General features: G+C 34.6%; 6 protein-coding genes, 2 long non-coding RNA genes and 1 pseudogene across 9 annotated transcripts; 4 read left to right on the forward strand and 5 right to left on the reverse strand.

Annotated features, from left to right (window-relative positions):
* The first annotated feature begins 31292 nt into the window (after positions 1–31292).
* On the forward strand, positions 31293–32723 carry LOC133786168 (uncharacterized). The gene has a single exon (XM_062225378.1). It carries the CDS (start codon positions 31293–31295, stop codon positions 32721–32723), a length of 1431 nt encoding a protein of 476 aa, XP_062081362.1.
* A 14027-nt stretch (positions 32724–46750) lies between these two features.
* On the forward strand, positions 46751–55738 carry LOC133783524 (wall-associated receptor kinase-like 9). The gene is made up of 4 exons (XM_062223179.1): positions 46751–46834; positions 48583–49543; positions 50055–50162; positions 54478–55738. The coding sequence occupies exons 2-4, from the start codon at positions 48622–48624 to the stop codon at positions 55677–55679; spliced, it is 2232 nt and encodes a 743-aa protein (XP_062079163.1). The 5' UTR covers positions 46751–46834; positions 48583–48621; the 3' UTR covers positions 55680–55738.
* A 1966-nt stretch (positions 55739–57704) lies between these two features.
* Positions 57705–60663, reverse strand: LOC133786169 (cytochrome c oxidase assembly protein COX15-like). The gene is made up of 6 exons (XM_062225379.1): positions 60453–60663; positions 59287–59618; positions 58998–59243; positions 58764–58874; positions 58381–58512; positions 57705–58292 (listed from the first exon to the last, which is right to left on the reverse strand). The coding sequence occupies exons 1-6, from the start codon at positions 60661–60663 to the stop codon at positions 58122–58124; spliced, it is 1203 nt and encodes a 400-aa protein (XP_062081363.1). The 3' UTR covers positions 57705–58121.
* A 19624-nt stretch (positions 60664–80287) lies between these two features.
* Positions 80288–83046, forward strand: LOC133783527 (wall-associated receptor kinase-like 1). 2 transcript variants are annotated; one of them, XM_062223183.1, is made up of 3 exons: positions 80288–80920; positions 81084–81290; positions 81706–83046. In XM_062223183.1, the coding sequence occupies exon 3, from the start codon at positions 81840–81842 to the stop codon at positions 82905–82907; it is 1068 nt and encodes a 355-aa protein (XP_062079167.1). In that variant the 5' UTR covers positions 80288–80920; positions 81084–81290; positions 81706–81839; the 3' UTR covers positions 82908–83046. The 2 variants fall into 2 exon arrangements, with proteins under 2 accessions (XP_062079167.1, XP_062079166.1); XM_062223182.1 differs by having other exon boundaries at positions 80288–81290.
* Positions 83047–85265: 2219 nt separating this feature from the next.
* LOC133783531 (uncharacterized) lies at positions 85266–86993 on the reverse strand. Its single transcript, XR_009870906.1, has 4 exons — positions 86898–86993; positions 86232–86306; positions 85555–85673; positions 85266–85464 (listed from the first exon to the last, which is right to left on the reverse strand). It is a non-coding gene; the product is annotated as an uncharacterized LOC133783531 (long non-coding RNA).
* Positions 86994–89153: 2160 nt separating this feature from the next.
* LOC133786171 (uncharacterized) lies at positions 89154–90655 on the forward strand. Its single transcript, XM_062225380.1, has 3 exons — positions 89154–89315; positions 90190–90294; positions 90371–90655. The coding sequence occupies exons 1-3, from the start codon at positions 89154–89156 to the stop codon at positions 90653–90655; spliced, it is 552 nt and encodes a 183-aa protein (XP_062081364.1).
* Positions 90656–94225: 3570 nt separating this feature from the next.
* Positions 94226–98313, reverse strand: LOC133783529 (cytochrome c oxidase assembly protein COX15-like; annotated as a pseudogene).
* Positions 98314–105466: 7153 nt separating this feature from the next.
* Positions 105467–106630, reverse strand: LOC133783532 (uncharacterized). The gene is made up of 4 exons (XR_009870907.1): positions 106449–106630; positions 106211–106363; positions 106004–106128; positions 105467–105589 (listed from the first exon to the last, which is right to left on the reverse strand). It is a non-coding gene; the product is annotated as an uncharacterized LOC133783532 (long non-coding RNA).
* A 14381-nt stretch (positions 106631–121011) lies between these two features.
* LOC133783528 (L-ascorbate oxidase homolog) lies at positions 121012–126260 on the reverse strand. The gene is made up of 3 exons (XM_062223184.1): positions 125981–126260; positions 125780–125889; positions 121012–121365 (listed from the first exon to the last, which is right to left on the reverse strand). Exons 1-3 carry the CDS (start codon positions 126137–126139, stop codon positions 121299–121301), a joined length of 336 nt encoding a protein of 111 aa, XP_062079168.1. The 5' UTR covers positions 126140–126260; the 3' UTR covers positions 121012–121298.
* Positions 126261–144179: the final 17919 nt, after the last annotated feature.

The following is a 144179-nucleotide window of genomic DNA, read 5'->3' on the forward strand; positions in this document are numbered from 1 at the left end:
TCTTTTTAGTAGGGGAGAATTGTAGAGTCCAAGAACTTTACTTAGCTAAGATAGATAGTAGTATGATAGTATGTATAGTATTATCATTGTTACTGTGGATTTTTGGTTCAGACCGGGAATTATTTGGACACTCATAGTAGTACTTATAGATTTTCTAAGTTTAATCTATAGTTTAAGAATATTAAGTATAACCTAAGGTTTGATTAAAGTGACTGATATTAAGGATTATATTTATTATATTATAAGGTTTAGACATCAACCAATTGGATTTTAAGCACATGTTATGAATGGTGATTAAGGATTAAGTATTTTTGAAGATTAAATCTAATAAGGAGTAAAGTCTGAATGTTATAGGGTCAGACAGCAGCTTTGAGTACGTTGAGGGCTTAGTCAAGGCTGTTTACTCCATTCAAACTTAGCTAAAAATGTGTAATTTCGTGTTTAAATATTCAGCGTGTGCCGATATATCGCAGCTATAGGGGGCGATATATCGCAGCACGTAGATACGGAAAACACGAAACGATGCACGGTCGCCTCGGGCATACTGGCCCGGGCAATATATCGCCTACAGGGGGGCGATATATCGCCTCCTTCAGCATAAATTCAAACTCTTTTGAATTCATTTCCTTTCAGCCATTCAAACTCCTTCAACAATCCAGCATCTTTTGAATGAGTCTTCAGCCTCTGCTGAACGATTATTCAAATGATTTTCACCTAAAAAGCCATTATTTTTATTCAAGTAAAATCAAGATCTTTTCATCTCCAAACTCTATAAATAGGACCTAGTACCCAGCCATTATTCACCTTTTGCTCTAAGTTCAGAAGCTGCTAGTGTTAAGTGAGTGTGAGAGTGTAAACACCTGGTTGGGAAATCATAAGCTTATCAAACACTTTGGGAAGTGAGATTCGTTAGTATTTCGGTTGTGGTTAGATTGATCTTACAAGTCTTTGAGGTAACCAAAACTCTAGTTCATTTCTGTATTATGTTATTTTCTTTCTCATAGTCTTCTACTCAATCTCTAACCATAATCTTCATTTTGGTTAGGGAATCTAAGTTCTTGAGCACATAAGTTTCGGTAAGCATGTTTCTCAAATGGTTTAGTCTTCCCATTTCCTTTTCATCTCTTTCCTTCTTTCAACTCACTCTTGTTCATTATGGTTTTAGGAGTGTTCCAAAAGTCCCAACTCAGTCCATTATATCCCGGTAACTTTGGTAAGGAAAATAGGCTAGAATCTATATGTTTATGTTTATGTTTATATTATCTTATGTGTTATGTTATGATATGTTATGAGTATGTTATGAATATGTTATGCATGTGTTTGTTGTAGGCTTGGGCTTATGCCCTATTTGACTAACAAGACCCCAAAAAGATTGTGGGCATAAGCCTATTTAGCTGGTAGGACCCCACTAATCTCATGGGCATAAGCTTGTTTAGTCTATGGGACCCCAAGTAATAATGGCCATTATAATAAGTGTATTATGTGTTATGATATGTCTTTACGTTCATTATGAAATTTATGTGTATGACTATGTGTTAGATGTTCCTTGCTGGGCATTAGGCTCATTCCTTTCTGTTTTATGTGCAGGAAAATAAGCTTTAGAGGCGGTAAGATTCATGACGCTTAGAGGATGTGTATCGATGGTGAATGGAGTCAAGGGGGCCGAGCGTTATTCAATTCGAGGATGTAGTCTTGTTTATGTTTTTTATGGTTTTAAATGTATTTTCCGCATCTTCTATGTAACTTTTTTTACTTTAAGTTATTTTTGTTTTAAAGACAATGGGTACCCATATCCTACTTATTTTGTGAAAGTAACCTTTGTTTCTACAAGTTTATAATAAATTATGGTATTTTCGCAAATGTATGTTTTTAGTAAGAATTTGTATGTATAGTTTGATAATGGTCCAAGAGTCTAGATTAGTGGGTCATTACAACTGTTATGTTGTCAAATTTTTTGTGAAATTTAATTAAGTAAAGTAGTTTTAATTATTTTTTGTTATATGTTATGTCAACATAATGAGAATTGTAATGAATATTATATAATTTAGTTAATTAGTATTATTATAATTAATTGAAAATTATTAAAAAAAATTAATTAGTAGTTAATTAGAAGTCAATTTATTTTCTCTGTCTCGGTATGCTTATGATTGATGGTTGTTGACCACCACCATCAATTATAGGGATATCGACACAGAAATGATAAGTTTAAAATATTATTGATAAAATATCGAATGAAAAAGATTAATAAAATTTATCTAATTATTTTAAAAAATAAATTAGTCTAAAAGTTAAATAATAATTAATTTTTAAAATTATTATTATTATTACAAATTAAAAAATTATGAATAAAGAATTAAATAAATAATAATTTCTTTTTTAATTATTTAATTATTTTTTATTAATGTAATTAATTAAATAATAAAAGTTTGATATAACATTATCTAATTAAATAATTCAATTTAATTTGTTTATTAAATAACATTATCTAATATTAAATAGTTAGTTGAATATAAAAATTGATAATAATATTTAATGAAAGTTTAAAAAATTAATAATAAATAATAAATTAGTTTAGGAAGAAATATTAATTTGTTTATAAATAACATTATCTAATAAAACATCATAAAATAGGATAAGATATTATAATATTGCATAAGATTTCAAAAATGATAACAAAATTTTTGTGTTATCCATTCCTATTCACATTACTAAAACTCACACACTCTTATAACACTTTAGATGGCGATTGACAAGATTTGGACAACATTGAGAAATCGTGGTTATCAAGAATAATTGAATGGTCTGCAAGCTTTTTTGAGGATGGCGTCGAAACATAAAGATTCTGATGAAAGAATAATTAGGTGCCCATACGTGAGATGCAATAATAATAGATTCGAATCTATGGATGTTGTTCAGGCACACGTATTTGATAGGGGTTTTCATCAAGCTTATGATACATTTACATAATACACAAATATGACAACTATGTACATTTACTATATCTACCAGTTTAAAACAAAAAATAACAATTAAAAAATAAACAAATTTGTTTAAAGTACAATATATTCATTCAACATTAACAAAATAAACAATGTTTTCTAAAAAATAAACATAAACTTAGTTGTGTTATACCCAGATTTCGAGCCACGGTAAATATGACCTCAAAAGCTGGATTCGCAACAGATGGTCTCGTAAGGTTTAGAGTATGCTCCAGGATTGTATATCGAGCTTGTAAAGTACGATGTATGACCTCGAATATGGTGACCTCGAAACGTTCACGATCTCGAAAGGCAGCTCCCTTGAGGCACCTATCCGCAGGGATGATTTCAGATCATGGGCTCCGAGCTTGACACATGTACGATCTCGAAAGCCATGTGATCTCTGGAGATGTCATTAGCTCGCACGATGATGTGAGACCTGGGAAGCTAAAGCCTTAGAGATACATGATAACCACCTTGAATATCTATAAGTGTTGTAAATACGAGATATAATCCTCATTCATTATTGTAAATCCCCTAGAATTGTGGGATATTATTTAGTCAGTTATACGCCCCCTGATCTTCAGGGGACGTTTCCTTTTATATCTGATTATGGGCATTTAAAGCCATTTATTTTATTCACAAAAGAGTAACTACCCAAAATATGTGGGATAATATTCTGCAGCCTTCTCTATAAATAGAGAGGCCATGCACCATTGTAAGGGACCGAAATTCTGATCCTTAAGAGAAAACTCTGAAGAATTCATGCTAAAGAATTTTCAGAGATAATCTTAAGATTAATAACAGAGACTCGTGGACTAGGCAGATTTAACTGCTGAACCACGTAAAAATCGTGGGTTTAATTTGTTTTCTTTTATTTGGCCATTATCATTTACTGTTTATGTGCTCTTCTTTCACTGTTTGACGAAAAACGGCGTCAACAAGTTGTATATTCATAGCAAGAAATATTCATAAAAATAAATATAAACATAATTTTATATTCATAAAAAGGAAAAAAAAATTAACATACAAAACAATCCACAAAATAAAAAATGACATCATGAGCATAAACATAAAAATAAACAAAATTGCTACTAATAATAACCAATATATTAAATTTAAAATAAAATATACTATTGAGTTTATAAAAATAAACAAACAGTCACGTTAAATAGTATCAATGGCGAGTCTCCTCGGGTTCAGACTCAACCTCCATCTCTTCTTCCTTCTCCGGTGAGTCTATGGAAAGAGTATCACCAGCGCTCCTCGTTGAGACCATCAGTTTGGAAGATGAAGAATAGAAATGGGTTTGAGTGTATGAGTTTTCGGTTGGGAATGGAGAGAAGAAGAGGTTTGGGGTTTTGAATTTGAATTTGGGAAAATGTTCAATGGTTGGGGAAATGTATATAACAGGTGTTTTATGGCAGACGTTCATAAATTTTTTGAAATAAACCAAAAAGAGAAAATATTTTAAAATGGTAAGTTTTAAATACATACCATAATATCACGCTTCTCAATTAATTAGGTAATATTTGTATAAGAAATAATAAAGACAATTTTAGTAAATAAAATGAAAAATTTGTTAAGATTTGTATATATAAATTAAAATATATTAATTGGTATGAATATAATAATTAAAAATAATATTGTAATGAATTGTGTAAAATCCACATTTAGATAGAAAATATCATTTACTGTAATTTTAGAAATACGCCACTAAATCATTTAAGAGCTTTTTTTTTTTTTAAAAAAAAAGTTAAAAAAGAAATTTTAAAAACATTAAATATTAAAACAACTCTAAGTTTTGAAATTCATGCCAAACTGGCCTTAAATATGAATATGGAGGATCCATTGTACAAATGGCACTTCTATTTTTTGGGTTTCTTCCCTAAAAATGTCATTTTTTTGTGGGCTTTTAATTTTCAAAAATACCAATTTCTCTTTCAAAGCTTGCATCTTTATTTCTTTTTAATTTCTTTCTTTATATTTGCCACAATGCATTATTATTTATGCAAAATAAACATAAATTCAAATCAAATCAAATATTTTTAATAATAAAATATATTACATTAATTTCATAAAAATATTGATTAAAACGTAATTATTTCACTTAAGAACATTAAATTCACATTTTCAAGAACTAATCAAGAAACTTCACAGCTATCAAATTGATTATGTAAAATCAAAGACAATCACAAAATAGATATTATTTCAAGAAACACATGATTTGCCTGAGCAACTCACTTAGTTGACTCAGCAAACCAATCACGAACCTAGTTCACCACATGAACCATATTCATTTTCGAAAATTTTAATTCCTGGGTATATATTTTTCATAACAATTAGTAAATAGTGAAATCGGAAGAGTGAATGTTATATATATATATAAATATATATATATATGCAACAATAGTGCACCATGGAACTAACGTTGGAAAGTCCTTTAGACATTTAAAATGTATGTGGAGGTCAGATTCATTATTACTTCTACACCATTTAATACTCGTCCAAATTAGCATTCAGACACAAGAATTTTCCAAGCCAAAATATAAGCATAGAAAATTCATATAATTGATGATATGATCAAGTCATATTGTTATGTCTCAATCGACAATGATAATACTTTTGTTTTACTTGAAAAGACTTTGAAATATTCATAACTAATTAATGTGGAATGAAAAGTCAAAGTCCAAAAAGTAAATGCTGAAAGAGCCAAGTATTAGTTACAGTCCATGTTAGCATGTGTGTAAAGCAAGTCTGTTAGTGAGTTACAGCTGTTAGTTTGTTTGGGATTATACCTAATTGCAGCCAAGGATATATATTGGGTTGGTTAATTAGTTATAACCAACTCTCTTTCTTCGAAAGATTCTATTGGGTGTTTTTGCTCTGTTTTCTTTCTTTTTCTTCCATTGATTTTTGCAGGTGTTGGCAAGAAACTCCATTGAAGATGGTTGAAGGTTTCTGTGCAAGCTCTGGAATCAAGTCGTGATTGCTGAAGGAGTTCAGCTGGGTCTTGATGCTATAGATCTAAAGGTTTTCGGATTTGAGATATTGTTGAAGGGAGTTCAACATTGAAGCAAGGGGATCTTTGATAAGTATATTTTTGTATATAATTTACCTTTCTACTTATCAGATTTTGTGTTCATAAGTAGTGTGTTTGGGGATAGTTAGAATCGTTTTGTTAATTTGTTTCATTTAATCTAAATCATTATTTTTAAGGATAATTGTATATTTTTGATGATTTTTGGTTGAATGATGATTTTGTAGGATTCTAACCATTGGAGTAAAGTGTTAAAGAGAAGAAAAATCGAGAAAAGAACAAAAGTACAGAAATCTGAGAGCTTGCCGCTACAGGGAAAAGTCCTTGCCGCTACGAGGCAAGTCAGAGAGGTCCTTGCCGCTACAGGGAAAAGTCCCTGCCGCTACAAGAGAAACAGAGAGTCTCGTGCCGCGGCAAGGAAAGTTGCATACCGCGGCACGAAAAGCTTATATCGCATATCTGAAGCCTCGTGCCGCGACAAGGAAATATGGCTGACGCGGCACGCGTTTGAATTCAGAATTAAATTCGATTGTTCTTAATTTTTGGACGGGAAATAAAAGGGGATTAGGTCATATTCGTAGAAAAAAAATTTTAGATACACGATTTTAGAGAGAGAAACACAGAGAGAGCGCAGGAGAAGAAGGACGATCGCATTCAACTTTTTCAATAGTTTTCTTCTTCTCTAAACTCTTCTATTCTTTGATTCTGGTTATGTTTTTCATCATGATTGTTGGCTAAGTTTCTTTTAGGTTAAGGGTTATTCAAAACCCAGACATGAATGTTTGATTTGAGATGTGAATATTGTTCTTGATTTCCATAATGTTAAATTGCTTCTATTCTTCTATGCCTATTGTATGAAATATTGTGATTCCTTGTTAGGGTGTACAACTAATTAGGGCTTGCATTATTTTACTGTCATCTTAGAATTTCTATTCACCTAATAGCTTAGGATTCTAAGTGTTTGTGATAAATTGCAATTGATGATGTGGTCAAAAGCATTGTTGATTGTGATGAAGAATAGAACCTAGGTTAAATGAATTAAATACTTCATTGATTTATTGCCTAGATTAACCTATCTCCACTGTTGTTAACGCTTTTCCAAAATTGAATGAATCGTATGCTTAATAGGTTTGTTGTTTGGTAAAAAGAATTGATTATTGAGCGCTTAGCCGTAATTGATTGTGATAGGGAGATTGGGATAATTGACTGCTTAAGCGTTATCTACAGGGTTAATAGTTTAATTGGGAATCGGAATAATATTAATTATTGATATTCATGCATGATTGTCTGAGGTGGAGAATAATTCTTAACCATCTTTAAAATCGTTGTTAATGTCTTCTTGCTATCAATTGTTTTCTTAATTCTTGCTTTTACTTTTACTTTCCAAAAACCCCCTTTCCAATTTAACTTTGTTAAGCTTTTGTGAATAATAAACTGAATATAGTTCCCTTGGGTTCGACCTCTATTTGCCGTTATACTAAATAATTGGTTTTAGAGTAAATAAAATATTTGTTAAATTTGGTACGCAATACGACACGCATCAAATTTTTGGCGCCGTTGCCGGAGAACTATTTAATTCTTTTTATTATTCATATTGGTTTACGCTTACTAACTTGATTTCTCTTGGCATCTCAGAGTTATATGTCTGGTGAAGACACTCAGAACAGGTTGGAGGCAATCAAACAGTATCTTGCTACTTCATCTTCTTCTCGGACTTCGCGGACTATTACTGATAATCCACTCTTTCAACGTTTTGCTCATCAAGTGGATCCTGTGAAAGTGCCCTTACCATCTCACGACTCATATTCAGACGATTCTATTACATCTTACAGAGATATGGCACAAAATAGGACGTTGAAAGAGTTGGCTGCACCAGATATTGATCAACAACCGCTATGCATTCAATATGCACCTCTTGATGTGAATTTTGAGCTTAAGTCGGGCCTCATTCATCTATTGCCATCGTTCCATGGGCTGCCTGGTGAGGGTCCGAATAATCATCTCAAGGAGTTCCATATTGTATGCTCCAGTATGAAGCCAGCCTCAGTGACAGAAGAACAAATAAAACTCCGAGCTTTTCCTTTCTCTCTAAAGGATTCAGCAAAGGAGTGGCTGTATTATCTCCCCCCTAGTACTGTGGAGACCTGGAACACTATGAAGACCTTGTTTTTGGAGCGGTATTTTCCAGCGTCTAAAGTGGGGAGTATAAGGAAAGAAATTTGTGGCATCAGGCAGGCTGTGGGAGAATCACTCTATGATTACTGGGAGCGCTTTAAGCGGTTGTGTGCTAGTTGTCCTCACCATCAGATCAGTGAGCAACTATTGATTCAATATTTCTATGAGGGATTACTGCCGTTGGACAGAAGTATGATTGATGCAGCCAGTGGAGGGGCACTAGTGGACAAGACTCCTGCAGCAGCCAGGAGCTTGATTTCTAATATGGCAGCTAATTCCCAACAGTTTGGTATTCGCCAGGAGCATATGTCATCTTCAAGAAGGGTTAACGAGGTGCAAACTACTGTTGATAATCAACTTGGTCAACAGATAGCTCAACTGACTTCAGTGGTACAACAACTAGCTTTGGGCCAACAGGTGCGGCCATGTGGAATCTGTCAAGTAGTGGGGCACCCTACTGATACGTGCCCCACTCTAGTAGAGGGAGAAACTGAGGGTGTTAATGCTGTAGGAAATTTTCCTGGTCAATTACGTCAGATGTATTATGAACCATTTTCACAAACTTATAATCCTGGCTGGCGTGATCATCCAAACCTTCGATATGGGAATCATCAACAAATAGCTCAACAACCAACAGCAGCAAGACCACCTGGTTTCACTACACAACAGAGGTCTCAAAATAATTATGTACCTAGACCATCACAACCACCGCAGGCTGCTACACCACCAAGTGTTAAACCTTCTACTGAGGATTTAATCAATGCCCTTGCCACAAATACTCTTCAATTTCAGCAAACCACCCAAGCTTCCATGAAGAGTTTGGAGAATCAGGTGGGACAATTAGCGGCATCATATAATCGGTTGGAGGCTCATCTGTCAAATAAATTGCCTTCACAACCTGAGATGAATCCCAAGGAGAATGTTAGTGCAGTAACTTTGCGTAGTGGAACGCAATATGATCCACCTAATCCTCCAGTGCCCAGTAAATTGTCATCCAAGCCACAAGTTGATTGCTCAGTCAAAGAATATGTTCCTCCAAAGCCAACCACCCCTACACAACTCAGCCTTAAGCCTACTATTGTCATTCCACCTCCATTCCCAAGCAGACTGAAAAAGACTAAAAAGGAGGAGGTTGACAAGGAGATTCTTGATACATTCCGAAAGGTAGAAGTGAATATTCCTCTTCTTGACGCTATTAAACAAGTGCCGCGCTATGCCAAGTTTCTGAAAGAGTTGTGCACTAATAAGCGTAAGTTGAGGGGTAATGAAAAAGTTAGTGTGGGGGAGAATGTTTCCGCAGTTCTACAAAAGAAGCTTCCACCAAAGTGTAAGGATCCTGGTACTTTTACTATCCCTTGCACTATTGGGAATAAAAGAATTGAGCGGTGTATGTTGGATTTGGGAGCTTCTATCAATGTCATGCCATTCTCCATTTATGCTTCATTGAATCTCGGTCCACTTGAAGAAACAGGGGTGATTATTCAACTTGCTGATAGGTCGAATGCTTATCCCAGGGGTGTAATAGAAGATGTTTTAGTTCAAGTAAATGAATTGGTGTTTCCGGCAAATTTTTATGTTCTTGATATGGAAGATGAATATATTCCATGCTCCACTCCAATTTTGTTGGGAAGGCCATTCATGAAAACTGCGAGAACTAAGATTGATGTGCATGACGGTACGTTGACCATGGAATTTGATGGGGAGACTATTCGATTTAATATTTTTGAGGCTATGAGATATCCAAGTGATGTGCACGCTGTTTACTCTATTGATGTGTTGGATATTCTTTCTCAAAGAGTTTTAGACTTGCATAGTGAAGATGGTTTGGAGGTTGCGTTGAGAGAGCATTGTAGAGTCCAAGAACTTTACTTAGCTAATTGTTAGTAGTATTATAGTATATTTAGTGTTATCCTTGTTACTTTGGATTTTTGGTTCAGACCGGGAGTTATTTGGACACTCATAGTAGTACTTATAGATTTTCTAAGTTTAACCTATAGTTTAAGAATATTAAGTATAACCTAAGGTTTGATTAATGTGACTGATATTAAGGATTATATTATTATATTATAAGGTTTAGACATCAACTAATAGGATTTTAAGCTCATGTTTTGAATGGTAATTAAGGATTAAGTATTTTTGAGGATTAAATTAAATAAGGGTAAAGTTTGAATGTTATAGGGTCAGTCAGCAGCTTTGAGTACGTTGAGGGCTTAGTCAAGGCTGTTTACTCCATTCAAACTTAGCTAAAAATGTGTAAATTCGTGTTTAAATATTCAGCGTATGCCGATATATCGCAGCTATAGGGGGCGATATATCGCAGCACGTAGATACGGAAAACACGAATCGATGCACGGTCGCCTCGGGAACAAAGGTCCAGGCGATATATCGCCTCCACCAGCATGTTTTCAAATACTTTTGAATTCTTTTCCTTTCAGCCATTCAAACTCCTTCAACAGTCCAGCATCTTCTGAACGAGTCTTCAGCCTCTGCTGAACGATTATTCAAATGATTTTCACCTAAAAAGCCATTATCTTTATTCAAGTAAAATCAAGATATTTTCATTCCCAAACTCTATAAATAGGACGTAGTACCTAGCCATTATTCACCATTTGCTCTAAATTCAGAAGCTGCTAGTGTTAAGTGAGTGTGAGAGTGTAAACACCTGGTTTGGGGAAAAACTATAAGCTTAAACATCATAAGCTTATCAAACACTTTGGGAAGTGAGTTCTATAGTATTTCAGTGGAGGTTAGATTGATCTTGCAATCTTTGAGGTAAAACCAAAACTCTAGTTCCTTTCTGTATTTTATGTTATTTCCTTTCTCAAAACCTTCTACTCAGTCCCCTAACCTTATTCTTATTTTGGTTAGGGAATCCAAGCTCTTAAGCATATAAGTCGGTAAGTATGTTTTTTATGGTTTAGTCTTTCCATCTCTTTCATTTCATCTCCTTTCTTTAGACTCACTCTTTCTTATGGTTTTAGGAGTGTTCCAAAAGTCCCAACTCAGTCCATAATCCCGGTAACTTTGGTAAGGAAAATAGGCTAGAATCAACATGTTATGTGCTTATGTTATCTATATGTTTTATGTTATTAAAAGTGTTATGATATGTATATGTGTATGTTTGTAGGCTTGGGCATATGACCCATATGACTAACAAGACCCCAAATGGGTTATGGGCATATGACCTACTTAGCTAGTAGGACCCCACTAATCCCATGGGCATATGCTTGTTTGGTCTATGGGACCCCAAGTAATAATGGCCATTATAATAAGTGTATGTTATATGTATTATGTTGAGTCTTTATGTTTTCTTATGAATTTATGTATATGATTTTGTGTTAGATTTTCCTTGCTGGGCATTAGGCTCATTCCTTTCTGTTTTATGTGCAGGAAAATAGCTTTAAGAGGCGGTAAGATTCGTGGACGCTTAGAGGATGTGTATCGATGATGAATGGAGTCAAGGGGCTGAGCGTTAATCGATTCGAGGATGTAGTTTCGGTTTTATGTCTTTTTATATGTATTTTCCGCACTAATTATGTAATGTTTTATTATTTTAAATTATGTTTTTGTTTTAAAGACAATGGGATCCCATATCCGTTTTGGTATTTACTTTGTAAATAACTCTTATTTTGCAAGTTATTCAATAAATTATGGTATTTTCGTAAAAATGTAAGTTTTATGTATAGTTTCGTTAATGGTCCAAATAGTCTAGATTAGTGGGTCAGTACAAGCATCTTGTGTTGACCGATGAAGATTTGTCTCATGAGATCATGGATGTCATAACCACACTCAATAGTGGTTTTGACAAGACTTTTAAGAAGGTTGCATTTCTTAATTTGCCGATTTCTAATGAGAAATTGCAGCCATCAATTATTCAAGCTCCTACACTTGAATTGAAGCCTCTTCCGGAGCATCTCAAATATGTTTACTTGGGGAAGAACGAGACACTTCCTGTTATAATTGCAAGAAATCTTAACCAAGGTCAAGAAGAGAAATTAATGAGAGTGCTCCGAGAGTATAAAACAGCCATTGGTTGGTCTATTGCGGATATTAAGGGAATTAGCCCTTTCCATGTGCATGCACAGAATTTTACTTGAAGAAGGGTCTAAACCAGCACGTGAGGCGCAACGGAGATTGAATCCACCTATGATGGAGGTTGTGAAAAAGGAGATACTGAAGCTCCTTAGTGTGGGTGTGATTTACCCAATCTCTGACAGTAAATGGGTGAGTCCAGTTCAAGTGGTACCCAAGAAGTCTGGCATTACTGTGGTGAAGAATAATGAGAATGAGCTGGTTCCAACTCGAGTTCAAACAGGGTGGCGGGTGTGTATTGATTACCGCAAGCTAAATTCGACAACTCGGAAGGATCACTTCCCCCTACCATTCATTGATCAGATGCTCGAGAGATTGGCTGGCCACTCCTATTACTGTTTCTTAGATGGTTATTCGGGGTATAATCAGATTGTCATAGCCCCAGAAGACCAGGAGAAGACGACCTTCACATGTCCCTTTGGCACATTTGCTTTTCGGAGAATGCCATTCGGTTTATGCAACACTCCTGCTACATTTCAGAGATGTATGGTTAGTATCTTTTCAGATTACATTGAGAGCATTATTGAGGTGTTCATGGATGATTTCAGTGTATATGGCGATTCATTTGATAAATGCCTGCATAATCTTACTTTGGTTCTCAAACGCTGCATTGAGACCAATCTAGTTTTGAATTGGGAGAAATGCCATTTTATGGTACAGCAGGGGATTGTTTTGGGACATGTTATCTCGGAAAAAGGAATTGAAGTGGACAAGGCCAAAGTTGATCTTATTCGGTCTTTACCACCTCCATCTAGTGTCAAGGAAATACGGTCATTTCTTGGTCATGCGGGTTTCTATCGAAGATTTATAAAGGACTTCTCTAAAATCTCTACACCACTGTGCAAGCTCCTCCAAAAAGATGTTAAGTTCGAGTTTGATGAGAAGTGTCTACTGGCCTTTAATATATTGAAAGAATCTTTGACTACAGCTCCTATTATCCAGCCACCGAATTGGGAGTTGCCTTTTGAGCTTATGTGTGACGCTAGTGATTATGCAGTGGGTGCAGTCCTAGGGCAGCGGGTTGGTAAGCTTCCTCATGTGATTTACTATGCTTCTAGAACTCTAAATGATGCACAGTTAAATTACTCTACCACTGAGAAGGAACTATTGGCGGTTATCTTTGCTTTGGAGAAGTTTCGTTCTGATTTGATTGGGACGAAAGTAATCATATATACCGACCATGCTGCTCTTAAATATTTGCTAGCAAAGAAGGAGGCAAAACCAAGACTTATTCGGTGGATTTTATTGTTACAAGAGTTTGACTTGGAGATAAAAGATGAAAGCGGCTCGGAAAATCAAGTGGTTGATCACTTGAGTCGGTTGATTCGGGAGGAGGAGTTGTTACCATTGCATGAGCAGTTTCCAGATGAGCAACTCCTTGCCATGCAAGAAGTTATTCCTTGGTATGCCGACATTGTAAACTACCTTGCTTCAAAGGAGTTACCAAGTGATCTCACACAAGCACAACGGAACAAGATTAAGCATGATGCTCGCCACTATATATGGGATGAACCTTATCTTTGGAAGCATTGTACTGATCAAATCATTCGTAGGTGTGCACCGGAATCTGAATTTCGTTCCATCCTTGCTTTTTGTCATGCTTATGCTTGTGGTGGACACTTTGGACCTAAGAGGACAGCTCGTAAGATATTTGACAGCGGTTTCTATTGGCCCACAATTTTCAAAGATGCTTATGCTTATTGTAAGGCATGTGATCATTGTCAACGAGTTGGTAACATAACGGCCAAGGATCAAATGCCTCAAACTCCCATTTTAATTCTTGAGATCTTTGATGTTTGGGGTATGGATTTCATGGGACCATTCCCATCCTCTTTCGGCTATGAATATATTTTATTGGCGGTAGACTACGTGTCTAAATGGGTGGAAGCAATTGCAACTAGAACGGATAATTCAAAAACAGTAGTGGATTTCATTCGCTCCAACATTTTTGTGCGTTTTGGTACACCTAAGGCTATACTTAGTGATCGAGGCACTTATTTTTGTAACAAGAGTATAGAAGCATTGTTTCGACGCTATAGGGTAACTCACAAGGTGACAGTTGCTTATCATCCACAAGCCAACGGGCAAGCGGAGGTCTCTAATCGTGAAATCAAATTGATCCTTGAGAAAACTGTAAATTCAAACCGGAAAGATTGGAGTACAAGGCTTGATGATGCCTTGTGGGCGTATCGAACGGCATATAAAACACCTATCGGTATGTCACCTTATCGGTTGGTGTATGGTAAACCTTGCCATCTACCGGTGGAGCTAGAGCATAAGGCGTGGTGGGCTGTAAAGAAGTGTAACATGGACACGGTTGCTGTAGGACAACAAAGAATGCTTCAATTGCATGAGTTAGAAGAAATACGCAATGAAGCATATGAGAGCTCAAAAATTTATAAGGAGAAAACCAAAGCTTTTCATGACAAACATATTCTTCGGAAGAGCTTTGTGGAAGGTCAGAAAGTTCTCATGTATCACTCTCGCCTTAAACTCTTTCCTGGGAAGTTGAAGTCTCGCTGGTTAGGTCCGTTCATTGTTACCAAGGTTTTTCCTCATGGAGCGGTTGAAGTTGTAAGCCCAAGCACGGGGAAGTCTTTCAAGGTGAATGGCCAGAGACTGAAGCCTTATTATGAGTCAATGGCCGAGGAGGAGCAAGTTCATGTGATGTACCTTGAAGACCCAGTTTATGTTGATGAAGATTGAAGTTCTGAGTCGAGCTAGCGACGTTAAACGTAGCCATCTTTATTGTTTTCAAGTTTTAGTTATTTTCTTTATTTTTATTTTTATTTTTAAGTTGAACATTTAGTTATTTCAATTTTTTATGTACTCTGATTCTCTCTTTAAATCGTGAAAAACGTGAAAAAAAAAATGCAGAAAAAGGCACCATGCCGCCGCACATAAAAGCCCTGCCGCGGCACTAGATGAAGGCCCGAATCTAGAAACATGTCTGCCGCGGCACATAAAAGTTCCTGCCGCGGCACGCTATGCACACCCACAAGCCGAGAGGAGTGTGCCGCGGCACATAAAATCCCTGCCGCGGCACGTGAGGACCCCCAAAATCCGAGCCTTCCCTGCCGCGGCACCTAAACATGCGTGCCGCAGCACGTTCCCAGAAATCCCTAAAACCCTTTTTTTTCTTTCATTTTTCCCATTTTCTCACCCATCACTCTCCCTCTTACCTTCTAAAAACTACCCACCGATTTTGTCATCCCCATTCTCCATCTTCATTCCTCTCCTCTCCATCCTTAGCAACAATAATCCCATTCCCAAATCCTCATCTTCCTCATCAATCTTACCCATTTACCCATCTACCCATCCTCCACCATACCCATTCCTAAACTTTTCCTCAAAATTCACCACATCATTTGCACCCACTCTTCTTCTCTTCAATTCATGCTCATTTGGAAGTCTTTGCAAGGGATCAAGGAGTAATCAAGCACATTATCCCAGTTTTTAACTAGATTCAAGGTAATATTCTCATTTCCCCCCCCTTTGTTTGAGACTTGGCATCATTCAAGCCCATTATTAGAGTGGACGGGTTTTGTTGGATCTCTTTTGTGATAATACTTCCTGTGGTGAAACTGCTTATCTGTTGATTCAATCTGCATCTGGGGGTAATTGTTCAAGCTATAATTTTGTGATCCTTGGAGTTTTAAAGTGTGCACACCACCTGTTCGACGAAATGCATCAGTGAGTTGCTTAGTCACATTTGAAGGTTATACATTGTCTGCTCTGTGCTATAATGTCAAGCAAGCGATCATGAACCGAAGCAGGGCCGTCAAACACAGCCAAAGTCAAATATGATACCAAGAAATTCACTTCCAAAGAATCTTTCGAAAGTTATAAAGAGGCAATTGATAAGAAGAAAGCTTGGGTGGCTGAGAGGGGCTTCGATCTAGACATGCATCACCCTTATCCGAGGTTGATGAATATAATTGAACAGAGGGGTTGGAAAAAACTATGTGCTCAACCACAGCCTGCAGTAGTATCCGTAGTTCGTGAGTTTTATGCCAATGCCATTGATCGCAAGAACTTACAGGTGGTGGTTCGGGGTGTTCCTGTTGCTTATTCAGCTTCTGCTATAAACCGTTACTACGGTTTGCAGGACATTCCAGATGATGAATTCAATGCCTCTGAACATAACTTGGATCCTGATGCCATTATTCAGGCTATTGGCATTCGAGGAGCACGGTGGAGGACGCCAGAGAATGCCTTGTCACACAAACTGGAGTCCAAGTATATGGACTATGAACTTAAGGCATGGCATCGTTTTGTTGGGGCAAAACTATTCACAACAAAACATTTTGGAACAGTTGATTTGGCCTATGGGAATTTGTTGAGGGCTATTATGACCAACGAGACTATTGACGTTGGCAAGATCATTCACGCCTCTATTCTGAAGAGTATGGCTAGCACACAGTACGGGTTCTACCATCCTTCATTAATCACAGACTTATGCAAGAAGGCCAGTGTACGCTGGAATGATAATGAGGAGGTAATAAACCCAATGCATATCATTGACAGGAATACTATTCAGCGGTTTGACAAACCTGCAGCCACATCTTCTGAGCAGCCTGCATCTTCTTCACATGCACCTGTTCAGCCTAACACTGGCCGTACCAGGTCACTTACTGATCGGGTTGCCGCCATGGAGACGGAACTTTACCGAGCTCGCATTGACATGCGAGCATATCATGAAGAGATGGTGGCCCACAATCAAAGAATGATGGAGTTGGCTAGCTATCAAGACCTATGCTTCAGGATGCAGCAAACCCATCTAGGGGCGGATATGTCTGCATTCCCATCGGCTCCAATGTGGCTGCCACCGTATCCTCCAGCTGTTTCAGTGCCGCCGAGTCACACTCAGGAATATGGAGATGCTGATGAAGCAGGTGGCACAGAGGAGTTCAACTATGATGAGAATGACACTTTTAGTCGCAACTGATGAGGGAGTTTTCTTTTTTCTTATTTTATTATTTTTCTTTTATTTTCTTTTATTTTCTTTTCTTATTTTTCTTTTATTTACTGTTCTTGTCTCAATTTGTACTTATTTCCATTGAGGACAATGTTCAATTTAAGTGTGGGGGACGGGTAACAAATTGTTTGTTTGGTTAATTGTCTTTGTTTATAAGTGTTTGTGTGTGTCTTGTTTTGTCTTGTGTCTTGGGCTGGTCTTATTGAATGCAATGGTCGATGATGAGTTTATGAGTGACACTAAACTTGAATGCTAGAAGATGATGGATAGATTATGATTCGTGTGCTTGACTCTTGTTTTGATGATTACTTGAATTTGTGATTTAAATAGCGATTTATTACAGTTAGATTGGCTACTTACTTGTTTTAGGAATGATTTATGCATGTCGAGAAAAAAAAAAAAAGAAAGAAATATAGATATATACAACTTAGCCCCGCCACTCTAGAACACACTAGTCAATTGCTTGAGGCGAAATCATAAGTTCACAGAATTAGGAAAATGATAAAGGCAATTTCTTTGGATCGTTTGAGCCTTTCAAGCCTACCCTATCAATAATGTATTCTTAGTTCCCTGTTTTGAGCCTTATTGACCATATTTTTTTTTTTCGATGAAAACTCATTACTTAACCCTAAACTTCTTTCTTTTTCTTTATTTGTGTTGATAACCCATTGTACCATGGCTTAGCTAGTTAAATTTTTACTATGGGATGAGAGGTTATATGAAAAAAAAAAAAGAGAAGAAAGAAAGAAAAAAGAGAAGTATAGTAAGAGTTTCTGTAAATGATGTGGTTATAAGTGTAAAGATCTCCTATTTATCCCCAAGAAATATGTTAAAAGCAAAAAGAGAAAAAGAAAAGAAATTTGTTTTCGTGCATGAAAATAAGTGTGGGGGAAAATAGAGAGATCAACAATGTATGAAATTTATGAGGGAATTGTTGAAGAAGATCCAAAGTAGAGATAGAAAAAGTATATATTAGGTATGCTATGGTGCAATATGAGCCTAAAATGTATCCTTCTCATCTACCCTGCACCCTAACCATACATTACAAGCTGATAAAGACCTTTTGATTTTTGATTCTGTGTGTTTATATTAGTGGAGAGTAATTGGTTATTGTCTATGGAGTGGTTGCTCTTTTTATATATATATTCTTTTTCTGATGAGGGGCAAGTTTGAAAGAAAGAAAAAAATGATGATGAATGAATAAAATGACATGTATGGATTAATCTTGATTCAAGTGAGCTGGTAAGTATGATTGTTATAACTCGTGGTTTAAGACAAATTTCAAGTGGTTCATCAATTTAGGAGTTGAAAATCTGATGGTTATGAAATTCAAAGTCACTATAGCGTAATATTTTAGTGTAATTCTCTAAGACAATCATCATATTCAGGAAGACCGCCTTTGTGTTAGTTTTTTTTTTTAGTTTTGTTTAGAGTCTAGTGGGTTTGCTAAGGGACTAGCAAAGTTCAAGTGTGGGGGAATTTGATAAGTATATTTTTGTATATAATTTACCTTTCTACTTATCAGATTTTGTGTTCATAAGTAGTGTGTTTGGGGATAGTTAGAATCGTTTTGTTAATTTGTTTCATTTAATCTAAATCATTATTTTTAAGGATAATTGTATATTTTTGATGATTTTTGGTTGAATGATGATTTTGTAGGATTCTAACCATTGGAGTAAAGTGTTAAAGAGAAGAAAAATCGAGAAAAGAACAAAAGTACAGAAATCTGAGAGCTTGCCGCTACAGGGAAAAGTCCTTGCCGCTACGAGGCAAGTCAGAGAGGTCCTTGCCGCTACAGGGAAAAGTCCCTGCCGCTACAAGAGAAACAGAGAGTCTCGTGCCGCGGCAAGGAAAGTTGCATACCGCGGCACGAAAAGCTTATATCGCATATCTGAAGCCTCGTGCCGCGACAAGGAAATATGGCTGACGCGGCACGCGTTTGAATTCAGAATTAAATTCGATTGTTCTTAATTTTTGGACGGGAAATAAAAGGGGATTAGGTCATATTCGTAGAAAAAAAATTTTAGATACACGATTTTAGAGAGAGAAACACAGAGAGAGCGCAGGAGAAGAAGGACGATCGCATTCAACTTTTTCAATAGTTTTCTTCTTCTCTAAACTCTTCTATTCTTTGATTCTGGTTATGTTTTTCATCATGATTGTTGGCTAAGTTTCTTTTAGGTTAAGGGTTATTCAAAACCCAGACATGAATGTTTGATTTGAGATGTGAATATTGTTCTTGATTTCCATAATGTTAAATTGCTTCTATTCTTCTATGCCTATTGTATGAAATATTGTGATTCCTTGTTAGGGTGTACAACTAATTAGGGCTTGCATTATTTTACTGTCATCTTAGAATTTCTATTCACCTAATAGTTTAGGATTCTAAGTGTTTGTGATAAATTGCAATTGATGATGTGGTCAAAAGCATTGTTGATTGTGATGAAGAATAGAACCTAGGTTAAATGAATTAAATACTTCATTGATTTATTGCCTAGATTAACCTATCTCCACTGTTGTTAATGCTTTTCCAAAATTGAATGAATCGTATGCTTAATAGGTTTGTTGTTTGGTAAAAAGAATTGATTATTGAGCGCTTAGCCGTAATTGATTGTGATAGGGAGATTGGGATAATTGACTGCTTAAGCGTTATCTACAGGGTTAATAGTTTAATTGGGAATCAGAATAATATTCATTATTGATATTCATGCATGATTGTCTGAGGTGGAGAATAATTCTTAACCATCTTTAAAATCGTTGTTAATCTCTTCTTGCTATCAATTGTTTTCTTAATTCTTGCTTTTACTTTTACTTTCCAAAAACCCCCTTTCCAATTTAACTTTGTTAAGCTTTTGTGAATAATAAACTGAATATAGTTCCCTTGGGTTCGACCTCTATTTGCCGTTATACTAAATAATTGGTTTTAGAGTAAATAAAATATTTGTTAAATTTGGTACGCAATATGACACGCATCAATCTTGCATTTATAACCAAGGGATTTGGTTGTTTAGGGTAAAAAGCTTCACTGTATTTTGAGATAGTTTGTACAGTTTTTACATATTGGTTCTTGAACTGGTTTATGTAAAATTACTTCTGAATATAGTGAGAGTTATTACCCTGGTTCAGGGAACCCAAGCACTAGTCGGCTGGAATGAGTTTTCAGTGCAGACGAAGCTTGTAATTTTGTGTGTCAACTCTTATGATTGTGTTGTTAATGTTCATGTATGTTTCAAGATACAACCTAGATGAATATTGTAAAACTGGAAAGATAGGCTAAAACTTAGGTTTTTCAATTGGTATCAGAGCCAAGTTCTTCTAATTGTTTTCTTTCGATCCTCCTATCTTTTGTGTACTGAAATTGAGTTTTGATTTGTCTTCGTGTAATTCGCAATTCTTGTTTTTTTTTTTCAGGTTCTCCAGTTGACACTGACCTCCTCTGAGTTCCAACTCTGGGAATATATTGTCTTTTGTTTTTGTTCAATTGTGTGTACAGAATGGAGATGTTGAGAGAAGGAGGTTCCACATGGCAAATTATCCTTACTAGAAGACAAAAATGCGTGCATTCTTGACAGTTGTTGATGAACGGGTGTGGATGGCTGTTGAAGATGGATGGAAGTGTCCAACCATTGTTGAAGATGAGGTTGTTAAGCCTAAACAAATGAGTCTATGGACTACTGAAGAGATGGAAAGGGCCAATTTTAATTAAAATGCTATGCATGCTCTCTTTAATGCAGTTTCTACAAATCAGCTGAAAGTCATAGCCTAATGTGAAATTGCCAAAGAAGCTTAGGAGAAACTGAGAATAAAAAATGAAGGAACTGATGCTGTAAAGAAGTCCAGACTGAGGGCTTTGGCAAAAGCATTTGAAAATCTGTCTATGGAGGAGGAAGAAACTGTAGCGGAGTTCCATTCCAAATTGTGCGATATCTCAAATGAATCTTATGCACTTGGAAAGACTTACTCAAATGCAAAACTGGTTCGCAAGGTGCTTGGAGTTCTGCCTCGGAAGTTCATGTCAAAGGTTACCTCTATAGAAGAAATGAGAAATGTCGAGGAACTTGATCTTGATGAGTTAATTGGGTCATTGCAGAACTATGAAATGAGTCTCACCTGGTGGAAGAAAGGCAAGAAGCAGAAAGATCCCGAAAAAGAAAAAGCTGATAATAGTCTTGCATTTGTGCATAAGGAGGAAAAGAAGTTGATCTCAGATGCATCTGAGGGTTTCACTAATGAGACTTTTGCGCTGCTGACCAAGAATTATGCTAAATTCTTGAAGAGGAATTACAAGAAAAACTTTCCAGGAGGAAAAGAGAATGGTCCCAGAAGAAACATTGGTAGAAACAATAAGCAAACTCAGCAGTTTGGTGACAAGAAAATCTGGGGAATACAGTGCCGAGAATGTGACAGTTTTGGACATATTCAAGCTGAGTGTGCCAACACTCTTACGAGGAAGAAAGCCTTAGAAGCTACATGGAGTGATAGTGATGAAGAAAATAGCTCCACCTCAAGTGATAGGTCTAATGAAGAGAAACAGGTGGTGGCTTTTGTGGCAAAGAGTCATCAATCAATGTGTTCAGAGGAAGATGGAAACTCAAGCTCAACAGATGAGGACAGCGATGGGAGACATCATGCATATGAGGAGATGTTCGCTCAATGGGAGTATATGGCTAAACAACTCAAAGGTCTCACTAGTGCCAAACAACAACTTGAATCTGAGAAGGATGGGTTGGAGGATACTATTAAAAAGCTCACAAAACAGCTTGATGAGAAGGATAGTGAGATTTACAAACTGACTGCAGATTTAATAAGGGCTAGAAAATCTCTTGAGTTTATCCCTCCAGGAACTGCTGCAATTAACCACACCTTGCAGTTACAAAAACCATATGGAGATCGAACATCCATTGGGTACAGAATGCTTTACAAGAAAGGGGAAAATTTGGGAATTAATGATCCCTCTTCATCCAAGAACAAGGAAGATAAGACTCATGATGACTCAATGCACAATACTTTCAGTCTTGGTTTTCCAGATTCCACTAAATGGATCAGTGTCTCATCTGGACCCATCAAGTTGAATTTCGAAGGAAGGAAGACTATACTGGATGGTCAGGTTCAAAAGTAGAGATTTGTTCCCATTTGCCATTTTTGTAACAGAATAGGACATATTAGACCCAGATGCTACAAATTGCAGGCGTATATGAAAGCTATGATCGATCGTCCAAATAGCTTTCAACAATTAAATCGCTTTACGGGAAAGTTGTCATCTAGTGAGTGGAAACCAAAATATGATCTCAACAAGAATGTTGCATTAGTTGCCCACACCTCTCTTTCAGCTTTTCACGAAGATCAATGGTACTTCGACAGTGGATGTTCCCAATATATGACCGGCAACAGAAATGTGCTGGTAAACTATAAAGAAGGAAAGGAGGGAGCTGTGACCTTCGGTGATGGGAACAAGGGTCAGATATTTGGAAAAGGTGATCTAGTGTTAAATGGAGTAGCTCCATTGACTGAGGTGTTGTACGTCAAAGGTCTCAAGGCAAATCTTATTAGCATCAGCCAACTATGTGATAATGACTACACTGTAAGTTTCTCTAAAACTCATTGTCTTGTTGCAACTAATGGGTTCTCAGTCTTGACAGGTAATAGAACCAGCGACAACTGCTATGCACTAAGCAATCAAGTTTTATGCAACATATCCTTTCTTGATAAGCCAGACCTGTGGCACTATAGACTGGGGCACTTGAACTTTAGAGACTTGAAGAGAATTGTGAAACTACAAGCTGTCCGAGGGATACCAGAGATGAAAGTCACTAGAGATAGGTTGTGTGGGCCTTGCCAACTGGGAAAACAGACAAAAGCCTCACATCCTCCTGTAAACATGCTTCTCACCTCCCGTGTGCTGGAGTTGATTCATGTGGATTTAATGGGACCCATGCAGAATGAAAGTCTCAGTGGTAAACAATTTGTCATGGTTCTTGTTGACGATTACTCTAGGTACACTTGGGTAGATTTCCTCAAAGAAAAGTCAGACACTTTTGGACTCTTTTCAGCCTTAGTTCTCAGACTCCAAAATGAAAAGGAATCTAAGATTGGGAAAGTCTATCAACTTCGAAGTGACCATGGAAAGGAGTTTGAAAACACTGTGTTCTCCGATTTCTGCGACCAGTTAGGAATAAAACATGAGTTTTCAGCTCCAAAAACCCCTCAACAGAATGGGGTTGTTGAAAGGAAGAACAGGACCTTACAGGAAATGGCTCGCGTAATGATGCATGCTAAGGACATTTCTCAGCGTTTTTGGGCTGAAGCAATTAATACAGCCTGTTATATCTGTAATCGGGTTCATCTGAGAACTATCACGACACAGACCGCCTATGAGCTTTGGAAAGGAAGGACTCCTAATGTCAGTTATATGCACATTTTTGGATGTGTGTGCTATGTCCTAAATGATCGAGAACATTTAGGAAAATTTGATCCAAGGAGTGATGAAGGAGTGTTTCTTGGGTATTCGCTTAACAGTCGTGCCTATCGTGTGTTCAACAAAAGAACTCGTTCAATGGTTGAGTCCATTAATGTTCGATTTGATGACTTGGAAAACTCTGAAGAACCAGTGGCAGATGATGAAGCTCTAGTCTTAACTACACCTGTTCTAGTCCCAGCTAGACAAAATCAAATGGTTCCTGACACTCCGTCTGGGTCACTTCATACTGAACCAACCGCGTCAGAGGAACAAGAAGTCGGTCCTAGCGGCTCACAGTGTGATGAGGAAGCTACCAGTGCTCTGCAAAAGGAGTCTCAACATGCAAAGCTTTATAAAAATGGACCCCTTCCTGGATTCAGAAGGCTCATCCCCCTGATATTGTTATTGGAAATCCAAATGCTACCATGGTCACCCAAAGAAAATTAAAAAATCCGATTGCCTTCGCCTGTTACTTATCTCAGATTGAGCAAAAAAGTGCCAAGGATGCTCTTTTAGATGAGTTCTGGCTTGCTGCTATGCAAGATGAGATGTTCAAATTCAAATGAAATGATGTGTAGATCTTAGTACCCCTACCTGAAGGAGCTAATGTTGTTGGAACTAAATGGATTTTCAAGAATAAATCAGATGAGTTTGGCACTGTCATAAGGAATAAGGCAAGGTTAGTTGCACAAGGTTACAATCAGGTGGAAGGAGTGGACTTTGAAGAAACCTTTGCCCCAGTTGCAAGGTTGGAACCTATTCGATTACTTCTTGCAATCGCATGCCATCTGAGAATCAAATTACATCAAATGGATGTAAAAAGTGCGTTTTTGAATGGTATTCTCCAAGAGGAAGTTTATGTGAAACAACCTCAAGGTTTTGAGGATCCTCAGTTCCCTGACCATGTCTTCCAATTGAAAAGGGCCCTATATGGGTTAAAGCAAGCTCCCCGCGCCTGGTATGACAGACTTACTATTATATTATTTCATATAATATAATATTAGATTAAATAATGTGACAAAATGTGATTTTTCACACAAATGTGATTTGTCACACCTTGTAACATATTATTGAGAGTCACAAAATTGGACACATGTGTGTGCCTAAATGTGACATATTTTGGAGTTACAAAATTAGTTACAAATTTGTAACTCTAAAATATTACCCAATAATGTGTATATTATATGTTACACATTTGAGATTGGATTTCATAAAGCCATTATGAAATATGGTTGTTAGAGATATGATTTTAACCCCAATAATGTGTTTTGGGAGTTACAAAATTTTTTGGGAGGGTTTGGAACCGTTTGGAAAAATAGCACATTTTCAAGTGCTGAAAAAGGGTTGTGGCCGCGGCCTGGGGGACAGAGAGCAGTGGCCGTGGCCACTGATGTCCCTGGCCGCGGCCACATGTGCATTTCAGGCCAAATTTTCAGTTTTTTCCAAATGTGTTGAACGGTTCTAAAAACCCAAATAACTCTCAAATCTCAATTTTAATTCCATATTAATCCAATTAAACATTGGTAACAGCCATGGGGGTTGGTGAAATTTGAAATCCAAAGGGTATCTCAAACTCTATAAATAGGAGCCTAATGCTCACTTGTATGACACACCATTTTTCATCTACAAAGCACTTGGCTGAAAAATACACATTGAGGCTTGATAATTCCAGAGAGTTATTTCCTAGAGAGATCCCTTAGTGCTTAGAGAATAGGGGGAAATAAGCTTTTGGACAAAGGTCTTGAACCTTGTTCAAGTTGGTGATCCCCACTACTCTACACTTTGGTTGTGTGAGAGTTTGTGTTTTCATTCTTTTGTTCTTCTTATTTACTTGTTTTGTTATAGTATTGAGTTTGTAATCTTCTTCTTCTAAATCTTTTTATTTACTTGTATTTTGAGCAATTGAGTTGTAATACTTATTTAATCAATATTATCTTGTCCATTGTATTTTTGCATAAAGTTGTATTTGGTTTTTCCATAATTCCATTGAGCAATAATACATATTTTCCTAACAATCAAAAGCTTAATTTCCTTTTCAATGGAAGGAGAAACCATGGAGATCATATGAGGATCCAACTTTGAAAAGATGGTAAGATAAGGTAATGCTCTTCATTGGTTTTCTTAGAAGATCTAATGGTTTTCATATAGTGATAGAAATGAGAAGAAGAAAAGTTTATAAATGAGATTCATTGTTTACTAATCTCCTTTGTTTTTTAGTGGTTAGATTAGAAGATAATATAATATCTTGAGTTTTTGTTATATGTGATTAACATGTAAATAATCTAGTAGATTATTGGGTAGTATGCTAGCATGTCATAGAACTTATTTTGTGTTAATGGGAAATTATTAGAATGACAACTATGAGTTTATATGACATGTATAAATATATTGATTTTGTGAATCAATAGAAATGTGAAATCATGTGTGTATGCTATTTGTAATTCATGTTTTCATATTAATAAAGAGCCATATTAGTATGATATTAGTCATGTATGTTGCAACTATGTGAAATCATAATCATGCAAACATTTGTGAGATGTTAATAGGTTTTATCCTATATTATTGTTAGTATGTAATTTGTGAATAAAAAGAATAATTTGAGAAATTAAAATTCTCAATGAAAGTGTTGAGCATCTCAATTATGAGATAAGAAAAGATGAACCTAAGGGGGTTACATCTTTTGATAAGTGTCTTGCCATTGCAAGAAAAATGAATCAAAGTGGATTAAAAAAAAATTGTGGGATGACATATTGACTCAATAGACTTATAGTCTAGAGTGTGGTCAAATAAAATATATTTGAGAATTATTTAGTGACAATAATTCTTAAATATTCAATGAGGAGACATTTTCAAAATTGGAGAAGCAATTTTGAATCTTTACATCAATGGTGAATAAAAGATAACTTTATTCATTTTGGTTAAAGATAGTGCTATGTTTAAATTAATCTCGATGAGGAGATAATTTTAAACAAAAACATAAGAAATTAAAGTGTTTAAATAAATCAATGAGTGTTTATTTTCTTTGATTTAAAGTGCTTAAAAAAAATCGACATTTTCAAAAGAATCTCAAAGAGTCTCTTAGAAAATACACAAAAGTTGTTTAAGTGATTTTGAGATTATTTAGACAACTAAAAGTAAAAGTTGCTTTGAAAGAAATGTGTCTTGCTTTAGCAAGTAAATGAATCAAGATAAACATTGAGGTTTTATCTTGAGAGTTTATCATGTGGCATAGAGGACTCATGATGAACTTTGAGAATCATAGGTCTAGATTTATCTTGGAGGATAAATGACTTATTAGAAATGAAGAGATTTCTATTTTAAAGTGATATTTTATTGTCATTATGTGAGAAATGTGGGGGTGATGCTCCAATGTTAATCAATTTATTTTGTTGTTAATCAATTGATTAATTTGGTCATCCTATCAAATAGGTGATTTGGAATTTCATATTCTAAATCACATTGGCTATATGTGTATAGAATGGATAAATCTAGACATGCTTGGTGTCTAAAGTTACTGTTTGTAATATTTTGATTCAAGAAGGAATCAATTTAAAACATAAATGAGAATTTTAGAAACAAAGAGATTTCTAGAATTAATATTCAAATGTTTATCTTGGATATTAAACTATAAAATAGTGGGGGTGTTGACTATTGTTAAAATCACTATTTTAAAAGGATAACTATTTTAATCAAACTATGGCTAGCAACAAAGTTTGAATAAAATAATGAGAGTGTCTAAGTATGCATACATGAGAAAAGAAATGATTCAAATGGAATCAATTTTACCCAAGAGATGGGACTTAGACTCCCTAAAGAGATTCACGGTTGATGGTAACCTATCTTAATACTAGTAACCAAACTAGTATTAGGTTCAATAGGTAATAACAAGTCAATTAAGTGAATAGATAGTAGTACTCAAATTTTGTCTCATCTGAGATATGAGTACTAGTGTGTTACCAAAATGAGGGTTAAAATCGAAAGGTTTTTTAATAGAACTCAGTCTTGAAAAGACAAGTATTTTAGGGTAACAAAATATTGTAAGAGTTCTACCTATATAGACTTAGGGGTGGTGCCGCCCCTCATGAGAATTGGGAGTCATTCTCAAGAAAAGTCTATGAATGGAATGTGCACATGGCCATTAACGGTGCAAAAACGAGACATTGAGGTCTCAAGTGAACATAGCAAAGGTGTGTGTGTTATCACTGGTTTGTTATCAAGGGATAGTGGTTCAATGCTTCGGCAACAAAACTTTCGACAAACTTTGTGATAATTACACTAAGGTAAAATTCAAGTCGAAAGACATTTTACTTTATGCACCAATGCAAATGTTTCTATAGAGAGTGATTATTTAATCAAGTGGGGGAATATTATATTTTAATATAATGTTTGATTGATTAAATAAGTGTTACAAAAAGTGATTATTTAATCTAGTGGGGGAATGTTATATTATTTCATATAATATAATATTAGATTAAATAATGTGACAAAATGTGATTTGTCACACAAATGTGATTTGCCACACCTTGTAACATATTATTGAGAGTCACAAAATTGGACACATGTGTGTGCCTAAATGTGACATATTTTGGAGTTACAAAATCAGTTACAAATTTGTAACTCCCAAATATTACCCAATAATGTGTATATTATATGTTACACATTTGAGATTGGATTTCATAACGCCATTATGAAATATGGTTGTTGGAGATATGATTTTAACCCCAATAATGTGTTTTGGGAGTTACAAAATCATTTGGGAGGGTTTGGAACCGTTTGGAAAAACAACACATTTTCAAGTGCTGAAAATGGGCTGTGGCCACGGCCTGGGGGACAGAGAGCAGTGGCCGCGGCCACAGGTGCATTTCAGGCCAAATTTTCAGTTTTTTCCAAATGTGTTGAACGGTTCTAAAAACTCAAATAACTCCCAAATCTCAATTTTAATTCCATATTAATCCAATTAAACATTTGTAACAACCATGGGGGTTGGTGGAATTTGAAATCCAAAGGGTATCTCAAACTCTATAAATATGAGCCTAGTGCTCACTTGTATGACACGCCATTTTTCATCCACAAATCACTTGGTTGAAAAATACACCTTGAGGCTTGATAATTCCAGAAAGTTATTTCCTATAGAGATCCCTTAGTGCTTAGAGAATAGGGGGAAAGAAGCTTTTGGTCAAAGGTCTTGAACCTTGTTCAATTTGGTGATCCCCACTATTCTACACTTTGGTTGTGTGAGAGTTTGTGTTTTCATTCTTTTGTTCTTCTTATTTACTTGTATTGTTATAGTATTGAGTTTGTAATCTTCTTCTTCTAAATCTTTTTATTTACTTGTATTTTGAGCAATTGAGTTGTAATACTTATTTAATCAATATTATATTGTCCATTGTATTTTTGCATAGAGTTGTATTTGGTTTTTCCATAATTCCATTGAGCAATAATACATATTTTCCTAACACTTACTGCCTATCTTCTGTCAAATGGATTCACCCGTGGTAGTGCAGATAATACTCTCTTTATCAGGTATCTAACTGATGGAATATTTGTTGCACAGATATATGTGGATGACATAATTTTTGGGTCGACTTGTGAGAGTGAGGTTACTAGGTTTGTGAAACTTATGCAAAGTGAGTTTGAGACGAGTCTAATAGGAGATCTATCTTATTTTCTAGGACTTCAGATTAAGCAATCAGATCAGGGAATGTTTATTTCTCAGTCTAAGTATACCAAGTCCATGTTAGAAAAGTTTGGTTTCACTCAAGTCAAACATGCACGCACTCCTATAGGCACCACCTCTAAACTGCATTAAGATGAATCTGGTGACCCAGTAGATCCAACCCTGTACCGTAGCATGATAGGAAGCCTGTTGTATCTCATAGCTAGTCGTCCTGACATTTCCTTTAGTGTTGGTCTATGTGCCCGTTATCAAGTCAATCCTAAACAGTCTCATCTTACTGCTGTCAAACGTATTTTTAAATATCTTGCAGGGACTATCGAATTTGGTTTATGGTATTCATGTGATACAAATATGTCCCTGGTGGGGTATAGTGATTCTGATTGGGCAGGGTCTCTAGATGATAGGAAAAGTACTTCTAGAGGTTGTTTCTATATTGGGAACAATTTGGTCTCTTGGTTTAGTAAGAAACAACATTCTATTTCACTCTCCACTGCTGAGGCAGAGTACATTGCGGCTGGCAGCAGTTGTACTCAGCTCATCTGGCTCAATAAGATGCTCACTGATTATGGCCATCCCCAAAAGTCATTGATCCTCTTTTGTGATAGCACAAGCGCCATTAACATTTCAAAAAACCCAGTTCAACATTCAAGGACCAAACACATTGACATACGATATCATTTCATTAGAAACATGATTGAGTCTAAATTGCTAACAATTTCTCATGTTTCCACTAATGCCCAGTTAGCAGATTTGTTTACAAAAGCTCTTGATGCTCAAACTTATGCACATCTCCGAACCAGCATTGGTCCCTGTACCATCTGAGAGGTTCGGTGTTTCGTCTGGTCACATTTTTTTTCATGCTTTCCCAAATTTGATTTTCCTAAGTTTGTGTGAATTACTTGTTTCTTGGTCACTGCTTCTTAATCACATTATTTTTTCCAAGATTTAGAATTGAGCCCTTATTTTCTCAAGCTCAAAAGGCTACCATTATTGGATGCAATGGGAAGAGCTTCCTTTGTACCATCATATGCCTCGAGGAGTTTGCTCCTCCTCTTGGTGTTTGATGAGCAAAATTAAAAGAAAGGAGACGGCTACATCTTTGATAATGAGTGAAAGCCAGTGCTGGGTATTTGGAAAACTCAGAGTGTTTGTTGTCAAAAGAGAATATATCAAATAAAAATACATAAAAAAAAGTTTTTTATGTTGAGTGAGTGGACCTCTTAATGATTTTGGTCCACATGAGGTCTTTTTGCACACACAAATTAAAATAATGGCTCAAATCTCTTGTTAAGAAAATTTTTGTGTGTGTTAATTAGGCAGTGTTTTTCAGAGTGTATATATCACAAACTTTTCCCTTTTTTTTTGGTAAGCATGATGTGTATATTTTGATCAGATATTTTAATCCATGTTGAGCTTATCAGAGTTGTTGTTCATAAATCTCTACTGCCATTCAAGTGTGCATATTTTTTACATTGGCTGTTTAGATTCTATTCTTGTTTCATTTAAAAAAAAAAAACACACACACACAAAATATGTCTTGTTTGGTCTTTCATATATTAGCGTGGGTTATTTTTCAATGGGCTTTGTCATTATTTTTACACGGTCAATATCTTGTAGGGGCATTCATAAGGTCATTGTATAAATATATCATCATTTGAGCTTGTGTGAGTTGTGTTTACAGTGGTCAAATTGCAGAAACCCTAACCGAGTGCGGCATTATGAAGCAAAGAGCCGATTGCCGTCGTTCCCGTCTCTGATCTTCTCCTGTCGTCGATGTGTCGGTCTCTCCTTCTCCGGAGGTGGCTATCTCATCTTCTGTGGATGCATCTGTGCCATCTGCAGTCGCCACATCACCCAGTTGAGTTGTATCCCCTGCTCTTGATCCTAGTGTGGCTATGGCTATTGTTTCGGTTCTGCCTACCGTCGCGGAGTCATCTCCCTCTTCTCCGTCGCCGTCCCTTCCAGAGGTGGTGACTGCATCTGTTCCTCTCATCAGTCCTTCGGTCAATGTCCTCCATGTTCGTCCGCCTTGTTCTGTTGGTAAGTCACCTAAACGTGCTACTCGTTCCTCTGTTGTGTCTGCGTCTTCCCCTGTTGCATCCTCTCCATTGCCGACCCCAAACACACCATCTATTCCTCCTCTTAAGTCGCCTGTTAAGCCGTCCTTAACCAAAACCCCCAAGACTCGGTCTGCCTCCAAACCCAACCCTAAACTCACACCCCCACCCAAACCCGCACCCCAACCCACAACCCGACCCGAACCCGAACCCAATCCCACACCAAAACCCCAACCCAAACCTCAACCCACACCCACCCCCAAACCCCATGTTCCTGTGCAGTCTAAAGGAAAAGCTAAAATGCATGAGTCCTCACCTCTCAACAAACCATCGGCTCCAAAACGTAAGCCCAAGGACACTCAGTTTGCACCCTCTCCTAAAAAGTCCAAGCTTACCTCTAGTTCTAAGGATTCTGTGTTGCTTGTTGATCCATCATCTATTCAATACTTTGTTGATGCTACCAAGGCCTCGCATTATCAGCGGTGGTTTGTTGTGCGAGACGTGTGGCCTGAGTATACTGTTGTTTTAGAGGATTTTCCTGAGTTAGTTGAACTTTTACAGTCTAGGCAATGGGTTAATACCGTGTCTAAATTGGTGTCTCCTCATCCCAGTCTCATTAGGGAATTTTATGCTAATTTAGATAAGTCAGTTATCGATGGGAAAAATGAGGATTGTCTTACTGCATTTGTAAGGGGTAATTGTATCAAATTTGCACCGTCCACAATATCTCGTGCACTAAAGGTTCCAAAAGTTCTTAAACCTGAATATAATAAATCATACCGTCCAGATCAATCTACCATGGGTCATGTTTTAACTGGCCAGCCTGATTATGTGTGGGGGAATCATGAGATTCCTGTGACTAAATTGACTCCTTTCTATCGGGTTCTTCATCGTGTGGCTCTGTATAATTGGTTTCCCAATTCTCACCTTTCATCTATTACCCTTGAGATTGGGAAGTTTTTATATGCTGTGGGTACTGGCGTGTCTATTGATTTGGCTACTCTCATTTATGATCGCATTGTTGATGTCGCCTCCTCTACCAGTACTCGTAACAAGTTTCCCTTTCCGAGCCTGATTCAGCAGCTTATTCAGCCTGCTAAACCACCGCTGACCACTCATGACTTCCAGGTTCCCAATCCTATTTTGTGTAAAGGATTTCTGGCTACTCTCAACAAGAAGGTCTCCTCCACTACTCCTTCTTCTTCGCAGTCATCTACGCTCAAACCTCCTATGTTTAAAGGTCTGTCGGATTCTAGTTGGCAAGTCTAGTTATATACTGAGTTCAAGGCATTCACTAAGTTTGTCGGATTCTACGCTCAAGCGACAACGTTATTTTTAGTCTTTAACTTATGTTTTTATATATTTTCCGCACTTAGCTTTGTATAAAAAATCATTAAAGTTTAAAGTTATGTTTTATTTTCAAACAACGGGATCCCATACCGTTCATTTATGTATTTTAACATTTACCTTAGAGTTTTTAATAAAGTTATGAATGTTTCTTATGTATGTTTTCTCGAAAATAGTGTCTATGTATAATAGTTTTACTGGTCCAAAAGTCTTAGAATTAGTTGGGTCGTTACAATAATGGATATTGTATTTGTGAGGCTTCAATCCTACCAACATCAACAGACATGCCTGATGAAACAGAATAAAGTAACACTGCCTTATCAGTATTTACTATAGTCAAATGACCATATAGGTGTCAAATTCGTACAAAGGAAATTCAACCAAATTTTTTTCTCTCTAATTAACAAGTTAAAAGGGAATCCTATTCTAGCTGTCCCATGAAAAGTCCATTGACTCCCAGCTAGAGTCAAAGCAGTCAAAATGTTATCCCATGCACTCTTCTCACACAAATTATCTTTCAAGGAATTGGTAATCATTATTTTCTTGTGTGGGCAACCTAAAGAAATCATTAATTGTCTTTCTATCAAAACAAACAGTTTAAACGGCGGTTGCACTCCCCTTAGTGCGGTCACACTACCTTGCGGATTCGGTCTGGGCCTCTGTGAGTACGGTCGCGGAAAGTTCATCGCGATCGCGGTACTGGCCCGAAAGACCATTTTGAGCCTTTTTCTAAAAAAAAAAAAGTTCTTTTTAATTTTTTTTTCTTTTTTTCTAATTTTTCTCGATTTTCACGACTTAGAGACTACAAAAACAATTCTGAAACTAAACTAAAAACGTCTTCTATGCTTCACACAAAAAAAACAAATATTTTTTTCTTTTGCAGAAAACACACTCTTGTTTGGCGACGCAATGTCAGCTAGGCGTGTCAAAACTCTCAAAATTGACCTTGAACATCTTCAAATTTAGACCCAAAAATATAATTTTTAAGTGTCTACAATTGAAACTCAAATTTCACATTTTCACTATGTAAAAGTACTAAGTGTTTTATATCTAGCTTGTATAATAAACACTTATCATTTACATTTAATCATTAATAACAGTAGGATTACTCAGTACTTAAGTACTAAAACCGCTGAAACCCCAGAGTGACACTTAACTCATACTCGAGTATGGTAAGCTCTGTGCTCCTTATTTTAAATTGTTTAATTGCTTTTATTTTAGTTGACGAAAATTTGTGTTAACAAAATATAAATTAATATTACAATAAAAAAATATTTTAATAACTAAAAATAAAAAATAATTTTTTTATTAAATAAACAAAGTTTTAAAAAAACTTAAACAAATATATCCACATCTTTATAACTCAAAATTGATTTATTAAAACTTAATTTACTTAAACATTTAAGCTCAAAATTTCATCTTTTTACTCTTAACTTAACAATATTAATTTTAAATAATTAAACTATAACATTTTAAAATAATATAACTATAAAAATTCACAAAAATCTATAAAATTAAAATAAACCTAATAAATTCAAAATTACTTAAAAACTTAATAAATCAATTAAAAACTCAAGAATTAAGCAACAATTAGCACATAAAAAGTGGTAAAATAACTCTATTTTGTAGAGTTATCAGTTATTAATATGATAATTATTATAACCTAAGGTTTAGATAAAACCAATAAGAATATGACACTTGTTATGAGCATGGTTATTCCTAAGGTTTGGATAGAGCCAATAAGATTATGATACTTGTCATATGCATAATTAATAAGGAATTATTATTTTAATGATAAAATAAGGGAAATATAAGACTTAGTCTTCACCAGAATCTGTTAGGAGCATGACATTTGTCACAATTTTTTTTATTTGTGGATTATGTTGTTATTTAAATAATTAAATAGATTTTTCGTAACTTTAGGGTACTGTAACTTCCGACCTATTTTTGACCCAGTTATGTTATGAATTTCGAAAAATAGTATTTCTAGAAAGTCGTAGATAATTAAATTAACTTTCTAACTGTATAAAGATGGTCTAAATCGGAGTCCTACAGCTCTAGTTATGTTGATTTTACTACATGTGAGTTTAGAGTTACGAGTTTTAGGAAGTTAGAAGTTAGGATTCTATTTGTTTTTATTATTTTTGTTTTTAATTTTAAAAACCAAGATTTGACTCCTTAAGCCTCTCTCTGAACAATTTGACCAAGTCCTAAGCCTTTGACTGAAGAATATTCAAATATTTTCAATTAAAATCATTATTTTTATTCAAAGCCAAAAATAAGATTTTTATTCCTAGAACTCTATAAATAGGACTTAGCACCCAACCCTTTCACTTACTCTTCAGTTGTGATAAGACTCCAAGGTATTAGTGAGACATAAGAGTGATACACTTGGGTTGGGAAAGAAAAAGTTTTACTATTCTTAAGCTTTACCAAACACTTGGGAAGTAAGGATTAGAGTATTTTAGTATTGGAGTTAGACCAATCTATAAGGTCAACAATGGTACCCTTATTCTTAAGTTCAATCCTGTTTGATTCCTTAGTTTCTTTAGTTTTCATTCAGGTTCTAACTTTTGTTATGGTTTTGTGGTTAGATTTTTAAGTTCTTTGAACTTAAGGTGTCTTTTTGGTAATATTTCTCTTTGTAATGCCCCAAATTTCCTAATAAGGTTTAGGACCTTAATTAGGAGGCCGGGAGGGCCATAATTGATTTATTATGGTATTTAATGATTATATGCATGTTTTCGTGAATTATATTATTATATGATGGTGAATGCATGCATATGGGAGTATTTATTATTATAAGGGTATTTTGGTAATTTGGCCACTGTGGGCGTAATTGTATATTTTGGGTGCATGGTTGTGATTAATTAATATAGCCACATTATAAGGTGGATTGGTTCGAGCTATTTGAAATGAGACGACCATGAGATGTAAATGTTCGGTCTAGTCATAACGGGTTTAAGTTCGGGGCTCGGGGTGAGTCTCGGGGTCATTTTGATGACTAGAGCATTACCGGGAATTAAAGGGTAATGGGATATGATTTATTGGTATTTGTGAATATTGAGATTAGCGGGAATTGGGAAGCGTTAATTACGATTAACGGAATAAGTGGAAAGTACCAATTTTACCCTTAAAATGGTTTGAGAAGCTTTTGATGACTTAAGGGTATTTTGGTCATTTAGGTTTGGATTTGTATGACTTAGGTTGGCTGCTGGCTGTAGAAGCTTGTGGATTAAATAGAGCCAAAACAGAGAGACTTTCTCCTTCCCGTACACCACCCTTCTCCATATTTCTTCTTTGGTGTTCTTGAGCTCAAAGTGGGGTATTAAGCTAGGAAATTCAAAGGCTGGGTTTGTGGACTTGGTTCAGCTAGTGAGGAAGGTTCAAAGCTGGTTTTAAGGTGAGTTCTAGTCATTGAATTCAGGTTGTGCTCTGTTTTCCTCTTTAGTTTTTCAGTTTTTGATTCTTGTTGGAAGATTGGATTTGAAGAGGTTTCAATTGATGCTTAGGTTGGGTTTTGATGAGGGGGAGTTATGGGTGATGCCTAGGGGTTTAATTGAGTGTTTGGAGGAGGTTTGGAGCTGATTAGAGGGTTTGGTTCCAAGGGAAAACGCAGGGGAACAATCTTGGGTGCGTGCTGACTTTTTGCCTGGTCTGGGCTAGGTGTCGCGGCGCAGCTGTGGTGCGCCGCGGCCCTTGGCGTCTGGCAGGGAGGTCTGCCTCTGTTTGAGGGGAGCGCCGCGGCGCAGCTGGGGAGGGCCGCGACCCTTAGGGTAATTTTGGCCAGAATGGTGTTTTAAGCTTGGGGATTCAAGCCTTAGGCCTCGGGGTTGTACCTAGTACCCGGTTAAGTGGGGATTGATGTCCCAGAGGCTAGATATTGGTTTGGGAACTTATGTTGACCATTTTTGTTGATGGTATCTTATATTTGGTTATGACTAGGTGACCGCTAAAGGACTAAAAGTTGATCGTTCTCAAGGGTTGTTCTTTAAATCATTCTAGCTTGAATCTGAGGTAAGAAAACTGCACCCTGTGTATATGTATGACATGCATGGTTATTCTTGATGCATGTCGGTTGATTATTATGTATGACATGCATGGTTATTCTTGATGCATGTCGGTTGATTATTATGTGTGACATGCATGGTTATTATTGATGCATGTCGGTTGATTATTAAATATAACATGCATGACTATTCTTGATGCATGTTGGTTGATTATTAAACGTGACATGCATGGCTAATATTGGTGCATGTTGGATTGTTGGATATATTGCATATGATGTATGAGAAACATGTGATTAGGACATGCTTTGTATACTGAGTATGATATCGTTCATAGCTCGAGCCCCTATGGTTGTGCATGGTCCTAATTGTACTAGTATCTGTTAAGTAAGCATGCTGAACACCTTGTTTATGAGTATTGAACATGTGATATATGATTGGTGGCATGACTTACTTGTGTATGGCACTGACTAGTCAGGGACCGACCCTAAAGTCGAGAATCATGCATTGAATGGCTCTACGGCATTAATGCTGGATAGACCCTAAGGTCGATGAACATGCATTGAATGGCTCTATGGAATTAATGCTGGACCGAACCTAAAGTCGATGAACTTATAAGCGCTTGCCTGGTCTAAGACCAGATGATCATGGCCCTGGTGACCCTACCGTCACATGGCTAGGGGACGCTGTCCACAGTTACGACTCTAGAGTTGGGAGGAAGGTTATGTTGGTGACCATTCACCATACACCTATCCTGCTCAAATTTATGAAAGGTTCTCATATCAGTTAAGCCCTGGTGACCCTATCGTCACATGGCATGAATGAGCTGTACCTACTTTTGTGACTCTTGCTATAGTCACCTATCTATTTTGGACTGATAGTCCTGGATGATTATAATGGTCATTATTGATATTATATCATGCCTTATTGTGTTTTCTTGCTGGGCTTCGGCTCACGGGTGCTTTGTGGTGCAGGTAAAGGCAAGAGGAAGCTGGACCATCCTTGAGTTGGAGAGCTTAGGTGATGACGTGTACATATGTAGCTGCTCGACTACCACGGTCAAGGTTTAAAGAGGAACTAGGGTTGAACCCTGTTTTGCTGCTTAGAACGGCCTGTTGTAAATATTTTCTGTAATAGACTCTGAAATTATATTTTCGGGATCCCAATGTATATATTAAACGTTCTAGTGAAACGTTACCTCTTAACCAAAATTTTAATCCCTAAACCGCTAATCATACTTAGATACACATTTTCGCCCAAATGACTCGATTAGCGAGTTTAGCACTGTTTACAAGGCACACCGTAACGGTCCCTGGAGTTGGGGCGTTACACTCTTGGTGGCTTAGTTCTAGTCTTTTCATCTCTTTCTTTTAAGAAATACTCACTATTCTATTGCTAGTTTTAGGAGTATTCCAAGCCCCGCATTTGTTCTCGCATCCCGGTTTTGGTAAGGAAAATAGGGTAGATCTTGTATGTTTAAATGGTATGTTATGCTTTTATGTTATGTTATGTATAATATGTTATGATAAGTTTATGTTTTAATATGTTATGTTATGATTTATCCTACCTCAAATATTAGACAGGGGACGTAGATGTGTTATCATATACTACATGTGATTTACCTTACCTCAAATATTAGACAGGGGACGTAGATGAGTTATCATACACTACATGTGATCTAACCTACCTCATACACTACATGTGATTTACCCTACCTCAAATATTAGACAGGGGACGTAGATGAGTTATTATACACTACATGTGATCTAACCTACCTCAAATATTAGACAGGGGACGTAGATGATTTATCACATGTCATAATGGCCATTGTTGGTATAATCTTATATGGAATATGTTATAATATGTTTATAACATTCTAAGCCTTTGACTGAAGAATATTCAAATATTTTCAATTAAAATCATTATTTTTATTCAAAACCAAAAAGAAGATTTTTATTCCTAGAACTCTATAAATAGGACTTAGCATCCAACCCTTTCACTTACTCTTCAGTTGTGATCAGACTCCAAGGTATTAGTGGGACATAAGAGTGATACTGATTAGTGGTGAAAAATACACATTTATTGATTTTAATGGTCAAAATAAATTAAGTTTTAATTAATATTTTCGTAGAATTAATATGATTTATTTTACAAATGAAAATATGTGATTATGATTTAATTTATTTTATTTTGTAGAAATTAAAGTTGTATTTTGGCACTTTGAAATGAAGAGAAAAGAAAAAAATTTAAACTGAAAAAGAAAGATGAATAAAATGACATTTTTAAGAATTGTTGCTCAGGCCCAAAGGCCCAAACTGTAACGCCCTGGCTACCCCGGAAATTTGACTCGCTACCTGAGTCATTTGGTCAAAAACGTGCTCTAAGTGTAATTAACAGGTTAAGGCATAAAACCAATAAAAAGGAAATGGAGATTTTATTACAAACTGCTCTGCAGAGCTAAACAAAACATTTACAAGTGGTTCTCAGTACAAAATGGTCATTACTGTTTCAAATTTACAATCCCGCCGACCTAAGCGGTAAAAATAGGATAAACCCCCTAGTTCCTCTGAGAACTCCTTGGCCGTGGTGGTCAAGCGGCCGCATATGTACACAACACCACATCAGCTCTCCACTCAAGGCTAGGTGAGCTTTTCTTTCCCTTTACCTGCACCACATAGCACCCATGAGCCATAGCCCAGCAAGAAAACATAATACTTTTCATAAACATTATCAAATGATTATCATTATAATCACACTGAATCATAAAGCTTTCAAACAAGCAAATGAACAACACATGATTTTAGCGGGAGAGTGGCTGTTAGGTAAGCCACTAGCCTCCAAGCTCTGTTTTCTAGCGGGAGAGTGGCTGCTAGGTAAGCCACTAGCCTCCAAGCTCTGTTTTCTAGCGGGAGAGTGGCTGTTAGGTAAACCACTAGCCTCCAAGCTCTTTTTCATTCATCGACCCTCAAGGTCGGTCAGGCATTAATGCTCCTTGAGTCATTCAATGCTAGTATTCGATTAGATCTAATCTCTGTTGGCTTGCGTGATTCACGCTAAGGCCATTCTGACAAATAAATCAGCGCTACCTGACCTGTGTCCAGTATCACTGCCGAACCTGACAAATAAGTCACAGCTTCACATCTGATACTAACACTTTTGTCGATTCTGTATTCAATCCATGTCCATATTTATACAATCAACATGCCTCACAAATATCCATGCATGTCACACTTTGGGTGCAGTTTCTTACCTTTGTTTCGAGCTAGAATGAACAAAAGAACGACCTTTGAGAACGGTTTAGCTTTTAGTCCTTTAGCGGTTACCTAATCACAACACATATGGGTTACCATCAATAATCATGATAATCAAGGGTTCTCAAACCATTATCTAGCCTCCAAGAGATCAATCCAAACTAATCCAAGTAGTAAGGACACTCCCAAGGCCTAAAACTAGGTTCCCGGGGTCAAAACGAGCAAACGGGGCGAAAACAGGGCAAGGGCTGCGGCCCTAGCACCTTGGGCCGCGGCCCCCAGGGTTCTCTGAGGCTAGGGCTGCGGCCTGGGCCGCGACGCCCAGCAAGGCCAATTTCCTGACACCTGCTTCTTCGAACTAGGGCCGTGGCGCTCAAGAACAGGGCCGCGGCCCCCAACCCTGGGCCATTCCCAACCGCGTTTCTAACACTTCAAAGCCTCTAAAAACATACCTAAACATTCCCCAATCATCAAAACAAAAATCCCAAGCTTCCCCATGCATCAAAACCCTCAAAACCCAAGGCTCGAACAAACCGAAAACTCAACAATTCACAAAATCAATTCAAAGTTTAGAAACTCGGAAAAACTCAAAACTTAAACTTCGATTACCTTCTATTGGGTTGTTTTCCATCAAATCCTTCGGTTAAGAAGCTTCTAATCTTTCCTAGGATCGCTATGCCTCGATCCTCACTCGATTCCGACTCCTAGAACTCAAGATTTCGTCAAATGTGCTCCGGGTGGCGAAAATGAACTAACGAAGGGGAATGAGAGGTTTTCTATCGTATGTTCTATCTGATAAGCTACTTCAACCTTAAGTAACCTCAAATAAAACCTAATGCTCGGGGTCCCGAAAACACCCCCGGGGACATTATAGTCAAAACCTCCAGAATTCCACCCTGATCTCAAATATTCCAAATTTATCACCAAATGAACATTTCTATTACCCCAAAATTGACCCCGTTATGGTAAAACCACTAATCCACTAAAAATAACCGTCTCATGTCGCTTAGCTCGAATATATCTCCATAATAATAGAATCTCATTCACAAATCATATCATGCACCCAAATACACAAATTACCCTCAACGGGCCAAATTATCATCACACCCCTGTAACTGTAAATATGGACTCGTATGCATGCATTTCATATCATATCATAATATAATCAATATATACATGCATTTAATCAATTAATAACATAATTAAGCAAGTATGGCCCTCCCGACCTACTATTTATGCCGTTAGACACATCGGAGAATTCGGGGCATTACACAAACCAAAGGCCTAGCCTCATCTTTTCTCCTTGCCTAGCCGCCAGGTGTCACTGCCACAGCTCGCCATGCGTCCCAGCACCACTTCTGCCATGCACCTCTTAACGTACCAGCAGGCTCCAACGTCCCTCCTTCGGCCTAGCAGCTTCACTCCACGTGTCCCAGCAACAAGCAGCCAAGTGATGGGCCCAAAACGGGTATGTTTAAAAATTTATAAATCGCAAGCGCACGAATCGTTCATATAGAATAGTGATCGTGTAAGTAAGGATGTCGAACCCAAAGGAGTTGTCTAAAATTGAAAAGAGAAAACTATTTTAAATCAAAAGTAATAAATTCTAACCTAGCTCCAAAGATTGATGAGTTTTAATATTATGAACAAAAAATAAAAGATTGAAAAAAATAAAGCTATTTAAGAGAATAAAAATAAAGCAATAATGAGTTGAAAATAAGTGTTAAAAGAAAAGATTATTAAGATACTAGAATCCACAAAATGTAAGTTTAATAATATTTATTAGTATATTGATTCCCAAGTTTTAGTGATAGTTAAAATAATTTAAACTATCATTTTCTAAATAGATTTATAATTTTAAGCACAAATTACTTCTAAAAAGATAGATTTTTTCTTCACTTTTCAAAATTATAATTTCAAAGCATTTAGTGTAAATCAATCTAATAAAATAAAAAATAAATCAACGAACATTATTTATAAGGCAAAACATAATATTTTTGTTCTAAGCATGGATGTGTACAATTTAATGACACATCTTACATAAAGAATATTATGTTTATGCACTAATGAAGAACAAAGTGTAAATATGTTCTAACAATCTAAAATACAAGATATTTAAGATGAAAGAAATATATGAAGAAGAAAAATCCATAAACTTGTTGCATTACAAGGGAAATCAACATACAACATAAATATTACCTAGTTACAAGTTTCTTCATCATGATCTTAATAATCTTATGAAAAAGATTAGAAGCACATAACTAGAGTAGAAATTACAAAATAAATGACATACATACTTGCAAAATGCTCTTGAAAAACCCAAAATGGAAGAGAGGATGGTAGAGAGAAAATGGGAGAAAGGAAGATGGTAACCAAAAATTAAGCACCCCCAAATGGTCTTGAAATACCATATTTATAGCCAAAATGAGATTATTAAAATAATCAATTTAAAATTAATTAAATTGATTAGATTAATTAAATAAAATAAATATGGTATGTAGGGGGTAATTGTAGGAGTGATGATGATTTTGGGTAAAAATTATGGGTAAAAAGTTGACATTTTGAACATAGGGGACAAATGGTACACTTAGGCAATTTTAGGCTCAAAATGGGAAAATGCAGCTATTTGGCTGCTGGTGGCAGGCGGCTGGCATGCGTTGGGCTTGTGGGCTGGGCCGAGTGGAGGAAATGGCAGCAGCTGGTGGCTGGTGGATGTCTCCGTGGGCCTGGCGCTGCTGGAAGAGAGATGGGCTTTGGATGTTAGGCTGGCCCGTTTTGCTGAGCCTGCTGAACGTGAGCTAGGCAATATTGAAGGACGTTTGGCCAAGGGGCTGGTTATATGATGGAAGTGATGCTGAATGATGGAGGAGTTTGGGACAGGTGGCGGCTGGAGAATTGAGCATGGCTGTGAGGGAGAGGCAGCGGCAAGTGATGGCAAGAGGAGCTTCATTGGGCTGGGGCTGCTTATGGGCCTTTGAACAAATGCCAAAATTTCTTTACTTTTTCTACAAAAATGCCACTTTTATTTCCTTTTCTCTTCTTTTTCAAGCATAAAAAAATTGCAAAGTACATCCTACAAAATAAGTAAATATTAAATTAGAATCAAATATTTTCAATTATAAAATAACTCATATTGATTCCATGAAAATACTAATTGAAATTTAATTTACTTTGGCAATTAAGTTCAATAAAATCACATTTTTTTTACTTATAATCTAACAACACAAATTCCAAATAATTAAACTACAACATATTATAATAAAATATCTATAAAAACATATAAAAATCTAGAAAACTACAATAAGACTAATAAATTAAAAATTACATAAAAACTTAATAAGTTAATTAAAAACTCAAGAACTAAGTAACAATTAGCATATAAAATATGGTAAAATAACTCTATTTTGTAGAGTTATCACCAAGCTTCCTTTTTCCTTCAACAAAGCTACCCAACAGCCCAAACAAAGGCCAGCCCAACGCAGGCCCACTCCTTCCAGCAGCATCTTCACGCCCAAGGATCCCAGCCTTTGGCCCAAATTGCAACAGCCCATCAGCCTTCTCTTCAACCCAGCCGCCCATGTGGCACGTTTTCATTGGCCAAAAATGGGTCAAAACCCTCTTGTGTCACCAATCATGTTTTGTGGGTATTGGGCTTTGTAAATTGCTATTTTGAGCTTTAAAGATCATGTTTTTGTGGTATTTTAGAAAAGGAGCATTTTGACTATACACAAAAATAGCTAGGGTAATATTAATAATAAGATTTGATTTTTCAAAATCATATTTTATTATTAATATTTCAGATTTATTTTGTAAACCCCATTTTGTTGTTTAATTTCTTTTTAGTCATTTTCTCCATCTATAAATAGGGACACTTTCTTCACATTTGGTATGTAATTTTTAGAGTACAGAAACTATAGCAAAATTTCCACTCACTTTCTTCTCATATTTACTTCTCATAATTTTGTGAGAATCATGAGCATAATGGCCTAATCTTCCTAGGAAGGTTAGGGATGATTCCATATGCAAGTGATGTTATTTTGCTACTTTGATTTACTATGTTCGTAATGTAATATATTTGAGTTATTTATGTTCTTTCATCTCTATCTTTATTTTGTTATCTTTATTTACTTATGCTAATAGTATATAGGATTAGTCATGCTCTTTCTATGTGCTTCTAATTAGTAAAAGTAATATTGATACATAATTTTATGTCTAATCTTCTATTGCATTATTGCCCTTGGGTATTTTGTCATTTTTAGATTTTTCATAAGATTAACATTGTGCTTTTAAAGTAAAGAACTTTATAACTCAAATGAACTTTTGTTTGAAAAACTATGGACTTTAATTTTAGATTTTCCAAGTAAATGTTGGGATGTGAACTATTTACTTGTGTATTTTTGTAAATCAAGTAGCCAAGTAACTAAACAAGCATATGGATGAATCTTGAAACCTTTCATTTTCTCAAACTCTTGATTACATCTTACATTTATTTTTCAGTATTGAAGTTAGGCCATCTATAAGGTTAACAAAGGTACCCATATTCTTAAGTTCAATCCTGTTTGATTCCTTAGTTTCTTTAGTTTTCATTCAGGTTCTAACTTTTGTTATGATTTTGTGGTTAGATTTTTAAGTTCTTTGAACTTAAGGTGTCTTTTCGGTAATATTTCTCTTGGTGGTTTAGTTCTAGTCTTTTCATCTCTTTCTTTTAAGAAATACTCACCATTCTATTGCTGGTTTTAGGAGTATTCCAAGCCCCCGCATTTGTTCTCGCATCCCGGTTTTGGTAAGGAAAATATGCTAGATCTTGTATGTTTTAATGATATGTTATGTTATGTATAATATGTTATGATAAGTTTATGTTTTAATATGTTATGTTATGATTTACCCTACCTCAAATATTAGATAGGGGACGTAGATGTGTTATCATACACTACATATGATTTACCCTACCTTAAATATTAGACAGGGGACGTAGATGTGTTATCATACATTATATGTGATCTAACAAACCTCAAATATTAGACAGGGGACGTAGATGATTTATTACATGTCATAATGACCATTATTAGTATAGTCTTATATGGAATATGTTATAATATGTTTATAGTATATGTTATAATATGTTTATAGTATATGTTATAATATGTTTTTAGTATATGTTATGATATGTTTATAGCATATGTTATGATATGATTTTATGTGTATGTTTATGGTGTTAGTAGTTTTTCCTTGCTGGGCATTAGGCTCATTCTTTTATTTTTAGTGTGATGCAGGAAAATGAATATGGAAGGCGGAAGGATTCTTGGTAGCTTGGCTTGTGTGTTGAGGGTGGATGGAATGTGTGGACTGCGTGTCGATTGAGGATGAAGTTATTTATTTTTAGTCTTTTAAATCATGTTTTTTCGCATTTAGTTTTGTAAACAATTTTCTTTAGTTTAAAATTATGTTTTATGTTTTAAACAATGGGTACCCATGCCATATTTTCTATTATTATGTATTTGATACAATATTTCGAGATTTAATAAAGTTATATTATTTCTTATGTATCTTTCCCAAAATAGTAGCTATGTATAGTAGATCTGATGGTCCAAGGTCTTAGAAATAGTTGGGTCATTACAAGCCTACAAGGTTCAAAACACCACCCTTGTAGACTAACATATAATCCCTAGTCTGTCTTAAATGTTTCAGGATATGTTTAACTGTTATTCAATGTTTCGGTCCTGAGTTTAACTGATACCTACTCACTACTCCCACTGCATAGCAGGTATCTGGTCTAGTACACAACATAGCATACATCAGACTTCCAACTGCAGATGCGTAAAGAACTTTTCTCATTGCATCTTCATCTTCAGGAGTCTAGGGAGACTGTTTTTTTTTTAAAAGATGAATTCCACAGCGGGATGGTAGACGTCCTTTCTTGGAATTTGTCATTGAGAAACGTTCAAGCACTTTATCAATGTAAGTTGCTTGAGATAGAGCTGAGAGTTTGTTCTTTCTATCCCTAATGATCTGGATACCTAGAACATAACTCGCTTCACTCAAATCCTTCATTTAGAATTGAGTGCTCAGCCAATTCTTCACATATGATAATTTCTTAACATTGTTTCCAATGAGTAAGATATCATTTACATGAAGAACCAGAAATACCACTATTTGATTTTCCCTTAATTAGAAAACACAAGGCTCATCAATATTTTGTTCAAAGTCATATGTTTTGATTATCTCATTAAACCTAAGATTCCAAGAACGAGAAGCTTGCTTAAGTCTATAAATGGACCTATTCAACTTGCAAATTTTTCATTCTTATCCAACTATTTTAAAGCATTATGATTGATCATATAAATGACTTCGTTCATCAAGCTAAAATATGTCTTTTCATATAATTTATGAACATAAATATTGATTGATGACTTGACTACTGGACCACATCAAGTACTAGTCGATGATACATGGACCAAACACAGACAATTAAAAAGGTAGGGTCTAAGCAAATTAAGACTTTTTGTTTCCTCGAGTCTTCTTTCTTAGTTCAGCTAAGACTTTTCAACTGTGGATGTTTCCTCGATTCTTCTATATTTGCTACAAGTCTTTTTTTTTTCTTTTTCTTTTTTCCCTAAATTAATTTCATGTATCTTTGAAATATTATATATATTCTCACTAAAACACACATATACTCACACAAATATACCTTCCTAGTTTCTCATTGATGAAAAAATAATTAACACTTTCCTTGTCGATCTCTCTGGGAAATATAAAAAACGCTCGATCTCTTTTGGTAAGTAACACATAGACTCATACTATATCTTGCTGTTTCTTGGAAATAATTTTATCCCTCTATATTTATTTTTGATGTTTTTTAATTTCTTATTTATCTACTTTCTTCTCAATGTATAGTTTATTTTATAATTATGAGAAAGTAGAGTATTTATTTTAAATTTCTACACAGAATCATTCAATTCATTTCTAGATATAATTTATTATTTTGAGCTACAAGGCAAAGTAACTTGTACATATAACAGAATTCATAATTTTTAGTGTTATTCCCATAAATTTTCAAAAAGTTTGAGATTATTTAGAGTGTCGAAATCAAAATTTAAATAGTTTATTGCATACATGCATGTTTTTTCTTTTATGTTTGAAACAAGTTGCTTGCACCAAAAAAATTCCATTATTATGTAGTGTAATTCTATAATACATCCCCAAAAGGGGCATTCCATTACATTTTTCTTGTTTTCAGCACGTGAAATTTTTTTATCAAATAGATTTGTTTGATTCTTGGTTTTGGCACTACAAAAAATCTTAGTTTTAGTCATAATAAATTTTGTGACTAAAGAAAAATCATCTTACCTATGTCATCACTAAGAAGTCTGTGACTAAAAGTATTTGTAAAAAAAATCACAATTTGTTGTCACTAAATGTATTTTTAGTCACAACAAATTTTATCACTAAAAAATAATAGGTTGTGACTAAAACTACATTAATGACAACTTGTGATTATGTATGACCTTTTCGTCACAAGTAATATTTTGTTGTTACTAAAAGTAATATTTAGTCACACAAAATATATATTGTGACTATAAAGTTGTCATTGAAGGTTACCTTTATTTGTATAAGGGACGTTGAATTATTCAAAATTTATAAAAAAATTGTACACTATCATTAAAAATTTGATCCATATGTGAAATAGTAAATAAATATATTGTATATTGTTATATAAAAAAATTAAGATTATAACTGGAAGCACGAAAAGTGTATCAATATGTCTCTTTCTTGGAACATACTATAGAAGTATCCTCTGATATTAGCACTCTATCATACTTTCCTTGATGATGTCCATAAATTATTTTTTACTCTTTTTATATGAGTACTCGAAATCAAGTTTTAAATTATATATTTGCAAGTTATAAAATATATATACAAGTGAATTTAGTAATTACTTCATGCTTTTAGATATTATATATTAATATATCTCGGGTAAATACATATTTGGTATTTTGTGTATTATCAAAATACAGAATTGGTATCTTATATTTTCAGTAATACTCATTCAGTATCTTATAATTTAAAATTGTACATATTTGGTTCTTGGACTCAAATGCGATCAATAAAATTTTATAAATATGACTAATAAATTGTTCTAAGTTATATGTAATTAAATAATTAAATTTGAATTTGAAATCCATATAATTGAGGATAGTTTGTTCGTATTGATAAAATTTCATTAATCAAATTTGTTTAAGATACCAAATATGTAAAATTTTAAATTATAGGGTACTAAATAAACAATATTATCAATAACATGGGGTACTAAGTGTGTATTTTGATAAAAACACAATATACCAAATAGTTGTTTAATTAACCTTATATTTTTTAGTTTGACTTATTGCTAAAATGGTATCTTAATTAATTAGATATTTGCTTATCAATTTATAGTATTTTTTATTATTTATATATTCAAACTGAAGTTTAATTCACCATTGAAGTACTATACATGTGTGTTTTTTTGATTAAATGTGATACCAGATAACAAATAAGTGATCAATAAAGAAGAAAGAGGCACTGATGATGAGTCTGCCGAACTACTACTACTACTTGTTTGTTAATGTTATTATGATTGGATCATCATTAACGACAATAATGTCCACACTAGCTTCATCCATTGCAAAACAAGATTATTGCCAAGCCAAGTGTGGAGATGTAGATATTCCATACCCTTTCGGAATTGGACCATCCGAATGTTTTCTTGACGAACGATTCGAAATCTCCTGCGACAACAGCTCTTCCACGCCTGTTCTCAAACACACTCAGCTACAGGTACTTAATATTTTCCCAATGGATTATTACGATTCCCAATGGATTGTGGTGAGAAACCCCATTAGTTTCTTCGATTGCGGAAACAAGACAAGGCAAAAATCAGCAAATTTAACAGGAACCCCGTTTTACTATTCGCGTGACAATGTATTCATTGCAGTAAGTGGTGGTGTCCTTGCCACGTTCAAAACAAGGTCAGGCAACATGCTCTTCCAGAATGGATGCTCATCCAATAGTACAACAACTACATCAACTAGTCATATTGATTTGAGAAATTGCGATGGCGTTGAATGTTGTACCACTTCCTTCGTCAGCCCTTCGAAGGTTGTGGGCGACACGTTCGAAATCTCCATGGATAATGATTCTTCTGGTACTCCTGCAAATCATAGCCAATGCAAATATGCATTCTTGATAGATTATGATGAAATTGGTAAACATAAAACATTTGGTAATCTGGATTATGTTCCCGTCCGGCTAAGTTGGTCCCTTAACCGTACGTATTTCGATGTATTTAAAACACATGATATGCCAACCGAAACTATCAACTTCTATTGTCGAACTTCGACGGAGGACTATGATAATTTATTAGAATCCTCTTCAGATCGGATAGATCATTGTTCGTGCAAGTATGGACTTCGAGGGAATCCCTATCTGGTGGGTGGGTGTAATCAAGGTAAACCTCTCCGACAAATATTAATTATAATTGTATATAAATATTAAACTTTCATTTACTATATACATATATAAATATTGATATATATATATATATACTAGCTAGATACAAATCTGCACGTCGGTCGTTAGTTTTATTTGTAGAATTTATCAATTATATATATATATATTAGATTTGTATTATTTTCATATAAATTTTAAATAAATAATTAATATTATATATATTTATATATAAAAGAATAACATAAACTTACAAAATGAAAAATTAAAACAAAATATTTATAATAATAATGATATATTTTATAATATGCATAAATATTTATTTTTTTTGTTTGTTTTAAAGATATATTATGTTAAAATTAACAAATAAAACCAATAATTTCCGCACTTTTTAATTAGTCGGGACTTATTATTAGTTACAGTAATATTTTTTTTATAGTGTATATTAATGATAATAAATAAATAATAAATTTTATATTAACTAAAAAAATTATGTGCTATTTAATTCTCAGATATTAATGAATGCATTGAGTACAAATCGTTATGCTCTGGAGGCTCTACTTGCGTGAACACTTTCGGGGACTATCACTGTAGTTATAAACGCATGGCTATCTTTATAGGTATGTCTTTGTATCAAATTCATATATATATATATATATATATATATATTTATATTTATAATTTTCTTTGTGATTCATAAAATAATATTTTTTACTGGTTAACTAACGTAAAACATAGTAAAAATTCATAATAGTAGTGCATCTAGGAATTCATTCCACCAAAAATAAAAATCAATAATAATATATATTGGAAATATATAATGGAACAAAATTTAAAAATTTCACGCATATATACAAATTAAATAATAAAATAATGTAATTAAGATAACTATTCTACTATTAGAACTCATCTATCCACCTACTCTCATTTTAAAAAAAAATCTTATACTTTTACTCGCAACAAATTTTGTGAGTAAAACAACTTCATTATATTATATTTTTTTTTATTAATATTTGAATAAAACTAGAAGTGAAAATATCTTTTAAATTTATCAATTCTTAAGAAATTATAGCACATCTCCAAAAGAAATAATCACATCTTAACTGATAGGTACCTACCATTATCAAAAAAGCGTAATAAGATGTACTTTTGATGCAAAAGAAAAAAAAATTAGGAATTTAACTATAACCGTGTTGAAACATTATGTATTTTTACTACCAATATCCATATATTTTAATCAATCATATTTTAATAAAAATTTATAAATATATTTTAAATCTATCACAAATTTTAAATAAATAAATTGAAGCTATTTTGCCATAATAAATAATAAAAATGTTTGCACCAAAACTACCCTAAAGTTTGAGATTTGTATGCATCATAGACTTAATCTTTTTTTTAGTGGATACCAAAAATTAGTATAATAGTAATTTCGTCACTCTTAGTCTATTGATATCCATTAGTTAGGTGGTGACTAGGGTGACATGTGTCACTACCTAGTTGGACCATCTCAAGAGTTGCTCAGAATTTGCTCCATAGTTCGAGCACAACAAGAAAAAAGGGCTTTTACTTCGGTTTTTAAGCTGGATTTACTTCGGTTTTCGCTAAAATTTGCAACCGCAGTAGTTCGGAGCGAAGTAAAAAGTAATTAAAAACCGAAGTGAAAAATAGGCTTTCTACTTCGGTTATTATGTAAAAACCGAAGTAGAAAGTGGGGATTCCACTTCGGTTTTTACATAATAACCGAAGTAGAAAGTGGGGTATGCTTCCTTGTTGGGCACTTTCTACTTCGGTTATTATGTAAAAAGCGAAGTAGAAAGTGGGGTTTCTACTTCGGTTTTTACATAATAACCGAAGTAGAATCCCCACTTTTTACTTCGGTTATTATGTAAAAACCGAAGTAGAAACCCCACTTTCTACTTCGCTTTTTACATAATAACCGAAGTAGAAACCCCCCCACCCCATTTTTTTTAATAATTATTTCTAATTATTTTTAAATGACCCAATTCTATTTTTTTTCTTTTTTTTTGCCCTAATTATTTTAAATAGTCTAATTATATGAATTTATAGTTATATATATTTTTACAATTGGAATTGGTTTATTTTCATTTAATTTATAACAGAAATAAAAATCACAAAATTTATACACTTAGAATTAAAATTCTTATAAAATTAAATATTTATACATTCACATAATTTTTAAGTAGAATAACCTAATCATTCATATATACATTCACATAATTGTAATTAATTAAAATAATATAAACATTTATATATACATTCACATAAAACTAAAGGTATGTATAAACAAAATAGTCTTACTAATAAATTTAAGTCATCAATCGGCTTAACTATTCTTGTTGGATTGGCAAGATGTCCTCCCGATCCTTGGCGACAATATGACTACTAGTAACTTTGTCATTTAGTTCATTCTACGAAACAAACCAATGATAGATTAAATTAGTAACTTGTAAAAACACTTAAAAAAATTTCTTACTTTGCTTTAAAACACTTGCATCTCTTTCTTCAATTTTTTTGTCCAAATTATCTTCGACAAGAGTCTTCTTCGTTTCTCGCGCTCTTGTCCAAATTTCATATCCATCTACATCTTCCACTCCTAGTTCTTTTTTCTAGAACATCAAACATAATTGAAGTTTAATTATTAAATTTTCCTAAGTCTAACAAAATTTCGGCAGCATAACAACTGCATTTTAACATCTCCAAAATTTTTAAAATCTGTAAATAACACACAAAATATATCGACATAGTGTGCAAATTGAAAAAGAAAAACAATTAATAAAATCTATAAAAAATTAGCAGAGTTTCCTTTGTTTTTGTAGCATATCCCAATTTTATAATTATATATAAATTCAACACAAACAAACACAAAATCAACATACATAATTCCATCCTTATATCACCACCAACAACAAATTTCCCAGAACCTACTTCACTAAAGTAAAGCATGCAAGATTTAACTCTAATTTTATAAATAAATATTGCAATAGTAATAAATAAAATTTAAAGATTACTCACCTCCAATATTACTCTTGAAGTCACCCAAAATCAATACCGAATTGGCAACTAAATCAACAACCCTACTAAAAAGCTTAATCAAAAATAAATAAAAATCAATTACATAATTAATTAAACTAGCTACATAATCATCAAACAACATATCAAGCTAGCTAGTTATAGAAAACAAAAAACAAATGTCACTAATAATCCAAACATTTCAAGTTCTAACATTGGCAACAACATTACTTATTGAAGCTATGTTTAGAAATTTAAATAGCAAGTCACAACAATTTTTAAATTTTACTAATATATATATATTTATATAATTAATAACATTATATAAAATAACAAAATAAAAAAATATATAACACAAATATACTAAAAAACAAGTATTAAATTCGGAATAATATAAAAAAATTAACACAAACAAAGTTTTAAGGTAACAAACCTTCTTTGATGCTCAAAATAACCTCTAAATCAATATTAGCAACTCTAAAACCTATATATAATAAACACATTATATCTATAAGAAAAAAATATGAAAATATTATAGAAAATTAAAAAAAAATCATACAAACAAAGATTTAGTGATTCATACCTTTTTTGAAGCTCAAGAACTTATTTTAATGTAAGAAAACCAGCCAAAGTCCAATAACAATACCCATTTTCGAACCCTAAAAATACCCACACTCAAAGTCTTTATTTTCTTCCTCAAAAATAAAAATGGAACTAATATTTCTGTTCTTAAGTAAGAAAAATGGTTTCAAATGGTAAAAAAAACATACAAAATGGTATATTTTGTGAAACCCTCGTGGGAGTACGACAACAATGGAGGTTTTCTGGGTTTGGCGTTTGGGATTTTTGCTTCAGAGAGACGAATGAGCCGTGGGAGCTATATATTAAGGGTATTAAAACTCTTTTACTTCGGTTCTTATACAAAAACCGAAGTAGAAAGGGTACTTTCTACTTCGGTTTTTGTATAAGAACCGAAGTAGAAAGTACCCTTTCTACTTCGGTTGTTATATAAGGACCGAAGTAGAAAGTACCCTTTCTACTTCGGTTCTTATATAAGAACCGAAGTAAAAGCCTTCAGGGCCGCGTTTGGTTGCTCCACTTTTCACTTCGGTTTTTTCATAAAAACCGAAGTAAAAAGCCCCGATTTAGTGTGCAAACCAAACATGACCCTTGTCTATTTTTTATTTTAACTTCGTTTTTTTAAGAAACCGAAGTAATAGCCTTTTTTTTATGTTCTACCATTCCCAAAAGCGAAGTAAAAACCCATTGAAAGGCTTTTACTTCAGTTTTTTTATATTCTATGTGTAAAAAACGAAGTAAAAGCCTATATTTCTAGTAGTGGAGTCAGAAAAAAAAATACCTCAAGAATGAGTTTTCATATCTAGGTTTTGGGGGAAAAAGTTCAAAAATAAAAATAAGTTAACAAGAATGAGTCTACAAACCGATAAACCCAATCTCGCCGTCTATCTGCTGCCAGGCACCTCACCTACATCAGTCGAGATCGGACCTCCGACGATGTCGTCTTCAACTCCCCGCCGATCTCGCAGAAGCCTCAAGCCCAGGCATTGTCCTTCGACTCATCTTTATAAATTTATTTTCAAATAAGGGAAATATTGTTAAAAATTAGCTATAAAGTTTTGAAATTGGAATTTTGCCACTTTTTTACTCGAACATTACGACAATAAAGAAGAGACACTTAATTTGCATCCCTTTTTAAGTGACACAATAGAAATTTCACGTCACTCTACAAAGCAATGTGTGTATGTGGGTCATCTCATAGAGTAAACTTGTTGATATGAATGAAGATTAAATAAACAAAAATACAAAGTAATGCGTGTAGAAAGTATCACATATTTCATATTTCTATAAATGTATGTTTATTTATTAATACATGTTAAACAGGTGTAGGAGCTGGGTTTCCTACTGGAGCATTAATTCTAGTTTTTGGCATGTGGAGATTACACAATTTCAGAAAGAAAAGAAAAGCAGTTCAACAGAAGAAAGCATTTTTCAAAGGTCTTTTGTTGGAACAACAAATGCAAACAAGTGAAAACAATGTTGAACAAACCAAGTTGTTTGATTTAAAAGAGTTAGAGAAGGCAACTAATCATTTTAGTATGGATAGAATTCTTGGCCAAGGAGGTCAAGGAACTGTGTACAAAGGAATGTTGGAAGATGGAAAGATTGTTGCTATAAAGAAGTCTAAAATAATTGATGAAGCCAAACTATCTGAATTCATTAATGAGGTTGTTATTCTTACGCAAATCAATCATAGAAATGTTGTCAAGCTATTGGGATGTTGTTTGGAGACAGATGTTCCACTTCTAGTTTATGAATTTGTCCCAAACGGAACGCTTTCTGAGTATATTCATCACAAAAATGCAGAGTTTCCTTTTACATGGAGCATGCGATTGCGAATTGCAACTGAAGTTGCAGGAGCTCTTTCATACTTACATTCAGGGGCTTCTTTTCCAATTTATCATCGAGATGTTAAGTCTACAAACATACTCCTAGATGAAAAATTGAGAGCAAAAGTTGCAGATTTTGGTACATCAAGAACTATTTCCTTAGAGCAAACTCACTTGACCACTTTAGTTTATGGCACATTTGGTTATCTAGATCCAGAATATTTTCAATTAAGCCAATTTACAGATAAGAGTGATGTTTATAGTTTTGGAGTGATTCTTGTCGAGCTCTTGACTGGACAAAAAGTAATATCTGCAACAAGGACTGAAGAAGGAAAAAGTTTGGCGACATATTTCAAAATGATAATGAAGGAAAACAGTCTTTTTGACATTCTTGATGGTCAAGTTCTCAAAGATGCGCCAAAAAAAGAGATCATAGTTGTTGCTGATCTTGCACAGAGATGCTTACATTTGAGCGGAAAGAATCGACCTACCATGAAAGAAGTAGCAAAGGAGCTAGAGAGGATACAAGTCATTGATAATAAAGATTCAAAGGGTAGTCAACATGATTATGTAAAGTTAGCATATGCACAACCTGAAATTGCAGACTCTTGGAATAATTCCACATCGTCAATAGAGTTAACTTTTGATAGTGCTGCTACTAGCTTCTCATTGCATCAAGAATTATCATTGTTGTAAGGGTGAACAAATATAGTAATATCCTTTTTGTACATAGTACTCTTCACTTATTTTTTTCTATCTTAAATTTGAGAAATCAATTATATATTGTGGTTTACTTTATTGGTTAATATTGTTAACTTTCGTTTCATCTGATTATATTAGCATTCAACGCTTGGTACTTTTACTATGTAATATAATATAGTAGTATTTGTGTTTTTGTATGGTTTTGGCCTTTTTATTTTTCTAATTAGTTCTTTTTATACGAATTTTTATTGCCCACTATCTAATAAATATTATCTCCATAAATATTATTCTTACAAGTAGGTGAGAATGATGGTGAACATGCATATTCACACAAATATACGACCTTTCAATCTCTTCATCGATACTCGATCTCTTTTGGTACGAAACACAGCATCTCTTTATTCTTAATATATTTTTTCGTCTAAATATATAATTTATTTATTAAAAGAAAAATTAATATGGAGTGGTTCTTGTTGAGCCCTTGATTGGATAAAAAGCAACATCTACAACAAGGGTTAAAGGAAGGAAGATGCTTGGCGACATATTTCACAATGACAATGGAGGAAAAAATTAGTCTCTTTGACATTCTTGATGATCAAGCTATCAAAAATGAACCAAAAGAAGAGATCTTAATTGTTGTTGACCTTGCACAGAGATGTTTACATTTGAGTTAAAGGAATCGACCTGCCATGAAAAAAGTAGCAATGGAACTTGAGGTGATACAAATAATTGATAAAGATTCTAAGGATAGTCAACAAAATTATGAAAAGCTAGAATATACACAACCTAAAATTGTGGACTACTTTTGGAATGTTTCAATCATCGAAAGACCAAATATTGTAGTCGTGTAAGAGCACTCCCAATGAAGAAGGTAAAATATTTTATTCTTTATAATATAGAGAAAGAATTGTTAAATAGTCTTTCAATGAATGGTGTAAACTTTTTTTTTTTATCTAAATGAATAGTATTTCTCTATATGTAGTGAAACACTATTCATCAAGCTATAAATATTTTATTATTTTTTATAAATTTTTGTATATATATATTTAATTATTTTATTTCTTAAAATGAATAAAATATTTTTTAAAAAATATAATATTTAAACGATGTAGAGAAAAAATAGAGAAACTGATGTATGGTATAATGTAAAAATTTGAGATAAATTATAATAAAGTATGTTTTAGTGATGTATTTTGTAATATAGAGGAGAACATCCATTGTGAGTGCTCTAACACGTGCAAGAACGAACATACTAGACACCCAAGCAGCAAAGCCAAAGAACCATATCCCAACCATCTTCTAAGCATTAATAGACTGCACGGTGGAAACATTTCTCAAAGATGCATGGCACATACTGACCTTGAATAGCATTATAAACTTGTCACTGATTTTAGAAATATACGGTATTTGATAGGAATTTCTCTTATTAGATGGTACTAAAATTATTATATTTCAATGTGTTACTAAATTAGTATATTAAAAAAAAGATTAATCTGTATATTATAGGAAATTTATTGACCAAAATAGTGCAGAATGTACCATTTGTTACTAATTTTTTTTTAAATATGTATATTTCCTGTTTTTTTTTTTATAGTTTGGTTGGTCAGTTATGATTATAGAAACTAAACATGATCACATACATAGTCCTATCAGATGATGAATCGGCACACAATAGTTTAGTATTTAAATGTCAGTAAAAATGAAAGTTTTAGTATTTTAGCAGTAAATTTCTTAATCAAATATTTGTGTAGTGGGTCGTCAACAATTTTCATCTCAACTTTTCTTCAATCTAATTAAATTGAAGAAAATCTTCAAGCAGTCTCTCCAATGATACAAACTATATGTTCTGCTTCTGTATGCACTTCTCATTTTGGTGCACATTTTAAGTACATATATCATTATTGTAAAACTTATTACAATATAACAATTAGATAATTTATTACAACACAAATTTAAACAATATAACATGCATTATTGACTACTGAAGAAAGAGATGGTATTAAAATATATTGTAATACTTTATCTAGTCTCGTGCTATTCTTTATCACCACTCTCTCACAACCTCATTCCAATGTACAAAAATCTTATCTGATCAATCAATGTTCTCTGGTACTTCTTCTTCGATCAAGCTTTTTCTAGTTGATCTCCATGAACGAAAATGGGGTAAGTTTCTTTAACCACAAAGGCCCTTGTAACATGAAGCACCATCCAGGAAGGAAAATTGACCTTGTATTTTTTTTTCAATTTATAACGTTTCAAGTTCCACAATGAGGAATTGAATAAATCACATTAGCTAAACAAGAAGAAGAAGAAAAAAAACAAAAGCCGAGCATTATGCGTTTATGAAACGAATTTTTCTTATGACAAAATAAGAAAGAACTCACGATCAGAAACACCAACCAAAAGGGCAGGATTTGCATAAATTTTTGCAGTAAGCTAGATTGTCTTGGCAACTTTAGGCAGAGATTTAAGAAGAAAGGGCGATGGCTTCCTCAGAGTGTGAATGAGAAGGATCATCAGTGACATTAGTGTCAAAGCCCCAGCTTGATGAGCACTGCCCAGGGAAACTGGCACGTATGACAAAAGGGTAGATATCCCCAAGGTAACCTGCAATGATTACAAGGGGAGGAACCAAGTTTGGATCTTTATAGTCAGAAGAACATTAATAGAAATTGAGTTATCGGAACATATGTACCTGAAGACCAGCCATGCCAACAGTGCTTCCAATCAAATATCGAACTGCAGGATGAAGATCCACCTTCCTCGTTAACCACCATAACGAGGCGATTGAAACTAAAGTGGTTGTTGCCAGGATACGATGGTCAAGCTGTAAATGAGGTCAAAGGAATATTCTATGATCACATTGATGAGTATAGGTTCACACGGATTTCAGGAAACTACTGGTCGTGCGGAGTTTGAGCCATTGAGCTCGTAGTTCAATGGATTAAAATATATTTTTCTGAATTTGAGATCTCGTGAATACCTCTATGAATCAAAATTCAATGACAGACTGAACCTAAATCATGCTAAGGAATTCTCTCATTAATACACAGTAAAGAAACACCACAGGAAAATTACCTGTACCATCGAGGTATTCTCAAAGAAGTTGCGAATAAGTGGCTTCATTTCTAGAACATCCTCAGGTATCCATGTGTCGCCCATCTTCGGAAAAGTATTGTAGGCATGTCCCTGGAAATTCACAAAATCATTATCATGATATGCTACTAGCAAAAAACAAAAAAAATTGCATACTACCTACTAATTAATTTGTAAAAAATTATGAGCAACACAATAACAGTTGAAGTTACATACAGCATCATTTCCTGCAACAAATGCTCCAGAGACAGCAGTAATGCCGACGAGTAAGCTGACAGGAAGAGCAAGTCTCTTTACTTTTGCAGCCCCCTTAACCCAGGACATTGATTCTGCAGGTGGTTCAGGCATTACCACCGAGAGACCTGTCCAAAGAAGGCCGCTGTATATAACAAATGCCGAAGTGAGATGAGCTGCAAGCCGATACGGGCTTACTCTAGGCTGTGCATATTCAGTTGGCGGTTCCTATTTGAAAAAAGAGAGATTATTTAAAAGCACAAACCGCAACATTTTTTATTTCAAATTTTTTATATTCAGGGGACAGCTTGTACTTCTCGAATTCCTGTAACCATTCCTCATCAGATAGAGGCGGGAGCCCACCACTGAACTTCCAATCAGTCATTGAAAGACCAGATCTTGTTAGTCGTGTAACACCTCCAAGTACGACCATACTAAACACCCAAGCAGCAGAGCCAAAGAGCCATATCCCAACCATTTTCTGAGCATGAGATCCTCCATTTACAAGTAGCTTCAGTCCTTCATTACTTTTTTCATTAAGAGATTGCACGGTGGAAACATTTCTCAAAGATGGCACATACTGACCCGGAATTGCATTATAAACTTGTTACACAAGTATTACATTTAAATTACATGAACATGATACATGAATTGTGTTCCAATTCCCAAGTGAAACTGAGTTAGAACAAGGACTTTCATTACATTTAATTGTCATGTCATGGAATACAGGGTCGCCATAAGAAACGCATAATATGCAACTATCGACTTTTCTGCTTTTGTGGTTACTTCCCGCTATCAAATTAGCAATTTAGAATATAATAGCTGAATATGTAGCTAAGTACTTAGATACCCAAAAACATATATATATGATACTTACAAGAAATAAATTTTAAAGCAGGGAATGAGGTCGAAATGGCATTTATGAAACCAATGAATTTTTGCAAGTTGAAATTTTTAAACTTTAATCTTGGGTTACTGCTAGCTGATGCAGTAAGAACTAAAATATAAAAATATCTACATATAAACTTAAATGTAAGAGCACACACTGATATGAAGCAAAGAACAAAAAATCTAGAAAACGAAATAAAAAGAAAGACAGCAGACAAGGAACCAGCCATTTAAGTCCTAAGAACCAATATATATATATATATATATATATACTTATATCATAGCACAAAAGTTGAAAAAAAAATTGTTTCCTGATATCCCAACCTATGATTTTTAAAATATCTACCACTGCAATGACAGTTTACAGAACTCCACAATCAAATCTATGACTACTATGACAATGCTTTATGGATTACATATATATAAAAATGAGAAAGTAGTCATTTTGGGTGTCTCGAAATGGCATTTAATGAAGTTGAAGCTAATCAATTCAGCTCAAAGTGTTTGAAGTTGGTTCAAGTTTCCATATAACAAAATTTAGAAAAGTACAATCTCTTAGTTCTAAAGATAAAGATAGAAGAACCTTAGGGGAAGATCGGAAGTCATGCAGAATTCTCCGTACGATTCCAGTGGAGAAAAATCTAGATGTCTCCTCCCTTGCAACTCTAGACGAAGATGATGTTGCTTGGGTGAGGTGGTTGTAGAGAGCCTTACGGTTGCTCTTCACCAACAAAAATGGTGATAATCGGTTCCGGAACATATAATATAACAACAAATTGCTTTCTAAAAAAAAAATAGTAGGTATAATATTTAATATTACATTAAACATATAATATATAATATTTTGTTGTCACTTCGAAATTCAAAAATTAAAACAAACATGAACTTAAACAAAAATAAATATATTATTTAATTAAAATAAGATATTTATTTCAAAATTTATATGATATTAATATAAATTTAATAAAAATAATTAATAAATTCTATAAATAAAACTAAGCAAACGTGTATATTGTATGTTGCTTGTATCTAGTATATATATATTTATATAATAGACTGTACCAAAAAAATATTCTTATTGATGTTATAAATATATATGTAAAAAAAAGATAAAATATTTTTAACCATTAAAAATATGAAAATGAGAGAATACAATTTTTTTTGTACTCTTAAAAAAAATATTAATGTTTTTAATTTCTAATGCAAACTAATGTGTATGAAATTACAAATTATGAATTATATTTCAAATAAGTTTTTAAATATTTATTTACCACTTGCTCTTTCAAATTTTATTTTAGAAAATAATAAATTAAGTAAAAAACTTTCAATCTTCTATTAGAATTTTAATAATACATACTTAGTTGAAATTGATAAAAATATGCTTTTGATTATATTATTTTTTCATAAAATTATTATTATTATTATGATTATTGTTATTATTATTATTATTATTATTATTATTATTATTATTATTAAATAGCAAATACATTTGTTTAATTATTTATTTATTTAATTTGAATTAAATTTTAATCATGTTTATAATCTAAATTTAAAGATAAGAATATTCTGTTAAAGTTAAAAAAAAAAAAAAAACCGTTAAAACAAAAGATTTTCGTTATCTACACACTTTTTTATATAAAAGAGATATATATGTATATATAGGATTTTTCTTTGTAGGTGCTATCTAAAAAAGAAGCGTACCGGTACACCTCTTTGTAGGCGCTACCAAGAACAATTTTTGATGCTATTTTTTTTATGACCGTATTTATTCTAGTTATTTAGAGTATCTTGCAAATTTTTAAAAAATTCTGAATAATTTACAATGCCGAAAAAATTGTTCTAACAGGTTGTAGCACACTTGACTAATTTTTTTATGCGCATGGAAAACAATATTTTTTAACTTAATTTTTGACACGTTAAATTATTCGGAATTCTATGTTCTAAATAACTACAATACATATAGTCATACAAAAAAACCGCGCCGACCTGTGAATTAGTATTTGGTGCGATTTTTTTATGACCATATATATTCTAGTTATTTAAAGCATCTTGCAAATTTTTTAGAAAATTCCGAATAATATACAGTGTCGAAAACTAGGTTCAAACATGTTGTTTTCCACATGCATAAAAGAAGTAGTCATGCGTGTAATAATCTGTTTTAAATATAGTTTTTGGCACTGTAAATTATTCAAAATTTTCTGAAAATTTTCAGGATGCTCTAAATAACTTCAATATACACGGTCATAAAAAAAACTATGCCGAAAATTGTTCATGTGTCAAGAATACACAAAAACCCACCCCTAGAACTCTTTTTGAAGCGCCTACAATATATTTTCCATATGCTTAGATGTTTTATTGTGTTATATGTGACCCTATTATATTGTATGCATTTATTTATATATATATATATATTGTCAGCTCATCATATTCTTTTCTCACTCGTATGTACACTTATTTTTTGACACATTTTTAACATAAAGATTGTTAATGACTTCCATTAGTTAGGACTTATTATTAGTTCTATTAATTTTATTTTTTATAGTCTATATATAATTAGTTTTATTTCAAATATATATTAACAAAAAAAATTATTTACAAATTAATTGTCAGATATTGATGAATGCAATGAGAAAATCTCGAGATGTTCTGAAGATAGTACTTGCGTGAATACTTTCGGAAACCATCGGTGTAGTTATAAACGCAAGTTTATTTTTATAGGTATGTCTTTATATACAGTGTGCATTTATTTATTTATATGAGTGTTGTTATTTGTCATCTTAACTATCTAACATTACATGGAGTGACATCTTATAATTAGTTAGCGATATTCTATATAAAAAAATATTTAATGCGCTAATTGGGGTATGATACTTCCCTGCAGTGTTGGGAACCAGTAATGTTTCTTAACAATTCTCTATTTATATATATAATAAAAAAAAACTTTTAAAAATTATATATATATTAATTAAATAATAAAATAATTCAATTGGGGTAGCTACTACACCACTAGACCTCAACTATATATCCAATCTCATTACTTATATCAAATTACTAGTTAGCGAAATTTTTTTAATCACTACTAATAAATTATTTGTCATTGAAAAGTTATATTTATATGAGAAATTTGTGAAAATGACATCTTTTTTTAAGTGATATTGCAATCTGACCTACTTTTGATAATTTTTTGCAAAATGATCTCTGTTTAAAATTCGACCAGCTGTCTAAATTTTTCGACCAGCTGTCTAATATTTTTTACTAGCTATTTGAATTTTTCGACCATATGTCTAAATTTTCGACTAGCTGTCTAAATTATGAGAGATCATTTTGCAAATAATTATTAAAACTAGGGTAGAAGGCAAAATAATTTTAAAAAATAGGTTATTTTTCCAAATGACCCTATTTATATTTATCTATAAATTTTAATGTTTATGTTTATTTATTAATAACTTGTTAATCAGGAGTTGGGAGTGCTCTTGGAGTCTTAGTACTTGTTTTTGGTACATGGAGACTATGCAAATTTATAAAGAAAAGAAAAGAAATTAAACAGAAGAAAACATTTTTCAAACGAAATGGTGGCCTTTTGTTGGAACAGCAAGTACACTCGAGTGAAAACAATGTCGAGCAAACCAAGCTGTTCGATGCAAAAGAGTTAGAGAAGGCAACAAATAATTTTAGTATAGACAGAGTTTAAACTTAGTTTTCGGTACTGTAAACTATTCGGAATTTTCTAAAAATCGCGCGGATGCTCTAAATAGCTACACGGTCATAAAAAAAAATCGTACCAAAAACTGTTTAAAGGTCGAGAACATGGAGAGCCTCGCTAGTTGTAGTGCACCAAAAAAAAATTTTAGATTATTTAAATTTTGTGTTTTATTTTATTTAAATGTTAAGTGTGATGAATTGTTTTATTTAAATGTTGTTTATTTTATTTAGTTGTTGTTTGTTTTATTTGATTGTTTGTTATTTTATTTAATTGTTAGAATAATTGTGTAACATGTTTATTTTACTATTAGTGTTACATTTTAAATAAGTGTGACAATTGATGTGATTATGTGAGATTTGGTTGAATGCACTAATGTGCATGGTAGATAGAGATGCACCCTAGTGATTTAGTATATGCTAGTGCATGGTAGCATGGTACACATGTGTAGATTTTCTACACACTCTTTCCTTTATTGGATTTATTTTAGTTAATTAAAAAAGAATGTGGAGCCAATGTATGAAAGGTTCCGCAAGCAGCACGCTCCCAACTTCGAAGGGACTACGGACCCCTTTGAAGCAGAAGAGTGGCTAAGGAATGTGGAGCCGATTCTGACGCACATGAACCTCAGTAATGCGGACCGCATATCCTACGTCTCGTCCTTGCTCAAGAAGGATGCCAGGATATGGTGGGACTTGGTCCAGCAATCCCATGATGCTGCCACCATGACATGGACTCGATTTGTGGAGCTCTTCCACAAGAAGTACTACAATTCGACTGTACTCGCTACGAGGGTTGAGGAGTTCACCAACTTGAAGCAGGGTACTTTAACAGTGGCAGAATATGCTCGTCAGTTCGACCGCTTAGCCAAGTTCGCGGCAGAGATGGTTCCAACCGATTATCTGAGGGTGAACAAATTTGTTAGAGGACTTCGCCCGAAGATCGAGATGGGGGTTAAGCTAGCAAACCCAGGAAACACTACATATGCCGACGTTCTTGAGACGACAATCGAAGTAGAAAGGTTGCAGGCAAATGTAAGCAAAGAAGAAGCCAGTAACCCTGAACCAAGACAGCAGAGCCAACCTCAGGCCAATCGGAGCAACAATAACCATAATGGCAACAATCAGTCCAGCAACAGTCAATCAGGCAACAACGGTAATGGCCAGAAAAGACGGCATCCTGACAACAAGCAATCTGACAGCAATAAAAGGGCATGAACGAATAATGGGGGAAATAGGTCGGGCTACGTGGAATACCCGCCATGTGCCAAATGTCAGAAGAAGCATCCTGGAGAATGCCGCGCAAACACCAAGGAGTGTTTTAACTGTGGTCAAGAAGGGCATCGTAAAAGAGATTGTCCTCAGCAGAAGCCAGAAGGGAAGAAGGACGAAAAGATGGTTCCTGCTAGGGTTTTTGCTTTAACCCAAGGAGAGGCTGATGCTAGCAACAAAGTGGTCACAGGTCAGGTTTCTATCCTCAATAATTTATGTCATGTATTATTTGATTCGGGAGCCACTCATTCGCATATCTTGTTAGGAATGATAGAAAAACTAAACAAGCCTAGTGAAAGATTTAGAACTAGGTTTGTAACCGAGTTGCCTTCGGGCAAAGTAGTTCTATCATCACGAATAGTACGAGGCGTACCAATCAAGATTGAGGACAAGGAACTAGAAGGAGACCTGATAGAGCTGGTGATCAAGGACTTCAACGTCATACTAGGCATGGATTGGCTAGCACGGCATGGTGGAATGATCGACTGCAAACGCAAGAAGGTGATGTTCGAAACTCCTGACGGCCAGAAACTATGCTTCATGGGACAAGCTTCAGGATTGCGCACCCCATTAGTGTCATCTCTCAAAGCTCAGAGAATGATGGAGAAAGGATGGCAAGCGTTCTTAGCCAGCATAACAAATGTGGAGAGGGAGACACCACTCAAGGTTGGAGATGTTCGAGTTATACAATAATTTCCAGAAGTATTTCCTGATGACTTGCCAGGATTGCCGCCAACTCGAGAAATAGACTTCACAATAGAATTAGTACCGGGCACCGAGCCTATCTATAAGGCACCATACCGGATGACACCTACGGAACTCAAGGAGTTAAAGACGCAGCTACAAGAACTCCTAGACTTGGGTTTTATTAGGCCAAGCCATTCACCATGGGGAGCTCCGGTACTATTCGTGAAAAAGAAAGATGGAAGCATGCGGATGTGCATAGACTACCGTGAGCTGAACAAAGTAACGATTAAGAACAAATACCCGCTACCTCGGATTGACGATTTGTTTGATCAACTCCGAGGAGCGACTGTATTTTCTAAGATCGATTTACGATCCGGGTATCATCAGCTCAAGGTAAAAGGAGAAGATATTCCTAAGACAGCCTTTAGGACTCGTTATGGACATTATGAGTTCTTGGTTATGTCCTTTGGTCTTACTAACGCACCAGCCGCGTTTATGGACTTAATGAATAGGGTCTTCAAAGACTACTTGGATGAATTCGTCGTTGTGTTTATCGACGACATTTTAATTTACTCCAAGGATGAAGTAGAGCACGAGGAACATTTGAGGCTGATTTTGACACGATTGAAGGAGCATCAACTCTACGCCAAGTTCAAGAAATGCGAATTTTGGCTTTCACAAGTGGCGTTCCTCGGGCACATCATATCAAAAGACGGAGTTGCAGTAGATCCATCAAAGGTAGAGGCCGTAAAGGATTGGCCTAGACCAAAGAACGCGTCAGAAGTAAGAAGCTTCTTAGGGCTAGCAGGTTATTATAGAAAGTTTGTAGAGGGATTTTCTAAGATAGCCACTCTGCTCACCAACCTGACCCGGAAGGAACAAAAGTTTAATTGGAATGATAAGTGTGAAGAAAGCTTCCAGTTGCTTAAGGATAAGCTTTGCTCAACACCAGTACTTAGTGTACCGACACCCGATGATAAGTTCGTTGTCTACTGCGATGCATCAAAGCTAGGATTGGGATGCGTGCTGATGAAAAATGACAAGGTGATAGCCTACGCCTCACGTCAGTTGAAGGAGTATGAGCAACGCTATCCAACTCACGATATGGAGTTGGCAGCGGTGGTCTTTCCGTTAAAAATCTGGCGCCATTATCTTTACGGAGAACAGTGCGAGATTTATACGGACCACAAGAGTTTAAAATACTTCTTTACGCAGAAGGAGCTCAACATGAGGCAGCGCAGGTGGTTAGAGTTAGTCAAGGATTACGACTGCGAAATCCTATACCACCCAGGGAAAGCGAACGTAGTTGCCGATGCACTTAGCCGGAAAAGCTATGGGAATTTAGCAGCCTTATCCGGAATAGAAAAGCCGCTACAACAGGAGCTTATCAGTGCCGGAATAGAAGTGGTTGTAGGAAAGCTGGCTAACTTGTCCATCCAATCAAATTTGTTAGAGGATATACGAATTGGTCAGGGACATGAAGACACACTAGCAGCACACATGGATGCAGTTAGAGAAGGCAAGACTACAGATTTCTCAATATCTAGCCAAGGCTTATTGAGATATAAGGATCGGGTATGCGTGCCAAATGATCAAAGTATTAAGAAGACGATCCTAGAAGAAGCGCACAGTACCCCGTACTCAGTTCATCTAGGGTCTACCAAGATGACTCATGACATCAAGGCAATCTATTGGTGGCCAGGGATGAAGAAGGACATAGCGGAGTATGTATCTAAGTGTCTGGTATGCCAGCAAGTGAAAGCGGAGCATCAGCGCCCTGCAGGTTTATTGCAACCGCTTAGCATACCAGAATGGAAATGGGACGACATAGCCATGGACTTTGTGACGGGTCTGCCAAAGACGAATAAGCAGCATGATTCCGGTTGGATAGTAATAGATAGACTAACCAAGTCGGCTCATTTTCTGCCTGTTAAGACTTCATACACGGCAGACCAATATGCAGACATCTGCATCCAAGAGATTGTACGATTGCATGGAATCCCCAAGACGATAGTGTCAGATAGAGGATCGGTGTTTACATCAAGATTTTGGAGAAGTTTACAGCAAGCTATGGGTACTAAGTTAAGCCTTAGTACAGCTTTCCATCCTCAGACAGATGGGCAGTCCGAGCGTACGATTCAGATTTTAGAGGATATGCTACGCGCGTGTGTACTTAATTTCGGAGGATCGTGGAACAAGTACTTACCACTGATCGAGTTCTCGTACAACAACAGCTATCAGTCGACGATCGGAATGGCACCTTATGAGTTGCTATATGGAAGAAGGTGCCGATCACCATTGCACTGGGACGAGGTAGGAGAAAGGCAGCTTCTAGGGCCCGAAGCTATTAGACAAGCACAAGAAGAAGTAGCGCTTATTAGACAGCGTATGCTTGCTGCTCAAAGCCGTCAGAAAAGATATGCGGATACCAAGCGACGCGATTTGGAGTTCCAAGTTGGAGATCAAGTCTTCCTGAAGATATCTCCTATGAAAGGTGTCAAGCGGTTCGGGAAGAAAGGCAAGCTTAGTCCCCGATTCATAGGTCCTTTTGAGATATTGGAAAAAGTGGGACCAGTTGCTTATAGACTAGCCCTACCGCCAGCACTAGCCGATAGTCACAACGTCTTCCACATCTCGATGTTACACAAATATGTGTCAGATCCATCTCACGTCCTCAAGTACGATACCATAGCGCTCCAGAAAGACTTAAGTTACGAGGAACGACCGGTTAGCATCCTAGATAGAGGGATGAAGCAGTTACGGTCCAAGAGCTTTCCTATAGTCAAAGTCTTATGGAGTAATAGTTCTGAACGCGAGGCAACGTGGGAGTTGGAGGAGGACATGCAAAGCCGGTATCCGGAGTTATTTGGTAAGTAAATTTCGACGAAATTCTTTTTAGTAGGGGATAATTGTAGAGTCCAATAACTTTACTTAGCTAATTATTTAGTAGTATTATAGTATGTATAGTATTATCTTTGTAACTGTGAATTTTTGGTTCAGACCGGGAATTATTTGGACACTCATAGTAGTACTTATAGATTTTCTAAGTTTAATCTATAGTTTAAGAATAGTAAGTTAACCTAAGGTTTGATTAATGTGACTGATATTAAGGATTTTATTTATTATACTATAAGGTTTAGATATCAACCAATAAGATTTTAAGCACATGTTATGAATGGGTGATTAAGGATTAAGTATTTTTGAGGATTAAATTAAATAAGGGTAAAATTTGAATGCTTTAAGGTCAGTCAGCAGCTTTGAATACGTTGAGGGCTCAGTCAAGGCTGTTTACTCCATTCAAACTTAGCTAAAAATGTGTAATTTCGTGTTTAAATATTCAGCGTATGCCGATATATCGCAGCACGTAGATACGGAAAACACGAAACGATGCACAGTCGCCTCGGGCATAATGGTCCAGGCGATATATCGCCTACAGGGGGCGATATATCGCCTCCTTCAGTATAATTCAAATGTTTTGAATTCTTTTTCCTTTCAGCCATTCAACTTCTTCATAAGTCCAGCATCTTTTGAACGAGTCTTCAGCCTCTGCTGAACGATTATTCAAATTATTTTCACCTAAAAAGCTATTATTTTTATTCAAGTAAAATTAAGATCCTTTCATTCCCAAACTCTATAAATAGGACCTAGTACCTATCCATTATTCACCTTTTACTCTAAGTTTAGAAGCTACAAGTGCTAGGAGAGTGTGAGAGTTAAACACTTGGGTGGGGAAATCATAAGCTTAATCATTATAAGCTTATCAAACACTTGGGGAAGTAAGATTTTATAGTATTTCGGTTTGAAGTATAGATTGGTCTTACAAGTCTTCAAGGTAACCCAACACTCTAGTTCATTGGTTTTATGTTATTTTTTCCTTCTCATAGTCCTCTACTCAGTCTTCTAACCTCATTCTTATTTTGGTTAGGGAATCTAAGTTCTTGAGCACATAAGTTTTGGTAAGTGTGACTTTCAATGGTTTAGTCTTTCCATTTCTTTCATTTCATCTCTTTTTATGGTTTTAGGAGTGTTCCAAAAAGTCCCAACGCTGTCCTCTTATCCCGGTAACTTTGGTAAGGAAAATAGGCTAGAATCAATATGTTATATGCTTATGTTATCTTATGTTTTATGTTATTAAATGTATTATGATATGTATGTATGTATGTATGTAGGCTTGGGCATATGACCCATATGACTAACAAGACCCCGAAAGATTATGGGCATATGACCTACTTAGCTAGTAGGACCCCACTAATCTAATGGGCATATGACTTGTTTAGTCTATGGGACCCCAAGTAACAATGGTCATTATAGTATGTGTATGTTATAAGTATTATGTTAAGTCTTTATGTTTCTTATGAAATTATGTTTATGACTATGTGTTAGATTTTCCTTGCTGGGCATTAGGCTCATTCCTTTTTGTTTTATGTGCAGGAAAATAGCTTTAGAGGCGGTAAGGTTCGTGGACGCTTAGAGGTTGTGTATCGATGGTGAATGGAGTCAAGGAGCCGAGCGTTATTCGATTCGAGGATGTAGTTTTGTTTTATGTCTTTTTATATGTATTTTCTGCACTATCTATGTAACATCTTTTACTTTAAATTATGTTTTGTTTTTAAGACAATGGGATCCCATATCCTACTTATTTTATGAATGTAACTCTATTTCTACAAGTTTCCAATAAAGTATGGTATTTTCGCAAAAATGTAAGTTTTATGTATAGTTTCGTTAATGGTCCAAAAGTCTAGATTAGTGGGTCATTACACTGGTCAATCCTTGGTAACGGAAAAAAGTCTTTTGGGCAAGCATTGTTGAGATCTGAGTAGTCAATACAGGTTCGCCACGTCCCATTTGGCTTTGGGACCAACACCGGATTGGCTACCCAGTCCGGGTAAAAGGCATCCCTAATATATCGGTTTGCCTTTAACCTGTCAACCTCCTCCTTTAGTACTTTCTTTCTGTCTTCGTCCAGCTGTCTTCGCTTTTGTTGCTTCGGGGGGAAGCTTTTGTCTATGTTCAGTGCGTGGCTTGCTATATTCGAGCTTATCCCCACCATGTCTGAGTGCGACCACGCGAAGACATCCTGGTTTTTCTTTAGAAAGCAAATTAATTGCTATTTTGTTTCGTCTTGGAGGTGTTTTCCGACCTTCACCTTTTTCGAGGGATCGGCTTCTTCGAGCTCCTCTAAAGGTTCGAGGTCAACTTTCTCCTCAATCCTTGGATCAATCTCTTTGTCAATCTCTAAGACCGTTCCGTCTTTGTTTTGTATGATGACAAGTGCTTGTGCGCTCGTCTGTTTCTTTCCCCTCAAGGAGATGTTGTAGCATTCCCTCCCTGCTAATTGATCTCCTTTCAATGTTCCGACCCCGCTAGGGGTCGGGAACTTAAGGGCCAGATGCCTTACTAATGAAACTGCCCCCAGCCCGACCAGGGCGGGTCTCCCGAGCAGCACATTGTAGGCAGATGGTAAGTCTACTACCACGAACTCCATTGTCTTGGTTGCCGAGACTGGGTAGTCTCCCAAGGTCACGGGGAGCTCGATGGATCCCATGCAGGCGGTTCCTTCTCCTGAAAAGCTGTACAAAGTAGTTGCACATGCTTTCAGGTCGCGAAGGGAGAGTCCCATCTTCTCGAGGGTTGCTTTATAAAGAATGTTGACTGAGCTCCCATTATCTATGAGAACTCGGTGGACCCTTTTATTGGCCAGATGAAGAGTAATGACCAGCGGATCATGATGAGGAAACTGGACATGGGAGGCGTCTTCCTTGGTGAAGGTTATTGGTTGTGTCTCAATCCTCTGGCTTTTGGGGGCCCTAGGTTCAGGTTCGTAAGAAGACCCGTCCCCGGTCTTCAGCTCGTTAACATATCTCTTTTGGGCATTCCTGCCCACTCCTGCGAGATGAGGCCCTCCCGAGATGGTTATTACATCCTCTCCATCTATCGGCGGGGGCCTGTCTTCTTCCCGAGCTCGGGAATTGTTGTTTTGTGTCGTCGGAGGCGCGGCTACTCTCTGGCTCGCGATCGCCTGACTAGTACTCTAGTTTTTGACATATTACTGGAAGTAACCTCTCGAGATCAACCCTTCGATCTCGTCCTTCAGTTGTCGACATTCATCGGTCGTATACCCAGTGTCTCTGTGAAATCGGCAATACTTACTGGAGTCCCTCTTGGATTTTTGATTCATCATCGGGTCCGGACGCCTAAAGGGGACCTGGTTTTCATTAGCCAGGTATATGTTTTCCCGAGACTCATTGAGCTCGGTGTGTACTCTGTATACGGAGAAATATCTCTCCCCTTTCTTTTTCTTTCCTCCCTCGGCTTCGGGGTTACTTCCTTCGTTCTTTTTTCTCTTGGAGGGGTTCTCCGTGACAGGCTTTGGAGCTGTAGGGTCCGCCGAGATTGAGGCAAAGTTGACGTTTATCGTTGTAGTTTCGGGCTGGGAAGTCGCATTGAGCGTCGACCTCGCTTCCTCTACATTGACAAACCTCTGCGCTCGTCTGTTAAACTCAGTTATGGACCTTACTGGTTTTCTTTGCATGTCGTCCCAAAGGGCACTCCCCGGCATTACGCCAGCTCGGACAGCCATTAGGTGCCCACTGTCATCCACGTTCCGAGCTCGGGCGACTTCCAGATTAAACCTTGTTAAATAACTTTTTAGTGTTTCGCCCGGCTGCTGTCGAACGTTAGTTAAGGCTGATGCCTCTGTTCTGACCCCCATCATTGCTCTGAACTGCTTCTTGAAGTCTCTAGACAACTATTCCCAAGAAGTTATTGAGTGTCTCTTATATTTTTCGAACCAACTTTTGGCAGGTCCTGTCAATGATGCTGGAAACAACATGCATCTGAGCTCGTAACCTACGTTACTGGCTCTCATGATGGTGTTGAACGTCCTCAGATGACTACACGGGTCGGTCTTTCCTTCAAACGTCGGGACGTGAGGGATCCGAAACCCTTGAGGAAATGGGGTATTGGAAATATGGGGAGCAAACGATTCGAGCTCCTCGTCAGAGTCCTCATACCGACCATTTTCTCGTTCATTCTTCAAAAGCCTAAAGGCTTTTTCAAGCTGATCAATTCTTTCTTGGACCGGGTCCGCAAGAGGCACTGTCTGGAATTGATTGTCATTGATCGTGATTCCAGGCTCGCGTCTCCGCAAGGGATCTCTACGCCTATTCAAGCGGTCCCTCAGGTCCCGATTTGTTGGGTCACCATTACCTCGACTTTGGTTTAGATGCTCTCGCAGGTCGGGACGATTTCTGCGGTTTCCAGTATTCTTACGACCTCGGTCATGCTTGCTGACCGACCTAGTATCTCCATAATCATCACTGGTAAAACTCGTAGCATTATTATTTCGTGATGGATTCTTCCCATGTCGCCTCGTCTCCGCCGTGCGAGACCAAGATGTTTGGCTTTTTACAGATGGGGCGCCTCTCCGCTCCTGGAAAGCCTCCCCGTTTCCTTGTCTTCCCCCCGTATGCCTTTCGCCCTGATCTCGAACGTGTTGAGCATTCCTGCGGGGGGGCGAAGGATATCTTATGGGTGATGGAGGGAACCATATAGGTGACGGTGGCTGCCATCCATGTCGTGGCCTAGACGGTCTAGAATTTGCCCGAGATGGGTCGGTCGCATTTGGTGCACTCCCAGGTATCTGAGTCCGAGCCTCTGCAGGGGTTCGGTTATTCTCAGTTCCTGCAGGTACCTCCACAGGCGGGTTAGCCGGGGCCCGAGCCCGAGTACTCCTCTGGGGCCTAGGTGGAGCGGATGGCTCTGCTGGTGCCGGAGGTTGAGCTGGCCTCCTTGTGGCAGCATCTTTTCGTGGATGCCCACGGGGTCTACGGGGAGGAACGTGTACGTCCCTTGGAGGAGGGACTTGGTTTTCGCGCGGAGGCGGGGGCTGAGCCACCTGCGCCTCTGCGGCTATCCCTGCCAACTCCTCATTTCGTTTGTTGGCCTCTGCCAACTGCTGCTTCAATTGCCGGTTTTCAAGTTCCACAATGGGAACATACCGCTCAGGATTGTAATACATATCCTCATCCCTTGGTGGAGCAGGTGGTCCCCGGGAATCGGAAGATCCACTTCTTTCTTCAACATCTGAGTTTTCCATTGGCTGTTTCCCAGGACGTCTTGGGTAATTTTCTTCAGGTGTGCTCTGATTATTAGTGGCCATGACTTTTTCAGGGATGAATGCTTAAGGCTCTCAATGAAAGCACCAAACTGTTGATGCCGCTTTTCATCAACAGTGAAAGAAGAGCACATAAACAATAACTAGTTATGGCCAATTAAAATATAATAATACAAAACACGATTTTTACGTGGTTCAGCAGTTAAATCTGCCTAGTCCATGAGTCTTTGTTTTTACTCAAGATTATCTCTGAAAATTCTTAAGCATGAATTCTTCAGAGTTTTCTCTCAAGATCCAGAAATCCCGTCCTTTACAATGGTGCATGACCTCTCTATTTATAGAGAAGGTTGCAGAGTACTATCCCACATATTTTGGGTAGTTACTCTTTTTGTGTAAATAAATTAAATGGCTTTAAATGCCTGCAATCCGATATAAAAGGAAACGTCCCCTGAAGACCAGGGGGCGTATAACTAATTAAATAATATCCCACGATTTTAGGGGATTTACAGTAATAAATGAAGACTACGTCCCTTATGGACAACACTTGTAGATATTCAAGGTTATTATCGTATATCTCCAAGGTCTTATTCTTCCAGGTCTCTCATCAACGTTCGAGCTAACGACATCTCCCGAGGTCACATGGCTTTTGAGATCGTACGCGCGTTAGGCTCGGAACCCCTGACTTGAGTTCATTCCTGAGGATAGAGGCGTCTCGGGAGCTACCCTTCGAGATCGTGAATATTTCGAGGCCACCATATTCGAGGTCGTCTCAGTCTTGCAGGTTCGATATTTAGTCCTAGAGCATACTTCGAACTTTACGAGTTCATTCGCTGTGAATCCAGCTTTCGATGTCATATTTAACATGGCTCGAAATCTGGGTATAACATATACGATACTGTTTAATTTATTAAAAACATAATACACAAATATGACAACTGTATACTTTTACCATATCTACCAATTTAAAACAAAAAATAACAATTAAAAAATAAACAAATCTGTTTAAAGTACAATATATTCATTCAACATTAACAAAATAAACAATGTCCAAAAAATAAACATAAACTTAGTTGTATATTCATAAAAATAAATATAAACATAACTTTATATTCATAAAAAGGAAAAAAATTTAACATACAAAACAATCCAAAAAATTAAAAATGACATCATGAGCATAAACATAAAAATAAACAAAATTGCTACTAATAATAACCAATATATTAAATTTAAAATAAAAATATACTAGTGAGTTTATAAAAATAAACAAACAGTCACGTTAAACAGTATCAATGGCGAGTCTCCTCGGGTTCAGACTCAACTTCCATCTCTTCTTCCTTCTTCGGCGAGTTTATGGAAAGAGTATCACTGGCGCTCCTGGTTGAGACCATCAGTTTGGAAGATGAAGAATAGAAATGGGTTTGAGTATATGAGTTTTCAGTTGGGAATGGAGAGAATAAGAGGTTTGGGGTTTTGAATTTGAATTTGAATTTGGGAAAATGTGCAGTGTTTGGGGAAATGTATATAACAGGTGTTTTATGGCAGAGGTTCAAAAAAAATTTGAAATAAACCAAAAAGAGAAAATATTTAAAAATGGTAAGTTTTAACTACATACCCTAATATCACGCTTCTCAATTAATTAGGTAATATTTGTATAAGAAATAATAAAGACAATTTTAGTAAATAAAATGAAAAATTGGTTAAGATTTGTATATATAAATGAAAATATATTAATTGGTATGAATATAGTAATTAAAAATAACATTGTAATGAATTGTGTAAAAACTCCATTTAGATAATTTTTTATGTAATTTTAGAAATACGCCACTAAATCATTTAAGAGCTTTTTAAAAAAAAGTTAAAAAATAATATTTAAAAACATTAAGTATTAAAACAACTCTAAGTTTTGAAATTCATGTCAAAGTGGCCTTAAATATGAATATGGGGGATCCATTGTACAAATGTCACTTCTAGTTTTTGGGCTTCTTTCCCTAAAAATGTCATTTTTCAATTGGCTTTTAATTTTTCAAAAATACCAATTTCTCTTTCAAAGCTTGCATCTTTATTTCTTTTTAATTTCTTTTTTTATATTTGCCACAATGCATTATTATTTATGCAAAATAAACATAAATTCAAATCAAATCAAATATTTTCAATAATAAAATATATTACATTAATTTCATAAAAATATTGATTAAAACTTAATTATTTTAACACTTAAGAACATTAAATACACATTTTCAAGAACTAATCAAGCTATCAAATTGATTATGTAAAATCAAAGACAATCACATAATAAGTATTATTTCAAGAAAACATGATATACCTAAGCAACTCACTCAGTTGACTCAGCAAACCAATCACGAACCTAGTTCACCACATGAACCATATTCATTTTCAAAAATTTTAATTCCTGGGTATATATTTTTCATAACAATTAGTAAATAGTGAAATCAAAAGAGTGAATGTTATATATATATATATATTTATATATATATATGTAACAATTATGCACCATGGAACTAACGTTGGAAAGTCCTTTAGACATTTAAAATGTATGTGGAGGTCAATTTCATTACTTCTACACCATATAATACTCGTCCAAATTATCATTCAGACACAAGAATTTTCCAAGCCAAAATATAAGCTTAGAAAATTCATATAATTGATGATATGATCAAATCATATTGTTATGTCTCAATCGACAATGATAATACTTTTGTTTTACTTTAAAATTTTTTGAAAAATTCATAACTAATTAATATGGAATGAAAAGTCAAAGTCCAAAAAATAAATGTTGAAAGAGCCAAGTAATAGATGTATATATTATGCCATAAGAGTCGCCATTTGAAGCAAATACTTTGTTAGATCAACCTTATCATTTCTAGCATAAATTATTAAATTGTTAGCAAATTTAATCCTTATTAATTAAACTTGTAATAATTTTCTTCAATAAAACACATAAATAAAAAAAATTAAAAACTGACCAAATTCTTTCAGCAAAATATGGTTATCGAGAATAGTGATTACTAATTGAAGTGATCATAATATCAAAATATCAATGATAAGAAACCTTTTGAAAAAAATTCATGCTTTTTAATATACAAATTTATTTTAAAAAAACAGAAAACAAAGAGCTTGTCTATATATATGTCCTTGCAATGAAATTGAAAAGTAAAATTTTATGTCAAAATTCAAAAATCTTTTTAAACAAAGTGTTTAACCAACTGGAAAATCAGTTGTTGCAGCAAAAAGTAAAGAACATACTTCAAAGGTAATTTTATATTTTTTTTATAATCTATTATTCAATGTGACTGCCAAATTTTAATATGTTTACTCCAAATTTTATAAATAAATCAATACTTACTTAACAAGAACATGCACAAATTAAAATGATGACAACACTAAATTTCTCATTCGATTTCTATTAAATAAAAAAGTGCTAATTAGAGGGAAAAAAATCCATTCAAATAATTTTGATCAAGTAAACAGTGAGATCGATGGATAGAATAAAAGTAAATATCGCGAACTAAGAAAATTCAGCTAACAAAACTTCATACAGTCAAGTTTGGAAAGAAAAAAAAACTCTACATCAAAGTCTTTAATGCAAGTCACGTCTCAGACCATAATATTATATGTACAATCAATAGATGTGTTAAAAGTCTAGCATAAAATAAGATAGGATGAATCAAGATTTCCAAACCCCCAAAAAAAAAGTTTAACGATCAATTATTAAAATGGTTTTGTTATGTATACTTTTGTTTTACATGGAAGACTTGGAGATGTTTAATAATGAGGTCCATAGTGTCTTAATCATAGATAATAAGAAGACATGACGAATAAAATACCATATTAGTTTCCAATCTAATAAATACATTAAGGTGATCCATTCTTATTCAAGACTTTACACTTTTTATTTAAAAAAAAAAAAAAAGTAATTAAATCACCATAGATAGAATTGTAGAAAACAAACTAAATGTGTGGATTATTTCCATCCAATTAGTTTATTGTTGTTTAACGCCCAAACGTGACTTTCACTTAGCGGTAGTTGTAGTATAGATGGGCGGTCGATTCCACAAGAAGGTAAAGAAACAAAGAACAAATAAAACAGTTAGAAGGTAAGTAATGTGAAAGTAGTAAAAGGAATTATATTTTTGTTGTTTTGAAGAATTGAAATGAAAGGAAAATAAATGATAAAAGGGGTTTGGTGAGGCATCGAGGTTCCACAATATATTTTGGTCACCTATTTACTTTGATAATTTGCTAATGTATTTGAGTAATAAAATCTCTTAGTTGAAGTATATGCATATGTTATTGTTATGAGAAACCTAGAATTGACATAATACCATTGGCAATATGCAATAAAAGACTATTCACAAAATAACAAACTAATATCTAATGCTAATACTACTGTTATGAGAAATCTAGAAGTGACACTATACCATCTTGGCGATAATGCAGTAAAAGACTACACACAAAATAATAAAATTAATATAAATTATTTTAGTAAAACTACATAGAAAAAGCTTGACTGAATCTATATAAAATTAATAATAAATATTAATTGCATAAATAATGATAGAAATAATAAAACTCAAATATTTGAACATTAAAATACTTTTATAAAATCAAAATAAAAAGATTACAAAATATAAAGCTTCACTCATATCCTCATCAAAAGAAAACTCTAGCCTAAGTTAAAAGTCATTCTCACATTTTCCATTGAAAATGTGAGAAAACTATGCTTAGAGATAAAATGGAGAAGAGGAAATAGAGAGAAAAGATGGTAGGGAGAGAAGTGTGTAGAAAATGTGTGTTTTTCAAATGAAAACTACATCATATTTATAGGTGTAGAATACAAATAAACTATGGTGGAAATGACATGTGGCAAGCTACCATTGGTTGAGAGGGAAGCACGTGGATTGCTAATTTTTGTTGAAAAGAAGACACTTCTATTGGTTGAAAATGAAGCACACGGATTGTAAATATTTGTTGGAATGAGTTGTAATTAACATCTCTTATTGGTGGAGAATAAATTTCATGGATTGCTGACATGACATCTTCATGAATTGGATTGAGCTTTTTCAATTTGGGCTTGATTTCTTCAAAATGTCAACTTTCTTCATTTTCTTTTTGCTTTATTTTATTCAACCAAAATTGTATCATTTTCCTACAAAATAAAAACAAATTAAATCCAAATTAAATATTTTCATTTATAAAATATATCACATTAATTTCATGAAAATATTAATTAAAACTTAATTTATTTTGACAATTAAAATCAATAAATGTGTATTTTCGACCCTTAATCACAACCTCCAACTAGTTTATTGCTAGTCCCTAGCAATTCAAGCGGAATAAAATTATTGCCAAGATGAATTAGTGAACTAGATTATGCAAAATCATTTAACAAAATGTTTAGTGAGAATTTAGAAAATGTTATTTAAAACTATCAAAATTGTAATTCAAGAGATTTGTGTGTGTGCACCAACCCATATTGTTCTTTCCAAAAATTTACAACACAAACAATATTGAAAAATCACCAAAGAATAAAGTCTCAACTCCAAATCCTCACAAATGTATTGAAAATATTTTTATGAGAGATGGTTGACACTCTTCGAGTTGGAAATTTATCAATTAACGCTAAAAAATAGATGTTATCGTTTTAGGGCAAACAATGTTAACGAATATTGATCAAAAGATAGGCTAATCAATTAATTGGAATCTAAATGACATAAGAACCTTCGAGATTTTACAAAATAATATTAAGAGCCAAAATAAAGAACAAAAATAAAATACTCAATTTTTTTTATGAAATTAATTGAAAACAAATGTAGTAATGTTGATTTTGTTGTTTTTTTATTCGACATTTTTTTTCTTCAACAAAACTACAAAAGATGAAAATGAAAAATGTTGCTTTTGTTCTTTTTTTTCATTCATTTTTTTACATATTTTTTTTTCTATTTTTTAATAATTTTTTTATTTTATATATATATATTTGTCAAGAGACAACATAAGAATAAAGAAAAAAAATTACAAGAAATTAAAAAGAACTCATACAAAATAAATAAAGCCAAATAATTCCAACTCCTAATTAACTTCTTTCCTGCTCTATTTAATATGTTCAAATCAATGGAATGATTCAAGTTATTTACAATAAGAGTACTCTAGAGTTAGACGTATATAATTGTGGACTTAGACGTATAACAATATACATTTATGACTAAACAAAAAAGACTTTTAAGCTGTTGATTATTGCTCGAGTCTTCTTTGCAATCCACATCTCAAATTAATTGGTTCAGTAAAGACTTTTCAGCTGTGGATGTTTCCTCGAGTTTTCTATATTAATTGGTTCATATATATCATCAGTAAAGATTTTTATGTGGAATTTTCCTCGAGTCTTCTATATATGCTTATTTCTTTTTTATTTTATTTTATTTTTTTTCTGCTGAAAAGAACATGCACATACTGATAGGATGTCTTCTTCTTTTTCTTTTCTTTTTTTTTTTTAAAAAAGAAAAAAAAGAAAAATTGAATTTCACATATCTTTGGAATATTATATATTCTCACTAGTGTCACATAAATTCCTTATTCACACAAACAAAATTTCCAACTTGCTCATCTCTCTCTCTCTCTCTGTGGTACGTATCACAAAATATCCCCTTTTATTAATTCATTGTTTTCTTTTTCTCGTTATCTACAGTACGTCTTCTCAATATATATATATAGTTTATTTAAGTAGTATATTCCTGGGAAAAGTAGAATAATATATAAAATTTAATGGTATCATTCTATTAATTTCGACATGATGCAAATATTTTATATCTGGCATATCATATTGCCATAACTTTAATAGTGTAAGAATGAAAAAAAAAAACAATATTGCATGCATATCTCGACTGTTTAAAAAAAATATAAGACATCACCTTTTATTAGATAAATTTCTTACTGTTTTTACTTTTTAGATAGGAGACTACGTCAAAGTGATCATTAATAAAGAAGAAAGAAGAAAATGGTAGTGACTACTATGCTGAACTACTACTTGTTTGTTATCATAATATGGTTCTTAATGACAACATCGTCAACAGTACTAGCTGTATTTGTCAAACCTGGTTGTCCAGAAAAGTGCGGAAACATAAATATCCCATTCCCATTCGGAATTGGATCGTCCAATTGTTATTTTGACAAATGGTTCGAAATCTCCTGCCACAACTCTATGCCTTTCCTCAAACACATTCAACTACAGGTACTTAACATTTCGTTATATGATAATGACGACTATAGACCCCAATGGGTTCAGGTGAGAAGCCCCATCAGTTTCTTCAACTGTGCAAATAAGACAAGCAAAAAATCAGCAAATTTAACAGGAAGCCCCTTCTACTATTCTTATTACAATGACTTCGTTGCAGTAAGTTGTGGTCTTGTTGCCAAGTACGAAATAAGGAGAGGTATCAGGGTCCTCCAGGATGGGTGCACTAGCAGCAGTTCCACCTGCTCATCATCATCATCCAATAGTATTGATTTTAGTAATTGCGATGGTGTTAAATGTTGTCGTACTTGCGTCAACACTATCGGTGGATATCGTTGTAGTTATAAGCGCAAATTTATCTTTATAGGTATGTCTTTATTATATACAATGCATATTTATGTATGTATGCCTGGTTATCAATTCATTCATAAAATAATATTTATAATGCATGCACGGTTAATTAACTAATTCTATAAAAATAGCAAAAAATCATTACCAATAGTGGTACATCTAGGAATTCATTCCAACAAAAGTAAAAACAAATAATAATAATATTCGATATAATAATATATATTAGAACAAAATTTTGATATGAATGAAGATTAAATAAACAAAGCAATGGGTGTATGTGGGTCATCTCATAGAGTAAACTTGTTGATATGAATGAAGATTAAATAAACAAAAATACAAAGTAATGCGTGTAGAAAGTATCACATTGGGTATTATTATGCCACCAGCAAGTGTCCTGAAAAAATTGTCATATTTCTATACATGTTAAACAGGTGTAGGAGCTGGGTTTCCTCCTGGAGCATTAATTCTAGTTTTTGGCATGTGGAGATTACACAAATTCATAAAGAAAAGAAAAGCAGTTCAATAGAAGAAAGCATTTTTCAAAGGTCTTTTGTTGGAACAACAAATGCAAACAAGTGAAAACAATGTTGAACAAACCAAGTTGTTTGATTTAAAAGAGTTAGAGAAGGCAACTAATTATTTTAGTATGGATAGAATTCTTGGCCAAGGAGGTCAAGGAACTGTGTACAAAGGTATGTTGGAAGATGGAAAGATTGTTGCTATAAAGAAGTCTAAAATAATTGATGAAGCCAAACTTTCTCAATTCATTAATGAGGTTGTCATTCTTACGCAAATCAATCATAGAAATGTTGTTAAGTTATTGGGATGTTGTTTGGAGACAGATCTTCCACTTCTAGTTTATGAATTCATACCAAACGGGACACTTTCTGAGTTTATTCATCAGAGAAATATGGAGTTTCCTTTTACATGGAGCATGCGATTGCGAATTGCAACTGAAGTTGCAGGAGCTCTTTCATACTTACATTCAGGGGCTTCTTTTCCAATTTATCATCGAGATGTTAAGTCTACAAACATACTCCTAGATGAAAAATTGAGAGCAAAAGTTGCAGATTTTGGTACATCAAGAACTATTTCCTTAGAGCAAACTCACTTGACCACTTTAGGTTATGGCACATTTGGTTATCTAGATCCAGAATATTTTCAATTAAGCCAATTTACAGATAAGAGTGATGTTTATAGTTTTGGAGTGATTCTTGTCGAGCTCTTGACTGGACAAAAAGTAATATCTGCAACAAGGTCTGAAGAAGGAAAAAGTTTGGCGACATATTTCAAAATGACAATGAAGGAAAACAGTCTTTTTGACATTCTTCATGGTCAAGTTCTCAAAGATGCGCCAAAAAAAGAGATCATAGTTGTTGCTGATCTTGCACAGAGATGCTTACATTTGAGCGGAAGGAATCGACCTACCATGAAAGAAGTAGCAAAGGAGCTAGAGAGGATACAAGTCATTGATAATAAAGATTCAAAGGGTAGTCAACATGATTATGTAGAGTTAGCATATGCACAACCTGAAATTGCAGACTCTTGGACTAATTCCACATCGTCAATAGAGTTAACTTTTGATAGTGCTGCTACTAGCTTCTCGTTGCATCAAGAATTATCATTGTTGTAAGGGTGAACAAATATAGTAATATCCTTTTTGTACATAGTACTCTTCACTTATTTTTTTCTATCTTAAATTTGAGAGATCAATTATATATTGTGGTTTACTTTATTGGTTAATATTGTTAACTTTGGTTTCATCTGATTATATTAGCATTCAACGCTTGGTACATTTACTATGTAATATAATATAGTAGTATTTGTGTTTTTGTATGGTTTTGGCCTTTTTATTTTTCTAATTAGTTCTTTTTATACGAATTTTTATTGCCCACTATCTAATAAATATTATCTCCATAAATATTATTCTTACAAGTAGGTGAGAATGATGGTGAACATGCATATTCACACAAATATACCACCTTTCAATCTCTTCATCGATACTCGATCTCTTTTGGTACGAAACACAGCATCTCTTTATTCTTAATATATTTTTTCGTCTAAATATATAATTTATTTATTAAAAGAAAAAATTAATATGGAGTGGTTCTTGTTGAGCCCTTGATTAGATAAAAAGCAACATCTACAACAAGGGTTAAAGGAAGGAAGATGTTTGGCGACATATTTCACAATGACAATGGAGGAAAAAATTAGTCTCTTTGACATTCTTGATGATCAAGTTATCAAAAATGAACCAAAAGAAGAGATCTTAATTGTTGTTGACCTTGCACAGAGATGTTTACATTTGAGTTAAAGGAATCGACCTGCCATGAAAAAAGTAGCAATGGAACTTGAGATGATACAAATAATTGATAAAGATTCTAAGGATAGTCAACATAATTATGAAAAGCTAGAATATACACAACCTAAAATTGTGGACTACTTTTGGAATGTTTCAATCATCGAAAGACCAAATATTGTAGTCGTGTAAGAGCACTCCTAATGGAGAAGGTAAAATGTTTTATTCTTTATAATATAGAGAAAAAATTGTTAAATAGTCTTCCAATGAATGGTGTAAACTTATATTTTTTTTTATCTAAATGAATAGTATTTCTCTATATGTAGTGAAACACTATTCATCAAGCTATAAATATTTTATTATTTTTTATAAATGTTTGTATATATATATATATATGAGTGTGATACTATTATATATTTAATTATTTTATTTCTTAAAATGAATAAAATATTTAAAAAAATATATAATATTTAAATGATGTAGAGAAAAAATAGAGAAGCTGATGTATGATATAATGTAAAAAATTGAGATAAATTATAATAAAGTATGTTTTAGTGATGTATTTTGTAATATAGAGGAGAACATCCATTGTGAGTGCTCTAACACGTGCAAGAACGAACATACTAGACACCCAAGCAGCAAAGCCAAAGAACCATATCCCAACCATCTTCTAAGCATTAAGAGACTGCACGATGGAAACATTTCTCAAAGATGCATGGCACATCCTTGAATTGCATTATAAACTTGTTATTGATTTTAGAAATATAGGGTATTTGATAGGAATATCTCTTATTAGATGGTACTAAAATTATTATATTTCAATGTGTTACTAAATTAGTATATAAAAAAAGATTAATTTGTATATTATAGAAAATTTATTGACCAAAATAGTAAAGAATGTACCATTTGTTACTAATTTTTTTACAAATATAGGAACCGTATTAAATACGTATATTTCCTGTTTTTTTTTTTTTATATAATTTGGTTGATCAGTTATGATTACACTACAACAAAATAGATGTTTTATGACTTTAATTGGGAGACATTGGAAGTCTACAATGTCTCCCACTTAGTGAGACGTTGTTACTAGGGTCATTGTAGGTATATATCCCACGTCTCCCATTGGGAGACGTGCCTCACTTCCCACGTCTCCCACTGGGAGAGGTGGAAAGTCAAACGTTGACTTTCCACCTCTCCCATTGGGAGACGTGGGAAGTGACTCACCTCTCCCAATGGGAGACGTGGGAAGTCCCTAGGAGACATCCCACGTCTCCCATTGGGAGAGGTGAGTCACTTCCCACGTCTCCCAATGGGAGAGGTGGAAAGTCAACATTTGACTTTCCACCTCTCCCATTGGGAGACGTGGGAAGTCTCCCACCTCTCCCAATGGGAGACATTGAAAGTCTCCCACATTTAAAAAAAATAAATTAAATAAATTTATAATTAATATTATTTTAATTTGATTTAATAATTAATTAAATTGAAATAATATTAATTTAAATTGAAATAATATTAATTTAAATTGAAATTATTTTAATTTAAATTGAAATTATTTTAATCTAAATTGAAATTAATTTAATAATTAATTAAATTGAAATAATATTAATTTAAATTGAAATTATTTTAATCTAAATTTAAATTAATTAAATTGAAATAATATTAATCTAAATTGAAATAAAAAAATATATTTGTTAGATATATACAAGAAATACAATATTTGTTAGAAATATTCAAAATGAACAAATATTGCATTGTGTATGAAGAAAGAGTTAAAAAATTAAAAAAAAACCTATCAACGAGGTCGGTAACTTTGGATTATCGGCAACATATATGTCGCCCATTCTTGTCGCAACTCATCAATTTGTGCCTCTGTATATGATGTGCTTGTTAGCTGCAAGAAATATAAAGTAAAATATATTAATTAATTATTTGATTACATTTATAGTTTCAAAAATAATTTGTAAATTTTAATTAATAATACCGTTCTCAAGTAATGCCTGGGACTTGCATGTTCAATCAAGTAATGCCCGTTCTCAACTAATCGTTTATTATCCTAAATAATATCGGGCAGCATTTCCCCTATAATAGTGACCTAACCATCTGCATGTGAATAACAAAACAAACAATTCAAACAACATACAATAAGTTTCTTCCTTATAGAATGCCTATATAAAATTAATTGTTTATTATCCTAGATAAAATCGGGCAGCATTTCCCCTATAATAGTGACCTAACCATCTACATGTGAATAGCAAAACAAACAATTCAAACAACATACAATAAGTTTCTTCCTTATAGCTCCGCAGCACACAGTCAAATTTCTCAGAACCTACTTCACTAATACACACAAGTTCTCAACCTTCCGTTATCACCGCAGCACACAATTTTAATCTCAGAACCTACTTCACTATGGATGAATATTTAAGATATTCAAACTCTTCTAACATTTGTTTAATAATATTAAAAGTAGAAGTAAGAGAATATATATTTACCTCTTGCAATTAATAATTCAAAAGCTAGCAAAATTACTTCAAGTAGTAATCGAATTCGCTATTAAATCCACAAACCAATATAAATAAATTAATAAATAATAAATAAAATATCACTAAATATCTAGCAATATATAACTTATTATTATAATTTTAGAAACTTAATTACCTCAAATGTGTGATTGATAGATATAGAAGTTTTGATGCAAAGTACTCTCTAAAATCTCACCACCAAAATCACAACCTACGAAATTAAATTAATTAATATGTTAAACATTACTAAACAAATATCACTAAATTCCTAATAAGTAATTGATTGGTAAACAAATAAAAAAAAACTCCAATGAGCCACTAATTATAACCTAAACAAAAAATCAATAAAAAATTTCATAACCTAAAATCTCAATAATCAACAAAAACATAAATTTTTGCATATATTTATATTTTTAAAATTATTTAATAAATTTATTTTAACATAATAACTATATATATAACAAAATAGTTAGAATTTAAAAAAAAAAGTTTAAATATACATACAAAAATATATCTAAATTTCGAAATAAATAATGATAAAAATTTTAAAAAATCATGAACATATATATTATAATGAAATATATACAATGTGATAGGTTAAATTAAAAAAAAACTATGAAATCTTAAATCTATAAAAAAACCTCCATGGAAAAACAAATAAATCTAACAATGTATAGAAAAAAATGCATAAAAATGTAAAATTAACACAAAATCATGTATATTACTCATCCTAATGCTAAACCTATGATTTTTTTATCAAAATAATTAACTAAAATTCATAAAAATTAAAAAAAAAACTAACCTTGAAAACCCTAAAATCGCAACCCCTTTCGTGCTCTCTGTTTGGTGTGCTCTCTCTGTTTGGTGTTATGAGGAAGAAGAAGACCCAAAATTCATTAAATGGCTAGGGGGACATCCAACGTCTCCCACTGGGAGACGTGGGACACGTGGCACGTCTCCCACTGGGAGACATTGAATGTATAGAGGGGTACATCCAACGTCTCCCATTGGGAGACGTGCCACGTGTCCCACGTCTCCCAGTGGGAGACGTTGGATGTACCCCTCTATACATTCAATGTCTCCCAGTGGGAGACGTGCCACGTGTCCCACGTCTCCCAGTGGGAGACGTTGGATGTACCCCTCTATACATTCAATGTCTCCCAGTGGGAGACGTGCCACGTGTCCCACGTCTCCCAGTGGGAGACATTAGATGTCCCCCTGGCCACTTCTCAACCTATTTCCAACGTCTTCCACCATTTTTAATGTCTTCCAATTGTAGTCATTAATAAAAACTTTCAATGTCTTACACCATTAGACATTTAAAACCCCTGATAAGTTTTAATGTCTTACACCAATGGTGTAAGACATTGTAGGGAGTCATTGTATGTCAAATTTGTTGTAGTGTTATAGAAACTAAACATGATCACATACATGGTCCTTTCAGATGATGAATCGGCACACAATAGTTTGGTATTTAAATGTCAGTAAAAATGAAAGTTTTAGTATTTTAGCAGTAAATTTCTTAATCAAATATTTGTGTAGTGGGTCGTCAACAATTTTCATCTCAACTTTTCTTCAATCTAATTAAATTGAAGAAAATCCTCAAGCTGTCTCTGCCAATGATACAAACTATATGTTCTGCTTCTGCATGCACTTCTCATTTTGGTGCACATTTTATTAACAATTAGATAATTTATTACAACACAAATTTAAACAATATAACATGCATTATTGACTACTGAAGAAAAAGATAGTATTAAAATATATTGTAATACTTTATCTAGTCTTGTGCTATTCTTTATCACCACTCTCTCACAACCTCATTTCAATATACAAATATCTTATCTGATCAATCAATGTTCTCTGATACGTCTTCTTCCATCAAACTTTTTCTAGCTGATCTCCATGAACGAAAATGTGGCAAGTTTCTTTAACCACAAAAGCCCTTGTAACATGAAGCACCATCCAGGAAGGAAAATTGTCCTTGTATTATTTCATCAATTTATAACGTTTCAAGTTCCACAATGAGGAATTGAATAAATCACATTAGCTAAACAAGAAGAAGAAGAAAAACAAAGGGTATATATGAAACAAATTTTTCTTATGATGTATTGAGTTATATAACCTTCTTCACCGAACAGTTTAACTATATAACCCTCTCTTATGATTCAAATATGTATTTTTTTTTTATTAATTTTTTTTTTACAATTTTAGTAATAAAATTACTAATATATCCCTACTCTAAAACTTAATATTAATATTAGACTTAACATTACAATAAAGAGAGCATCTCACAAGACACTTGCTTTCATACAACTCAATAGATTCTCTGGTCATCTCATTCTCTCTATCTGAGCTAACTCAAGTGTTCTCCATTTGAGCTAGCTTAGTATTTTTTAAGAGTCCAAGCTTGTTTAGCCATTTGATCACACTATTTATCTTCTTCAATTTTTTTTCTTCAAACAAAGATATGTAATTTTAAATCTTAAATAAGAACAAATTGCAACTTGTTTCTATGAGTGGATTAAAAAAACTTGATAGACAACTACTTTGATTTTTGTTCTTGCTAGAGTTTTGCTATTAGTGGGTAAATTTGTTTTTTTCTTTATATATTCTTGATGATATTAAAAAATGCAAATCATATGTTTGTGAAAATGCATCAATGAACTAACTTTATTAAAATAGATTGAGATTTTTAACTCATATACAATATGTGATGTTGCTTATGGTTTGATATTTGAAATGAATATTTACATTGTTTGTACTACTTCATTATCTTTTTTTGTTAAAAAAATATATTGGATATGTGATGAAGGGTGTACATATTAGCTTAGTTTTATAATTGATATGTTAACAATCTTGTTTTTATTGAAGATTACAGTTATGGTGCATAATCACTTCAAGTCAATTTCCTTAGACTCATATATTCAAATAGATCTTATTATAGTGTTTGGGTAATGATATTTTTATGTAAATTTGCTTTCTATTAGCGTTTTTAGGTGGATCGACTGTCAAATTACCCAAGCTCAACTCTTATACACTCTATTTCTTGGATTCCATGGCACGGACAAAAGTACCAAGCATTAGAGATTCACAACAACCGATTCAACGACGGTTGATTATTCACGAATCTAGTCTGGAGTCGTGCTCGAAATCGTCGGATTCTAGTGTGCCACCAACACCTCCAGCAAACACAACAATGACTCAATCTAATAATGAGGTAAATGAAGTTAAATACATTTTTTCTATTCTTGTACTTTTTTATTAGATAATATATTTAATTGAAATCAATTGGCTATAAATTTAGAGCACTATAGGCATGATTTGAAAAATATTGGTCTAAAATGTAGAACTCAACCAAAACAAGTAGAGCTCAAGGGTTATGGTTGAAATTTTAAAAAATGCTATGAACTTTCAATTTAGAGCTCGACTAGCTTGAGTCGAGATTTGCAAAGTCTAATTGATAGAATAGAGCTCGACCATATATAGTTGAGATTTCCAAAGTCTAATTGATAGCATAGAGCTCGATCGGTGAGTAGAGCTCGACCATATATTGTTGAGATTTCCAAAGTCTAATTAAAATTATAGCATAGAGCTCGACTGATGTGAGTAGAGCTCAACCAATGAGAGTAGAGCTCGACCGATGAAAGTGGAGCTCAACCATACAAAGTGGATATTTTCAAAGTCTAATTGAAATTGTAGAATGGAGCTCAACTAGTGTGAGTCAATAAATACCATAAATAGTCGAGAGTTCCAAAACATAATTGAAATTGTACCATAGAGCTCAACTAGTGTGAGTAAAGCTCTACTGATGTGAGTAGAGCTCAACCATACATAGTAGAGATTTCCAAAGTCTAATTCGTTGTAGAAAAGAGCTCAACTGGTATGAGTAGAGCTCGACTGGTGTGAGTAGAGCTCGACCATACATAGTCGAGATTTCAAGGCTTAAGTAGAGCTCTACCAAACATGGTTGAGATTCCAAAATTTTAATGAAATTTTCATAGGTTTTCTCAACTAGAGTGGGTAGAGCTCGTCTAACATGTGTTTTACTCTATTGAGTAAAATTTTATCTTTCCCTTGTATTTAATTACTAGGTACATAATGAAGAAGAGTCAGTGACATGTTCTAAGAAACAATCAGAATCACATGTTGATGAACAATCAAATTCTTCCTCTGTGCCACGACAGAATACACTTCCAGTAAGTTTTATTTTGTAATATATTTAATTTTTTATGTTATTTATTATTGAGAAATATGATATTTAATTTATTGCAGATCGAAAAGATTCCTCGATTGAAGCCTATATTAGAGGAGAATGAACACTTTGAGTGCAAGATAGGTGTAAAAAGTAAAGTAGATGATGTCACAAAACTTATCAATGATGTACTAAAGAATGACCCGACCAACTTAAAATTGTTCAAGGAATCTACACTCGGCCACTTTCTTGAACTTAAGAACTATGAACATTCAAATCAAGTGATGTGGTTATTACTCATTCAAGAAGCCGACTATGATAGAGAATCAGAGATGTGGTTTGTTGTTAATGAGGTACCGATCTGATTCTCATTGATGGAGAATGCATTAATATCTGGGCTAAAATGCTCAGAATATCCAAAAGGTTGGAAAAGTCAAGCTAAGTCAAACACATTTAGAGACAGACACTTTCGTGGGAAAACAATAGTTAGCATTGACGATGTGAAGGCCAAATTTACACAAATGTCCAACCCAAACCAAAATAAAAAAAGGTCAAAGGAATGTAAATGTATAGCGAAGCTCTACTCATATCAGTTGAGTCATATTGTAAAGGTTCTACCAAACTCAACCATGTATAGTTGAGCTCTACTCATGTCAGTCGAGCCATACAGTAAAGGCTCTCAAAACTCAACCATGTATAGTCGAGTTCTACTCTTATTAGTTGAGCCATACTGTAAAGGTTCTACCAAACTCAACCATGTATAGTTGAGCTCTACTCATGTCAATCAAGCCATATAATAAAGGCTCTCAAAACTCAATCATGTATAGTCACATTGTCACATTGATTAAGATTCAATTATTCTTATCAAACACATTGTCACGTCTCCTATCTACTATATATAAATTATCTCATTTAATTAATACAATAATGTTCATGCCAATATTTTACTAATAAATAAAATTGTCAATATAATTAATAAATTAATTGTACAAAAAATATTTGTACTTTCATAATTTTTCTAGACTAAATTGTCACATTTGTTAAGATTAAGTTATTCTTATCAAATACATTGTCACGTCTCCTATCTACTTTCTACTATACATAAATTATCACATTTAATGAATACAATAATGTTCATGCCAATATTTTACTAATAAATAAAATTGTCAATATACTTAATATATTAATTGTACAAAAATATTTGTATTTTCATAATTTTCCTAGACAAAATTGTCACATTTATAAATAAAATTGTCAATATACCTAATATATTAATTGTACAAAAATATTTGTATTTTCATAATTTTCCTAAACAAAATTGTCACATTTATTAAGATTCAATTATTTTTATCAAACATATTGTCACGTCTCTTATCTACTATACATAAATTATCGCATTTAATTAATACAATAATGTTCATGCCAATATTTTACTAATAAATAAAATTGTCAATATAATTAATAAATTAATTGTACAAAAAATATTTGTATTTTCATAATTTTCCTAGACTAAATTGTCACATTTGTTAAGATTCAGTTATTCTTATCAAACACATTGTCACATCTCCTATCTACTATACATAAATTATCGCATTTAATTAATACAATAATGTTCATGCCAATATTTTACTAATAAATAAAATTGTCAATATACTTAATATATTAATTGTACAAAAATATTTGTATTTTCATAATTTTCCTAGACAAAATTGTCACATTTATTAAGATTCAATTATTCTTATCAAACACATTGTCACGTCTCCTATCTACTATACATAAATTATCGCATTTAATGAATACAATAATATTCATGCTAATATTTGACTAATAAATAAAATTATCAATATACTTAATATATTAATTGTACAAAAATATTTGTATTTTCATAATTTTCCTAGACAAAATTGTCACATTTATTAAGATTCAATTATTCTTATCAAGCACATTGTCACATCTCCTATCTACTATACATAAATTATCACATTTAATGAATACAACAATGTTCATTCAAATATTTTACTAATAAATAAAATTGTGAATATAATTAATAAATTAATTGTACAAAAATATTTGTATTTTCATAATTTTCCTAGACAAAATTATCGTATTTATTATGATTTAATTATTCTTAAAAAACACATTGTCACAAGCTCGATCACCCATAGTTGAGCTATACTCATGTCAGTTGAGCTCTAAGATGAAATTATCATTAGTTTTCCAAATCTCGATCGTTAACAGTTGAGCTCTACTCACATCAGTTGAGCTTTATGCTAAAATATTTATCAATCTTTGCAAAGCTCAACCATCCATGGTCAAGCTCTACTCATGTCAGTTGACCTCTATGATGAAATTATCATTTTTCTTCCAAATCTCGACCGTTGACAGTTGAGCTCTACTCACATCAGTAGAGCTCTATGCTGAAATATTTATCAATCTTTGCAAAGCTCAACCATCCATGGTCGAGCTTTACTCATGTCAAACGAGTTCTATAATGGAATATTTATCAATCTTTTGGCTTCAGTGTCTCTTTTCCAACTGGTAACTTTTGCTGCACACACTGACCAATTGCATGACTTCTCAATACATTTTGTCACATATAATGACTTGGTAGATTTATTAATTTCCATCTCAAAGCAAGCCTTTATTACAATATCATTCAACTTAGTTTTTACCTCGTCCTTGTTCTTGAATTCTTGACCAATTGCCAAATCTGATCCATCTGGGAAACTAAATGGGTCTTCACTAGTGACTTGATTTTGTTAGTCGTGGTGGTCTGATGGATCATAGTAGTTGAGTGGGTCAATGTCATCTGGAGTTGGAGATGATGATGTTGTCCTTTTGTTAAGAAGGTCCATATGTTCATAACCTATATTAACACAACTTTCGCCTGGTGCAGAAGCAGCATCACAAATATTATTTTTAATGTAGAATTCACGGTCGAAGTAATCATCTATTAAACTTTCTTCATTTTCTTTTATTCCACGTTCAACTTCCCTATCACAATATCTTCTCTCTTATGATGCTAAAACTGTCGTCAAAATTGTTGTTAAGGTGGAATAGATCCTTCAACAATTGTACACTTATGATGCAAATATTTAGTTCTAACATTCAAATGTAGAAAGATTCAAAATTTAAAATACTAATGTCGATTAAGTCCAGTTGAGCTCAACTACTATTTTAACCATAAATAATTGAGCAACAATTGAGCTCAACCATGCACCCTTGTTTGGTTGAGCTCAACTGTACATAGTCGAACTAGTATCTCACCCATGTTTGGTCGAGCTCTACTGTAACTATCATCTCAACTGAACCCAATTAGGCTCAACTGTGCATAGTCTATAACCATTTTCTGGTTTTTGAGTTGAAAATGTCAATTTTTCGAAGTGAAACTCACAAAGAAAATAATACACAGATCTCAACTGTGTACTGTTGAGCTCGACTGTGCACAGTGGAGCTCTCAACTGTGCACAGTCGAGCTCAACTGTGCACGGTCGAGATCTACGTATCATATTCTTCGTGAGTGCTCTCAACTGTGCACAGTCGAGCTCAACTGTACACAGTCGAGATCTGCGTATCATCTTCTTCATGAGTTTTACTTCGAAAATCGTCATTTTCAACTCAAAAACCAAAAAATGGTTATAATATGGCTCACAATATGCTTATATATATTTTTATCACATTTACATGAAAAAACAAACATCTAAGCCAATAAAATACAACTTTCTTTATTTTCACATTCAAATCAAAAATTAAAAAGTTAGGGTTTTTCACTTACTTTACCTTAATGTAATTGCTTTTTTCTAACAATGTCACTGATATAGATAAGTAAGTGTGTCACAACATAATTCTTCTATAGAGTTTGAATAAGAAATGGTGGAAGGAGAAGAAAATGATCAACCCTATTTTTTTTTTCAGATTTTTTTTGGAACATCTTATTTTTGTTCTTCTTTTAATTAAAAATAAAAATAAAAATAAAAAGGGCATTATTGGAATACCAAAGTTTCATTAAAAGAGGAGGTTAGTGCAGCTAAAATTTGAAAAATAGAGGTTACAAAGCTAATAGAAAAACTTTTTAAGGTTATATAGCTTAATTATCCACCAACCAAAAGGGCAGGCATCTGCACAAATTTGTGCGGTAAGCTAGATTGTCTTGGCAACTTTTGGCAGAGATTTAAGAAGAGCGTGTGAATGAGAAGGATCATCAGTGACATTAGTGTCAAAGCCCCAGCTTGATGAGCACTGCCCAGGGAAACTGGCACGTATGACAAAAGGGTAGATATCCCCAAGGTAACCTGCAATGATTACAAGTACGATCATCAAATATCGTTCAGTCCTAGCTACGTGTTCAAGGGGAAGAACCAAGTTTCGATCTTTAAAGTCAGAAGAACATTAATAGAAATTGAGTTATCGAAACATATGTACCTGAAGACCAGCCATGCCAACAGTGCTTCCAATCAAATATCGAACTGCAGGATGAAGATCCACCTTCCTCGTTAACCACCATAATGAGCCGATTGAAACTAAAGTGGCTGTTGCCAGGATACGATGGTCAAGCTGTAAATGAGGTTAAAAGGAATATTCTATGATCACATTGATGAGTATAGGTTCACACGAATTTCAGGAAACTACTGTTCATACGGAGTTTGAGCCATTGAGCTCGTAATTCAATGGATTAAAATATATTTTTCTGAATTTGAGATCTCGTGAATACCTTTATGAATCAAAATTCAATGACAGACTGAACCTAAATCATGCTAAGGAATTCTCTCAATAATACACAGTAAAGAAACACCACAGGAAAATTACCTGCACCAATGAAGTATTCTCAAAGAAGTTGCGAATAAGTGGCATGTCCCTAGTATCCATGTGTCACCCATCTTTGGAAAAGTATTGTAGGCATGTCCCTGGAAATTCACAAAATCATTACCACGATATGCTACTAGCAAAAAAAACCATACCACCTACTAATTAATTTGTTAAAAACTGAGCAATACAATAACAGTTGAAGTTACATACAGCATCATTTCCTGCAACAAATGCTCCTGAGACAGCAGTAATGCCGACGAGTAAGCTGACAGGAAGAGCAAGTCTCTTTACTTTTGCAGCCCCCTTAACCCAGGACATTGATTCTGCAGGTGGTTCGGGCATTACCACCGAGAGACCTGTCCAAAGAAGGCCGCTGTATATAACAAATGCCGAAGTGAGATGAGCTGCAAGCCGATACGGGCTTACTCTAGGCTGTGCATATTCAGATGGTGGTTCCTATTTGAAAAAAGAGAGATCATTTAAAAAGGCGCAAACCACAACATTTTTCGATTCAAATTTGCAAATACACTTAATATAAGGTGCCTACCTCTAAACCACTTTTAACCATCCACCATCCAATCAGACCCTGCCCAGCACCAAGGGCGAAAAGAGTAGAGAGTTTCAGTCCAAGTCGTATGGTAATATATCCCTTACGAAGAAAATATGAAAATGGCAAAGCAAACATGATACCAAGAGCTCTTCCCCACATACGATGAGCATATTCCATCCAGTATATAAATTTGAAATCATCAATGCTCATTCCTCGATTAACCCTGCAAAAACCATCGTCCATAAATTCAAAAAATATTAATAATATTATAGCAAATGCCATAAAATAATCCTTGTCCGAACTCCAAAAGAGTTCACCTCAAAACCGTTAAAAACTAGAAAGCTAAGCATCACAAACCATTAGCAATGCTACAAATACATGTACTGTTCTTTTCTTTCACTGACCGCTTATATTCAGGGGACTGCTTGTACTTTTCGAATTCCTGTAACCATTCCTCATCAGATAGAGGAGGGAGCCCACCACTGAACTTCCAATCAGTCATTGAAAGACCAGATCTTGTTAGTCGTGTAACACCTCCAAGTACGACCATACTAAACACCCAAGCAGCAGAGCCAAAGAGCCATATCCCAACCATTTTCTGAGCATGAGGTCCTCCATTTACAAGTAGCTTCAGTCCTTCATTACTTTTTGCATTAAGAGATTGCACGGTGGAAACATTTCTCAAAGATGGCACACACTGACCCTGAATTGCATTATAAACTTGTTACACAAGTATTACATTTAAATTACATGAACATGATACATGAATTGTGTTCTAATTCCCAAGTGAAACTGATTTAGAACAAGGACTTCCATTACATTTAATTGTCATGGAATACAGGGTCGTCATAAGAAACACATAATATCAAAAGCAAAAATATGCAACTATCGACTTTTCTGCTTTTGTGGTTACTTCCCGCTATCAAATTCGCAATTTAGAATATAATAGCTGAATATGTAGCAAGTACTTAGATACCTAAAAACATATATATATGATACTTAAAAGAAATAAATTTTAAAGCAGGAATGAGGTCGAAATGGCATTTATGAAACCAATGAATTTTTGCAAGTTGAAATTTTTAAACTTTAATCTTGGGTTACTGCTAGCTGATGCAGTAAGAAGTAATGATGCTCAACTAAAATATAAAAATATCTACATATAAACTTAAATGTAAGAGCACACACTGATATGAAGCAAAGAACAAAAAATCTAGAAAACGAAATAAAAAGAAAGACAGCAGACAAGGAACCAGCCATTTAAGTCCTAAGAACCAATATATATATATATATATATATATATACTTATATCATAGCACAAAAGTTTAAAAAAAAATTGTTTTCTGATATCCCAAGCTATGATTTTTAAAATATCTACAACTGCAATGACAGTTTACAGAACTCCACAATCAAATCTATGACTACTATATAAAAATGAGAAAGTAGTCATTTTGGGTGTCTCGAAATGGCATTTAATGAAGTTGAAGCTAATCAATTCAGCTCAAAGTGTTTGAAGTTGGTTCAAGTTTCCATACAACAAAATTTAGCAAAGTACAATCTCTTAGTTCTAAAGATAAAGATAGAAGAACCTTAGGGGAAGATCGGAAGTCATGCAGAATTCTCCGTACGATTCCAGTGGAGAAAAATCTAGATGTCTCCTCCCTTGCAACTCTAGACGAAGATGATGTTGCTTGGGTGAGGTGGTTGTAGAGAGCCTTACGGTTACTCTTCACCAACAAAAATGGTGATAATCGGCTCCGGAACATCTCTCTTTCTTTCTGTCTCAATACCAATGCCAATGTGTGAGGGTTTTACTAGCCCATATAGGGGTTTAGCATCTACTAACTTTTTTTAACAATAAAATGTATTTCTTTGGAAACTTGTAAACTAATTATATCATAAACCATTTTCAAATCACAACTGAGATTCTACTTGCAAGCAACTACAACTGTGGTGTGGTTGGTATAGAAATGGCAAATTCTAAAAGATTTCCAACCTAATCTCATGCCAAGTAACTAAAGAAGTTCGATATAAAGCTTCCTGAAAAAACAAATGTAGAAATAGTTGTTAAAAGTTGAAACATATACAAGAGAAAGATGAAAGTTATTCAATCTAATGATGGGTGTTGAGACATTAGCTTTAGCCATACTATGGTTAATTAAGAACAACAAAACCTTGCACATACTACTAATGACACATGACCCCTTAACTCAATCTTTAGTTTCTAAGAACTTTGAACAACGAAACATGAAGCAGTTTGTCGTCACTGTAACCAATTCTTAACACAGACATTTTATCAAACACTATACATACCAACTACAGCACATACATTTTATCGAATACTATCTATCTATCTATAAAGATACATATACATATAACAACTAACACAATATAGAATACACAAAGCTATAAAATGGAGACAGGTTGAACCTGCTCCGAGAGAGAAATAAAAAGGAGAGATTTTTACTGTGTGGTAGCTGAGTTGAGTTGAGATGATGAGCAGAGAGTTGGTGAGTGAGGTGTAAGGAGGTCGACGATGACCGTGGATGTAGCGTAGCAGCTGGTCGGGGCGGCGCATTGATGAACAACGACGGAGGAGCGTTGAGCTTGAGGTGATCTCGGAAGATCAAAAGAGGTAAGAAGAAGAAGAAGAAGAACGGAGTTTAAATTACAATGATTTAAATATATATTTATTGGGTTAATTAGTTGAAGAAAAAGAAAACAAGAACGTCTTTAAAAATATTAATTGTATTTTGGAAAATTATTTGCTTTTTAATTAACTAAAATTGTTCGGCAAAAAATAAAAATAAAAAAAACTAAAATGGTGGGAATAGTTGTCGTTTTTACCATCATGTTGTCGTACGCCAACGACAGCTCACAGATACACCAATCAATGACCAAATCATGCAAAAAATTGGTAACCAAATAATACGGCACCGTTTTGGTGATCATTAGTCCAAAGGACATAATGCTACTTATTATACTTAACCATCAATATAATAGTATTAATTGAAATTTACTTCTTTCTGAGCAATTTCATATGCTATAAAGGAGAATTAAGACTATTACTTTGATGTTGTTATATTGATCATCAACTGTCTCGATATTGAATCCATCTAATTGTTGCAACAAAGGAGCATTAAGACCATTAATCAATGAGATGAATACTACAAGCAAAAGGGTAGTTCTTTGTCATTTCACTCCAATTCCTCCATGATCAATAAACACGACAAGTTTCATGAAAAACGACAGCACATTTTTCTTTAAAAATGCCATCCTCCTTGATAAACGACAGTGATCGAAAAAACGATACCTTTTTTAAAACGATATATTATTTGATAAACGATATGTTTATAAAAAACGACAATATCAAAGAGCTCACTCACGCACTGTCGAAGCTACTAGGTGAGAGCCAACAATGGCGTCCTCCGCTGCCAGGCCTGGCTCATCCTCCATCATCAGCCGGACTCTCTCCCCTTCTCTTTCTTATACCTCATTCTCGATTTTCCATCGCTTAGCTTCGGTGTTAGCTCAGTAAATGTTCATGTCCGGTTCCAGATTTCCGGGTCAAGTTACTCGCCGCCGAACGACCCGGCTCCGAACTGGAGCAACCGCCCGCCTAAGGAGACTATCCTTCTAGATGACTGTGATACGATCACTGGCTTATAGTAATGGAGTTAGCCAATCACCCCAAACTACCTGGGGATGAAATGGTCAATTCTTATGTCAAAACCCTTGCCACTGTTCTTGGGAGGTACTGAGCTAACTCGTTTGATTGTTAAAAGGGTTTGTGAAAAGTTTCAATCTTTTTTAATGGGTTTTAGTGATTTTGTGTTTTAGTGAGAAGGAGGCAAAGAAGAAGATATACTCTGTTTCCGCTACTACATATACAGGTTTTGGTGCTTTAATTTCAGGGTAGCTTTCTATCAAAGTAAAAGGAATAGTTTTATTATTACTTTAAATTTTGGATTTTGTTGTCGAGTACTCATTTGTTTTAGAGATGTTATTGTTTTAATAAGATTTTGATTGTCTGTTGTTATGCATATTAATGAATATTATAGATAAATTTGCAGCAACTAAAATTTAATGGTAAATTTTCTGATGAATATTCTCTTCGCTATTTTGATCCGATCGTATTATGCCCACACCAAAATGATGACAGGAGTGATTTTTACCTAAAAAAATGTTTACTTGCTGATTTGAATGCAATAATTTTACGTTACTATGGTGATTTTTTGTTTCTTTTTAGTTGAATCTATTCATGATGTTGTAAGATAAAAAATAACACATATAAAACTTGAATAAATATAATATTTATATTTATTAAATTAAAGATACATAAATATTATAATTATAAATAATGCAATATAAATAACTTATAATATATATAACAATATTATAATTATAATTATAAATAATACAATATAAATAATTTATAATATATATAACAATATTATAATTATAAATAATACAATATAAATAATTTATAAATGGCAATATTATAATTATAAATAACACAATATAAATAATTATAATATAAATAACAATATTATAATTATAAATAACATAATATAAATAATTATAATATAAATAGCAATTATAATTAAGTTAGACAATAATTATAAAGAACAAAATAAAAGCCGAGGCCTGTGTAACACACAGTTTCCTTAAAACAGATTCGTCGCCTTTACGAAGTTTCGACGTCGATCTCCCAGGATACAACGGTGAACGACAAGTAACTCAATTAATTCGCCGAACCAAATATACCCGAACTCTATCACACTAGAACAAATCTAAGAACTATAAAGAGTAGAAAAGAAAAAACAATATTGAAAAAATATATATATATCTTAATCTTCAATGGAATACAAATATATATATATATATATATATGAATATAAGTTTTTGGTGTAATTTAAACTAAGACCTATGATCTCTATATATAGGCTATTCTTGAGAGGCATAACCACTCACAAAAAATGTGGGACAAACCCCAATTGTTTTTTCATTAAAAAATATCCAACAATCCCCCACATGAATGAAAAAACTGACTCAAGAAAAACCAACAAAAGAAATAGACCTAGGTGATAGAGTTCAACGGTAGAAACTTGCATAGGATAGGTAGGTGTTACCCTTTGAACCTTCCCTTGTGTAAGTATATTTACTTTACTGGCTGATCAGTAGACGTGATGTCTTTGAACTGTTTTGCCGTTCGTGTAAACGATGATATACCACACACAGGAATCTTTCCTGACATATATTGGTTCTCAAGATTATGTTCGTTTTGGCCCTGAACATTTCCCTGGTTCTGCAAGAGATATTCTAGGAATTGAGCCCTTATTCAATCCCTATAGAAGCGACCCATCTTCTCTCTCACATATGTGATTTTCTTAATTAAGAGTAACCCGTATTACTCTGCTCGACATTTCGACGCATAAGAAATCATTAAAAGCATAGCTTAACCTTTTCCTTACGGTTATCACTGTTTCATCATAGGAATGGACAATGAGGATAACCCCCATAGTGATCCAACATAGTCTTTACAGTTTTAGTTGTCCCTTTGAACCTAGATCTTGGGATCTCCAGTCAACTAGGTGGGGTGTCTACTGTATTGACTTTATTCATTCATGGGCTTTAGACCCATTCCCCTCGATGATTTTTCAACCAACTCTCTATTTAACCCTTTGGTTAGCGGATCCGCAATATTATCCTTTGACTTCACATAGTCAATAGAGATAACTCCAGTTGAGAGTAGTTGTTTAATGGTATTGTGTCTACGACGTATATGTCTAGACTTACCATTATACATATTATTATGCACCCTACCAATTGCAGATTGACTATCGCAATGTAAGCCAATACCTGGCACTGGTTTAGACCATTTTGGAATATCTTCTAAAAATTGACGAAGCCATTTAGCTTCTTCACCACACTTGTCTAAGGCAATAAACTCAGATTCCATCGTGGATCTAGTTATTACCGTTTGTTTAGAAGATTTCCATGATACAGCTGCACCACTGAGTGTGAACACATATCCACTCGTAGATTTTGAATCTTTCATATCAGATATCCAATTAGCATCACAATACCCTTCAAGTACTGCTGGATATTTAGTATAGTGCAGCCCATAGCTACGAGTAAATCGTAAGTACCTAAGTACTCTTGTTATTCCTTTCCAGTGGTCATACCCTGGATTACTCGTGTATCTACTCAATTTGCTAACTGCGTAGGCTATATCAGGTCTTGTACAACTCATTAAGTACATTAAACTTCCAATAATTCTAGAGTACTCTACCTGAGAGACACTCTCCCCTTTGTTCTTGAACAAATGTAGACTCGAATCTATAGGGGTTCTAGATACACTAGAATCTTCTTTGTTGAATTTCTCAAGAATTTTTTCCACATAATGTGACTGACTTAGAATGATCTTATCAGATGTCCTTGAGATTTGAATCCCCAAAATGACATCTGCTAGACCCATATCTTTCATGTCAAATTTCGAGTTCAACATACTCTTGATAGATTTGATCATCTTATCACTGCTTCCAACAATGAGCATGTCATCTACGTAAAGACACAAAATGACATAGTCATTATCTGTTTCTTTAACATAAATACATTTATCGCATTCATTGATTTTGAAGCCATTTGCCAACATAGTTTGGTCAAATTTCTCATGCCATTGTTTTGGTGCTTGCTTTAAACCATATAAAGATTTCACCAACTTACATACTTTTCTTTCTTGACCTGGGGAGGAAAACCCATCGGGTTGTTCCATATAAATTTCTTCATTTAAATCCCCATTTAGAAAAGCAGTTTTCACATCCATTTGATGTACTTCAAGATTGCGTAACGCAACAATAGCAAGTATCATCCTAATGGAATCTATTCTCATCACAGGAGAATAAGTGTCAAAGTAATCGAGGTCTTCACGCTGCTTATAACCTTTAATTACAAGCCGTGCCTTATACTTATCAATTGAACCATCAGATTTCATTTTCCTTTTGAAAATCCATTTGGCCCCTAAAGGCTTACATCCTGGAGGAAGATCTACTAACTCTCAGGTGTTATTTTGAAGTATGGATTCAATCTCACTATTAATAGCATCTTTCCATAAAGAGCCTTCAGTGGAGTTCACAGCTTCATCAAAGCTTTGAGGTTCACCTTCTAGCAAATAGGTTAGAAAATCTGGACCAAAAGATTTTTCTGTTCTAATTCTTTTGCTACGTCTAGGTTCATTGTAATGACCCAACTACTCTAGACTTTGGACCATTAACGAAAACTATACATAGACCCTAATCTTTAATAGAACTTACAAGAGAAAAAGATCATACTTTATTAAAAACTTGTAAAAACCAATGTTTAAAATTACATAAACTCAAAGCAGGATATGAGATCCCATTGTTTAAAAAAGAAAACATATCTTACTTGAAATGAAAAGAGATTACGTAAATAGATGCGGAAAAATACACATAAACCATAAATAAAAGACTACATCCTCGACATCGAACTCTCGACTCCTTGAATCCATTCATCACCGATACACATTCCCCAAGCATCCACGAATCTTACCCGCCACTATAGCTATTTTCCTGCACATATAAACAAAAAGGAATGAGCCTAATGCCCAGCAAGGAAAATCTACCATATAGTTCATATACATAAATTTCATAAGAAACATAAAAAAACATAACATAATACTTATATCATACACATACTATAATGGCCATTATTACTTGGGGACCCATAGACTAAACAAGTCATATGCCCATTAGATTAGTGGGGTCTTACTAGCTAAGCAGGTCATATGCCCATAATCCATTTGGGGGTTAGTCATATGGGTCATATGCCCAAGCCTACAAACATACATAACATAATATAACATAACATATTTCATAACATAAAACATAAGATAACATATAAAAAGCATATAACATATAAATTCTACCCTATTTTCCTTACCAAAATTACCGGGATAAGAGGACAGAGGTGGGACTTTGGAACACTCCTAAGAACCATTTGAAAAAGAGTGAGTATAGAGAAGAAGATAAATGAAAGGAATGGAAGGACTAAACCATTGAGAAAAATACTTACCAAAACCTTTTTGCTCAAGAACTTAGATTTCCTAACCAAAATAAAGATTAAGGTTAGAGGCTGAGTAGAAGACTATGAGAACTTAAAATAAAATAATACCAATGAACTAAGGTGTAGAAATACCTTGAAGACTTGTAGACCAATCTAAACCTCGAACCGAAATACTATGAAGCCTTACTTCCCCAAGTGTTTGATAAGCTTATGATGATCAAGCTTATGATTTCCCCACCCAAGTGTTTACACTCTCACATTCACCTAGCAACTTGCAGCCTCTGAACTTAGAGTAAAAGGTGAATAATGACTGGGTACTAGGTCCTATTTATAGAGTTTAGGAATGAAAGGATCTTAATTTAACTTGAATAAAAATAATGGCTTTTTAGGTGAAAATAATTTGAATAATCGTTCAGCAGAGGCTGAAGACTCGTTCAAAAAGGTGCTGGACTTATCAAAAGGTTGAATGGCTGAATGGAAAACGAATTCAAAAGCATTCAAATTATGCTGAAGGAGGCGATATATCGCCCCCTATAGGCGATATATCGCCTGGACCATTAAGCCCGAGGCAAACGTGCATCGTTTCGTGTTTTCCGTATCTACGTGCTGCGATACATCGCCTCCTATAGCTGCGATATATCGGCATTCGCTGATTATTTAAACACGAAATTACACATTTTTAGCTTAATTCAAATTGAGTAAACAGCCTTGACTAAGCCCTCAAACGTATTCAAAGCTGCTGACTGACCTTAGAGCATTCAAACTTTACCCTTATTAAATTTAATCCTCAAAATACTTAATCCTTAATCACCCATACATAACATGTGCTTAAAATCCTATTGGTTCTTATCTAAACCTTATAGTATAATAAATAGTATCCTTAATATCAGTCATATTAATCAAACCTTAGGTTAACATTAATATTCTTAAACTATAGGTTAAACTTAGAAAATCTACAAGTACTACTATGAGTGTCCAAATAATTCCTGGTCTGAACCAAAAATCCACAGTCATATAGATAATACTATAAATTCTATAATACTACTATCTAACTAGCTAAGTAAAGTTCTTGGACTCTACAATTCTCCCCTACTAAAAATAATTTCGTCCTCGAAATTTACTTATCAAATAACTCCGGATACCGGCCTTGCATGTCCTCCTCCAACTCCCACGTTGCCTCTCGTTCAGAACTATTACTCCATAGGACTTTGACTATAGGAAAGCTCTTGGACCGTAACTGCTTCATCCCCCTATCTAGGATGCTAACCGGTCGTTCCTCGTAACTTAAGTCTTTCTGGAGTGCTATCGTATCATACTTGAGGACGTGAGATGAGTCTGACACATATTTGCGTAGCATCGAGACGTGGAATACGTTGTGACTATCGGCTAGTGCTGGCGGTAGGGCTAGTCTATACGCAACTGGTACCACTTTGTCCAATATCTCAAAAGGACCTATGAATTGGGGACTAAGCTTGCCTTTCTTCCCGAACCGCTTGACACCTTTCATAGGAGATATCTTCAGGAAGGTGTGTAACTACCACACATCAAGGTGTGTAACCAAATCAGCATATAAACAAAATAGATATGCCAATGTCATACAAAATGATCGCATTTGCTTTAATAGGGTTAAGTTCCCAAATAAAATACAATCTACAGTCCTTTATTAGGGAAGATGCAGACATAATAACTCAAAAAGCTAGATCCCAAATGGAAAAAAAAAAACAAGAAATCAGACATATAAAAAAAAGAACAATATACATTTGAATGAACTTACAGAGTTGCTGACATAAATGAGATTATGGATAGTCCAAGAGGTCTAAAGAAAGATCCTAACTAGCAACCCCATCACATTCGTATGAACCTACAGAGTTACCTCAATAAATAATGAAGTTATATATAAAAGTAAAGCTAATTCAAATACCCATTGCAGAGATTCCATATTCAAAGTGCTAGGCACATGATTTAATACCCATGGCACACAAATTTGTAGCTGTAAATACCAAAATGAAATTAAAAAATTCGTACACCCATTGCACATATTTGTCTCTGTGAGCCCAGCCCTATTTTCAGATTCTACTATGGGTACAATTATGATCAAACACCATAAACCCATACATAAAAGAAAAATAAAATTTATCATCTTTTCTTGTAGCACTAATATTAAAATCAAATATAAGAAAGAAAGTGTGAGAAGAAATATACAGGTCTTTGATTAGAAAGAAACAAAGAGTCTAAATGCAAAGGGAGAGAGGGCTCGACATAGAGTTGCTCTTACCTGAAGACAGTGAGCCACAACACGAGGTGTCTAGGCTCCATCACAGTCATCTAGTAAAGGGCGAGAGACAAAGAGAATGTGTGATGCAACATCATCTCCCTTATATTTTTAAACAATTCGACCATCTGTTTCAAATGCAACATCACAAATCAATGGTAAAGATTTAAAATTAGCAAATAAAGTAACTGAGATTGATTAATTATGAACCTTGAATGTAGCAAATCAAATTCAGCCGTGCAAGTGCAGAGGGATTGCGATTGCGATTAAAAGAAAAATTGTGCTAGTAAATTAAGAGAGTGGAATCAGTGACATTTTCACAGCGAAGAACCCAAGCCCACCACCACCAATACCAGCCAAAAACTATGCTTGTATACATATATGCATATATTTATAAATAAATTAAGTTAACAATATTAATAATAAATCAAACTAAATATATATATACCTTAATAGTCAGCCGTGCAAGTGTAGAGGGAGATGGGAGGAGCCGTATCCGATGGAGCTCGGAAGAATCGCAGATGGTTGAACCAGATGACCCAGCAGCCCAAGAAAAAAAAAACAGATGACTGAGGAAGAAGAAGAAGTAGCTGAGAAAAAAAAATTAAAAACAAGAGGTGAGGGAGGGAGAAATACCTCTACCGTGGGTTTGGGTCTCTCCGTTTGGGGTTTCGACGCTAACTGAGGTTTGAGTTTGGGTCTCTCCGTTGGGGTTTCTGCCTTTGGGGTTTGGGGGTTTCCGAGTATGGGTCTCTCCATTGGGGTTTGGGGGGTTTTCGAGTATGGGTCTAAAAGTGAAGGAAACAAAATATATTCATGGCACAGAGAGGGAAATGAAATTTTTTTGGCACTTAGTTTTCCCGCGAAACAAAATATATTCATGGCACTTTGTTTTGTATTTTGATATAGAAGCATACACTATGTACTCATACATTAAGGACTCCCAGAGCAAAGCAAGTCCTTAAAAATTGTTAATTAAAACATTCATTTTTTAGCCCAAATTTTTTTAGGACTCGCATATTATTTTAGGACACTCATTGCGAGTCCTAAATTGTATTTTTTCAGGACTCTCAATGAGTGTCCTAAAAACTCCATAAATATTTTTAAGGACTTGCATTTATGTGTGTGTCCTAAAAAAGTGTCATGTAAAGGGTATTTTGTAGTAGTGTTATGATTTTGTTTTTACTGGTAGTTAGAATTAATTTAATTTTAATTTTTGTTTTTGTAATGTTTATTTGTTTTTAAGATTTGTACCCTTTGTTAAAAATAATATGACATGTTAAAAATAAGTAAGATGACATGTAGGATATTTTTAACACATCATCACACAACTCAACATCATTTTTATTAAAAATTAAAATAATAAGAGGGAAACATTGGCGCCAAATGCAAAAAAATTTCCCTCCAGTATATGTGTAGGGTAACACTCTTTACTTACCTATATTATTAGTAGATAATCATCCTTCTAAAATATTATAATATTGGCAATATTTACCCACCAATAAATCTTACGAATAAATATTTGTGGGTAAAGGTTCCCTTTACCTACCAATATAAATTGGTAGGTAAAGATCACATTTCTTGTAGTGACGTCATCGGGAGTAGGGCGGTGAAAGTTGGCTGGAAAATAAAACACATTTCAACTAAGTACAAACCTACAGACAAAAGTCTGAGCACAGAGATAAAGAAGGTTGGGATACTTACGAATCCGTCTGAATGAGTAGTATCGAGACGGGGACAGACCATCTGTCCAGAAGAAGACCTTCTTAAAGTCAGGTGGATGGTTAGGAAGGTCCTCGAACACCTTTTTCTCTTTGGGGTAGCTCGAAAGATAGTAGAAGTCGTCTCCTCCCCGAGCTCGGGAGGGATTGCTTTTCAGACAGAAGAGATACAAAATCTCCTTTGGTGAAGGTCCTTTCCACTTCAACTCGTGGTATAACGACCTCAGGGTAGACAGAACCCTGTAAGAATTGGTGTTGAGCTGGAATGGAGCCAACCCAACAAAGTCCGTGAAGTCCTTGAAGAATGACTTCAAAGGCAGTAACGCTCCTGCCTTCATATGCTCTTGGCTCCAAGCCGCGTACCTCAGCTTGTTATCAGGATTTCCATCTCCTGGGGCACGACAGCTTCGCTCGCTGGAGGTAGGGCTCAACACCTTAGGGTGCTTGACAGCCTGAGACCGTGAAAGGCCAGGATATCAGTTATCTGGCCTAGTGAAGTAACCGAGCTCCAGTAGTGCTCGGCCTCAAAGAAATCCCTCCTCGGTTTCGAGGTAGAAGGCTCCCCCATCAGTGAAAATTGGAGCTCTCCCGGACTGTACGCGATTGTCACTTTTAACTTAGGGTCGAGGGGAATCGGCCTGGGTCCTGAATCAGATTCCGAATAAAGGGCCTCTCGAAGGGTTCTCCTCTTCTTTTCTATGACCTCAACGATTTGGCGGCGATAGTGAGCTCGGGTTTCCTCCTGTTCGCATGCGAGATCGTATTCGTGAATCAGACGTTGATTCCAGGCAAACAGCGACTCTGGGTTCGGGGTTTTTGGCGAGTAAGGAATTGCCAGCAACGACCCCCATCGTCTTTCCAGATTCTGTGACATCTAGCGAGAAAGAAAAAATGGTGAGGGCCATGCATGCAAGGATTCAAGAATTGCGAGCTTGACAAGACAAGCTCGGAGAATTCTTGGGTACGAAACGAGCTCGATACTAAAAACCCGATTAAGAGTCGGAACGTGTATTCTACGAGAAAAAGGAGGAGAGTGGATAAATTTTTTGAAAATCCCAAAATATCATGAAAAAAGGGTGACAGTTATTCAGAAATGGTAGTCTTGGGTATCGTGCGCTCTTTAAAACCAAGATTTTGTACCCGATATCTTGGCGTGCAAGATATGTCTTTTAAATTTTGAAAACCTAGAAAAAAGAGACCTTGTTCTACAACAAAACTGGATTTGGAACCAGTGACTTAAACTTAGCATGGAGACTTAAACGTAAAAGCCTATCGGTCAGAGCTTCCTAGCGTGTCAAACTAAAAAAAATAAACCAGTGCATTCCCAGAAATAAAAGAACAACACAGACAGAAACCGACATAAAGGAAAACGAAAAGATCATCAGATACTTACACAATGATGGCGATTGCAGAGAAATCGTTGATTGAAGGAGAGGCTGCAGGTTTAACCTTACGGTCTTTAACAAACTGGCGGTCATTTGTTTCTTTGGCAATGAGAACATGCACAAGCAAAAAGCTCTCTGAGATGGCTTCTAGTTTTGCCTCTATTCTTTTTCTTTCTGATGAGTGTAAAATAAGAGGAAGACGATGACTAGGGCCTTATATATAGGTGGTAAAAAGTGGTAAAAAAGGGATTAATCAGAGCCATTGGCTAGAATCCTTATAAAATCCGACGGTCAGGGACTAATGACATGATGGCACCAAAAAGGTGGCAGGCGAACGATCGTGTAGAGTCCAAGAACTTTACTTAGCTAATTGTTTAGTAGTATTATAGTATGTTTAGTGTTATCATTGTTACTTTGGATTTTTGGTTCAGACCGGGAGTTATTTGGACACTCATAGTAGTACTTATAGATTTTCTAAGTTTAACCTATAGTTTAAGAATATTAAGTATAACCTAAGGTTTGATTAATGTGTCTGATATTAAGGAATATATTATTATATTATAAGGTTTAGACATCAACCAATAGGATTTTAAGCACATGTTTTGAATGGTAATTAAGGATTAAGTATTTTTGAGGATTAAATTAAATAAGGGTAAAAGTTTGAATGTATAGGGTCAGTCAGCAGCTTTGAGCACGTTGAGGGCTTAGTCAAGGCTGTTTACTCCATTCAAACTCAGCTAAAAATGTGTAAATTCGTGTTTAAATATTCAGCGTATGCCGATATATCGCAGCTATAGGGGGCGATATGTCGCAGCACGTAGATACGGAAAACACGAATCGATGCACGGTCGCCTCGGGAACAAAGGTCCAGGCGATATATCGCCTATAGGAGGCGATATATCGCCTCCACCAGCATGAATTCAAATACATTTGAATTCTTTTCCCTTCAGCCATTTAAACTCCTTCAACAGTCCAGCATCTTCTGAACGAGTCTTCAGCCTCTGCTGAACGATTATTCAAATGATTTTCACTTAAAAAGCCATTATTTTTATTCAAGTAAAATCAAGATATTTTCATTCCCAAACTCTATAAATAGGACCTAGTACCCAGCCATTATTCACCATTTGCTTTAAGTTCAGAGGCTGCTAGTGTTAAGTGAGTGAGAGAGTGTAAACACTTGGTTTGGGGAAAAACTATAAGCTTAAACATCATAAGCTTATCAAACACTTGGGAAGTAAGTGAGTTCTATAGTATTTCGGTGGAGGTTAGATTGATCTTGCAATCTTTGAGGTAAACCCAAAACTCTAGTCCTTTCTGTATTCTATGTTATTTCTTTTCTCAAAACCTTCTACTCAGTCCCCTAACCTTATTCTTATTTTTGGGTTAGGGAATCCAAGCTTTTAAGCATATAAGTCGGTAAGTATGTTTTCTATGGTTTAGTTTTTCCATCTCTTTCATTTCATCTCCTTTCTTAGACTCACTCTTTCTTATGGTTTTAGGAGTGTTCCAACAATCCCAACTCAGTCCATAATCTCGGTAACTTTGGTAAGGAAAATAGGCTAGAATTAATATGTTATGTGCTTATGTTATCTATATGTTTATGTTATTAAAAGTGTTATGATATGTATATGTGTATGTAGGCTTGGGCATATGACCCATATGACTAACAAGACCCCAAATGGGTTATGGGCATATGACCTACTTAGCTAGTAGGACCCCATTAACCCCATGGGCATATGCTTGTTTAGTCTATGGGACCCCAAGTAATGATGGCCATTATAATAAGTGTATGTTATATGTATTATGTTAAGTCTTTATGTTTTCTTATGAAATTATGTATGTGACTTTGTGTTAGATTTTCCTTACTGGGCATTAGGCTCACTCCTTTCTGTTTATGTGCAGGAAAATAAGTTTAGAGGCGGTAAGATTCGTGACGCTTGGAGGATGTGTATCGATGATGAATGGAGTCAAGGGGCCGAGCGTTATCGATTCGAGGATGTAGTCTCCTTTTATGTTTTTTATGGTTTTACATGTATTTTCCGCATTATTATGTAATGTCTTTTATTTTAAATCTTATTTTGTTTTAAAGACAATGGGATCCCAAAATCCTTCTTAGTATTCGTTTTTTGTAAATAACTCTTATTTTCAAGTTACTCAATAAATTATGGTATTTTCGTAAAATGTAAGTTTTTATGTATAGTTTCGATAATGGTCCAATTAGTCTAGATTAGTGGGTCATTACAGATCGTGGGCGGATTTCCAAGGTACTCGAGTACCTTGAATGGGCAATACCCGACTGACACGTGTCCATTCTCAAGTGTGTGACAGTGCGGTTCCCGAAGAAAGTAGTTCAAAAGTTTCCTTCTCATAGAATTCGAACAAATACTTTTGAAGGGGCAAAATGTTACACCCAGATTTCGAGCCCTAAGAATTGTGATCTCGAAAGTTGGATTCGTTAGGAACGGGCTTGTAATGTCTGGAACACGTGTCTGCAACCTAGGCACCGGACCTACAAGCAGTGGGCAGCCTCGAAGATGGTAGCCTCGAAACCATTACAAGCTCGAAAGGTGAAAAAATTGACCTTTTTTAAAAAAATGAATTTTTCTTTTTTTTTTAAAAAAAAAATTAGTTGTTGGTAGTACATAATATATATAAAAAACTATAACATTTGGTACTTTGGTTTAGAAAAGAAAATTTACTATTTTAGTAGTAAATTTGATAATAAAATATTTGTGTATTTCAATCAATTATGTAAAGGGTTTTTTTTTTTAAATGATATTATTGGCTTTCCTTTTCTACTTCTTTGCCTCTTTTTCACTAAAAACCATTAAAAAAATTTAAACTTTTCTCAAACCCAAGTATTACCTTCAAAAGTTGTGTTTTACTCTATTTTGATTGGTAGATGTATACTTCATTTTCTTTTGGATTCATTGTATTAAAAACCAAGACAAAACCCACCTATATAAAGTAGTAATGATACACACTCTCTTAAATTACCTATACTTTTTCATATTTTTTCTCATTCACTTTTTCTAATAATTCCTCACATGAATGAAAATACTTTGGAATATATCTTCTAAAAATTGACCTTCCTTAAGGACAATTCAATTCACATGGCTTCAACAACTATATGCCATTGCCAATACTACAAAGAACATGTACTTGTCTATTCACTTATCATTTTGGTGCACATTATATGTATGCATATATAATATTTGGATAACTATTTCATACCGCATTATATATATATATATATAATTTATTAAAAGTTTACAACACAAATTATAATTTAATATAGTATAGCATGTAATACTATTGACCTAAATGTGAAGTCATAGTTTAAGAATATATGAGATTTGAAAGTGAATGTATATGATCCTGTTACACACAAATTTTGAGAATAAATAAATTTTCTCGAAATGCAGGTTCGTAAAGAGTATGCTGAGGATTAACAAATATCAACATTATACTTGTACAAATTGTCACGAGATTCCCTAGCTACGTTATTAGCGCTTGAGCATGAGTTTCAAGTTCGAAAGCGTCAGTTTCCTCCAAGAGATGAGTTTGAACGACTAAACAAGCAAGGAGGTGGCAATAATTGGAAAAATGGGTGGCCATGGTCGAACGTGTGATGAAGGTGATGACCAAATGGATGGTCACATGCATGTATTCAAATGGTTACTGATTAGTAACCATGGGACCAAAAATGGTAGTTGGTCCCAAAACTTTAGAATTTTGTCACAAGGCTCGGGATTAGTACCACAAAGTCTAAGACCTGATTTTTGAGGGTCGGGGTTAGAAAATTTATCTAATCAATATCCAGGTTTAATAACTTATGAGCAAGGCTCGAAAATTATTTCTTAAGCTTCAAGAAAATTCTAGGCTCGGGAATTAGTTCCAAAGTTTGGATTTGGTGGCTTAGAACCTACGAAATATTTTCAAGGATTTATAAAATATTTTAGGATTTATAAAATATTTTAGGATGTATAATATTACCCCTTCTAAGTCTTAAGAATAATAAGTGGGCTCGGGGCTCGTGATTTGGACACGGGTATCGAAAAATGGGATTTTAAGAAATAATTGGAGTTTTGACTTGAAATTTCGGGCGTAGTCTAGTATAAAATTTGTTAGGAAAAATTGTTTTGCCTCAATGGAAATGATTATAATATTACAATTCTATGCAATAATATTACAAATAAATATAAATTGATTAAATAAGGTTACAACTCTATAACTGAAAATTACAAATAAACAAAGAAAATGAAGAAGATGATGAAGAAGAAGAGAATAGTAAAATACAACTCTAAGCAAAATGTTACAAGTAAACTAGAAGTGTTTGAAACAAAAGAAAAGAAAATATTACAACTCTTGAACAAGAAATACAAGTAAAAGAACAAGAGAAAAGAAGAAAACAAAACAATAGAAAGAAGAACAGAAATATACAAGAAAGTCTCACTTACACAACCTAAGTGAAGAGGGTTGGGGATCACCAACTTGAACAACGTTTAAAACCTTTGTCCAAAAGCTTATTTCCCCCTAACTCAAGCACTAAGGGATCTCTCTCAGATATTGGAAAAACTTTATGGAATTATCAAGCCTCAAGGTGTTTTTAGCCAAGTGCTCTAATGGATAGAAATGTTGTGTCTTACAAGTGAGCTATAGGCTCCTATTTATAGAGTTTAGAGACACCCTTTGAATTTCAAATTCCACCAACCCCCATGGATGTTACCAATGTTTAATTGGATTAATATGGAATTAAAAATGAGATTTGAGAGTTATTTGGGTTTTTTGAGCCGTTCAACAAAGATTGAAAAAACTTAAAAATTGGTCAGTTTTGGCCTGTGGCCGTGGCCAGAGACATTAGTGGCCGCGGCCACTGGTCTCTGACCCACAGGCCGCGGCCACTGAATGTTGGTGGCCGCGGCCACCGACCAATTTCAGCACAAAAAATGTGTTGTTTTTCCAAACGGTTCCAAACCCTCCCAAATGATTTTGTAACTCCCAAAACACATTATTGGGGTTAAAATCATATCTCTAACAGCCATGTCACATATGACTTTATGAAATTCATCTCAATATTTGTAACAACAATTTTACACAATAAAGGGTAATATTTGGAAGTTACAAATTTGTAACATCAAATATATTACATTATTTGGATATATCTCATATATCTAAATATTGTAACTCTCTATTATATGTTACAATATGTGACACACTTTGTCACATTTATTTAATCTAAAACATTATATTATAATATAATATAATATTACATTATATTATAAAATAATATAACATTACCCCACTAGATTAAATAGTTTATCTACTGTAACACTTATTTAATCAATCATTATATTTTAAAATATAACATATCCCCCACTTGATTAAATAAGAACTCTCTCTTATACGAGTCATTGCATTAGTGCATAAAGCAAAGTGTTTTTGAGCTTGAACTTTACAATAGTGTAATTATCACAAAATTTGTCGAAAATTAGGTTGCACTAGGCATTGAACCATCTTTTCATGATGACAAATCGGTGATAACACACACACCTTTGCTTTGTTCACTTGAGACCTCTATGTCTCGCTTTGCACCATTAATGGCCATGTGCACTTTCCATTCATGGAGGTTCTTGAGAATACTCCCAATTCTCATGAGAGGCGGCACCACCCCTAGGTCCATATAGGTAGAATTCTTACAGTATTTCGTTACCAAAAATACTTGTCTTTACAAGACTGAATTCTATTAAAAAACCTTTCGGTTTTAACCCTCATCTTGGTAACACACAAGTACTCAATATCTCAGATGAGACTTGTTTTGAGTACAACTAATATTCACTTGATTGACTTGTTATTACATATTGAACCTAACACTAGTTGAATAACTAGTGTTAAGATAGGTTACCATCAATCGTGAATCTCTTTAGGGAGTTTAAGTCCCATCCCTCGAGATGATGTAACCACTAATCCCTCGTTAGTGGCTTAGTGAAAGGATCCGCCAGATTTTCACTTGTTCTCACATAGGATATTGAGATGACTCCTCTTTGAATCAATTCTCTTACATATCCATGTCTTAGACTAATATGTCTAGACTTCCTATTATACACTCCGTTGTATGCTCTAGCCAATGTTGCTTGGCTATCACAATGTATCGATATAGTAGATACATTATCTTTGATTAGGGGAATCTCTATCAACAGATCCCTTAATCATTCGACCTCTTTTCCGGTAGCAACTAGAGCTATGAACTCTGCTTCCATAGTGGAATGAGATATATAGGTTTGTTTCTTGGAACCCCAAGAAATTGCACCTCCACCAAGTGTAAATACCCAACCAGTTTTGGACAAGTAGTTGTCCCCAAGATTGGATATCCAACTTGCATCTGTATATCCTTCTAATATCGAAGGAAATTTGGAGTAGTGAAGGCTTAGTCCATTGGTTTTCTTGAGATAACCTAGGACTCTTCCAATTGCCTTCCAGTGATCGACACTTGGATTGCTTGTAAACCTACTAAGTTTACTTACCGCAAATGCTATATCAGGTCTAGTACACTGGGCAGCGTACATTAGACTCCCTATAGCACTAGCGTACTCCAATTGAGCCACCATTCTTCCTTCATTTTTCTCTAGTTTTACACTATGATCGAATGGAGTATTGGCATCTTTAACCTTGAGATGGTTAAATTTGTTCAATACTTTCTCAACATAGTGGGCTTGCCCTAACGCAAAACCCCCACTATGTTTCTTTACTTTCATACCGAGTATGGTATCAACTTCTCCAAGATCTTTCATCTTGAAGGTTGATGATAGAAACCTCTTCGTTTCTTCTATCCCTTTTATGCTATTACTTAGAATAAGCATGTCATCCACATATAAGCAAACAATGATCATATATCCCTTACAAGTTTTGGAATACAAACACTTGTCTCCATTGTTATGTCTAAACCCATTAGACATGATGGCTTGATCAAATTTCTCATGCCATTGCTTAGGAGCTTGTTTCAATCCATATAAGGATTTTACAAGTCTACAAACTTTATGTTCATATTTTGGTAGGACAAACCCTTCGGGTTGTTCCATATAGACCTCCTCATTGAGGTCACCATTTAGGAATGCCGTTTTTACATCCATTTGATGAACATACAAGTTGTGTATAGAATCTAAAGTGAACAAAATTCTTATAGAAGTTGTTCTTGCAACAGACGCATAGGTATCGAAATAATCGATACCCTCTTTTTACCTAAACCCTTTAGCTACTAATCTAGCTTTAAAGGTTTGGATAGTGCCGTCAGTGTGATATTTTCTCCTAAATACCACTTACACTCAATTGGCTTAGACCCTGGTGGGAGGGTCTACCAATTCCCAAGTGTTATTGGAAAGAATGGAATCCATCTCATCATTGATGGCTTCTTTCCAAAATGTACTATCTCTCGATTGCATAGCTTCTCTATAAGTCTTAGGATCATCCTCAACGAGAAGTACAATAGGAATTTTCCTAATGACTTCCTCTCTATTTCCTTCTACCATGTAGAATGAAATTCGTTGAGAATCTATCTCATCCACTACTAGACTTTTATGATTTTTAAGCCTTTGACTTCTTCTAGGTTCAAAGGGTTGCTTTACATCCATTTGAGAATTCTCCTCTTGAGAATCAACTTTGGATGTAGAAGCTTGAGAATTGTTCTCATATAACAAATTCTCCTTTAGAGATGTTGAAGCTTGAGAATTGTTGTCACATAACATATTCTCAAAGAATTCAACTTCTCTAGATTCAATCATAATATTAGACTCTAAGTCTAATAGCCTATAAGCTTTACTATTGTTGGCATAACCAACAAAAGCACACTTTATGGCTCTTGAACCTAACTTTGTTCTATTAGGTTCGTTTTTCTTGCAATATGCAAGACACCCCCACACTTTGAAGTACCCTATGTTGGGTTTTCTTCCTTTCCATAACTCATTTTTCTTCATCGGTATTCGATTAAGAATGTGACAAGCGGTTAAAAGTGCTTCACCCCATAAGTTGAAGTTCAACTTAGAAAACACCAACATAGAATTTATCATCTCTAGATAAGTCCTATTTTTCCTTTCAGCAACACCATTGTGTTGTGGTGTATAAGGTGCAGTGCACTCATGAATTATACCATTTTCTTCACAAAATGTATTGAATTCATTAGAGAAGTACTCTCCTCCTCTATCACTTCTTAGCACCTTAATCTTTTTATTTATTGATTTTCAACTTCTAATTTATACAATTTAAAAGCATCAAAAGTTTTATTTTTATGCTTTAAAAGAAACACATAGGTATATCTACTAAAATCATCTATAAAAATAAGAAAATACCTTTTACCACCTCTAATTAAAACACCATTTAATTCACAAAGATCACTATGGATTAAATCTAGTAAATTAGATGATCTTTCTACACTAGGAAATGGTTTCTTAATCCTTTTTGCCTTAGCACATATTTCACATTTACCATAGTTTTTAATATTGCATGCAATCATACCACATTTTACTACTCTTTTCATGGAAGAAAAACCTATATGCGATAGTCTAAGATGCCACAAAAATAAAGAATCATACTCAACAATATAGACAGAATTAGCATTTTTATTGATAATATTGAAAGTTACATCATTGGTGCACAATTTAACCATACCCTCACAAGAGTACCCTTTTCCCAAAAATATATTTCATTTGGTAAGTATAAGTTTATCGGACTCAAAAACGGCTTTAATGCCGGGCTTGCCAAGCAAATCACCACTTACCAAGTTTCTACTCGTTTCGGGAACATAAAGTACATTTACTAATGTAGCTTTCTTGCCGGAGGTGAAAAGACTTCAATGGTACATTTGCCAAGTACCTTGGATTTGCCCTCATTGCCCATTTGTATCTCATGGTTGCCCTTTGACTCTTCAAAGGTCTTGAACAATGATTTGTCATAGTTGACATAGACGGTGGCACATGTATCATACCACCACCCTTTCACCTTGCCTTGAACCGCATTCACCTCACTAAGGGTAGCAACTATGTTTTCCTCTTGAGTTGCGTTCACCTTAGGTCCTTGTTGGTCTTTTCTATGCCTACATTCTCTAGCATAGTGACCCTTTTTCCCACACACAAAGCAAGGACCTTTCTCGCCCTTAAACTTGTTTGGGTTGGTTTTTGGACCCAAAGGTTTCTCATTACCCTTTTTCCCTTTGTTTTTGGGATGTTTTGGTTGTGACACCGCATTTGCTTTGGAAGTATCTCCATTAGACCCCTCCACAAGTTTATCTCTACATATCGATTCCTCTTCGATTCGAATATGTTTTTGGATTTCCTCCAAAGAATAATCCTCATTTTTATGAAGGATTCTTTTCCTATAGCTCTTCCAAGTTGGAGGTAATTTAGCCACTATAGCACCAAATTGAAAGGCCCTGGGAAGCTCAATCTTTAAAACTTTCAGTTTGTTAACAATTATTTGCAATTCATGAATTTGAGGAAGAATAGGTTTGTCACCAAAAAATTTGAAATCGAAGTATTGAGATATCAAAAAAATTTTGGTACCTTCCTCTTCCGCCTTAAACTTTTTCTCAAGTGCATCCCATATCTCCTTGGCCGATTTGGTCTCGGTGTAGAGGTCATAGAGCCTATCGGATAGGGCGTTGAGGATATGATCCCTACAAAGAAGGTTGTCCTCCTCCCTCTTCCTTCTCTTCTCCACCTCTTCGGGAGTGTCTTTGTCGGATGGCTCGGCTAAAGGTGCCAAGGATGACTCAAGGATGTAGGCGATTTTAAGAGTGGTTAGAAGAAACCTCACCTTGTCTTGCCACCTAGTAAAATTGGATCCATCAAACCTATCCAATCTCACTAGGTCTTGGTTCATGATCTTGATTGTCTCCCCTTCCATTGAAACAAAAAAGGGATAAGCTTTTGAATGTTAGGAAAAATTGTTTTGCCTCAATGGAAATGATTATAATATTACAACTCTATGCAATAATATTACAAATACATATAAATTGATTAAATAAAGTTACAACTCTATAACTAAAAATTACAAATAAACAAAGAAAATGAAGAAGATGATGAAGAAGAAGAGAATAGTAAAATGCAACTCTAAGCAAAAGGTTACAAGTAAACTAGAAGTGTTTGAAACAAAAGAAAAGAAAAGATTACAACTCTTGAACAAGAAATACAAGTAAAAGAACAAGAGAATAAGAAGAAAACAAAACAATAGAAAGAAGAATAGAAATACAAGAAACTCTCACTTACACAACCTAAGTGAAGAGGGTTGGGGATCACCAACTTGAACAACGTTTACAACCTTTGTCCAAAAGCTTATTTCCCCCTAACTCAAGCACTAAGGGATCTCTCTTAGATATTGGAAAAGCTTTATGGAATTATCAAGCCTCAAGGTGTTTCTAGCCAAGTGCTCTAATGGATAGAAATGTTGTGTCTTACAAGTGAGCTATAAGCTCCTATTTATAGAGTTTAGAGACACCATTTGAATTTCAAATTCCACCAACCCCCATAGCTGTTACCAATGTTTAATTGGATTAATATGGGATTAAAAATGAGATTTGGGAGTTATTTAGGTTTTTTGAGCCGTTCAACAAAGATTGAAAAAACTGAAAAATTAGTCAGTTTTGGCCTGTGGCCGCGGCCAGAGACATTAGTGGCCGCGACCACTGGTCTCTGACCCACAGGCCACAGCCACCGACCAATTTCAATACAAAAAATGTGCTGTTTTTCCAAACATTTCCAAACCCTCCCAAATGATTTTGTAACTCCCAAAATACATTATTGGGGTTAAAATCATATCTCTAACAGCCATATCACATATGACTTTATGAAATTCATCTCAATATTGTGTAACAACAATTTTACACAATAAATGGTAATATTTGGAAGTTACAAATTTGTAACACCAAATATGTTACAATATGTGACACACTTTGTCACATTTATTTAATCTAAAACATTATATTATAATATAATATAATATTACATTATATTATAAAATAATATAACAAAATTATTATTGGAAATAATAATTTTCTAAGTTGAGTTCGAAATTTTGAGAAGGGTATTATGGTTATTTGACCCCAAGGGCTCGGGTTTAGGCTAGGGTATGAAATTCCAGTTTTTGATTTTAAATTCCCTTAAATATATTTAAAATGTTAGTAAACCATAAACTAAGGAATATTGTCCCAATATGATTATAGGGTCTAAACGCGATCAGAATTACTCACAAGGACATAATTCACGAAAGCTAAGCATGGATGTGTACAATTTAATGACACATCTTACACAAAGAATATTATGTTCTTGCAAAATGAAGAACAAAGTGTAAATATGTGCTAACAATAAAAAAATACATGGTATTTAAGATGAAAGAAGATATTTGAAAAAGAAAAATCCATAAACTTTGTTACACAAATGGGAAATCAACATACAAAATAAACACTATCTAGTTACATATTGTTTCATCATCACCTTAATAATCTTAAAAAGATTAGAAACTCATAACTAGAATAGAAAATACAAACCAAAAAATTACAAACATGACATAGGAAAATTTGGAGGAAAACCCACAAATTGTTCCTCTAAAAATACATAGAAAATTAACAACAAAGAAGAAGAAGAAGAAAATGGAGAGGTCTTGAAAGTGTAGAATGTGTAGTGTAATCCCTCCCAAAATTATGCACTACACTCCCTTATTTATAGCCAAAAAAAATATATTAAAATAATCAATTTAAATGAATTAAATTGATTAAATTAATAATAATATGACAAATATGGGTAAATTATAAGGTGTAATGATGATTTTGGGGTAAAATGTGTAGAAAATTTTGGGTAAAAGAATTGGTATTTTTGAACATAAGGGGACAAAGGGAAAAATGTGCTTTTTTTGGGCTCAAAATAAACACAAAAGGGGCTTGGTGGGTTGTGGCAGGCGACTGGGTGAAGGAGATGGCTGGCATGGTGAGGTGCTGGCGTGCGGGCTTCGGCTAGAGGCACGCTCACGAATTGGTGGAATGATTGGGCTGGAGCTGGAGAAGCTGCTTACTGGGGCTTTGCTGGGCTGGTGAGGAGAGCAGGCCCATGGTGGCTGGGAAGGAGATGCATGCGGAAGTGTTGATGGCTGGCCCAGGCGTTGGGCCGGGCTGGTGGTCTTAAAAAATGCTAGCTTTTCATTTCTTTTTTCTCAAAAATGCCACTCTTTATCCTCATTTTTATTGCTTTTCAAGAGCAAATAAATTACAACAAATTCCCTATAAAACAAACATAAATTAAATTAAAACTAAATATTTTCAATAATAAAATATACAACAAAAGTTCCATGAAAATATTAATTAAAACTTAATTTACTTAAACATTTAAGCTCAAAATTTCATCTTTTTACTCTTAACTTAACAATATTAATTTTAAATAATTAAAATATAACATTTTACAATAATATAACTATAAAAATACATAAAAATCTATAAAATTAAAATAAACCTAATAAATTCAAAATTACTTAAAAACTTAATAGATCAATTAAAAACTCAAGAATTAAGCAACAATTAGCACATAAAAAGTGGTAAAATAACTCTATTTTGTAGAGTCATTAGTTATTAATATGATAATTATTATAACCTAAGGTTTAGATAGAGCCAATAAGAATATGACACTTGTCATGAGCATGGTTATTCCTAAGGTTTAGATAGAGCCAATAGGATTATGACACTTGTCATATGCATAATTATTAAGGAATTATTATTTTAATGATAAAATAAGGGAAATATAAGACTTAGTCTTCACCAGAATCTGTTAGGAGCATGACATTTGTCACAATTTTTTTTATTTGTGGATTATGTTGTTATTTAGATAATTAAATAGATTTTCCGTAACTTTAGAGTACTGTAACTTCCGACCTATTTTTGACCGAGTAATATTATTAATTTAGAAAAATAGTATTTCTAGAAAGTTGTAGATAATTGAATTAGCTTTATAACGGTATAAATATGGTTTAAATCGGAGTCCTACAGCTCTAGTTATGTTGATTTTACTGCAGGTGAGTTTAGAGTTACGAGTTTTAGGAATTTAAAAGTTAGGATTGTATTTGTTTTTATTATTTTTGTTTTTAATTTTAAAAATCAAGCTTTGACTCCTTAAACCTCTCTCTGAACAATTTGACCAAGTTCTAAGCCTTTGACTGAAGAATATTAAAATATTTTCAATTAAAATCATTATTTTTATTCAAAGCCAAAAAGAAGATTTTTATTCCTAGAACTTTATAAATAGGACTTCGCACCCAACCCTTTCACTTACTCTTCTGCTGTGATCAGACTCCAAGGTATTAGTGAGACATAAGAGTGATACTCTTGGGTTGGGAAAGAAAAATCTTTACTATTCTTAAGCTTTACTAAACACTTGGGAAGTAAGGATTATAGTATTTCGGTATTGGAGTTAGGCCAATCTATAAAGTCAACAAAGGTACCCTTATTCTTAAGTTCAATCCTGCTTGATTCCTTAGTTTCTTTAGTTTTCATTCAGGTTCTAACTTTTGTTATGGTTTTGTGGTTAGATTTTTAAGTTCTTTGAACTTAAGGTGTCTTTTCGGTAATATTTCTTTTGGTGGTTTAGTTCTAGTCTTTTCATCTCTTTCTTTTAAGAAATACTCACTGTTTTATTGCTGGTTTTAGGAGTATACCAAGCCCCGCATTTGTTCTTGCATCTCGGTTTTGGTAAGGAAAATATGCTAGATCTTGTATGTTTGAATGATATGTTATGCTTTTATGTTATGTTATGTATAATATGTTATGATAAGTTTATGTTTTAATATGTTATGTTATGATTTACCCTACCTCAAATATTAGACAGGGGATGTAGATGGGTTATCATACACTACATGTGATTTACCCTACCTCAAATATTAGACAGGAGACGTAGATGTGTTATCATACACTACTTGTGATCTAACATACCTCAAATATTAGACAGGGGATGTAGATAGTTTATCACATGTCATAATGACCATTATTAGTATAGTCTTATATGGAATATGTTATAATATGTTTATAGTATATGTTATAATATGTTTTTAGAATATGTTATGATATGTTTATAGCATATGTTATGATATGATTTTATGTGTATGTTTATGGTGTTAGTAGTTTTTTCTTGCTAGGCATTAGGCTCATTCCTTTATTTTTAGTGTGATGCAGGAAAATGAATATGGAAGGCGGAAGGATTCTTGGTATCTTGGCTTGTGTGTTGAGGATGGATGGAATGTGTGGATTGCGTGTCGATTGAGGATGAAGTTATTTATTTTTAGTCTTTTAAATCATGTTTTTCCGCATTTAGTTTTGTAAACAGTTTTCTTTAGTTTAAAATTATGTTTTATGATTTAAACAATGGGTACCCATGCCATGTTTTCTATTATTATGTATTTGATACAATATTTCGAGATTTAATAAAGTTATATTATTTTTTATGTATCTTTCCCAAAATAGTAGCTATGTATAGTAGATTTAATGGTCTAAGGTCTTAGAAATAGTTGGATCATTACAAGCCTACAGGGTTCAAAACACCACCCTTGTAGACTAATATATAATCCCTAGTTTGTCTTAAATGTTTCAGGATATGCTTAACTATTATTCAATGTTCCGGTCCTGAGTTTAACTGATACCTACTCACTACTCCCACTGCATAGTAGGTATCTGGTCTAGTACACAACATAGCATACATCAGACTTCCAACTGCAGATATGTAAATAACTTTTCTCATTGCATCTTCATCTTCAGGAGTCTAGGGAGACTGTTTTTTTTTTTTTAAAAGATGAATTCCATGGCGGGATGGTAGACGTCCTTTCTTGGAATTTGTCATTGAGAAACGTTCAAGCACTTTATCAATGTAAGTTGCATGAGATAGAGCTGAACGTTTATTCTTTCTATCCCTAATGATCTGGATACCTAGAACATAACTCGTTTCACCCAAATCTTTCATCTAGAATTGAGTGCTCAGCCAATTCTTTACATATGATAATTTCTTAACATTATTTCCAATGAGTAAGATATCATTTACATGAAGAACCAGGAATACCATTATTTGATTTTTCCTTAATTAGTAAACACAAGACTCGTCAATATTTTGTTCAAAGCCATAGGTTTTGATTATCTCATCTTGCTTAAGTTCATAAATGGACATATTCAACTCAAAATTTTCATTCTTATCCAACTATTTTAAACCATTCGGACTTATCCATATAAATGACTTCGTTCGTCAAGCTAAAATATGTCTTTTCATATAATTTATGAACATAAATATTGGTTGATGACATATTTAACTTGAAAAATTTTCATTCTTATCCAACTATTTTAAAGAATGAGAAGCTTGCTTAAGTCCATAAATAGACATATTCAACTTGAAAATTTTTCATTCTTATCCAACTATTTTAAAGCATTCATCCATATAAATGACTTCCTTGGTCAAGCTAAAATATGTCTTTATTCATATAATTTATGAACATAAATATTGGTTGATGACTTGACTACTGGACCACATCAAGTACTGGTATCTTCTAATACATAATGGACCAAACACAGACAATTAAAAAGGTAGGGTCTAAGCATTACGACTAATCCATATAAATGACTTCTGACATATCCATGTAAATGACTTCTTTCTAGCTAAAATATGACTTTTCATTTAATTTATGAACATAAATATTGGTTGATGACATGACTATTAGACCACATCAAGTACTAGTCGATGATGGCTAGTATCTTCTAAGCAAATTAAAAAGGTTGGGTCTAAGCAAATTAAGACTTTTTCTTTCCTCGAGTCTTCTTTCTTGGTTCAGCTAAGACTTTTCAACTGTGGATGTTTCCTCGATTCTTCTATATTTGCTATAAGTCTTTTTTTTTTCTTTTTCTTTTTTCCCTAAATTAATTTCATGTATATCTTTGAAATATTATATATATTCTCACTAAAACACACATATACTCACACAAATATACCTTCCTTGTTTCTCATTGATGAAAAAATAATTAACACTTTCCTTGTCGATCTCTCTGGGAAATATAAAAAACGCTCGATCTCTTTTGGTAAGTAACACATAGACTCATAATATTTTTTTTAATAATTCATCTACTACTAATAATACCTGCATTAAATTAATCCTACTTACACTTAAGTTGGTTTAGTCAATACTAACAGAGTATAGTCTAGATTTGGACTTTTGCCACTGATATTATAAACACCTAATAAGCATGGTTTTTTGTGGGACCCTTATTGCAAACCAGGCTTTGTTTTTCTATAACTGAATTGATAATGAACCAACAAGATAGGAGTTTTTCTCGGCAGAAAATCATTTCATTTTGCCATGATTGTGGGGAATTTAATATCATATAGTGAAAAGGGAGTATCAGTTTACAGAAATCTGAAATTTCCAGATCTAAAAATAAAGTCATGATCAACCAGAATTTTCATAAAGCGAAATCACATGATTCACATGAATTATACCAAACAGTTCTCGTAATCACATTGTGAAATAAAGCAATCAGCTTAAATGCTTCTAAACTAAGATTAGCTAAAATCAAAATTAATTGATAGTTAATTAGTGCAGAGAGAGAGAGAGAGAGAGAGAGAGAGAGAGAGAGAGAGAGAGAGAGAGAGAGAGAGAGAGATGATTTAGTTTACCAAGAAAGGAGAAAAGGCTCGTCCAAGCTATTGTAAACATTGATAATGAGATTGTCATTAGTAACCGAATGAATATCTGGTCCTGGAAATTTTCCATTGATAAGGATTCCCTAGAAACAAACAGATCAGAACGGTTTCACTACACAGTCAGATCAGATCAAAATCAAAAGATCAAAAAAAAAAATGAAGCAAGGTAAGTACCTGTTGGCGAACACCGAGCGGGTAAATGTCACCATAAGTGACATTCCAGTCAAAGAACCTGTAAGGATCTTCAGCCCTAACAATGGCGAAGAGAGAAGCAGCGGCGAAATATATCAGAGAACAGAGTTTGACTCTCGCTAAGCTTATGATTAGCGCCATGGAAACTGAATCAAATTGTTCAGTTTGCTTGTTCTTCTAAAATTGGACAATGGTAAGAAATGAGTGAAGAAGAAGAAGAAGAAGAAGAAGAAAGGGAAAGCAGGTATTTATATAAGTGCTGTGCAGGAGAGAAGAGAAGAGAAGAGAAGAAGACAAAGAAAGAGAGGGAAATATAATTTTTTGTAAATAAAAACAAAATTAAAGAAAAATAAAAAATAAAAAATAATAAAAAAGAGAGAAAATTATTTTTCTGGTCGTATATGAGAATTTGCTGATTATTTAGGGTTCTGGAAAAGTTATTTATTAAATTTTGTTGTCATATGATAATTTTTATAAAATTATTGAGTCTTTAATGTAATTATGATATTAAAGGGTATTTTGGTAATTTTCACATAAAAAGTAATTATATGAATTCATGCGATATGTTAGAAACATCATAGTTTGTGTATGTGACATGATGGTTTGAACCTTTTGTGAAAAATTGTTTTAATTTACGTGTCATGCATGTTAAAATGACATAGTTAAATTATTTCGATAATTAAGGTTTCGAAATAAAACCTTAACGCCTATTTTATTTTTCCTAAATTTTCCCTGTGTAATTGGACGTCTAGGAGCTAGCGGTCATCGAGGTGACGCAGCGAGTGGTTCGAGACACGTCAGCGGAAAACGCACTGTTTAAGGTAAGAAGAGTGGACATCTGCGCATAGGGTGTACATTATGCGTACAACCTTGTTTTCTTATTTGTTAGTTATATAATTATATTTGTGACCTGAATTGTTGCATTAGGTTGACTAGCATGAGGATAGTGCTAGGGATTTTAGTTAGTAGACATGCTAAGAGGATAGAGTAGGCGTGCTACTAGATTTTAGCTGCTTGTGTGAGTATAGCACTTGCAGGAATTATCTTGGGTGTGTATAACTCAGGATAATAGGATGCCACCACGGAACTGCCGAGTGTGAGTACAGCGCAGGCAGGGCAACGATGTCTTGAGGGAACGACCGAGTGTGAGTACAGCGCAGGCTAGACTAGTAGCCACCGTGGGAATGCCGAGTGTGAGTACAGGGCAGGCAAGGCAGATTACATTTCATGTCCGATCAACATGACTTGTTAGTATTTATGTGTGTGAGTGTAACTCACATTATGTTAGTGTGATATGGTGTTTATATATCACATGATGATTATTGTGCTTATGATGTTTATTTATGTTTAGTTGAAAGTTTATGCTTTCTGGTTTGGGGAGTTATGTCCTACATAGCTCTTCTTACTGGGCGTTAGCTCACGGGTACTCTGTGTGCAGGTAAAGGCAAAGTAAAGCAGTGAGTGGTGCGGGCTCGAGGCATGGACGGAACATGTTAGAGGCTGGGCTCCAGTTATTTTATGTTTTTTTAGAAATAAATGTTATGTTTTTAAAATTTTCAGACTTGAATGGTTATTTTCTTTATGTTTTTGTTATTAAACCTAGCGTCCAACATTTTTATTTTTAAATAATGAGATCTCATTGTCTGTTTAAATTTTAAATAAATATTTTCTCTTAGTGTCTTAAAGTATTTATTGTTTATTATTTTTAAATGGACTCCCTAAGTAACGTCTCGGGAAATCGGGGCGTTACACATTGTATTAAAAACCAAGACAAAACCCACCTATATAAAGTAGTAATGATACACACACTCTTAAATTACCTATACTTTTTCATATTTTTTCTCATTCACTTTTTCTAATAATTCCTCACATGAATGAAAATACTTTGGAATATATCTTCTAAAAATTGACCTTCCTTAGGGACAATTCAATTCACATGGATTCAGCAACTATATGTCATTGCCAATACTACAAAGAACATGTACTTGTCTATTCACTTATCATTTTGGTGCACATTTTATATATATAATATTTGGATAACTATTTCATACCGCAGTGTATATATATATAATTTATTACAAGTTTACAACACAAATTAATTTAATATAGTATAGCATGTAATACTATTGACCTAAATGTGAAGTCATAGTTTAAGAATATATGAGATTTGAAAGTGAATGTATATGATCATGTTACACTCAAATTTTGAGAATAAATAAATTTTCTCGAAATGTAGGTTCGTAAAGAGTATGCTATTTTAAATCAAAAGTAATAAATTCTAACCTAGCTCCAAAAATTGATGAGTTTTAATATTATGAACATAAAATAAAAGATTGAAAAAAATATAGCTATTTAAGAGAATAAAAATAAAGCAATAATGAGTTGAAAATAAGTGTTAAAAGAAAAGATTATTAAGATACTAGAATCCACAAAATGTAAGTTTAATAATATATATTAGTATATTGATTCCCAAGTTTTAGTGATAGTTAAAATAATTTAAACTATCATTTTCTAAATAGATTTATAATTTTAAGCACAAATTACTTCTAAAAAGATAGGATTTTTCTTCACTTTTCAAAATTATAATTTCAAAACATTTAGTGTAAATCAATCTAATAAAATAACAAATAAATTAATGAACATTATTTATAAGGCAAAACATAATATTTTTGTTCTAAGCATGGATGTGTACAATTTAATGACACATCTTACACAAAGAATATTATGTTTATGCACTAATGAAGAACAAAGTGTAAATATGTTCTAACAATCTAAAATACAAGATATTTAAGATGAAAGAAATATATGAAGAAGAAAAATCCATAAACTTGTTGCATTACAAGGGAAATCAACATACAACATAAATATTACCTAGTTACAAGTTGCTTCATCATGATCTTAATAATCTTATGAAAAAGATTAGAAGCTGTAATGACCCACTAATCTAGACTAATTGGACCATTATCGAAACTATACATAAAAACTTACATTTTACGAAAATACCATAATTTATTGAGTAACTTGAAAATAAGAGTTATTTACAAAAAAACGAATACTAAGAAGGATTTTGGGATCCCATTGTCTTTAAAACAAAATAAGATTTAAAATAAAAGACATTACATAATAATGCGGAAAATACATGTAAAACCATAAAAAACATAAAAGGAGACTACATCCTCGAATCGATAACGCTCGGCCCCTTGACTCCATTCATCATCGATACACATCCTCCCAAGCATCACGAATCTTACCGCCTCTAAGCTTATTTTCCTACACATAAACAGAAAGGAGTGAGCCTAATGCCCAGCAAGGAAAAACCTAACACATAGTCATATACACAATTTCATAAGAAAACATAAAGACTTAACATAATACATATAACATACACTTATTATAATGGCCATTATTACTTGGGGTCCCATAGACTAAACAAGCATATGCCCATGGCGTTAATGGGGTCCTACTAGCTAAGTAGGTCATATGCCCATAACCCATTTGGGGTCTTGTTAGTCATATGGGTCATATGCCCAAGCCTACATACACATATACATATCATAACACTTTTAATAACATAAACATATAGATAACATAAGCACATAACATATTAATTCTAGCCTATTTTCCTTACCAAAGTTACCGGGATAAAATCGACTGAGTTAGGACTTTTGGAACACTCCTAAAACCACAATGAACAAGGGTGAGTCTAAAGAAAGGAGATGAAATGAAAGAGAATAGGAAGACTAAACCATTAAACGAAAATATGCTTACCACCACTTAAGTGCTTAAGAACTTGGATTCCCTAACCAAAAATAAGAATAAGGTTAGGGGAATGAGTAGAAGGTTTTGAGAAAAGAAATAACATAGAATACAGAAAGGACTAGAGTTTTGGGTTTACCTCAAAGATTGCAAGATCAATCTAACATCCACCGAAATACTATAGCACTCACTTACTTCCCAAGTGTTTGATAAGCTTATGATGTTTAAGCTTATAGTTTTTCCCCAAACCAAGTGTTTACACTCTCTCACTCACTTAACACTAGCAGCCTCTGAACTTAGAGCAAATGGTGAATAATGGCTGGGTACTAGGTCCTATTTATAGAGTTTGGGAATGAAAATATCTTGATTTTACTTGAATAAAAATAATGGCTTTTTAGGTGAAAATCATTTGAATAATCGTTCAGCAGAGGCTGAAGACTCGTTCAGAAGATGCTGGACTGTTGAACGAGTTTGAATGGCTGAAGGGAAAAGAATTCAAATGTATTTGAATTCATGCTGGTGGAGGCGATATATCGCCCCCTATAGGCGATATATCGCCTGGACCTTTGTTCCCGAGGCGACCGTGCATCGATTCGTGTTTTCCGTATCTACGTGCTGCGACATATCGCCCCCTATAGCTGCGATATATCGGCATACGCTGAATATTTAAACACGAATTTACACATTTTTAGCTGAGTTTGAATGGAGTAAACAGCCTTGACTAAGCCCTCAACGTGCTCAAAGCTGCTGACTGACCCTATACATTCAAACTTTTACCCTTATTTAATTTAATCCTCAAAAATACTAAATCCTTAATTACCATTCAAAACATGTGCTTAAAATCCTATTGGTTGATGTCTAAACCTTATAATATAATAATATATTCCTTAATATCAGACACATTAATCAAACCTTAGGTTATACTTAATATTCTTAAACTATAGGTTAAACTTAGAAAATCTATAAGTACTACTATGAGTGTCCAAATAACTCCCGGTCTGAACCAAAAATCCAAAGTAACAATGATAACACTAAACATACTATAATACTACTAAACAATTAGCTAAGTAAAGTTCTTGGACTCTACAATTCTCCCCTACTAAAAAGAATTTCGTCCTCGAAATTTACTTACCAAATAACTCCGGATACCGGCTCTGCATGTCCTCTTCCAACTCCCACGTTGCCTCGCGTTCAGAACTATTGCTCCATAGGACTTTAACTATAGGAAAGCTCTTGGACCGTAACTGCTTCATCCCCCTATCTAGGATGTTAACCGGTCGTTCCTCGTAACTTAAGTCTTTCTGGAGTGCTATGGTATCGTACTTGAGGACGTGAGATGGGTCTGACACATACTTGCGTAACATCGAGATGTGGAAGACGTTGTGACTATCGGCTAGTGCTGGCGGTAGGGCTAGTCTATACGCAACTGGTCCCACTTTGTCCAATATCTCAAAAGGACCTAAGAATCGGGGACTGAGCTTGCCTTTCTTCCCGAACCGCTTGACACCCTTCATAGGAGATATCTTCAGGAAGACTTGATCTCCAACTTGGAACTCCACATCGCGTCTCTTGGTATCTGCATAGCTTTTCTGTCGGCTTTGAGCAGCAAGCATACACTGTCTAATAAGCGTTACTGCTTCTTGAGCTTGCCTAACAGCTTCGGGCCCTAGAAGCTACCTTTCTCCTACCTCGTCCCAGTGCAACGGTGATCGGCACCTTCTTCCATATAGCAACTCATAAGGTGCCATCTCGATCGTCGACTGGTAGCTATTGTTGTACGAGAACTCGATCAGCGGTAAGTACTTGTTCCACGATCCTCCGAAGTCAAGTACACATGCGCGTAGCATATCCTCTAAAATCTGAATCGTACGCTCTGACTGCCCATCTGTCTGAGGATGGAAAGCTGTACTAAGACTTAACTTAGTACCCATGGCTTGCTGTAAGCTTCTCCAAAATCTTGACGTAAACACTGATCCTCTATCTGATACTATCGTCTTGGGGATTCCATGCAATCGTACAATCTCTTGGATGTAGATGTCTGCATATTGGTCTGCCGTATAAGAAGTCTTAACAGGCAGAAAATGAGCCGACTTGGTTAGTCTATCTATGACTATCCAAGCAGAATCATGCTGCTTATTTGTCTTTGGCAGACCCGTCACGAAGTCCATGGCTATATCGTCCCACTTCCACTCCGGTATGCTAAGCGGTTGCAATAATCCTGCAGGCTGCTGATGCTCCGCCTTCACTTGCTGGCATACCAGACACTTAGATACATATTCCGCTATGTCCTTCTTCATCCCTGGCCACCAATAGACTGCCTTGATGTCATGAGTCATCTTGGTAGACCCTGGATGAACCGAGTATGGGGTGTTGTGCGCTTCTTCTAGGATCGTCTTCTTAATACTTTGATCGTCTGGCACGCATACCCGATCCTTATATCTCAATAAACCTTGACTGGATATTGAGAAATCTGTAGTCTTGCCTTCTCTGACTGCATCCATGTGCGTTGCTAGTGAATCATCATGTCTCTGACCATTCCGTATGTCTTCTAGCATATTCGATTGGATAGACAAGTTAGCCAACTTGCCTACAACCACTTCTATTCCGGCACTGATAAGCTCCTGCTATAGTGGCTTTTCTATTCCGGTTAAGGCTGCTAAGTTCCCATAACTTTTTCGGCTAAGTGCATCGGCAACTACGTTTGCCTTCCCCGGGTGGTATAGGATTTCGCAGTCGTAATCCTTTACTAATTCCAACCACCGGCGCTGCCTCATGTTAAGCTCCTTCTGAGTAAAGAAGTATTTTAAACTTTTGTGGTCCGTATAAATCTCGCACCGTTCTCCGTAAAGATAATGGCGCCAGATTTTTAACGCAAAGACCACCGCTGCCAACTCCATATCGTGAGTTGGATAGCGTTGTTCATACTCCTTTAACTGACGTGACGCGTAGGCTATCACCTTGTCATTTTGCATCAGTACGCATCCCAATCCTAACTTTGATGCATCACAGTAGACAACGAACTTGTCGTTGGGTGTTGGGACACTAAGTACTGGTGTTGAGCAAAGCTTATCCTTAAGTAACTGGAAGCTTTCCTCACACTTATCATTCCAGTTAAACTGTTGTTGCTTCCGGGTCAGGTTGGTGAGTGGAGTGGCTATTTTAGAAAAGCCCTCTACAAACTTTCTATAGTAACCTGCTAGCCCTAAGAAGCTTCTTACTTCCGACGCGTTCTTTGGTCTAGGCCAATCTTTCACGGCCTCTACCTTCGATGGATCTACTGCAACTCCGTCTTTCGATATGATGTGCCCGAGGAACGCCACTTGTGAGAGCCAAAACTCGCATTTCTTGAACTTCGCGTAGAGTTGGTGCTCCTTCAATCGCGTCAAAATTATCCTCAAGTGTTCCTCGTGCTCCACTTCATCCTTGGAGTAAATTAAAATGTCGTCGATGAACACAACGACGAATTTATCCAAGTAGTCCTTGAAGACCCTATTCATTAAGTCCATAAACGCGGCTGGCGCGTTAGTAAGACCAAAAGACATAACTAAGAACTCGTAATGTCCATAACGAGTCCTAAAGGCTGTCTTAGGAATATCTTCCTCCTTTAACTTGAGCTGATGATACCCGGACCGTAAATCGATCTTAGAGAATACAGTCGCGCCTCGGAGTTGATCAAACAAATCATCAATCCGAGGTAGCGGGTATTTGTTCTTAATCGTTACTTTATTCAGCTCACGGTAGTCTATGCACATGCGCATACTTCCGTCCTTCTTTTTCACGAATAGTACCGGAGCTCCCCATGGTGAATGGCTTGGCCTAATGAAACCCAAGTCTAGGAGTTCTTGTAGCTGCGTCTTTAACTCCTTGAGTTCCGTAGGTGCCATCCGGTATGGTGCCTTAGAGATAGGCTCGGTGCCCGGTACTAATTCTATCGTGAAGTCTATTTCTCTAGTTGGCGGCAATCCTGGCAAGTCATCGGGGAAAACTTCTGGAAATTCTTGTATGACTCGAACATCTCCAACTTTGAGTGATGTCTCCTTCTCCACATTCGTGATGTTGGCTAAGAATGCTTGACATCCTTTCTCCATCATTCTTTGAGCTTTGAGAGATGATACTAATGGTGTGCGTAGTCCTGAAGCTTGTCCCATGAAGCACAGTTTCTGGCCGTCAGGAGTATCGAATGTCACCTTCTTGCGTCTGCAGTCGATCGTTGCGCCATGCCGTGCTAGCCAATCCATGCCTAGTATGACGTCGAAGTCTTTGATCACCAGCTCTATCAGGTCTCCTTCTAGTTCCTTGTCCTCAATCTTGATTGGTACGCCTCGTACAATTCGTGATGATAGAACTACTTTGCCCGAAGCAACTCGGTTGCAAACCTAGTTCTAAATCTTTCACTAGGTTTGTCTAGTTTATCTATCATTCCTAACGAAATATACGAATGGGTGGCTCCCGAATCAAATAATACATGACATAATTTATTGAGGATGGAAACCTGACCTGTGACCACCTTGTTGCTAGCATCCGCCTCTCCTTGGGTTAAGGCAAAAACCCGAGCAGGAACCATCTTTTCGTCCTTCTTTCCTTCCGGCTTTTGCTGAGGACAGTCTCTTTTACGATGCCCTTCTTGACCACAGTTGAAACACTCCTTGGTGTTGGCACGGCATTTTCCGGGGTGCTTCTTCTGAAATTTGGCACATGGCGGGTATTCCACGTAGCCCGACCTATTTCCCCCATTACTTGGTCGTGCCCTTTTATTGCTGTCGGCTTGCTTGTTGTCAGGATGCCTTCTCTTCTGTCCGTTACCGTTGTTGTTGGACTGACTGTTGCTGGACTGATTGTTGTTCCGACTGGCCTGAGGTTGGCTCTGCTGCCTAGGTTCCGGCTTGCTGGCTTCTTCTTTGCTCACGTTGGCTTGCAACCTTTCTACTTCAATTTCCGTCTCAAGAACGTCGGCATATGAAGTGTTTCCCGGGTTTGCTAGTTTAACCCCCATCTCGATCTTCGGGCGAAGTCCTCTAACAAACTTGTTCACCCTTAGATAGTCGGTTGGAACCAACTCTGCTGCGAACTTCGCTAAGCGATCGAACTGACGAGCATATTCCGCCACTGTTAAATTCCCTTGCTTCAGATTGGTGAACTCCTCAACTCTCGTAGCAAGCACTGCTGAATTGTAGTACTTCTTGTGGAAGAGCTCCACAAATCGGGTCCACGTCATGGTGGCAGCATCGTGGGATTGCTGGACCAAGTCCCACCATATCCTGGCATCTTTCTTGAGCAAAGATGAGACGCAGGATATGCGGTCTGCATTACTAAGGTTCATGTGGGCTAGGATCGGCTCCACATTCCTTAGCCATTCTTCTGCTTCAAAGGGGTCCGTAGTCCCTTCGAAGTTCGGAGCGTGCTGCTTGCGGAACCTCTCGTACACTGGCTCCATGTGCTGAACAGGATAAGGAGCGTAGTTCGTCATAGGCCATCCCCCATACGGACCAACTTGTTGGGGTGCTGGGGCCATTGGCTGTGGCTGCGGCTGTGGCGGAGGCTGAGGCTGAGATTGAGCCTGTTGGCGTTGTTGCTGCAGAAGTTCCTCGACTTGCTGTCGTAGTCTGGAAATCTCTGCAGTGTTGCCAGCTGGCTGTGCCGGTGCGTTGCGGCGAGCAGTAACACGTACTCTCCTTCGGCGAACGGTAGGGACCGCATTGGTTGCTGGAACATCGTTGGAAGCGTTCCCGTTGGTGCGAGCAGATCTTCGGAGAGACATCGTAGCAGAGTTCTAACAGTTAAAAGAAACATGTTAGAACTTTTTCCTAATAGGCTCTAAGGCAAAAACTTATTCTAAAACAAACATATCTCGGACCTATTTATTATGACTTTTTATGAAAAATTATATAGGTCTTTATTTATTATTAGAGTGGGTTTCTATACTTAGAAAAACAAGTCATATTTATTTTCTAAGTGTGTTTCTAATCATCCTATATGACTTTATTCTCAGGCTCGAAACTTATCTTTGTTCCAAAGTTAACCATATTGAGGGAGGGCTGGGATCAGTAAAATCGTTCCCACTACTAAGGCCCCCTAACTCTCAACAAGGAAACCAGGTTCATTGATTCGTATCCACCCTCACCGAACTCAGTCATTATTCATTTTATTTAGTATTTATTATGATTGTGAAAAAAATTTCAAACTCACACATGATATTCAAATAGCATGTTTATTCGTTTGGAAAACAATTTCACTTATTACAATCATAACATAAAAGTAAATAAAACAAATAAAAACTACTAATCTAAAAATCGGGATCTTCTACATCCGATCCGTCATCTAACATATCATCATCTACAGCCTCATAGTCATCATTATCATGAGCATCAAAATGCCCTCTAGGAAGGTTTGTGAGAATCCTATTCTTTTGCTCCTTGGTGAATTGAAATTCAAATTTTGCGGTGAACCTAACTAAGAGGAAATAGTATCTCATTGCAAATGGTGATTCATCCTCATCATTCATTTCTTCCCATATTTCTTCTAAGGCTGCTATTACAGGATGGAAATCTTTAAACAACCTAATCACTAATACATATTGTTCTGTTGATCTTAGCATTATTTGTTTAGCCTCTTGAAGGCCACCTATTGCTTGGTGAAACAAAAGCAACCTTCGTGTAATCCTTTCTAAGGCTCCTACGGTGTTTCTTGGCTCCCTTATTCTTTTTAAGGCCGTAATGGCTCGGATATCTTGGTAGGTTAAAGCTCCATTCATTATTAACTGAAACATAAACACTAAAGTTGTTAGCTATACACATAGACAAAGTAACTTGTAACTTGTAACTTAAACACTTACTTGGCGGTCCGATTCGGAGCTTTGAGCATGTGTATCGAGGAGAACTTCATGCGAAGGAACCGTTTGCTCTGATACCAACTGTAATGACCCACTAATCTAGACTAATTGGACCATTATCGAAACTATACATAAAAACTTACATTTTACGAAAATACCATAATTTATTGAGTAACTTGAAAATAAGAGTTATTTACAAAAAAACGAATACTAAGAAGGATTTTGGGATCCCATTGTCTTTAAAACAAAATAAGATTTAAAATAAAAGACATTACATAATAATGCGGAAAATACATGTAAAACCATAAAAAACATAAAAGGAGACTACATCCTCGAATCGATAACGCTCGGCCCCTTGACTCCATTCATCATCGATACACATCCTCCCAAGCATCACGAATCTTACCGCCTCTAAGCTTATTTTCCTGCACATAAACAGAAAGGAGTGAGCCTAATGCCCAGCAAGGAAAAACCTAACACATAGTCATATACACAATTTCATAAGAAAACATAAAGACTTAACATAATACATATAACATACACTTATTATAATGGCCATTATTACTTGGGGTCCCATAGACTAAACAAGCATATGCCCATGGCGTTAATGGGGTCCTACTAGCTAAGTAGGTCATATGCCCATAACCCATTTGGGGTCTTGTTAGTCATATGGGTCATATGCCCAAGCCTACATACACATATACATATCATAACACTTTTAATAACATAAACATATAGATAACATAAGCACATAACATATTAATTCTAGCCTATTTTCCTTACCAAAGTTACCGGGATAAAATCGACTGAGTTAGGACTTTTGGAACACTCCTAAAACCACAATGAACAAGGGTGAGTCTAAAGAAAGGAGATGAAATGAAAGAGAATAGGAAGACTAAACCATTAAACGAAAATATGCTTACCACCACTTAAGTGCTTAAGAACTTGGATTCCCTAACCAAAAATAAGAATAAGGTTAGGGGAATGAGTAGAAGGTTTTGAGAAAAGAAATAACATAGAATACAGAAAGGACTAGAGTTTTGGGTTTACCTCAAAGATTGCAAGATCAATCTAACATCCACCGAAATACTATAGCACTCACTTACTTCCCAAGTGTTTGATAAGCTTATGATGTTTAAGCTTATAGTTTTTCCCCAAACCAAGTGTTTACACTCTCTCACTCACTTAACACTAGCAGCCTCTGAACTTAGAGCAAATGGTGAATAATGGCTGGGTACTAGGTCCTATTTATAGAGTTTGGGAATGAAAATATCTTGATTTTACTTGAATAAAAATAATGGCTTTTTAGGTGAAAATCATTTGAATAATCGTTCAGCAGAGGCTGAAGACTCGTTCAGAAGATGCTGGACTGTTGAACGAGTTTGAATGGCTGAAGGGAAAAGAATTCAAATGTATTTGAATTCATGCTGGTGGAGGCGATATATCGCCCCCTATAGGCGATATATCGCCTGGACCTTTGTTCCCGAGGCGACCGTGCATCGATTCGTGTTTTCCGTATCTACGTGCTGCGACATATCGCCCCCTATAGCTGCGATATATCGGCATACGCTGAATATTTAAACACGAATTTACACATTTTTAGCTGAGTTTGAATGGAGTAAACAGCCTTGACTAAGCCCTCAACGTGCTCAAAGCTGCTGACTGACCCTATACATTCAAACTTTTACCCTTATTTAATTTAATCCTCAAAAATACTAAATCCTTAATTACCATTCAAAACATGTGCTTAAAATCCTATTGGTTGATGTCTAAACCTTATAATATAATAATATATTCCTTAATATCAGACACATTAATCAAACCTTAGGTTATACTTAATATTCTTAAACTATAGGTTAAACTTAGAAAATCTATAAGTACTACTATGAGTGTCCAAATAACTCCCGGTCTGAACCAAAAATCCAAAGTAACAATGATAACACTAAACATACTATAATACTACTAAACAATTAGCTAAGTAAAGTTCTTGGACTCTACAGAAGCACATAACTAGAGTATAAATTACAAAATAAATGACATACATACTTGCAAAATACTCTTGAAAAACCCAAAATGGAAGAGAGGATGGTAGAGAGAAAATGGGAGAAAGGAAGATGGTAACAAAAAATTAAGCACCCCCAAATGGTCTTGAAATACCATATTTATAGCCAAAATGAGATTATTAAAATAATCAATTTAAAATTAATTAAATTGATTAGATTAATTAAATAAAATAAATATGGTATGTAGGGGGTAATTGTAGGAGTGATGATGATTTTGGGTAAAAATTATGGGTAAAAAGTTGACATTTTGAACATAGGGGACAAATGGTACACTTAGGCAATTTTAGGCTCAAAATGGGAAAATGCAGCTATTTGGCTGCTGGTGGCAGGCGGCTGGCATGCGTTGGGCTTGTGGGCTGGGCCGAGTGGAGGAAATGGCAGCAGCTGGTGGCTGGTGGATGTCTCCGTGGGCCTGGCGCTGCTGGAAGAGAGATGGGCTTTGGATGTTAGGCTGGCCCGTTTTGCTGAGCCTGCTGAACGTGAGCTAGGCAATATTGAAGGACGTTTGGCCAAGGGGCTGGTTATATGATGGAAGTGATGCTGAATCGTGGAGGAGTTTGGGACAGGTGGCGGCTGGAGAATTGAGCATGGCTGTGAGGGAGAGGCAGCGGCAAGTGATGGCAAGAGGAGCTTCATTGGGCAAGGGCTGCTTATGGGCCTTTGAACAAATGCCAAAATTTCTTACTTTTTCTACAAAAATGCCACTTTTATTTCCTTTTCTCTTCTTTTTCAAGCATAAAAAAATTGCAAAGTACATCCTACAAAATAAGTAAATATTAAATTAGAATCAAATATTTTCAATTATAAAATAACTCATATTGATTCCATGAAAATACTAATTGAAATTTAATTTACTTTGGCAATTAAGTTCAATAAAATCACATTTTTTTTACTTATAATCTAACAACACAAATTTCAAATAATTAAACTACAACATATTATAATAAAATATCTATAAAAACATATAAAAATCTAGAAAACTACAATAAGACTAATAAATTAAAAATTACATAAAAACTTAATAAGTTAATTAAAAACTTAAGAACTAAGTAACAATTAGCATATAAAATATGGTAAAATAACTCTATTTTGTAGAGTTATCACCAAGCTTCCTTTTTCCTTCAACAAAGCTACCCAACAGCCCAAACAAAGGCTAGCCCAACGCGGGCCCACTCCTTCCAGCAGCATCTTCACGCCCAAGGATCCCAGCCTTTGGCCCAAATTGCAACAGCCCATCAGCCTTCTCTTCAACCCAGCCGCCCATGTGGCACGTTTTCATTGGCCAAAAATGGGTCAAAACCCTCTTGTGTCACCAACCATGTTTTGTGGGTATTGGGCTTTGTAAATTGCTATTTTGAGCTTTAAAGATCATGTTTTTGTGGTATTTTATAAAAGGAGCCTTTTGACTATACATAAAAATAGCTAGGGTAATATTAATAATAAGATTTGATTTTTCAAAATCATATTTTATTATTAATATTTCAGATTTATTTTGTAAACCCCATTTTGTTGTTTAATTTCTTTTTAGTCATTTTCTCCATCTATAAATAGGGACACTTTCTTCACATTTGGTATGTAATTTTTAGAGTAGAGAAACTATAGCAAAATTTCCACTCACTTTCTTCTCATATTTACTTCTTATAATTTTGTGAGAATCATGAGCATAATGGCCTAATCTTCCTAGGAAGGTTAGGGATGATTCTATATGCAAGTGATGTTATTTTGCTACTTTGATTTACTATGTTCGTAATGTAATATATTTGAGTTATTTATGTTCTTTCATCTCTATCTTTATTTTGTTATCTTTATTTACTTATGCTAATAGTATATAGGATTAGTCATGCTCTTTCTATGTGCTTCTAATTAGTAAAAGTAATATTGATACATAATTTTATGTCTAATCTTCTATTGCATTATTGCCCTTGGGTATTTTGTCATTTTTAGATTTTTCATAAGATTAACATTGTGCTTTTAAAGTAAAGAACTTTATAACTCAAATGAACTTTTGTTTGAAAAACTATGGACTTTAATGTTAGATTTTCCAAGTAAATGTTGGGATGTGAACTATTTACTTGTGTATTTTTGTAAATCAAGTAGCCAAGTAACTAAACAAGCATATGGATGAATCTTGAAACCTTTCATTTTCTCAAACTCTTGATTACATCTTACATTTATTTCACTTATCTCATTTCATCACTTTATCAAAAATACAATACCAAAATCTCAAACCTCTTTCCATTTACAATTTTATTTACTTCTTGTTACTAACTTTTTGTGTTATTTTCTACGAACCTTTTGATTTTAGGTTACCTCCTTGTGGATCGACTGCCCGATCATACTACAACTACCGCTTAGTGTAGTCACATTTTGGGCGTTAAACAGATACACTTGGGTTGGGAAAGAAAAAGCTTTACTATTCTTAAGCTTTACCAAACACTTGGGAAGTAAGGATTGGAGTATTTCAGTATTGAAGTTAGGCCATCTATAAGGTCAACAAAGGTACCCATATTCTTAAGTTCAATCCTGTTTGATTCCTTAGTTTCTTTAGTTTTCATTCAGGTTCTAACTTTTGTTATGATTTTGTGGTTAGATTTTTAAGTTCTTTGAACTTAAGGTGTCTTTTCGGTAATATTTCTCTTGGTGGTTTAGTTCTAGTCTTTTCATCTCTTTCTTTTAAGAAATACTCACTATTCTATTGCTGGTTTTAGGAGTATTCCAAGCCCCGCATTTGTTCTCGCATCCCGGTTTTGGTAAGGAAAATATGCTAGATCTTGTATGATTGAATGATATGTTATGTTATGTATAATATGTTATGATAAGTTTATGTTTTAATATGTTATGTTATGATTTACCCTACCTCAAATATTAGATAGGGGACGTAGATGTGTTATCATACACTACATATGATTTACCCTACCTTAAATATTAGACAGGGGACGTAGATGTGTTATCATACATTATATGTGATCTAACATACCTCAAATATTAGACATGGGACGTAGATGATTTATTACATGTCATAATGACCATTATTAGTATAGTCTTATATGGAATATGTTATAATATGTTATAATATGTTTTTAGTATATGTTATGATATGTTTATAGCATATGTTATGATATGATTTATATGTATGTTTATGGTGTTAGTAGTTTTTCCTTGTTGGGCATTAGGCTCATTCCTTTATTTTTAGTGTGATGCAGGAAAATGAATATGGAAGGCGGAATGATTCTTGGTAGCTTGGCTTGTGTGTTGAGGGTGGATGGAATGTGTGGACTGCGTGTCGATTGAGGATGAAGTTATTTATTTTTAGTCTTTTAAATCATGTTTTTCCGCATTTAGTTTTGTAAACAATTTTCTTTAGTTTAAAATTATGTTTTATGTTTTAAACAATGGGTACCCATGCCATATTTTCTATTATTATGTATTTGATACAATATTTCGAGATTTAATAAAGTTATATTATTTCTTATGTATCTTTCCCAAAATAGTAGCTATGTATAGTAGATCTAATGGTCCAAGGTCTTAGAAATAGTTGGGTCATTACAAGCCTACAAGGTTCAAAACACCACCCTTGTAGACTAACATATAATCCCTAGTCTGTCTTAAATGTTTCAGGATATGTTTAACTGTTATTCAATGTTTCGGTCCTGAGTTTAACTGATACCTACTCACTACTCCCACTGCATAGCAGGTATCTGGTCTAGTACACAACATAGCATACATCAGACTTCCAACTGCAGATGCGTAAAGAACTTTTCTCATTGCATCTTCATCTTCAGGAGTCTAGGGAGACTGTTTTTTTTTTTTAAAGATGAATTCCACGGCGGGATGGTAGACGTCCTTTCTTGGAATTTGTCATTGAGAAACGTTCAAGCACTTTATCAATGTAAGTTGCTTGAGATAGAGCTGAGAGTTTGTTCTTTCTATCCCTAATGATCTGGATACCTAGAACATAACTCGCTTCACTCAAATCCTTCATTTAGAATTGAGTGCTCAATCAATTCTTCACATATGATAATTTCTTAACATTGTTTCCAATGAGTAAGATATCATTTACATGAAGAACCAGAAATACCACTATTTGATTTTCCCTTAATTAGTAAACACAAGGCTCATCAATATTTTGTTTAAAGCCATAGGTTTTGATTATCTCATCAAACCTAAGATTCCAAGAACGAGAAGCTTGCTTAAGTCTATAAATGGACCTATTCAACTTGCAAATTTTTCATTCTTATCCAACTATTTTAAAGCATTCTGATTGATCCATATAAATGACTTCGTTCATCAAGCTAAAATATGTCTTTTCATATAATTTATGAACATAAATATTGATTGATGACTTGACTACTGGACCACATCAAGTACTAGTCGATGATGGCTAGTATCTTCTAATAAATGGACCAAACACAGACAATTAAAAAGGTAGGGTCTAAGCAAATTAAGACTTTTTGTTTCCTCGAGTCTTCTTTCTTGGTTCAGCTAAGACTTTTCAACTGTGGATGTTTCCTCGATTCTTCTATATTTGCTACAAGTCTTTTTTTTTTCTTTTTCTTTTTTCCCTAAATTAATTTCATGTATCTTTGAAATATTATATATATTCTCACTAAAACACACATATACTCACACGAATATACCTTCCTAGTTTCTCATTGATGAAAAAATAATTAACACTTTCCTTGTCGATCTCTCTGGGAAATATAAAAAACGCTCGATCTCTTTTGGTAAGTAACACATAGACTCATACTATATCTTGCTGTTTCTTGGAAATAATTTTATCCCTCTATATTTATTTTTGATGTTTTTTAATTTCTTATATATCTACTTTCTTCTCAATGTATAGTTTATTTTATACTTATGAGAAAGTAGAGTATTTATTTTAAATTTCTACACAGAATCATTCAATTCATTTCTAGATATAATTTATTATTTTGAGCTACAAGGCAAAGTAACTTGTACATATAACATAATTCATAATTTTTAGTGTTATTCCCATAAATTTTCAAAAAGTTTGAGATTATTTAGAGTGTCGAAATCAAAATTTAAATAGTTTATTGCATATATGCATGCTTTTTCTTTTATGTTTGAAACAAGTTGCTTGCACCAAAAAAAATCCATTATTATGTAGTGTAATTCTGTAATACATCCCCAAAAGGGGCATACCATTACATTTTTCTTGTTTTCATCACGTGAAATTTTTGTATCAAATAGATTTGTTTGATTCTTGGTTTTGGCACTACAAAAAATCTTAGTTTTAGTCATAATAAATTTTGTGACTAAAGAAAAATCATCTTATCTATGTCATCACTAAGAAGTCTGTGGCTAAAAGTATTTGTAAAAAAAATCACAATTTGTTGTCACTAAATGTATTTTTAGTCACAACAAATTTTATCACTAAAAAATAATAGGTTGTGACTAAAACTACATTAGTGACAACTTGTGATTATGTATGACCTTTTCGTCACAAGTAATATTTTGTTGTTACTAAAAGTAATATTTAGTCACACAAAATATATATTGTGACTATAAAGTT

Source organism: Humulus lupulus, chromosome 6 (genome assembly GCF_963169125.1).
Source record: "Humulus lupulus chromosome 6, drHumLupu1.1, whole genome shotgun sequence".
Classification (NCBI taxonomy): domain Eukaryota; kingdom Viridiplantae; phylum Streptophyta; class Magnoliopsida; order Rosales; family Cannabaceae; genus Humulus; species Humulus lupulus.

Bases quoted from the DNA above. Each gene is read 5' to 3' on its own strand.
- LOC133783528 (XM_062223184.1), bottom strand. From the start codon at position 126,139: ATGGCGCTAATCATAAGCTTAGCGAGAGTCAAACTCTGTTCTCTGATA. The intron at 125,890-125,980 runs GTACTTACCTTG...GTTTGTTTCTAG, and splicing joins CGCTCGGTGTTCGCCAACAG to GGAATCCTTATCAATGGAAA. The intron at 121,366-125,779 runs GTAAACTAAATC...TTTGTTTTATAG, and splicing joins GAGCCTTTTCTCCTTTCTTG to GGAATTTGTTGTAATTTATT.
- LOC133783524 (XM_062223179.1), top strand. From the start codon at position 48,622: ATGATGAGTCTGCCGAACTACTACTACTACTTGTTTGTTAATGTTATT. The intron at 49,544-50,054 runs GTAAACCTCTCC...TTTAATTCTCAG, and splicing joins GGTGGGTGGGTGTAATCAAG to ATATTAATGAATGCATTGAG. The intron at 50,163-54,477 runs GTATGTCTTTGT...CATGTTAAACAG, and splicing joins ACGCATGGCTATCTTTATAG to GTGTAGGAGCTGGGTTTCCT.
- LOC133786169 (XM_062225379.1), bottom strand. From the start codon at position 60,663: ATGTTCCGGAACCGATTATCACCATTTTTGTTGGTGAAGAGCAACCGT. The intron at 59,244-59,286 runs GTTGCGGTTTGT...TTTTTCAAATAG, and splicing joins AAAAATTTGAAATAAAAAAT to GAACCGCCAACTGAATATGC. The intron at 58,293-58,380 runs GTACATATGTTC...TAATCATTGCAG, and splicing joins TTGGCATGGCTGGTCTTCAG to GTTACCTTGGGGATATCTAC.
- LOC133786168 (XM_062225378.1), top strand. From the start codon at position 31,293: ATGGCTATTGTTTCGGTTCTGCCTACCGTCGCGGAGTCATCTCCCTCT.
- LOC133786171 (XM_062225380.1), top strand. From the start codon at position 89,154: ATGGCACGGACAAAAGTACCAAGCATTAGAGATTCACAACAACCGATT. The intron at 89,316-90,189 runs GTAAATGAAGTT...TTTAATTACTAG, and splicing joins TGACTCAATCTAATAATGAG to GTACATAATGAAGAAGAGTC. The intron at 90,295-90,370 runs GTAAGTTTTATT...AATTTATTGCAG, and splicing joins CACGACAGAATACACTTCCA to ATCGAAAAGATTCCTCGATT.
- LOC133783527 (XM_062223182.1), top strand. From the start codon at position 81,840: ATGCAAACAAGTGAAAACAATGTTGAACAAACCAAGTTGTTTGATTTA.